Source organism: Mus caroli, unplaced genomic scaffold (genome assembly GCF_978045245.1).
Source record: "Mus caroli unplaced genomic scaffold, Mus_caroli_1 scaffold_4, whole genome shotgun sequence".
In the NCBI taxonomy this organism is placed as follows: domain Eukaryota; kingdom Metazoa; phylum Chordata; class Mammalia; order Rodentia; family Muridae; genus Mus; species Mus caroli.
The window spans coordinates 138,254,318-138,395,899 of record NW_028227259.1 but is presented as its reverse complement, the minus strand read 5'-3'; the positions used below and the strand labels follow the sequence as shown (position 1 = coordinate 138,395,899).

General features: G+C 48.6%; 4 protein-coding genes and 1 pseudogene across 5 annotated transcripts in view; 2 read left to right on the top strand and 3 right to left on the bottom strand.

The window, feature by feature from the left end:
- The window catches only part of Ncf1 (neutrophil cytosolic factor 1), a 9,291-nt gene extending 2,819 nt beyond the window's left edge, over positions 1-6,472 (top strand). The window contains exons 6-11 of the mRNA XM_021162927.2: positions 744-866; positions 1,197-1,304; positions 3,171-3,288; positions 3,903-4,010; positions 4,524-4,669; positions 4,850-6,472. Of these exons, the coding sequence (XP_021018586.1) occupies positions 744-866; positions 1,197-1,304; positions 3,171-3,288; positions 3,903-4,010; positions 4,524-4,669; positions 4,850-4,968 (722 nt within the window). The 3' untranslated portion in view covers positions 4,969-6,472. The remainder of the gene's footprint in view (positions 1-743; positions 867-1,196; positions 1,305-3,170; positions 3,289-3,902; positions 4,011-4,523; positions 4,670-4,849) is intronic.
- A 2,216-nt stretch (positions 6,473-8,688) lies between these two features.
- Positions 8,689-49,921, bottom strand: LOC110294468 (general transcription factor II-I repeat domain-containing protein 2). The gene is made up of 15 exons (XM_085837236.1): positions 49,509-49,921; positions 42,968-43,065; positions 41,292-41,430; positions 38,928-39,044; positions 37,126-37,309; positions 36,467-36,495; positions 31,961-32,015; positions 31,305-31,348; positions 30,231-30,308; positions 25,183-25,245; positions 22,837-22,914; positions 15,686-15,769; positions 12,675-12,858; positions 12,157-12,185; positions 8,689-10,701 (listed from the first exon to the last, which is right to left on the bottom strand). The coding sequence occupies exons 2-15, from the start codon at positions 43,058-43,060 to the stop codon at positions 9,125-9,127; spliced, it is 2,754 nt and encodes a 917-aa protein (XP_085693362.1). The 5' UTR covers positions 43,061-43,065; positions 49,509-49,921; the 3' UTR covers positions 8,689-9,124.
- LOC147005363 (microtubule-associated protein 1 light chain 3 beta pseudogene) lies at positions 12,915-14,656 on the bottom strand (annotated as a pseudogene).
- An 8,209-nt stretch (positions 49,922-58,130) lies between the features above and the next one.
- Rcc1l (RCC1 like) lies at positions 58,131-91,670 on the top strand. 2 transcript variants are annotated; one of them, XM_021162618.3, is made up of 11 exons: positions 58,131-58,491; positions 63,478-63,607; positions 66,477-66,605; positions 67,626-67,692; positions 73,278-73,329; positions 74,566-74,650; positions 76,343-76,524; positions 82,069-82,156; positions 84,115-84,288; positions 85,714-85,799; positions 90,751-91,670. In XM_021162618.3, the coding sequence occupies exons 1-11, from the start codon at positions 58,177-58,179 to the stop codon at positions 90,826-90,828; spliced, it is 1,386 nt and encodes a 461-aa protein (XP_021018277.1). In that variant the 5' UTR covers positions 58,131-58,176; the 3' UTR covers positions 90,829-91,670. The 2 variants fall into 2 exon arrangements, with proteins under 2 accessions (XP_021018277.1, XP_029333845.1); XM_029477985.1 differs by lacking the exon at positions 84,115-84,288.
- A 6,737-nt stretch (positions 91,671-98,407) lies between these two features.
- Positions 98,408-140,229, bottom strand: Castor2 (cytosolic arginine sensor for mTORC1 subunit 2). The gene is made up of 9 exons (XM_021162662.2): positions 139,806-140,229; positions 114,007-114,077; positions 104,594-104,787; positions 104,277-104,409; positions 103,763-103,886; positions 102,798-102,908; positions 102,419-102,501; positions 101,997-102,091; positions 98,408-101,898 (listed from the first exon to the last, which is right to left on the bottom strand). Exons 1-9 carry the CDS (start codon positions 139,916-139,918, stop codon positions 101,833-101,835), a joined length of 990 nt encoding a protein of 329 aa, XP_021018321.1. The 5' UTR covers positions 139,919-140,229; the 3' UTR covers positions 98,408-101,832.
- Positions 140,230-141,582: the final 1,353 nt, after the last annotated feature.

Sequence of the window (141,582 nt, the reverse complement as noted above, 5' to 3'; positions counted from 1 at the left end):
GGCAGGGGAACACAGGTACTGTGAACAGGACATAAAGACCTGGAGTGTGGGGTTGTGCGGACAGAACACTGAGGAGGAGGAGCTATGGGGTCATGTTACCTTGGAGATTGGGGTTGTCCTCACCAGGGTAGTCCAAGGCAGGAGAATCAGGAGTTCAAAGTTATCCTTGGCTCGATACACTGAATTTGAAGCTATCCTGGGCTACATGAGACCCTGTCTCGAAAGACAAACAGGGCCAGGTGTAATGATGCCTTGAGTCTAGCGCCTGCATGAATTCCAGTCCAACCTGATCTACATAGTCAGTTCCAGGCCAGACCTACACTGTGAGACCCTGAAACAATACATTTGAAACCCACAGAGGCTGGGCTGGAGAGATGGTTCTCCAGTTAAGAGCACCAACTGCTCTTCCAAAAGTCCTGAGTTCAAATCCCAGCAACCACATGGTGGCTCACAACCATCCTAACAAGATCTGATCACCTCTTCTGGAGTGTCTGAAGACAGCTACAGTGTACTTATGTATAATAAATAAATAAATCTAAAAAAAAAAGCCACAGAGGCGCTCTGGGGACATGCTAACCTCATCTGCCATCATGAGCTTGGCTGATCTCCAGTTTGCAGTGTGGGACAACTCCCATGAGCCTGGAGCTGGGTAGCTGCTCATGTTTTCCTCGCTGTGCCCCCACGGGGTCAAAGGGGGGTGCCCTCCCTGCTGTGTCCATTCACCCTGCCCTCCCTCTGTGCAGATATCACAGGCCCCATCATCCTTCAGACCTATCGGGCCATCGCTGACTACGAGAAGAGTTCGGGAACAGAGATGACCGTGGCAACCGGAGACGTGGTGGACGTAGTGGAGAAAAGCCAGAGCGGTCAGCCCCACCCCCACCCGGTCTTTTTTTTTTTTTTTTTTTTTTTGCGGGGGGGAGCATATGTAGCCTTTGAGTTCATGCTGAGGCCCAGGTCACCTTCGGCCTCCATCTCAGACCTATCCCGTGCCTAGATTGCATTAAGGGGTGCTGTCCCACAGGCTCGAAGCAAAGTCCTCTGAGCTCGTGCTCAGGGGTGGGTTCTGAGTGTAGAGTTTGGGGACATTGGTGAGTGTGAGTACTGGGTGTCCTCACCACTGTCGGGGAGGAGGAAGGCGGCCAGGCGCCACCCTCACTTTCCTCTCTGTGCCTCCCCCCGCCCCCACCGCATAGGCTGGTGGTTTTGCCAGATGAAGACAAAGCGAGGTTGGGTCCCTGCATCCTATCTGGAGCCCCTTGACAGTCCCGACGAGGCAGAGGATCCGGATCCCAACTACGCAGGTGCTTCCTGCCCTCTGAGGCAATAGGGGTTGTGGGGTGAGGGAGAGAAAGGGGGCTCTCCCATTATTTTCAGCTTGGAGGCCTGGGTAGATTGTGATGGTGTTGGTCAGGAAAGTAGAGGCAGAGCAGAGGGGCACAGAGAAGGCAGCCAGGACCGTGTGAGCAATGTGGAGTCTGGTACCAGGGTGGGGGAGGGGAACAGAAAACTGAGCTGACAAAGGCTGGGAAGGAGGGCTTCCTGGAGGTGGCATTGACATGGACTCCCAAGGGTAAAGTTGGCACCTCCAGGGCTTGGATGGTCTGCACTGAGTTTGAAAGCAGAATTTTTTGGGTTATGTTTTAAGACTGGGAGATTCCAGCTGGGCGTGGTGGTGCACGCCTTTAATCCTAGCACTTGGGAGGCAGAGGCAGGCACATTTCTGAGTTTGAGGCCAGCCTGGTCTACAGAGTGAGTTCCAGGACAGCCAGGACTACACAGAGAAACCCTGTCTCGAACCCCCCCCCCAAAAAAACAAAAACAAACAAACAAACAAAAAAACAATAAAAACAAAGAAACTGGGAAATTCCACTGGGTGTGGTGGGGCATGTTTGTCACCTCAGCTATTTAGGAGGCTGAGACTGGAGGAGCTGCAGTCCAAGGCTGCTGAGGCAGACTGCAGAGCATGTCCCAGTCTGGGCAACGTAGTGACACCCTGTTAAAAAATATTGTGGTGTGTGTGCACACGTGTGTTCATGCATGTGTGCGTGCATGTGTGTTTGTGTGTCGGTGGTGTGTGTACTTGCATGTGTGTGTGTGTGCATGTGGTGTGTATGTGTGTGTACATGTGTGTGCATGTGTTTGTGGGGGGGTGTATTCGTGTTACTCTACTTTCTATTGGGGGTGATAAACCCCCGTGACCAGAACCAGGTTGGGGGAGCAAAGGGTTTATTTCATGTTACACTTCTAAGTAACAGGTCTATCAATGAGGCAACTCAAAGCAGGAACTGGGGGCAGAAACTCAAGTAGAGGCCATGGAGGAACAGTGCTCACTGGCTTGCTCAGCCTGCTTTTTTATACAATCCAGGACCGCCTGCCCAGGATGGCAGTGCCCACAGGGGGCTGAGGCCTCTCATATCTATTAATCAAGAAAATGCCCCACAGACTTGCTTACAGCCCATTCTGATGGAGGTGTATTTTGGTAAAACCTCAATAGAGACTACACTTCCCAGATGACAGCTTAGGCAAAAACAACTAAGCAGCAGGGTGCATGCACACACACCCACACACCACATGAACACACATGCTAGCACTGGGAGTGTGTAGCTCAGTGGTAGAGCCCCTGCCTAGAATCCCCCAGGGAGGGGCTGGGGGCGTGGCTTAGTGGTAGAGCCCCTGCCTAGAATCCCCCAGGGAGGGGCTGGGGGCGTGGCTCAGTGGTAGAGCCCCTGCCTAGAATCCCCCAGGGAGGGGCTAGGGGCGTGGCTCAGTGGTAGAGCATGTTCAGTTCATATTACAAGCCTTTGGTCCTATCCTTACAGTATATAAAATGTTATCTTAAAAAAAAAAAAAAGTAGGGGCTCAGTAGTTAAGAGCACTGACTGCTCTTCCAGAGGTCCTGAGTTCAATTCTCAACAATCACATGGTGGCTCACAACCATCTGTAATGGGATCTGATGCCCTCTTTTGGTGTGTCTGAAGACAGTTACTGTGTACTCATATGAAATAAATAAAATCTTAAAATAAAATAAAAAAACTTAGAAAGGGAAAGCAAGAACAAATAGCTCTGAGGGGACTGAGGCTGTGTGCTTGTGGTAGTGGCTAGACAGTTGGAAGAAGCTGAGAGTTGAGGAGACTCTCACCTCACTGGCTGCTCCCTCCTCGGACCAGGTGAACCGTATGTAACCATCAAAGCGTACACTGCTGTTGAAGAGGACGAGGTGTCCCTGTCTGAGGGTGAAGCCATTGAGGTCATTCATAAGCTCCTGGATGGCTGGTGGGTGGTCAGGTAGGAGAGCCGCTCCCTCTGCACACACCTCTCTGAGTGGGTTTGGGGAACCTCTCTTGGGCTCTGAGCTGACTTGGCTGTGTGATTCTGGAGTCTTCTGTCCTCATTAGCCGTGCAGAGTTTCACCTCCAGGACCTTCCGCAATCAAACAAACAAAATAAAAACAAGAGCAGACGAGAAGGAAAATGATGGTCTATTTTGTTTTGTTTTGGATTTTCTAGACAAGGTTTCTCTGTGCAGTCCTGGCTGTCACTTTGTAGACCAGGCTGCCCTCAGACACACAGAGATCTATCTGTCTGTCCCTGCCTCCAGAGTGATGGGATTAAAGGTGTGGGTCACCATCGCCCAGAGGCATTTAGACCTAATGGTGTCACAGTACATATCTGCAAGAAAACACATCTGCTTCCTTCCCCTGCCCAGACTTCGACAGGAAGGCTGGGGGCATGAGAGGCTTGGGTTGATACAGATGAGGAAACAGCTTGGCCTTTCAGATGTGCATGTTTGAAATCTCTTAGCTTGCATTGGTCCCCAAGGGTGAGACACTATGAAGATCCCCTGCTCTGTGCACACACACCCTGTGACTGACTGAGCCTCCAATGTGACCCATCTTGCAGGAAAGGGGATATCACTGGCTACTTCCCATCCATGTATCTGCAGAAGGCTGGGGAGGAGATAACCCAGGCCCAGCGACAGATCAGAGGCCGCGGGGCACCACCTCGAAGGTGAGAGGGGTCCTGATGGGGCAGGCCTGAGGGAGGTCTGAGGAGGTTTCTGGCTGGGTAGGTACTTCCAGGTTTAGTGCTGTGCTTTCGCTGTTGTTGGAGGTAGCAGACACAGGGATGGAGGGGAAGAAGGTCACGGACAGACCCAGTGAGGTGCCCGAAGATGCGTGGGGGGGGGGGGGGGGATGGTCAATGAGACCTGAGCAGTCCCAGGTCAAGGGTCATGTTGATGGGCAAAGTGGGTGTGGGAAACAGGTCTGAAAGGATCCCTGCTCCCCGCAGCTCCTGAAGGTTCCCTTGCCTGCATTCCACTTGTTATGTAAATATATGCTTAGGACCTGAGGGGTGCCAGTCCCTCTGAACCCACTTGCTGAGGCCAGGGTTATGATCTCAGGGTGTCCTAGTTTCTCCGTACCCTACTTTCTCTAGCCAGGCTTAGGATGCCAGGGGTGTCCACCCGTGCCCCGGGAACAGCGACTCCGGGGCACTGACACCTGCATCCTGCTGGGCCAGGTCGACCATCCGCAACGCACAGAGCATCCACCAGCGTTCTCGGAAGCGCCTCAGCCAGGACACCTATCGCCGCAACAGCGTCCGATTCCTACAGCAGCGCAGACGCCCCGGGCGACCCGGGCCGCAGAGCACGGATGGCGCAAAGGGTGAGCGCCAGGGCGGGGCGGGGCGGGGGCGGGGCCGGGGCTGGAGGGCAGAGGTAAATTCTTAGGGTTCCAGGTCCAAGGGGCGGGACGAGACCTAGGGATGGGATCAGGACTAGAAACTGCGAGCACCTTACAACTGGGAGGCTGGGGGCTTCTGATGGTCCTGGCTTTGGTTTGCAGACAATCCATCGACTCCGCGAGTCAAACCACAGCCCGCGGTGCCTCCGCGACCCAGCTCGGACCTCATCCTGCACCGCTGTACAGAGAGCACCAAACGGAAGCTGACGTCCGCTGTGTGAGAGGCAGCGGCCCTAGACGGCTCCTATCCCTATCTCTGTATATACTTGTGTATAGCCTCAGGTTAGAGACTCCTCCCCTGCCTTAAGGTTTGGAATGGACTGAGACTCTGCAGCAAAGGACAGGACTGGGTTAATCTCCACCGGTATTGCTTGCATGAGAGGAGGCAGTGAGCGCTGCTAGGGTGGGGGTTGCAGGGACAAAAAAGATCTGATTACCTGCTGCTGTAGTCTCTGACCAAGTTTGCAGAAGGCCAAGTGCCTTAGGAACGCCCTAGGAAAGTGTTTCTCAACCTGTTGGCTGTGACCCCTTTGGGGAGGGTGTCAAAAGACTTTCCCAGAGGTTGCCTAAGACCATTGGAAAATCCAGATATTTATTTCTATAGATGTTTATATTATGATTCATAAAAGTAGCGAGATGACAGTTATGAAGTAGCAATGAAAATAATTTTATGACTGGGGGTCCCCACAACATCGGGAACGAGCTGTATTAGGGTCACAGCATTAGGGAGGTTGAGAAGCACTGCCCTAGGGCCTCAGGATGTTGCCCAGTTGGGAGAGCTTGACTAGCATGCAACCGGGCCTGGCTTCCATTCCCAACATCCCATAATAGGGCGTGCCAGTGTCCCAGCATCAGGGCGGTCGAGCCGAGGCTCACATCTGTAATTTCAGAGCCAAGAGTCAAGAGAACTGCAGTTAGACTCAAGATCTCGGCCTGGGCCATGTAGGGGATTTGAGATCAGATTTAGCTAGTGTGAGATCCTGGGTCAAACCACCCCATCCCACAGCATAACGGGCGTAGGGAGTCTCAGGGGGATGAAAGCAACTGTCATTAGTGGACAGTTATAGATAGATTAATATTAGCAACGAATGACTAGTGTCATTTTAGTGTCATTAGTGATGTGGAGACTTTGCTTTCATGTCTCTAAGACCTTGCTGGTATTTCCATCCCCAAATGCAAAGAAACCGCGCTGGCTGGTCTAGGTCAACTTGACACAAGCTGGTGTCATCTAAGAGAGGGAACCTCAATTGAGGAAACACCTCAGTGGTTAAGAGCACCAGCTGCTTTTCTGAGGACTGGTGTTCGATTTCCAGCATCCACATTTGCCTGTAACTCCAGTTTTAGGGCATCTGACACCCTCACACAGCCATATATGCAGACAGAAGACCAATGCACATAAATTAAAATACACACCGAAAAAAACTTAAAAAGAGAGAAAATGCCTCCATAAGATCTTGGTGATTGATGGGGGAGGGTCCAGCCCACAGTTGGTGGTGCCATCCTGGGCTGGTGGTCCCATCCTGGGCTGGTGGCCCTGGGTTCTATAAGAAGGCAGGCTGAGCAAGCCATGGGGAGGAAGGCAGTAAGCAGCACCCCTCCATGGCCGCTGCATCAACTCCTGCCTCCAGGATCCTGCCCTGCTTGAGTCCTTGCCCTGCTTGAGTTCCTGTCCTGACTTTTTTCAGTGATGAACAACATGGAATTGTAAGCTGAATAAATCTTTCCCTCCCCAGCTTGCTTTGGATCATGGTGTTTTTTCTCAGCAATAGAAACCCTAACTAAATCAGAAGCCGTGGTGCAAAATGAAGCCGCACATCTTGCAAAAGACGACTCATAAAGGCATTGCAGGCCTGCCATTCCAGTTGCTCCAGAGATAAAATACTTTCAGCACGTTTCTTCTTGGGAAATAGGTTTCACTATGTATCCCAGGTTGTACCTGATCATCCTGCCTCCGGCTTCTCTTTATTTTATTTTATTTTATTTATTTATTATTTATTTATTTATTTTGGTTTTTTGAGACAGGGTTTCTCTGTATAGCCCTGGCTGTCCTGGAACTCACTTTGTAAACCAGGCTGGCCTCAAACTCAGAAATCCTCCTGCCTCTGCCTCCTGAGTGCTGGGACTAAAGGTGTGCGCCACCATGCCCGGCTCTGGCTTCTCAATGCTGGAATTACTAGTGTTCACCATTTTTAGTTTTGTTGTTTGGTTCCTAAAGTGAAGTCCTGATGACATGTCTCTTCCTTTTGGGGACAGGTGTGTGTGTGTGTGTGTGTGTGTGTGTGTGTGTGTGTGCATGCATGTGCGCGCTGATTCAGGATCCCATGTCCGGCAGGCTGGCCTCGAACTCCCTAGGTTCTGGAAGATGACTTGGAGCTCCTCACCAGCTGGTCTCAGTCCTTGCTTACTAGAATTTCAGCTGTGCACATCCCTGCTCCACGATTCTGATCTTGCTGATGTTACCTTGTATCAGCCTTAGCGTTTCCTGCCAAGTGCTGGCCAGGGGGGCTGCCCAAAGGCCTGTGTGTGCTGGGAAGCCGAGGAGGGAGCAAGGGCCACGCCCATGGCTGCCAGCTTGTCCGGCATCACTGTCTGCTGACCACCAGTCTCTGAGTGCACATACAGTGCTGGGCTTACTCCAGTGTCTCTGGGCTTGAGGATCAGAGACAGGAAATGTAGGCAGTTTACTTAGGGTAAATCTATCAGGAAGCAGGCAGAGGCCATTTGGGACTGCACCGACTCGGGCCTATGGGCACATGGTTTTTTGGACCACCTTTTCTCTTTTTTCCTTCCTTCCTCCTCCTCCTCCTCCCTCTCCTCTTTCTCCTCCAGATAGGGTTTTTCTGTGTTGCCCGGGCTGTCCTGGAATTCTCTCAGCAGACCAAGGTGGCCTTGAACTCAAAAATCTACCTGCCTTTGCCCCTGAGTGCTAGGAGTAAAGGTGTGCCTGGCTAGTTGGGCCATATTTTAAGGTGTGTAAACTGGATGCACTCCAGTTAGATAGGTTTGTCCTCTGAGTTGGATTTGTTTGGGCCATTCCCCTCCCTGTCTGCATCCTTTGACTGGAAGACATCAATGCCTGGCCTGAAGAAACAGCAACCAATTAAGAATGAGCTCCCAGTCCCATCTCTTTCCCATTTATCTGGCCACATAATTCCACAGACATCTCGTTGCCATGGTTACTGAAGAACACCCCATATCCCATCTTCTCCATGGTGGCAGTACTTGTTAGCCCCCACAGGGTCCAAAGTCACATTCCAGGGTAGAGAAGGAATCTGCAGTGGATGTCATGAAGTGTTCCTGTAATCCCAGATCAGGGAGCCGAGGCAGGAAGAGCTGGGTTTCTAGACCAGCCTCGTTTGCATAACGAGATCCTATCTTGGAGGAGGAATGAGAGGGTAAGAGGGAGAAAGGAGGGCAGAGGAGAAGAGAGGAAGGAGGGAGGAAGAGGAGGAGGGAAGAGAAAAGAGGAGGGAGAAAGAAGAGAAAGGAAAAGGAAGGAAGAGGGAGGAAAAGAGAAAGAGGGAAGAGGAAGGAGGAGGAAGGGAGGAGGAGGGAAGAGGAAGGAAGAGGAGAAGAAGGAGGAGGGAAGAGGAAGGAGGATGGGAGGAGGAAGAAGGGGGAGGGAGGAAGAGGGAAGGAGAAGAGGGAGGAAGGGAGAAAGAGGGAAGAGGAAGGAGGAGAAAAGAAAAGAGGAGGAGGGAAGAAGAAGGAGGAAGTGGCCTTTAAGCCTTAGCTTACCTGTCCGTTAGATCCTGTGTCAGTTACTCTAGATCTCCCATTTCACTCCTGACCTGTCTAGCTCCAGGCATTCTAGATCACGGGACTGTGTCTCTGGCCAATTGATTATCCTTAAACTTGGAAGCACAGGGTATAGGCTGGTAACATGCGGAGACACCTATATGTGTGCACCCCCCCCCCCTCGACAAACACACACACACATCTTTCACAGTGCGTTTATTTGAAACGGGACAGCGTGGATGAGTGGCATGGGTCAGTGAAGCCAAGAGGAGCCAGCCACTGGACCTACAACTGTTATGGGCTTTACCAAACTACAGATACAGACAGGTGTCACAGGTCATCTGAACAGCTGTGATGTGTAAATTGGGATCCCAACTCAAAGTGGGGGGAGAGGGACCGTTCTTTTCATTAAACGGAGAGGTTTAATGGTCTATTCTCGTCTCACAGGCTATTAGGTCTGGAACATTCTAGGTCTCCACATAGAGGAATGGCCGGATTTCCTTCCTTTCCTCTTCCAGCAACTTCTCTTTATTGAAATGGGGTCTTGATAGGTAGCCCTGCCGGACCTCAAACTCAAACTCAGATCCTCCTGCCTTGGCCTCCGCAGTAGTGGAATTGAAGGCTCCGCCCTCTGCTCCGTCACGTGGCCACCTGGAGCGCTGCGCCCCACTGCGCCTCTTTCTTGCTCAGCTTCAGGATGGAGAAGAGCTGCTCGCAGATGTGGGTGCTGCTGAACATGGACAGCATCCTGGCACAGTGGCTCCTGTATCTGGGGTAACTGCTCCACAGGTGCTTGTAGAAGTCCGGGATGCCCACCTTGTCGTACTTGGTCCTCAGCACCGTGTTGCACTGCAGGTCGATCACCTCCATCTGGAGCTCCTCGCGCACGCTGTCGATCGTGGTGGAGAACGGGGAGCTGAACAGGGTGAGCTCGCTCTCACAGGACTTGAAATCCGACAGGCGCCTCTGGAACTCGGCCTTCAGCTCCACGATCTTAGGGATGTAGTTGAGCCCGTCGCTCTCACTCCGGGAAACCGATTTCAGTGTGGGGAAGTGGGCCAGGTTGTTCCTGGCCAGATGCGTCTCCCAGAGGCACAGTTTTGCCAGGAAGGCCCGGATGAAGTCATACATCTGGGTCACGATCTGTGAATGGCCTTGGAGGGAGGCATCCAGTGTATTGAGGTGCGTCGTCATGTCCACTAGGAAGGCCAGGTCCAGGATCCAGTCCCGAGAACTGAGCTGGGGCACAGGTTTGCCCCGGGAAGACATGAACGAGTCTATTTCCTCCAAGGATTCGAAGAACCTCCTGAGGACCAGCCCTCGGCCCAGCCATTTGAGGGCCGTGTGGTACAGTAGGCTGCCATACTGACTGTCCAGCTCATAGAGCAGTGTCGTGAAGTCGCTGTGGTTCAGGCCACGGGAGCAGATCCAGTTGACCGAGTCTACCACCACGTCCATGACGTGGCCCATTCTTAACTTCTGGGCGCACAGCCACTCCGGGTGAATGATACAGCGCACAGATTTGAGGTCGGCTCCCTTGCAACATGAGGCCGCCCTGGCTCTGAGCTTTGTCACCAGCCCACTATTGGCATCCACCATGGCTGGCGTGCCCGTGGAGGCCACGCTCACCAGTTTGGACCAATCGATACTGAACTTCTTGAGACTCTTCTCAACGCGCAGGAATATCTCATTCCCGGATTTGGCGCCTGTCGTGGGCACAGTGTCCAAAAGTTCCTCGGACACGTCGAAGTTGTCGTCGACGCCGCGGATGAAGATGGCCAGCTGGGTGGTATCATTGATGTCCGTAATCTCATCGATGGCGATGGAGTACGCCACAAAGGAGCGGATTTTCTGTCTTAACTTCTCCCATAAGCTCCCGGCCACCTCTTCCATCGGCTGCACCGCGGAGTTTGTGGGGGGACTTGCATTCGGGAATGGTTGCTCTGGACACACGATCTCCGAGGCCCCCAGGAGATACTTCCGCAGTCCCCTTTTCAGCTCTCGAAGCTTCTCTTCCCGGGCCTGACCCAAGTACTGGTCATAGTGCCGGCTGTGGTTGGTCTGGTAGTGGCGGCGCAGGTTGTACTCCTTGGACACCGACACGCTCTGCTTGCAGATCAAACACGTGGGGATGTTCTGCACCTCCATGAAGAAATAGGCTCGCTCCCACTTTTCTTGAAACACGCGGCCCTCCTGGTCTATCTTCCGTTTCCCCACTTTATAGAGACATGGAATGGTGACTTGGCAACTCCCTAGCCCTTGCCCTGTTCTATTTAATATTGAGAGCTGGTGTCCTGATATAAACTCACTAGGGAGCCAACAGTGACCTTGGCATTTTGATCCTAACTCCACCTCATCAATGTGAGATGGTTGGCATGTGCCACCATGTCCAGCTTCTCTCTGGCCTTTAAAAAAAAAAAAAAAAAAAAAAAAGACCGGGTATTTCTACATAGCCCCGGTTGTCCTGGAACTTACTGTGTAGAGGAGGGGAGGGTGGTGGACTCAAACTCACAGATCCACATGTCTCGCCTCCTGAGTGCTGGGAGTAAAGGTATGGACTACCATGCCTGGCATGTTTACTGTTTTATTGTTTGTTTTTGAGACTGCCTTACTTTGTAGCTCAGGCTGGCTCTGAACTCCTTTCTAGTGGGCCTCTGGCCACAGTTTCCTCAGGGCTGGGATTACAGCTGTGGGCCACCTTGCCTAACTTCCAAGAGAGCTTTGAAATATTAAAAAAGGGACCAAGCAAAGGAAACACACGCCTTACCAGAGCTTTAGATCTCAAAAGCACCAGGGTAGAGTCAGCCCCCACCTAACTCGGGTGAGTAGTGTGGTTATGTGTGCACGTGTTGGTGGGGATTGAGTTTGTGTGTTCTGGCTTTTTTTGAGACAAGGCCTCACTGTGTAGACCAGGCTAGCCTACAACTCATGCAATCTCCAGGGCTGGGCTTACAGACCTGCAGCAGCATACTGGGCTCGATGTGTTGGTGTTTGAAGCCACTATACAGTTAAGTGGAACAATTCCTGACAGCACAAATATAAAAACTTATCTTAACAAGTTGAAGTGGGGCTGGAGATGTGATAGAGTGCTTGCATGCTATGCACGAAGCCCCCCTGGCTTTGATACCCAATGCCACATAAAACCCGGTATGGTGCCAGGAGCCTGTGACCTAGCACTTGGGAGGCAGAAGCAAGACAGTTTCTGTGACTTAGAAGGCAGTCTGGACCACATAATAAATTGTAGGCAAGTGTCTGGGACTGAAGGAGTGAGACACTGTCTTCAAAACACCAGACAGCTGGGTGCAGTGCTGTGTACCTGTGACCCAGCAAACAGGAAGCAGAGGCAGGTGGATCTCGGGGAGTTTCCAGGCTAGGCAGAGCTGCACCTTGAGACCAACAATAATAAAAACCAAGGAACAAAAGAGAAGTAAAATAAAAGGTAAACAGGGCTTTGGATGTAGGTCAAAGGTAGAGCATTTGCCTAGGTCTCGAGAGACCTTGGGCGTCATCCCCAGGCCCTTAACAAACCAAACCAGCACATCTGAAAGGCCACCTGCTTTACTGGCAGGCTCCAGGCTGCAGGTGGGAGCGAGCGCCCTGTGCTAAGTGCCCACCATGACACTACACAAACCACTGTGTTCTGCCATGTTCCTGCTTCTCAAAATACTCACCATGACTGAGTTCAAGTCCAGGAAGTGGTCTGCAGGGAGACACGGGAGGAACAAGGGAAGGAAGTCTGTTTTCATTCGGCCCAGCTAGCTGTGTCTCCACATTTCTGGTGGTGTCGACACAATGCTAGCTAGGCAAACTCGGAAGTGAGGCTGAGGGGGGAAACCCACAATGGTCAGCAAGATGGCTCGGTGGGTGAGGATGCTTGCTGCCAAACCCGAGACCCAAGTTCAATCTCTGGGGCCCACGTGGTAGAAGGAAAGAACTGACTTTCATAAGTGTCCTCACACATGTGCCATGACAAGCCCCTCATACATAATTATAATAAAAAATAATGAGAGGAACAGGACCAGAGGCACAGCTGCAGAAGCGGAAGAGAGTGGAATGCCTTGGAGCATCCTGACTCCGAGATGAAGGGCGGCCCCTCCCCACCCGGCTGGCCTCCTGGCTGGGCTCCAGACTTGCTCACTAGGCGGCTGCCCATCTCCAGCTTGCTCTAGGGGAGCTGGGACTCACTCACCTAATGACCGTGAACTTGATGAAGTCTGCAGCATCCAGGATCCTCCTCATGGAGCTGATCTCCAGATACCCGGGGGCTTTGAACACCACCCCGGGAGGCATGCCGTCAATCACCACACAGCCAGGGTTGAAAGTGATTTTCCTGTAGGGAACCTTCACGGGGAAGTCCACTCCGATCGCCTCCCCTGTGATGAGAGGTGCGGGGTAAACTGGATGCCTCTGTGCCTTAGTTTTCTTTTTTTTTTTTTTTTTCAGTTGTGCCTTTATTGACTTAGTGCATCAGAGTGTACAGGTGTCCTATAATGGAGGCCGCCCTCTGAGCAGCATCTTTAAAGCAGTATTACAGGAATCCTTACTGATCGCACCATAGTTATAAAAACCAGGGACATAATGACGTACACAACCTACACAAGACAGAGCAGTGAGAATTTACAGTGTAAAATAACATTGAGGGTTAGCAAAGACAGCTGCATGCAGGGAAGGTGGGTGCCTTTGGGGAGCTAGGTGGGAGGTGGCTATGCTGGCTTCAGGCCATGACAGCAGGCAGCTCTGAGATCCTCAGACCACGAGTGAGTGAGTGAGTGACCAGGGATGGCCTGGTGTCACAGCGGGCCACATGCAGGAAGCAGAGGCTAGCTTTAGCTGAAGTGGCATGCCTATCAAGAGCATGTCTCCTGTTGCTGTTGTCCTCACAGCTGACATGTATGTACTGACATGAAATGGGGAAATCCCAACAGCTGTCAGAACCGCCTTCACAAAGACAGTGACACACCAACAAAGAGCTGTGAGCCAAGTCCAGAGCATTGGACTTGCAGTCTACCACTTGACAACTACATCCTAAGGCCAGCACTGTACACCTGCTTGCTCTCCCTGAAGCAGGCATGGACTAGACAGAATTCAAACCAGGAGAGAAACATTTAGCTCTGCAGTCTCTTAAGCTGGGTCAGCAACCCCTGGACAAGCCGAGACCTGGCCTCAGCAGAGGTGCGTGTGGTAACATCTAGACAGCAGTGGGAGCACGTCCCTGCACTGCTGGGTGAAAGGGTGTGGCTGGGGTCAGGACCAGGACCCGGCTTAGAGCTATATCCTACAACACCAGACCTGTTTAGGGCAAAGCCAGAGCCCTCTGGGGGCCTCTGCTAGGCAACCTGGGCCTTTAGAGGGACTTCTCTCCTGAGTGGAAGCCCTTTTAGAGAAGGCAGCAGGTCCCAGGTAGAGACTGCCCCTGACACTGCTCTCTTCTGTTTTAAGTCCCTACTAGGGAGAAAAATGTCAAAATAACTTGATCTTTTTATTGGCAACTTATGATGCAAAAAGTATTTTATTTTTAAACTTCTAAAGTTTGAACACAAAATAGCCTAGTTTAGATGAGTTTCCAAGCTGAGTGCACTTGCATAGAGCTCAGTTTCTGGCTGATGAACAGTTCCTAATACCCTATGTGGGTGCCTACGTTCTCATCTGTGGGTGGTGAGCCATCCAGCGTCCGCTGGCAACATCCCTTTTTGCCTTGGTAAGGGCTTAACAACCATTAGGTGTTGTTGTAGTCTTACACAGCCATTGCTGTCCCGAATGTCTCCTGCGAGGCATAAACCATGTACAGGAAGCCGTCTTCATCTCTCTCACTCTCGTACACTTCGGAGATGGGCGTGGACACACTCACCATGCTGTGCCCATTCACCAGGAGGAAGAAGGCTTGGTTAGCATTGAGCTGCAAGCGCCGTCTAATTATCTTGATGAGCTCGCTCATGTTCACGTGATCAGGTACCAGGAACTTGGTCTTGTCCAGGACGGGCAGCTGCTTCTCCCCCTTGTATCGCTCTATAATCACTGGGATCTTGGTGGGGTGCTGCTCCCGGATGAGCCGGACATCTTCCACTCTTTGTTCAAAGCTCCGGCGCTGCTTGAAGGTCTTCTTGGACGGCATGGCGCACGGGGGTCCCGAGTCAGACGATCTGACTCCGGCGACGATCACTTCCCTTGTGTGTGTCCTGTGCCTTAGTTTTCAAAGCTTTAGGGTTTTTGTTTGTTTGTCTGTTGTTGTTGTTGTTGTTTTTGAGTCAGAGTCTATGGACTTGAATTCTTAAATGCTTGGCTCACAAGCCAGGCTTCCTGGGCTCTGTCTTTAGTGTCAAGAGCTAGACCTGGAGGTGCACATCTGTACTTGAGTAGCCAAGAGGTAAGATTACTGGAATCTAAGTGTTTGACGTCAGTTGGGCCAAGACATTGCTGTCTCCAAACCCAACAATGACTGTGCTGAACCTGGTGGCACAGGCCTAGGATCCCAGCTATTCAGGGGGCTAAAATCAGGAGGATCAAAAGTTCAAGAACTGCCTACTCCCTGGAGACTTTTTTATTTATTTATTTATTTATTTATTTATTTATTTATTTATTTATTTAATGTAAGTACACTGTTGCTGTCTTCAGACACTCCAGAAGAAGGAGTCAGATCTCGTTACAGATGGTTGTGAGCCACCATGTGGTTGCTGGGATTTGAACTCCAGACCTTCGGAAGAGCAGTCGGGTGCCCTTACCCACTGAGCCATCTCACCAGCCCCCTGGAGACTTTTGAACTACCCCAAAACAGCACAGGGCAGTAATTCCGGCACTTTTCAAGAATATCTTGATTGAATTCAAGACTGGCCTATGTCATACAGTCACAGCCTATCTCAAAAATAAATAAGTAACTAGAAAAGAAATTTCGGCCAGTGATTATAGCAGGATTAGAGTACTTTCAATGTTCAGTACTCCATAAAGGGGTGGGGTGGGTAAAGTCTATAAATGTTGGAGGTGTGGAACTGGAGAGATGGCTCAGCAGTTAAGATCACTTGTTGCTCTTCCAAAGGACTGCGTTTGTTACTAGCACCCATGTTGGGCAGATCACAGGTGCCTGTAACTCCAGCATTAAGAGCTCTGACACCTTCTTCTGGTCTCCAAGGACAGTGTCTTCGTGTATGCATGCCCCCCCAACACACATTTAAGTGTAATGGATGTGTGCCAACAACAGAAACTTACCAAACTTGCGGCTGAAGAGGTCGTTTACTTGTTCTCGCAGTTGCTTAATTTTTTCAAGGCCTGAGAGCCTCTCCTTCTCATTATCTACAAATAATAGGAAGACACAAACCAGGCTCATTCATATACTTCTTTTCTCTTCAAGACCGATATTAGCAGAAATGCCTGTTTAACTGTCTTATCGGTTAGCTACCTGAGCACAGTAAGTAAGCATTTGGGAAATACACAAAACGGAAGCTGTTACAGATGATAATTTTGACAATTTTGAAACATACCCCATAATACTTTAAATTTTTTTTTTAAAAAATGTATTTATTTGAGTACACTGTAGCTGTCTTCAGACACACCAGAAGAGGGTATCAGATTTCATTACAGATGGTTGTGAGCCACCATGTAGTTGCTGGGAATTGATCTCAGGACCTCTGGAAGAGCAGTCAGTGCTCTCAACTGCTGAGCCATCTCTCCAGCCCTACTTTAATTTGTTTTTTTTTTTTTTTATTTGTATTTATGTGTGTGCCACACGCATGCAAGCACCCATGGAGATTAGACAAAGATGTGGGGTCCCCTGGAGTTTCAGGTGGTTATGAGCGGGGGTGAGATGGGAACAGAACCTGGGTCCCTCTGCAAGAACAGTAATCCCTCTGAGCCCTGATCTGTCTCCAGCCACTGCTCATGCTGTCCTTGAGGAACATGTTCAGTGCTGAGCAGGACAAGGGTGGTATCTCCATCGCTGCCTTCAATACTGGAATGCAAACCTCAGCCCATCCCACAGGACAAGAAGTGAAGAAAAACGAGGGTAGGGCTCGGAGGGGATATCTTTCTTTCTTTCTTTTTTTTTTTTAAGATTTATTTATTTATTATATGTAAGTACTCTGTAGTTGTCCTCAGATACTCCAGAAGAGGGCATCAGATTTCGTTACGGGTGGTTGTGAGCCACCATGTGGTTGCTGGGATTTGAACTCGAGACCTTCGGAAGAGCAGTCGGCGCTCTTAACCACTAAGCCATCTCACCAGCCCGATATCTTTCAATACTTTAAAATTATTATTTTTTTAATTAAAATTTTGTTTTGTTTTGTTCCTTGCTTTTTTTGTTTGGTTGGGGTTTTTTTTTGTTTGTTTGTTTGTTTTCGAGACAGGGTTTCTCTGTATAGCCCTGGCTGTCCTGGAACTCACTCTGTAGACCAGGCTGGCCTCGAACTCAGAAATTTGCCTGCCTCTGCCTCCCGAGTGCTGGGACTAAAGGCATGCGCCACCACACCCGGTGGTTTCTTGCTTTTTCAAGACAAGGTTTCTCTGTGCAGCCCTGGCTGTGCTGGAACTTGATCTGTAGACCAGGGTGAGATCTGCCTGCCTCTGCCTCCTGAGTGCTGGGGTTTAATGCATGCACCACCATCCAGCTCTAATTAAAAACATTCTTTTAAAAGCTTGGTGTGGTGGGGACCTGAAGAATGGCAGAGGGATGTTAAGAGAAACGACTGCTGTGTGGAGCTCCACAAGAAAGGAAAGAATCTTCGTATCGGAGGAGCATCGGAGCAACGGACAGGTACACATGCTAGCGCTAGCCTAAAAAAATTCAGTTTTGTAGAGTGTTGCTGGGGATGCGGTAGGATACGAACAAGTTTGAAGCAGTGCTGACCCAACACTGTTTCTGCTTGGGGTCAGCAGTTTTGTTAATCGGAACTAGATACGGAGACAGGCGGTGTGCCGCAGTTTTTTAGAAAACTGCTTAGGTGGAAGAAAGAAGGGTTCAAAATCATGGATCAGGCGATTGTGTTTAGTTTTCAGGAGTTGCTTAAAGATAAAGGAAATTCATACCGGAGAAGGTATGGGCTAAGCTGAGACAGCGTTAAGCCCGAGCGCTGGTTCACTTAGGTTCAGCAGTGAAGCTTAAGAGGAGCTAGGCACAGGCGGTAGGCCGTGGCTAGAAAAAAGCTACATTGTTAGGTGTGAGAAAGGAAAGGGTTTATTAAAAGGAAATTAATACAGGCGGATTGCCGCAGTTATGAAAACTGCATCATGAGGGAGGAAATTGTCCCAAATAGCAGGAGTACTCTGCCCCATTTTGTGTCTTGTTTATGTCTGGTGCACCAATCTGTTCTCGTGTTCAATTCATGTATGTTCGTGTCCAGTCTGTATGAATGAATGTTCTATGTTTTATGTTGGATAATAAAAATGGTATAAAAAACTTTATCTGCAAGGCCGAGAGCTGCCACGTGTTTCAGCCAAAAACCAGACACGTGGCAGGAGGGCCCCTGATGGAAAAAATGTTCGTTTTAAGAAAAAGCAGCGAGTACACAGCCTCTTAGTTTCGAATCTGATAAATGGTTCATGATTAATGTGTTTGACAATGGTAAAGTGCTTTTTTATTCTATGATTGTAGCTACAAAGATTAATATTCTCTGATTGGTCTAAAATTAACTGCTTCATTTGGTTCTTTATTAAAAATGTGCTCTGCATGTTTTCGCATTCAGCTCATAAGTTGTTGGTTAAAATTAATAATTGTTACATGGCTACAGATGGTTAATGTTAAATTTGATAACTCAAGTTTAGAGTCCTTCCGACACGTGGCCTAAGGCAGCCCTAGAGGCTGAGTCTCTTAAGATATTTCTAGTTTAGATAATGATTAATGTGGTTCCTATCCTAAATAGTAAAATTTAAGATAAGATATAAAGCAATGCCTCTTTATTAAAGCGTTAAAGCTTGCTTTAATAGGTATTCATAGGTATTAATTGATATCCAAACTTCGTAATATAATAGTAATGCTTCTAATATTGATTTTAACAGTGATAAATTGTTTTAAACATAGGTTTTGCTTTCCCAAAGTTGTAGGTATTATCCTAACCTTGCACAAAAACTTAAAAATTATGGTTAAAACTGCCATTGTTCCATTGACTGCAGCTTGCAGTTTGATTGCAAATTTAAGATTAATGCTCAGATTAAAAAGTATTTTACCTTTGAGTCAATACAGGGCTCTGGGCAGTCCCAGAGCGGCTTGTGGCCTTTTCTTTTGTTTTGCAAACAATGCCTAAAAAAGTTTTTCCCTGTGTTCAAGAAAATTTCTTTTTAACAGTGTTACAGATCTATTCAGATGTTTAAAATAATGCTTAAATTCAAAGATTTTTGCTTCTAGTAAACTGGTAATCACTAGAAAATTTTGCCTCTACGTATGGCTAATATAGCTTTACATTATGTAAGAAAAATGTTTATTGTTTCTGCTTCTTTACAAGAAGCCAAAAGTTTTAATCTTTCAGTATATATTGTTTCCTAAGTGAAAAATATTTTATTAACTAATGCTTCTCAAGGGAAGTTTACCTTAAATCCTTGCTCTCACCCAAAAGATTCAGAGATAGTATCCTTTTGTTATTTGGTGTTTTGATTTGCTGCAAAAGGTTTTACAAAAAATAAAGAAAGCTTTTATAATTGTTGTTAATTGGTAATTGAAAATTAGTTGTGCCCAAGACAATTCTTTGGCCAGAAAAAACATTATTGTAAAGTCATTTTTCTCATCCTCCCAGCCGATCGTTGGCCACGTGGGCCCAACTAGCTGCTGTGGGGCGGAGTCTTAAGACACACAGTTGCCCCTATTCCAGCACAAATAACCTGGTTGTGTGCTGTAGATGGTGTTTTAAAATGCTGAACAATCAAACCTTAATTTATATATTAATAGTCAATGCTATATCTCTGAGCTCATAATTACTTAAAATTGTTCGTCCCTCAGATACTATTAATTCTCAAATTTACAATTGCTTATACATATTTCTAGTTAATAGATAAATAAATTATGCACGTGTGACTCTTAATAACTTTTCTAGCCCTCTAGTTACAACCGTTCCTTAAGAAAAATAATTGAAAGTGCAATTAGTCACTGCCCCTTTACAGCCAAATATTTAAAATGTTTTGTCCAAAAAGTTATTAATTCAAAAGGTTAGATATTGTAAAATTTTAAACTTTAACCTCTTAAAAGATAAAAGAGAGAAATTGTATCCCCATATATACTATTTAGTGCATTTCCATGCACACTATTTAAAACATACCTTTATTTTCAAAATTTGAGATTAAAATGTCAAATTTAATAAATGCTTTTTAGTATCTTAAAAGGGTCTACTTATTGGCTTATAGATTGATCCTAAAACAGCTACCTTATTAGAAAAGGGAAAGACAGGTTCTCTCCACAGAACGCTGCAGAAGCATATTGGTAATTCGTGTGCTGAGCTGACAGGTAAGTTAACTCAGTGTCCTGATTAAAAGGACTAAAAGATTAAATTCATGTTTTAGATCCATCCTTGCTTGTCATTTTTCCAGTTTAGACTAGCTTCTAGCCTTTTAACTTTATGGCAATAGTACATCAGAGACTGTATATTCAGACTTAGTAAAATTAGTCATTTAATAAAGTCATAATGATTTTTCACTCTTCTTCAGTGTGACCAGCCATTCTAACTCAATCTTAGACTGGTCTAATATTCAGTTCAATTATTAGAGATTCCTATATTCTAAATTACCTAGCAAAGTTAATTCAGAGCATATCCCCCAAGGTCACCAAAGGCTCATCTTGCCTTTACCTTATTTGTCCTAAACTTTTTGCAAACTGACATTAAAGGTCAGTCTGCAGCGGAACGCCACTGGCACCCAGTTACTTCTAATTCTTATGCATTGGTAAAATGGAAGGACGCCCTGACTAATAAATGGAAGGGTCCAGATCCAGTTCTAATCTGGGGAAGAGGCTTGGTTTGTGTTTTTTCACGAGATGAAGATGAAGCACGGTGGCTACCAGAGAGATTAATTCGTCAGGTAAACACAGATTCTGTCTCTCCTCGTAAGTATCATTCTAAAGACTAAAATTCCTCTTGAGCTGGGAGTGGAAGCTCTCAAAAAACACTGTTTCCTCTGAGCCAATTCCCCTACAAGAGGCCGGAGATTAACTTTAGCTTTACAATTTGCATCTAAATAAAGTACTTTGACTTCTCCAAACAGAAAATTTACATTACTACACTCTAATTGTTTAGTATTCTTCCTTCTCTCAAGCAGGTCAATCTACATTCTCCGGTTCTCCGCCCCGCCCCTAAGAGCAAACAGGTGGTTCTGCTAATCTCCCTTCCAGGGACATCCCAGCATGTGGCTTTTCAGTCTAAGATAAGATTTAGATTTACCAGGAGAGCTAGGGAAGTAGAAATTTCATATATATTTACAAAGATTAGTTCTTATTTTGATAGATATAGGCTTAGTCCCTTAGCTAGCCTCTGGCTTTTCACCCTTGCTGTTACTGCAAGGTGTCCTTAGTTCCTCAGGCTACTGGGAATAACAGGGATGAAGAGGAAAGACTTTCAGCTCCTATTTTAACCAAAATTAATGGTGTTAATACTGACATAATTCTTGTCTAGGCCTTGCTAAATCTGAGGTTGACAAGTCTCACATAGAGACCTCGCAATAACTCAGAATTGCGATACTGATTCATAATCATATGAATACGGTATGGGTACCGCTTGGCGCAGGAGATTACTGCGGAGGGAAGGTCCAGTTTGACCGTTTCTGAGTTCCCTGTGCGACACACCTGATTTGAAAGAGGTTGGTATCTGACTCCAGCTAAACACTAAAAATACTTAAGGCTCTGCCTCCCCTCCCCAAAAGATACCAAGAGCCACAGATGTGAGTTGTTACAATGCTCACGGGAGGAATCAGGCCAATGTCCACCCAAGTCAAGGTTAAAGGCCCACTCATCTACGGATGAGAAAATCATTTGATCACCTCTGTTAAGCATTGCCTATTTAAACTTAATTAATAGGGGGGAGAGAGATTGGAGACCTTGCTGTTGTAAGGGCAAGCCCTTCACTGCCTCCCACCCAAATAATAAAAAAGCCAATTGGCCTTGTACTAGGAGCCAGCCAGTCTTAATCTCTTCTCACTGTTCCCCTGCCTGTCACCCAAAATTGTGGATAATTATCAGTTCAGTGTTATTCTAAAATTGTTTAGCTAAACTCAGCCAGGGTTCCAACGCCCTACTTAAAAGGCAAACAGGTAGCTACCTATTCAGCACTAATTAGCATTATAAAGTCAGAGCCTACAGCCCAGTGCTGGTATTTCAGTCAGTGCTTTTAAGACAGTCTCAGCCAGATACAGTTTACCATTAGAATAGTTAGGGAATCCCACGGAAATAGGTTTTTTCTTTAGCCCTAGGAACTCAGGCAGAACTATTGAACATAGATAATTTTTCTGCCACAGGCCACCCCCTTTTTTATTTTTGTTTTGTTATCTAATGGGGGGAAATGTGGCCTCCCTTCCCCCCAGCCTGGAACCTGCCTGCTCAAGGGTGGAGCTACCGGCTCATTCGTCCTGCCACGCCCACTGCTGGAACCTGCCCTCTGCTGCCTGGAGGCACACACGTGTTCGTCCTGCTACTGGACCCTGAGTTACTTGGCGGGAAATTGGGTTCCCTCCCCCTTCCTTTATAAACTGAGTGTCTGGAAATATTAAATTGAGTCTTGATCCGAATGTTGTCTTGACTCCATTGTTTCTTCCGCCCCGTCTAGATTCCTCTCTTTGCAGGGAACTGCCATTCTCAGTTGAACCGTTCGTGTTGTGGACCGCGGGCGGGCCGCAACAGTGGTCCATACCTCTCAGCACTCAGGAGGCAGAAGCAGGCAGATCTCTGTATTAGAGGCCAGCCTGTCTACGCAGTGAGTTCCAGGCCAGCCAGGGATACAGAGTGGGACCCTGTCTTAAAACTTAAATAAGTAATCTTTAAAAAGAGTGGCTCAGGGGGCAGCTGAAGAGCTGGCTCAGTAGCTAAGAGCACCTGCTGCTCTCCTTCTCCAGCGCATGCATCTTACCCTTCCAGTCTGAACTTGATGGGCACTAGGCACTGCATAGTGCACACACATACACACAGACAAAACTCATACCCACGAAACAAAGTAAATCAAGACAAATTAAAAATAAATACAGCTGGGTGGTGGTGCATGTCTCGAATCCCAGCACTCGGGAGGCAGAGGCAGGCCAATCTCTGAGTTCAAGGGATCTTGTGCCCTCTTCTGGGTACCACACTCACAGCACTCACATGGCAGACGCTTGGACACACATACACACCTAAATAAGGGGAAACAAACTTTACAAAAAAGAAAAATGTGATTCAAATGATGACATTAAGTGGATGTCCCCACCTGCGACTGTCACCTGTACGATCCTAAGGTCTTCAACACCTGCTGCAGAGTTTACAAGGTTGGATGGATTTGCATTTCCTTGAGAGCAAACAAAAAGAGTTAGAGTGACCAGAAAATCTGCAAGTCTCTAAAACATACCCAAGTGTTACATAAGGAGAAGTGCAGCCTGGATACTGCCTCCCTATCCCCACCCCTGTGTGCGGTGCTGAAAGATGGTTGACCTTCAAGGTCAATCTGGCTGGACATGTCTGTGAGGGTGCTTCCAGAGTGTACGCTGAGGAGAGAAGTCATCCTGATGTTGGGGCTCCACCCCATGTTCTGGGGGCCCAGACTGAACAAAAAGAGGAAAGAAAGTTGAGCACCAGCATCAATCTGTCTGCTTCCTGACTGTGGATACAATGTGATCAGCTGCCTCCCGCTCTGGCTACTGTCTCCTCTCCTCCTTTAAGTTGCTGATGTTCTTAGAAAAAAATATCTTTTCATTTATGTGTATGAGTGTGTGTCTATGTTGGGATGCAAGCATGTGAGCACACAGAGGCCAGAAGAAGCTGGAGTTAGAGGCAGTTGGGAGCCACACGACATGGGAGCTGGGAACTAAATTTGGGTCCTCCAGAAGATCAACAATTGTTCTCAATGGCTAAGCCATCTCTTCAGTCTCTTTGGTTTGTGTGTGGGTTTTTTTTTTTTGTTGTTGTTGTTGTTTTTTTTGTTTTTTTTTGTTTTGTTTTTTTTTTTTCAAGATATGGTTTCTCTGTGAAGTCCTGGCTGTCCTATGACCAGGCTGGCCTTGAACTCAGACATCTTCCTGCCTCTGACTCCTAAGTGCTGGGGGTACAGGTATGTGCCACCACCGCCCCACAGTCTCATTAATTCAGTACTTTGTTGCAACATTGTGACAGTTGTTAATGTGCCAGATGGATGGCATCCACTGACCCTGTACTCTGCGCTTGAACAGGATGATCATCAAGGAGAGGGAGGCCTGAGATTCTTTACAGCCAGCTGAAGAGCTTTAGTGAACTGAAAAGCACTGCTTCGGAGGAAGTACACGTGACTACAGAAAATGAGACAGTGCACTGGACATCACTCAACTTGGCTCTTGACTCGCCTTCCTTGGCGAGCTGGGATAGACAGGTCAGGAGTTAATCTCTCTTCCTGTCTTCTCGGCTGACTTGGAGGGGTGTTTACTTTCACTGCACGCTGAGCTTTTGGCTCATAGGGTGTACTTGCTTAGTTCTTAGAGGTGCCCCGTGAAGCCTGCTTTCTAACCCCCACTGCCAAAGGCTTCCTATGACCGGGAGAACCCCGCCTCTAGCTTGCAATGAGGGTTGCTCTAGCTTGTGCTCTAGCTTGGCAATGAGAATTGGTTTGGAGATAGCCCCAGACAAGCCACTTGTGCAAGGTCCTCCGCCGTATCGTACGTACAAGACCTTCTGAGTGAGTGTTAGGCTAGCCCATTTCTGCTTAATAAAGAACATGGTGACATCTTCAAAAATAATTGATTGTTGCGGCTCACCCAATAAGGAGACAGCTGCCATCATTAAACCTTTTACTCTCGTTGCAAAGGTAAACTATCAGGACCCAGGGCTCCAAGTGGTCTTGCTGGCTTTTCATAAATAGAGGATGTGGACACCATACTGTGTCCCCCACCAACCAAACCCTGAAGCATTAATTCTAACTGTGGTTAAAGAGAGGGCTAATTTTATTTCTATTTGAGGGCCAGTGAGGTGGCTCGGTGGTAAAAGGTACGTTTTCTGCAAAGCTGGTGGCCTGAGTTCGGTCCCCAGGACCCATATCAAGATGGAAGGAAGGAGAGAAGTGACCCCACAAAGACGTCCTCTGACTCCTCCATGCATGGAGACATGGTCATCTGTCTTAGTTACTCTTGTGTTGCTATGATAAGAAACCATTGCCAAGGCACCTTATAGAAGGCAGAGTTTACTAGGCTTATGGTTCCAGAGGGTTAGAGTCCATGACCCTTGTGGCAGAAGGCAAGCGGGCACAGTGCTAAAGCAGTAACTAAGAGCTCACATCTTGATCCATGAGCACAAGGCAGAGAGAGCTAACTGGAAATGGTGGGGCCTTTTGAAACCTCCAGGCTCACCCCCAGTGACACAGCTCCATCACCAAGGCCACACCTCCTAATCCTTCCCAAACAGTTCCATCAACTGGGGACCAAGCATTCACACACAGGAGCCTATGGCTCATTCTCATCCAACACCTGCATGAATGTGAGCATACACACACTGGTTCCAATCACCACCGTGCAATAATCGTTTCAGAAGTAGTGAGGGCTGCATGGAAAGCCACCCTGACCATGTGACAATAACAAGCGTTTTGGTGACTCACCTTCCATTTTTACCTCAGTCTCGGGGTCCTCATTGGTCTCTAAAGAGACCATCGGAGTCGACTCTTAAAAAGAAAACATCTAAAATGACATTCATGATTAAGCAATCTCAGGTTCCCACAGTTTACTGTCCCCAGCTCCACCCCTACCCAAATTTATCCTCATGCTGGAGTTTTTGTTTTGTTTGGAGGTAAGGGCTCACTTGGTAGCCCAGGATGGCCTTGTTTTAGAATTTTCCAGAAGGTTTATTTTATTCTATGTATAGGAGTGTTTGCTCACATCCGCAGAGATCACGAAAAGATGTTAGATCTCCTAGAACTGGAGTTACAATTGTAAGCTGCTATGTGGGTGCTGGGAACTGAACTCAGGACCTCTGGAAGATCATCAGCTAGTGATCATAACCACTGAGCCATCTCTCCAGCCCCGTCTGTACATACTAAACACACAGTGAGTTTACTTTTGTAAGAGATAATCATCAGGCACTAACATATGATGTCAGCCTGGGGGGGCTTGGCTTGGTTTGTAGAGCACCTGCTTAGCATGTACAAACACTGTATCCCAACCTTATCGGTACATAGAGATTAGAAGACGGAGGTCGTCCTGTTGTCTACACAAGGAAGTCTGTGGCCAGTCAGACCTTGACTCCACAGAAGTAAACATCATAATTTCACATGGGCTTCTCCTCTAAGGGATGAGGAGGAGATAGAAACTTCTACATATGACCAAGCAATCTAGATCTGTTCACAGTCGTGGACACCGAGTCCTCTACTTGGGCAGTGTTGTTTCAAGTGGTGATGGTGCTTCCTAACTTTGTAATCGACTACTATGGGGTGGGGAGGGGCTGCTGGAGAGGTGACTCACTTGTTTTGGTTTTTCAAGACAGGGGTTTCTCCGTGTAGCCTGGCTATCCTGGAATGCCTTCTCTAGACCAGGTTGATCTTGAACTCATGTAGATCTGCCTACCCATGCCTCCTGAGGGTTGGGATTAAAGGCACAGGCCACCACCTGCCTGGCTGAGAGGATTCAGTTGTTAAGAACACTTGGGGGCTGGGGGGTGGGGGTGGGGATGAGTGGACTGGAGAGATGGCTCAGCAGCTTAGAGCACTGGCTGCTAGCTCTTCCAGAGGTCCAGAGTTCAATTCCCACATAAAGGGATCTGATGCCTTCTGGCATGGAGGTGTATATGCAGATAGAGCACTCATATACATCAAATAAATAAATAAATAAATAAATAAATAAATAAATAAATAAATAAATAAATAAATAAGCAAGCAAGCAAGCAAGCAAGCAAGCAGGACGCTTTTTTGTTTTTGGATAAGAGCAGAGCTCATTTCCTCACACCCGTCCTGAGAGGCTCACAACTGGCAGTGATTCCAACTCCAGGGGATCTGATAGTTTTCCTACCCTATGTTTGTACCCGAACTCAGGTGCACAGATATGCACACACACAGTTAAAAAGTGAAATGAATTTTAAAAAATGAACTACTAGGATTAAAAAAGAGAGATGTAGGATATGGTAGCCCACAGTTCCAATCCCTGCTCTAAGGAAGCTGGGGCAGAGGGTTTCAACTTTGATGCCAGCCTGAACTATGTTCAAAGCCTGTCTTCTAAAAAGAGAGGGCTGGGTGTGATTGTGTAGCCTTTAATCCCAGCACTTGGGAGGAAGAGGCAGGCAGACCTGTGGAGTTTGATGCCAGCCTGGTCTAAAGAGTGAGTTCCAGGCTGGCAAGGGCTACAGAGTGAGATCCTGTCTTAACAAAACAAAACAAAACAATAAAACAACCAAACAAATAAACAACAACAAAAATAAATAAATAAAAGGGAAGAAAGGCCAGATGTATACTGCCACACCCTCCTCCCTCATGTGGAGGCAGAGAGGAGGCTGCAAGTTTGAGGTCAGCAGCTACACGGTGAGCTCCAACCTGGGCTACATAGACCCTGTCTAAAATAAAATAAAATAAAATAAAATAAAATAAAATAAAATAAAATAAAATAAAATAAAATAAAAGAGTTACAGAAGCCTGGGTGACCCCAAATCAGTTGCACCACTACAAGGTCCTTTTTGTTTTCTATCTTTAAAAAAACTGTTTTAAGCAGGGCTGTGGTGGGGCATGCCTTTAATCCCAGTATTCAGGAGGCAGATGCAGGCAGATCTCGGTAAGTACAAGGTCAGCCTGGTCTACAGAGTGAGTTCTAGGGCAGCCAGGGCTACTCAGAGTAACCCTGTCTCAAAAAAAAAAAAAACCAAAAAACAAAAAACAAAAAACAAAAAACAAAAAAACCAACAAAAAAGCAAAAAGAAAAAATTCATGTATCTATTATGTGCATGCACACGTGTGGGGGTGCCTGCCATAGTGCATATATGGAGGTAAGAGGTTGAGTTGTAGACGTTGGTTCTTTCCTAAGAATATGTGGGTGCTGAGAATGTTTAGGGGCAGGTATTCTACCCACTGATCCTCCTGGAAGTGGTCTATTGCTGTTGTTGTTATGGAAAAAAACATATCTTGGAATTATCTTAATCTACAAATCGAAAGCATTTTAGGCAGGGGAGAGGAAAGAGCACAAGGCTTACTGGCAGGTCCCCTCCATGATGCCAGGCTTCACTGTTCCGCAGTGCCAGGACAGCGGGTGATGTGCTCAGCCCCCCACAACAGTGTTAGCTACTGGGAATCAGATTGGTTTCATAAGGGAGGCAGTGGATCCTGTTACAGCAATCCTAGTGCTGTGGCCATAGCAATCAGCTAGATTTATTTATTTGTTTTTTAAAAATGTATGTACTGGCTAGTTTTATATCAACCTGATGAAAGCAAGAGTCATCAAAGAGGAAGCAGTCCTCAGTTTAAGAAATGCCTCCATGAGATCCAACTGTAAGGCATTTTCTCAGTTAGTGATCAGTAGGCGAGGGCCCAGCCCATGGTGGGTGGTGCCATCTGTGGCCTGGTGGCCCTGGGTTCTATAAGGAAGCTGGCTGGGCAAAGCATGAGGAGCAAGCCAGGAAGCAGCACCCTCCATGGCCTCTGCATCAGCTCCTGCCTCTAGGCTCCTGCCCTACTTGAGTTCCTGTCCTGATTTCCTTCAGCGATGATCAGCAATGTGGAAATGAAAGCCAAATGAACCCTTTCCTCCCCAACCTGCTTTCTGGTCGTGGTGTTTTGACACAGCAACAGAAACCCTAAGACAATGGACATGGGAGTTTCATCTGCAGGTGTAGCCACACACTAGAAGAGGGAATCAGATCCCATAGGACTGCAGTTATAGATGGTTGTGAGCTGCTATGTCAGTGCTGGGCATCGAACCCAGGACCTTTGGAAGAGTAGACAGTGCTCTTAACCACTGAGCCATCTTTCCAGCCCTGGAAGTCTTTTCGATGAGGTTTGATGCATCTTTAATCAGCCGACTTTGGTCCTTTACAGACTGCTGACTTGGCTCAATAAGCTGCATTACCTGATAGATCCATGACTGTATGCAGGATGTCGCTTTGAGGAGCTTTTCTTAATTTAAAAAGATTATCATTTTTATTGCATGTGCGGTTGGTGTTTTACCTGCGTGTACGTCTGTGTGAGGATGTTGGCTCCCCTGAGACTGGAGTTACAACTAACGGTAAGCCCTCATGTGTATGCTATGAATTGGACTCAGGTCTCAGGAAGAGCATCTAATCTGCTTAACCACTGAGCCATCTCTTCAGCTTGGGTTTCTTGAGAGCTTGTTTGGAGGTTCAGGCAGGGGAGCACAGCTACTTGTATACTCTTGACCAAAGACCGGTCCTCCTCTATTCGGGGAAGGTCGTCCGGGAGGGACGCACATGGAGTGGTGAGGGAGGAAGGGAACACCCGACTAGCCAGCCAGATCAGCCGAATCAACCCTGGTGATCAATGGGTGACAGATGTCGCAGCCAGACCGCCCTCACATCCCAGCTTGGGTTTCTTAGTTTTTGAGTTAGAGTCACATGTAGCCCAGGCTTGAACTTCCTAGATGGTTATGGTAGTTGGAATGAAAATGGCTCCCAGGACTGGTGAGGTGGCTCAGTGGTTAAGAGCACTGACTGCTTCCTCTTCCAGAGGTCCTGAGTTCAAATCCCAGCAACCACATGGTGGCTCACAACCATCTGTAATGGGATCCAATGCCCTCTTCTGGTGTGTGTCTGAAGACAGTGACAGTGTACTTACATATAATAAATAAATAAAAATTTTAAAATGGCTCCCAATAATGACTCATTGGGAGTCATTATTGGAGGTGTGGCCTTGTTGGAGAACGTGGGGATGGAGTGGGGAGGGAATGGGCTTTGAGGTTTCAGAAGCTCAAAGGAGCCCCAGTGTTACCCTTGATTTGTGCTGCCTGTGGATTTGTGTGTGCCTCTCCAGTGTCCTATTTACCTGTGTAACAAGCACCATGCTTCCTGCCATGACAATAATGGGTTAATAATAAAAGGTCTCTCAAATGGAAGCCAGCCCCAGTGGAATGCTTTCCTTCGTAAGAGTTGCCATGGTCATAATGTCTCTTCACAGCAATGGAACACTGACCAAGACAGAAGGCAGGGATGACCCAGAACCCAAGATCCTTCTGCCTTTACTTTCTAAGCACTGGGATTACAGGTGTGCCCCACAAATGCCCCACTCTATTGAAGATGAATTCCATTCATTGTGTAATTCGAAAGGCAGCTTGCTAGTCTAGGTCTGCACACATGCATCTGTAGCTCTGGTTTTGTGTGGAGTATGTGGTATATTCATACACGTGTGTGTGGGTGCAGTGTCTGTGTGCACGTGCACAGGCTGGAGGAGGATGTCCGGGGTCTTGTTCCATCACTCGACTCTGGATCCAGATGCTGGAGACAAGAGCTAGGTCAGCAAGCCCCAGACATCCTCCTGTCTCTGGTTCCGCCAGTACCGACCTGTGGCCATGCCAAGCATTTTCTATGGGTGCTGGGACCTGAACTCAGGTCCTCATGCTTGCTCTTCCTCACTGAGCTGCCCTCCTGTCCCCTTGCTCCTCCTGCTCATCTTTCAGATGAGTGACTACCATACTGCCTGTGAAGGAACTGGCACCGCATTACCTTGCACATTACAGGAGTTGTAATCAGGATCTTCCGACTCCGTCTTGATTAGCATGGCTGCTGCCCTTGGTGAAGTGCCTATGAGGGCAGCAGAGACCACAGTTAGGGGTCCGGTCAGCACAGCCAGCTGACTGAACATCTCCCTGGTGGGAATGGTAGCATAAGCCAGTCACCGCAGCATGCAGGAGGCAGAGGGTGACGCAGAAGAACCAACTCTTCCAGATCCTCTTTGGAAGCAGGATGTGATGGCGCATGCCTCTACTCCCAGCCTGTCTGAGACTGAGGCAAGTGGATCTCTGTGAGTTCAAGGCCAGCCTCATCTGTCTGGCACGTTCCAGGCTAGCAAGGGCCTGCTCTTTACGACTGAATCTTAAGAGTAAACTCCTCTTTGGCTCACTAACAGTCAACTGGAGGCCAGGCTGCAGGGGCATGCCTCATGCCTCAGTGATCTGAAGATTTCCCTCCACCTCTCAAAGGTCCCACTACCTCCCAGTGCATCCCCCGGGAAACACTGTTAACAATGGCCCTGTGGGGAGCGGCAGCTCTGGAGAGGCGAAGTGGAGAGGAAGAACTGAGGCAGGCATCATGGCAGAGCAGAACTGAGCTGTGGAGTGTGCGTCTCAGTCCCAACATGGTGGCTTTCAACCCTCTACGCTTTCCTGGTTAACGCCGGTGATGAGTGCTTCTCCAGTCTCTGCTGTCTTTGGCTTGTGTCTTAGATGGTCAGAGGATCTAAAACCCAAGCACCCCAGAGCTTTATGGGGGCTGGTGATACGGGTCAGGTGGTTAAGAGGGTTATTATGCTGCCATGAGGGCTAAGATCGTGGCCCAGCACCCACAAAGTGGGCCAGAGGCCCCCACACACTTGTGATCCCAGCTCCCAGGGGAACAGAGTCCTTACCGGCTGAGCTATCTCAATGGTGGGACCAAGCATTTCAGATGAGCAGTACTTACCTAGAATTCTACAAATATGATCCTGGTCATGGTTGAATACTTAGTGGTCATTTTTATAAGCGCATCAATCAGAGGATAGCCTGCTAAACATTTGACTGTCAAAGCATCAAGTGTACCTACCAGAATCTTCCATGGGTTCAGTTTTCACACTGACAGGGCCATAGCTGCAAGGAGAAGGGAACCCAGGTCAAGGATTAGGGTGGAGCCGGGCATGATGGCACACAGCTATTATCCCAGCATTGGGGAGGTGGAGACAGGTGGATCTCTGAGTTCGAGGCCAGCCTGGTCTACAGAGTGAGTTCCAGGACAGCCAGGGCTACACAGAGAAACCCTGTGTCAAAAAACCCCAAAAAACTATTAAAATAAATAAATAGGGTCAGGAAGTTTTTAAATGCGTTGAGTGTTTTGCTGCAAGGGATGTGTGCCTGGCGCCTGTGGAGGTTAGAGAGAGTGTTGCAGGTAGTTGTATACCGCATGACATGGTGCTGAGAACCATACTGGAATCTCCGAGAAGAGCAGTAATGGATCTTAAGTGCTGAGCCGTTTCTCTAGCCCTCATTAGCCATCCCCCTTCCCTCTTTCTTCTCTATACAACATCTCATGTGGGCTGTCCTCATGCTCTCAGTGTAGCCAAGGATGACCTTGAACTCCCGATCCTCCTGCCTCCCCTCCCAATCCTGAGATCACAAGATCATCACTCACGATTCCTGGTCTATTATTATTCATATATGCCTTTCTTAATTACTCATTTATTTATTCCTTTTTTTTTTTTTAACCTGTCATTTGGTGGTACGGTCGGCCTCCCAGCATCTGTCACCATCCCAAGGCCACCTGTGCAAGGACAAAAAGGTGCACATTAGTCTCTCTCAGCACCGAGGGACACGACTCACATTCAAGGACACATCATTTGAAAGCAGAGGAAGGAGAATTCTCAAGTCAAAGCCATCGCAGAAGTGCCAGCCGGGAACAAGGCCGGTCAAAACCAGCTCTGCTTATTATTGGCAGGCTACTCCGAAAATGGGCAGACAGTGCCAGGAGTGTAAGTGAGGACCCCAGCCTGGCCAACCACCAGCTGGGTCACCTGAGTGAGTCACTAAAGTGGCCTGTGTGGTGTCTTCATGGAAACGGTGAGGACTGGTGAGTGGCTGGCCCTCCGCATCCAATGGTTCCCAGCCCAGGTCCCCAGCCCAGGCCGAGGCGAGTCTCTAACAAGCAAACAAACAAACACCCAATGTCCTGGACATACAGAGGCTTTCTGTGTCATTATTCTGTAAAAAATATGACATTACCTTTTGGGTTTTGTTTTGTTGGTGGTTTTGTTTTTTAAGATAGGTAGCTCAGGCTGGCCTGAAACACCCTGTGTAGCTGGAGATGACCGGCAACTCCTGATCCTCCTGCCTCCACCTCCAACACCCAGGAATTTCTTTTCTCCTCCTCCTCTTCCTCCTCTTCTTCGTTCTTCTTATTTCCAACACAGGGTTTCTCTGTGTCACCCTGGCTGTCCTGGAACTCACTCTGTAGACCAGGCTGGTCTCAAACTCAAGAGATCCGCCTGTCTCTGCCTCCTGAGTCCTGGGGTTAAGGGTGTGTGCCACCATCATTGGGCTCCTTCTTGTTTAAAAAACGTTTTTTTTTTTTTTTTTTTTTTTTTTTTTTTAATTTAGATTGTGGCTTTTTCTTTTTCTAAATGATTATTTTTAAGTTGTATTTTTGGTGTTGAGGGTTGAACTAGGGGCAGGGCCTTGCATAAACTTGGCAAGTACTCAGCCATCAAGCTCGGTCCCCCTCAGCCCTTGTTTGTTTGCAATGTCATCTCATCATGTAGCTTAGGCTGGCCTGGAACTCATTCTATGGCCCATGGAGGTCTCAAACCTGTTATTCTCCTGACTCAGCCTCCCCAGCACTGGAATGACAGCATTTGGCAACCATCCTGGACAGCCTAACATTTACCAGTCTTTCCTGTTATTGGATATTCAAAGTGGGCTAGATTGCATTAAGACCTCACTCGAAACTCCTCTGTATTTTCCATTGCATAGAAGGGATTTGACATCCAGGGACTTTGGAGTTCCAGACTGGACATCCCACACAGGCTGAGGAATACCAGAACACTGTCACCACGGAAGCACTAAATGGCTGCTGCTGTGTGTGGCTGTTACTTGGTAAGAAAATGTCTGGGATGACAGGCATCTGGTCACCTGTCATTGGACCATCAAAGTATAGATTTTTCTTTGGATTTTAAAAAAGGCGTATTTTAACTTTTTATGTATATGTGTCAGTGCTTAAATGTATGCCTGGTGCCCTTGAAAGCCAGAAGCAGGCATGGATCCCATGGAACTGGAGTAACAGGCAGTTGTGAACTGCTGTGTGGGTGCTGAGAACTGAGCCCTGGTCTTCTGCAAGAGTTAGTAAGTGCTGGAGCAGCTCCCCAGTCCTTCTGTTGGATTTTATTCATTCATTCATTCATTCATTCATTCATTCATTCATTCATTCATTCATTTATTGAGAGAAGGTTTTGCTAGGTAGCCCAGGCTGGTCTTGAACTTTAAACCTTCCTGCCTCAAGAGCTGGGTTGACAGTGTGCACCACCACACTGAACTTCAAATCTGTTCTCTAACAGAAGCCAGAGAGGACAAGGTCCCCACAAAGACTCCCACAAACAGGCCTGGAAGGGGATCATACTGGCTTAGGTACATAGCAATAGGGTGTGGGAAGCCATTTTAGACTTTCTGGCCAGCCGGACAGAAATCTATGTCAGGCAGTAAACAAGCCCATATTTGGTGGATGGCTCGCCCTTAATCCCTGATTGGCTAAGCAAGCCTGTCTGGTAAGGTGATGTGACCTGTGGTGATTGGTTGAGGCGTGGTCGTGGCTTGAGTGGATACGCTTGTACCCCGAGGAGCGAGGAGCGGGGGATTTGAAGAGAGAAGCTGCCTAAGTAAACTGCTTTGAGAAGAACTGGTGGTTGCATTTTCCTTGCTGGTTGAGTTGGATGCAACAATGAGGGGCACACAGGTCCTATCTCTGTAACTCCATCCTCTGCCTGTGTTGCCTACCATGGCACCCCCTTTATCCTTTTGTTGTGACATTGCTGTTGTTCATTTTTTGATTATTTATTTAAAAAAAAAACATGGTTTGTCTATGTATCCTTAGCTGTCCTCGAACTCATTTTGTAGACCAGGCCGGCCTTGAACTTAGAGACCCACCTGCCTCTGCTTCCTAAGTGCTGAGATTAAAGACATGAGCTAGCATCTTTAGACATCATGTTTTCTAAACTGCTAGGGCACAGAGCTCCATCTACATCTCAAAAGTAATAATTTAAGAAAATAAGAGGTGGGCTGGCAAGATGGCTCATCGGGTAAGAGCACTGACCGCTTTTCTGAAGGTCCTGAGTTCAAATCCCAACAACCACATGGTGGCTCACAACCACCAGTAATGAGATCTGATGCCCTCTTCTGGTGTGTCTGAAGACAGCTGCAGTGTACTCATGTCTAATAATAAGTAAATCTTTGGGCTAGAGTGAGCAGGGACTGAGTGAGCAGAGTTGACCAGAGCAAGCAGAGGTTCTAAAAACTCAATTCCCAACAACCATATGAAGGCTCAAAACATCTGTACAGCTACAATGTACTAATAACTAATATACATAAAATAAATAAATAAATCTTAAAAAAAAAGAAAGAAAAGAAGAGGCAGACATGGGTGGATTGGATTTCTTCTTTTCTCTTCTTTATTTTTCTTTTCCTTAGACAGGGCCTTACACTGTAGCTCTGGCCAGTCTAGGGTTTACTAGATGGACCAGCCTAGCTTGTAACTAACTTATGAGACACCCCTGACTCTGACTTTGGACTGCTGGGATGAAAGACACTCAACTTGATATTATGCCCAATCATAAGTGAATGGATTTTTATTTTATTTTTTATTTTATATATTTTTTTAAGATTTATTTATTTATTATCTGTAAGTACACTGTAGCTGTCTTCAGACACCCCAGAAGAGGGCATCAGATCTCATTACAGGTGGTTGTGAGCCACCATGTGGTTGCTGGGATTTGAACTCAGGACCTTCGGGAGAACAGTTGGTGCTCTTAACCACTGAGCCATCTCACCAGCCCGTGAATGGATTTTTAAATGCTTCTGGCAGAGATATCTGTCGGGGGTGGGTATCATCATTGCTGTGAACAAGGGGACGGAAGACATCTGAGTTCCCACAAGTCTGCGGGCACTGTGTCACACAGCTCTGTTATCTCAAGAGAACCAGCCTGACGAGACCTTCTTAGCCTTCTGTCTTTTGGGGGCAGGGTCTTAAGCTGATCTTGAACTTGCTATGTGGTTCAGGCTGGCCTTATCTCCTCAGCCTCTCGTCTCTTCATCCCCAGGGCTGGTTCTACAACAGTGGGTCACCACCTCAGTGAGCCTCTGCTTCTCCTGAGGGCCATATGGCTGTGGAGTTTTCTAAACCAGCTCTTGTAGCCCTGTGCCTACTTTGGGGATGACTCTGACATCCTAAGAACATCGCTGTTTTCCTGGCCTTTCCTAAGCAGTTATTTCATCTCCTCAACTTGAGTTTCAGAGACACAGGAATGAATCCTAGAGCCCTCAAAGCCAGCAACTCCTGGTCCTTGCAGGGCTGGTACTCACAGACCACCAGTTGACTCCCTACATCCACACATGCCTCTGGAAGACCAGGTGGCTGTCACTACAGAATCTCCCCAGCTTGGGCTGTGAGGAGTCTCTGACTGTTGTCTCTTCCTGTTCAGGACATATGCCTAGCCCTTTAGTATCACAGTGCCATAGATTTCTTCCCTCCCCTCCTTTGTAGTGTTGATGAGAGAACCCTAGGTCCCATGCATGTTATATAGGCATTCTCCCATGGAGGGACACCCAGAGCCCCTCCCTGGGGGATTCTAGGCAGGGGCTCTACCACTGAGCCATGCCCCCACAATCCTCACTGGGGGATTCTAGGCAGGGGCTCTACCACTGAGCCACACCCCCAGCCCCTCCCTGGGGGATTCTAGGCAGGGGCTCTACCACTGAGCCATGCCCCCACAATCCTCACTGGGGGATTCTAGGCAGCTGCTGAACTATTGAACACATACCCTCAGCCCCTCACTGGGCAACCCTATAGGTAAGAGATCTACTATCAAGCTGCCACCACCCCCAGCTCAGGTTGCCACAGTGATGTGGTGAAATGGAGGAGTGTATTAAAACATGCATCATCATTATCATGATAGTAGAATGACCTTGATGGTTCTGGGTGGCCACTGAGGATCAGAACCCGCTACTTACCCAGCTGGCTCTCTGCACCTAGGAAAGGTCTGCAAGAAAACCAACACCATTACCCAACATGAACAAGTGGAGCAGTCATACACAGTGAACAACACTTTGCTGGGCACAGAACCCAGGGCCTGGTGCATGCCAGGTGAGTGATCTACTTCAGTCACCTCACCTCAGTTGTGGCTCCAGACCATGATAATTTCTCTCTTTCCCTCTCCCTCCCTCCCTCCCTCCCTCCCTCCCTCCCTCCCTCCCTCCCTTCCTTGCTTTCTTTTTTTTTTTAAGACAGGGTTTGGGGGGAGGGGCTGGAGAGATGGCTCAGTGGTTAAGAGCACTGACTGCTCTTTCAGAGGTTCTGAGTTCAATTCCCAGCAATCACATGGTGGCTCACAACCATCCATAATGAGTTCAGATGCCCTCTTCTAGCATGTCTGAAGACAGCGACAGTGTACCCACATACATGAAATAAATAAATCTTAAAAAAAAAAAAAGACAGGATTTAGGTATATATCCCAGGGTGTCCTTGAACTCACTGTAACTTGGGCTAGCCCCAAACTTTCAGTGATTCTCCTGCCTCAGTCTGCCGGTACTGGGATTGCAGGCCTGTGCTGCCATACTTGGCTCAAGCCAGTTTCTCTCTAAACAAGCTGTCAGGCTACGGAGCAGATTACCTCTTTACAACGAAGGAGATCCTTGCTTTGTTCTCCAGAATCCACTTCAGGGTGGCAAGACTGTAACTGTCTGGGTGCTGGAAGGCCAGGCCTTCCGGAAGGCCCTGAACCACCACAGCTGCCTCATCCTGTAGCATCTGCTCGTAGGGAACAGGGACCATGGCTGTTGTCCCCAAGGCTTTACCTAGGACAGGAGGTAAGAGATGGTAAATGGGACTCTCAGAACTTTCCACCACCAGCTTCATCTAGGGCAACAGACACAGGAGCATGTAGCTTGAACATACATCAAGAGCCCAAAGAACTAACTTACTCTCTCTGTCTCTCTGTCTCTCTGTCTCTCTGTCTCTCTCTCTCCTTCCTGCATGTGGCTGCAATGTGACCAGCCAGCTTCCCGATCCTGGCCCCACCCTTTCTCTGCCCATTGCTGGGTCTCTCCTGCCATGCTGGCTCTATCCCTCTTGTGATGGCTGACATTGATGGTCAACATGACTGCATCAGGAATCAACCCCTACCCAAGCAACCGCACACATCTGTGAAACATTTTCTTGATTGGACCATTTGAGGTGAGATGAAGACCCAGCCTAAGTCTGAGCCACAGCTTCAGGTGGTGGCCCACAGGTAAGGCACGGAGAAAGGAAGCTTTAGCATGTCGCCAGCTTGCCCGTGTGCTCACGGGCAAGTTCACCTATCCTGCTGCTGGGGCATTCCTTCACTGAAAATTGAACCTACTTCCAGGATTCCAATGGAGACTGAAAACTAGCTAAGACATCCAGCCTTGTGGGCCGAACAACTTTCAGACCCTTGACCTTTCTGTCAGGAGACAGTCATTGTTGGATTAGCTGGATCAGAGCCTGTAAGCCACAATCATACACAGACACACAGTCACAGACACACAGACATAAAGACACATACACAGAAAGAGAGATAATGTATGTACATTCATTATATATCATTCATTATATGTAGTATATATACTATGTATACACATAGACATATCCAGCATATATACACACATAAGCACACACACACACACACACACACACACACACACACACACAAAATGTGTGAGCATGGTGACCTGACTTCAACTGATCTCCTGAACTTCAATAGAAGGAGAAAACCAAGTTATTACAAGTTGTTCTGTGACCTCCATGTGTACTATAAGCACATGCACACCACACACACACACACACACACACACACCATATACCATATCACACACACTCACACACATCACATCTTATACACACATATCACATACTTCATTACATACTACATACACACACACCACATACCATATCACATATACGCACATTCATAAAGGAGCACACACACACACATCACATCTTTTTTTTTTTTTTTTTTTTTTTTTTGGTTTTTTGAGACAGGGTTTCTCTGTGTAGCTCTGGCTGTCCTGGAACTCACTTTGTAGACCAGGCTGGCCTCGAACTGAGAAATCCGCCTGCCTCTGCCTCCCGAGTGCTGGGATTAAAGGCGTGCGCCACCACGCCCGGCTCACACATCACATCTTATACACACATATCACATACTTCATTACACACTACATACACACCACATACCATATCACATATACGCACATTCATAAAGGAGCACACACACACACACATCACATCTTATACACACATATCACATACTTCATTACACACTACACACACACACACCACATACCATATCCCACACATACACTCACACACAAGCACATGCACATGTATGCATGCACACAAGCACACACACACACACACACACACACAAGGGGGTGCCTATGCTCCACAGGGACTCACGGTAACAGAGGCAGAAATGGTCCTGCACGGCTCTCCTGAGCAGCTGGGCTTCTCCAGGACAGGCTTCCCCATTTCCCAGACACAGTGGCTTCTCTTCAGGCAGCCCTTCCCCCTGGCCTGCAAACACAGGATGAGCGTGGGTCAGAGTGAGCATTCTTTCTGCCCACCCATCTGTATTTCTTGTACTGAGAGGAAAAGGAGGGGAAAGGGGACTATCATAACAGAAGAAAGAGGGCATTTTTGTTTGTCTGTTATCTAAAGGTGGAAGCCAGGGCTACACACATGCTAGGTAACCACCCTACTGACTCAGCCATATCCCTCAGCCCCAAGAATAGAGGTTTCTTTGTTGTCTGTTTGAATATTTACTTTTATGTGCACACGTGTGTCTGTATGCCACACATATCATGTGTGTGAGTGTGTGTGTGTGTGTGTGTGTGTGTGTGTGTGTGTCTGTGTGTGTGCCAGAGAGGTCATCAGATCCCTTGGTACTAGAGTTAACAGCAGCTCTTAGCTACCTGATATGGGTGCTAGGAGCCAAACTCGGGTCCTCAGTATGCACAGCAAGCCCCTAACTACTGGCCATGTCTCCAGCCCTGAGAGGCAGGATCACCTGATGAATAGAGTCAAGCATGGTGGTCACCCCTGAAATAAATCTACAGCTACCCAGATGCCAGGGTGAGCACTCACAGTTGTGATCCCAGTGCTTGGGAGGCAGGCAGATCTCTGTGAGTTTGAGACCAGCCTGGTCTACAGAGTGAGTTTCATGATAGCATGACTACACAGAGAAACCCTGTGCCACAAGACAAATGACAGCACCACAAACCACCAAACTAAACAAACCAAAAAAAAAAAAATCTTTAAGAAGAAAGAGCCAGGAGTGTCAGGAATATTGACACTTTGGTCCCTGTGGTAGAACTGATCTGTGACATTTGGAAAAGCTGTGAACAGGGTCTTGATGGAAGAAGCATGTCACTGGCCGGCTGGCCTCTGAAGGTGAGTCCCTGCTTGCTTCTAGTCTGAGTCAGGCAGAGCACTGCCCCCTCTCACATGCTCCTGCCTCTCCACAGGCTGTGAGCTATGTGCAGGCCCAGTGAACCAGGAAGCAGAACTCGCTTTTTAAGATGCATCATTTTTAACTATGTGTATTCATGGGTTTGTGTGTACGTGCGGTGTGTGCACGGGAGTCTAGGAAGTGAGTGCCGACGAAGGCCAGAGGTGTTGGATCTCCCTGGAGCTAGACCCACAGGTGGCCCTGGGTCTCCCCATGTTCCCAAGTGCTGTCATCTCCCAAGCACCCAAAACACCCTTCCTTCCTTAAGTCGTTAACCAATAAAGTAACGAATACTTCAACATAGAAACCCTGAGCTAATAGCATCAACTGCTCTCCCAGAGGCTGTGTTTTAGTTCTGAGCTCCCAGATCATGCAGTTCTGAACTGCCTCTAAGTCCAGCTCTTCTGATTCTTCTTCTGGACTCTCGGCATCGGCTCTCACATGCACAGACAACCCCCCCCCACACACACACACGCACACATACACATGCGCACATACACATGCACACACAAATAAAAATGAAAGTAAATCTTCCTTTAAAAAAATATTGGGAGGCTGGAGAGATGGCTCAGTGGTTAAGAGCACTGACTGCTCTTCCAGAGGTGCTGAGTTCAATTCCCAGCAACCACATGGTGGCTCACAACCATCTGTATTAGGATCCAATGCCCGATTCTGGTGTGTCTTATAGCTACAGTATACTCATGTACATAAAAATAAATATTTTTTAAAAATCAATAAATGAGGGGGCTGGTGAGATGGCTCAGCAGTTAAGAGCGCCAACTGCTCTTCCAAAGGTCCTGAGTTCAAATCCCAGCAACCACATGGTGGCTCACAACCATCCATAACCCTGATGACCTCTTCTGGAGTGTCTGAAGACAGCTACAGTGTACTTACATATAATTAATTAATTAAATAAATAAATAAATATTTTTAAAAAATCAATAAATGCAATAATATGAATACGTTAGAATGAAGAATAAAAAATCAATAAGATTAGGTTGTGCAAGGTAGTGCACAACTTTAAGCCTAGCACTCAGGAGGCAGGGGCAGGGAGATCCCTGTGAGTTCAAGTCCAACCTGGTCTACACAGCAAATCTCAGGCCCACTAGGGCTACATAGTGAGACTCTGTCTCAAAAAATAATTATAAAATGAAATATGAGAATAAAAATGGGGATACAGTTCAGAGGTGGAGTATTTGCCTAGCATGTGTGAGGTGCTAAATTCAATCCCAGGCATACAAAGCAACCAACCAGACAGACAGGTAGACAGACAGCACCAGGGACAACAACAGGGTACAACACTGGCCACCTACAGTGCTGTGCAAAGTCTTTCTGGAGATCCTGTCTGGCGTTGACAAAGGCACAGCCCCGCTCCGTCCCCACCACGTACACATCTGTCTCATACACAGCGATGCAGGCCACCTCGGCCTTGGACTTGGCCAGCTCTTTACACTGAAACAGAAATACCAAACGACAAGAGTGGGTTCTACACATGCAGGCCTGGAGTTCGTTAGGTTGGCTTAGGAGCCCTATTGGAGAGAAAGGAGAAAAAAATCAAGGACAAGGAAGATGGCTCACAACTGGGATCCCAGTGCTCTGGAGGTGGAGGCAGGGGGATCAAAGCCTCTGCTATGTAGCATGTTCAAGGTCCTCGTGGGCTGGTTGAGAATCTGTCTTTAAAAAAAACAAAAAAACTGGCCAGGCAGTGGTGGCGCACACCTTTAATCCTAGCACTTGGGAGGCAGAGGCAGGCAGATTTCTGAGTTCGAGGCCAGCTTGGTCTACAAAGTGAGTTCCAGGACAGCCAGGGCTACACAGAGAAACCCTGTCTCGAAAAACCAAAAAAAAAAAAAAAAAAAAAAAAAAAGGCAAAAAGGGGGGGGTGCACAACTACTAAGAGAATTTATGTCCGACCCCCAAACTAGTCACCCACTCTCCCTTAAACATCCTCCATACTTTAAATTTTATTATTATGAGTAATCATATTAGATGGTGTGTATGTACGTGTATGCACACATGTGTGCACACAGTACTCATGTGAAGAGAACAACTTCCAAGTGTTAGCTTTCTCCTTCTACTTGTGGGTCCCGGGACTTGAACTCGGATAGTCAGGGTTAGTGTCAACCCTCCTCTACCTGCTGAGCCATCTCACTGGCCCTGCTTTATGGACACTATATTTACCTATAGAAACACATAGGCACAGGATAGCAGACCTGTGAGGGGGTCTGATCTGACCTCGTGTGGTGTACCCCAGTGTCCAGAAGGAGTCTGGATGGGAGGAGTCATCAGTGCTTGTTAAATGCAGCAGTGAACCCATCCCCGTCCCGTGGTTTTAGGACAGATATATTTCTAGCTTTCTTCCTTTTTGGGGGTGAAGAGTTTGGTTTGGTCGCAGCACGTGTCCCTTACTGGCCAACAACTCACTATGTTATGTTGGCAAGATAACATAACATAACATAACATAACGTAGGGGATAGCCTTACGACCTGAGTTTGATTCCCCCAGACCCACGTGATGGCCAGAGTACACCAGCTTCCCAAAAATGGCCCTCTAACCTCCCGGTGCATTCTATGGCACGCATATCACATCCACTATGTGATGACACGGAAAAACATCCAAAGACCCCTTATGCCCCTGATGACCTTGAACTCCTGACCCTCTTTATCTACCTCCTACGGTGCTGGGGTTTACAAGTGTGTACCACCATGCTGCACTGAAGGACAGCCTCATACAGACACGAGGGGGATACAAAGAAGTGACACTGGCCGGGCGTGGTGGCGCACGCCTTTAATCCCAGCACTTGGAAGGCAGAGGCAGGCGGATTTCTGAGTTCGAGGCCAGCCTGGTCTACAAAGTGAGTGCCAGGACAGCCAAGGCTACACAGAGAAACCCTGTCTCGAAAAACCAAAAAAAAAAAAAAAAAAGAAGTGACACTGAAGTGTGTCTCCATCCTTCAGTTCAGTAACAATCGGCGGAGCCAGAGTCTCACCATGGACTCCAGGGCAGACACGAGGAACGTCACCACCATCCTGCCGTCTGAGGGCTCATCAGTGGGCTGAGTAGTCTCTGCTACTTGGGCCATTGTCCCTGTAGAGGAGAAACACGGAGTGAGCGGTGGGAACTCTCAGTGTTCTTGCCATCACAGGATGACAGCTCTATGGGTGTGAATGGAGGGTCCACCATGGATTACGTTGGGTGCCCAGGCTGGTGCAGGATGGAGATGCCAGAAGCTTTGGGAGGTAAGACGTCCTTAGGACACTGAAGGCATCAGGTAGTCCTTGTGTGGTACCCAGACCCTACCTCACCTACAGCTCCCACAGCAGAGAAGCAACGTGTGAGGAGACAGCAATGTGTGGGTCTGGTTCCTCTCATCACAGCAGACCGGGAAGCTTTTCAGAGAAAAGTGTTATATCTTTTTCTAAAAGACAGGATCTCATGAGTTCCTGGTTGACCTGGAACTTAATCTATAGACGAAGCAAGGAGGCCTCAAAGTCATAAAGATCTACCCATTTCTGCATCTGGAGTATTAGGATTAAAGGAATGTGCTGCCGCTGCCCGCCGCCGTCACACCTGGATGTTTTGTTTTATTTTATTTTTCAAAAGGGTCTTATCAGCCCACCACACTGACACAGAACTATGTAGCCAAGAATGACTCTGAATTCCTGACCCTCCTTCCTGTTTGCCAACAGCTGAGAAAACAAGACGCATGCCACCATGCTTGGCTGAAACCTTTGGCCTTTGTCTGAGAGAGAGACGGCGTCAGAGGGGCTGATCCCGCAGGATTACAGGTTGGCATCAATTCCGCATCAAGCCAAGCAGGAATAAAGAATCAATGGTGTCTTGTTTATCATGCTCTATTTGTACACTGTATGGAACAGCACAAGAGGCAGGAAAATCTTCCTTCCTTCCAACCTACATTCATTTGTTTGGTTTTTTTAAAAACGATTTATTTATTTACTATACATAAGTGCACTGTAGCTGTTTTTCAGACACACCCAAAGAGGGTATCAGATCTCATGTATCAGATCTCATCACAGATGGTTGTGAGCCACCACGTGGTTGCTGGGATTTGAACTCAGGACCTTCAGAAGATCAGTCAGTGCTCTTAACCACTGAGCCATCTCTCCAGCCCCCTTCCTTTGCTTTTGTTTTTGAGACAGGGTTTCTCTGCCATAGCCCTGGCTGTCCTAGAACTCACTCTGTAGACCAGGCTGGCCTCGAACTCAGAAATCCGCCTGCCTCTGCCTCCCGAGTGTGGGATTAAAGGCGTGCGCCACCACGCCCGGCTCTTTTTGAAGATTTTTTTTTCCCTCATCTCTCCAGACAAGATCATATGTAGCTCAGACTGTCCTTGAACTTGCTACATAAGTTTAATTCCTGCTCCACCTGTCTCTACCTCTCAAGTGCTGAGTTGCTGGGCAGATGTCACCACATCTGGCTGCCAGTTTTCTTAAAAAAAAAAAAAAAGAAAGAAACTGTGTGTGTGTGTGTGTGTGTGTGTGTGTGTGTGTGGGTGCATGTGAGGGGTGCCCCCAGAGGCCAGAGGAGGATGTCAGACTGGAAGCAGGAGTTACAGGTCGTTCTGAACGGTCTGACATGGATGCTGGGAACAGAACTCAGGTCCTCTGCATGCACAGCAAGAGCTCTGACCACAGAGACCTCTCCAGCCCCAAGACTACTTTTAGTATTGCTTTTGAGAAAAGGTCTTCATTATGCTGTAGCCCAAATTAGTCTCAAATTCATGATCCTCCTGCCTCAGCTTGCTGAAGACAGGTACCACCAAACGCATTGAAACCAAGCACATCAGGCTATAAATTACCCCACAGAATATCATCTCCCAGGGCCTTTTGTACGCACACGTAAAGGACCAGCAACATCCAACTAGATCATAGGTTTTACATAGTAATTAACTTTTCTCTAACTGCAGATTATAGGGCTGGGCTGGGACTTGGTTCCTAGAGCTGCTAGAGCACTCTTGGCTACTGGCGAGCCTGGAGTCTGGATTCTTTTTTTTTTTTTTTTTTTTTTTTAAGATTTATTTATTTATTATATGTAAAGTACACTGTAGCTGTCTTCAGACACTCCAGAAGAGGGCGCCAGATCTCATTACAGATGGTTGTGAGCCACCATGTGGTTGCTGGGATTTGAACTCTGGACCTTCGGAAGAGCAGTCAGGTGCTCTTACCCACTGAGCCATCTCACCAGCCCTGGAGTCTGGATTCTATCCTCAACAAGGAAAACAAACACACAAGCAAACACACACACACAAACACACAAACAAACACACAAACAAACACACAAATAGGTAGTGTACTTTTTTAATTCCATCACTCAGGACAGGGGAAATCCGCCTGCCTCTGCCCCCCGAGTGCTGGGAATAAAGGCATGAACCACCACACCCGGCTCAGCCCTCCTTTTCTATCTCGCCTCCAGCTAAAACTCTGGTGGGTGATGAGGGGGATGGGGGTGGTGCATATACTCTGGAGGAGGCAGAGACAGGCCAGCCTGGTCTACAGAGTGAGTTCCAGGACAGCCGGAGGGACACAGAAAAAACCCTGTCTCATAAAACAACAACAAGAAACCCAACCAAACCACCACACAAAAGCCCATGTATGAGCCGGGCGTGGTGGCGCACGCCTTTAATCCCAGCACTCGGGAGGCAGAGGCAGGTGGATTTCTGAGTTCGAGGCCAGCCTGGGCTACAGAGTGAGTTCCAGGACAGCCACGACTACACAGAGAAACCCTGTCTCGAAAAACAAAACAAAACAAAACAAAAAGCCCATGTATGACAATAAATGTTGTAATCTGAGCACTGTAGGCAGGAGAGATGTAACAAGATGGAGGGACTCAGGTCTCTCTTTACACCAAGTGGGGCTCAGTTATCATATCAAATTTGGGTCATTAGGCTTAGCAGCAATCAACTTTACCCCACCGTGCAATCTCTGTAGTACCTCGGCAATTTTTATTTATTTATTTATTTAGAGAAATCTGGTCATGATAGTCAACTATCTATAATCTTAGCACTAAGGGAGATGGTCAGCAAGGCCAGCCTGGGCTACATACCAAGACTGTCTTGAAAATAAATAATTTATGCATGGGGTCTAACCTTGGACTGCCAGCCATTCTAGAGGCTAAGACAGGATCGGATGAACACCCTAGGGAGATCTTGTCTCAAAATAACATTAATAGGCTGGGGCCTGGAGCCAAGGCTCAGTGTTAGTTAAGAGCACCTGCTGCTCTTCTGTTTCAGTTTACCCAGTTTCAGTTCTCAGAAGCCCCAAGGCAACTCACAACCATCTGCATCTGGTTCCAGGAGATCTGGTGCCCTCTTCTGGCCTCTGCTGGCACTGCATGCATGTGGTGCACCGCCAAACAGGCGGGCTGAACACCCACAAACATAAAATAAAAATAAAAAAGTCATAGCCAGGTGAGGCTGATACACATCTTTACTCTCAAGCCATTGGGAGGCAGAGGCAGTTAGATCTCTGTGAGTTTGAGGCCAGCCTGGTCTACAGTGCAAGTCCCAGGCCTGTTACACAGAGAAACCCTGTCTTGAAAAACCTACTAAATAAATAAACAAGTCTATATAAAATACAAAACATAAGTCTGCTGCTGTAGCTCAGGGTTCTGGGCTCAATCCCAAGTATAAACAAACAGCAATAAATCAGCACCCACCAAGCTTGACCCAGCAATTCCATTCTTTAGTAAACACCCACAAGAATCCAAAAATAAAACCCATACCCAGCGCTCTGAAATCAACACAGTGGTGTCATCCACCACAGACAAAACTCGCTTTATTTAGTCTTCTACTTTAAATAGATTACTTAGTTATATGTGCATATGTGTGTGTGCGTGCCCAGGTGCCTGTATAGGCCAGAAAAAAACGTTTCACATCCGCTGGATCTGGAGTTACAAGGGGCTGTGAGCTCCTTGACATGGGTTCTCAGAGCGATGCTCTGTTCCTCTGCAAGGGCAGCAGGCACTCTCCACTGCTGAGCCCACTCCCCAGCACCTCCATTTATGTTTTATAAACAAAGAGGTCTTAGTTAATTAGGTTCGTAGAAAACAATTAACAGTATAAAACTAACAGTGAACAGTGCCCGTGTTTGAAAACAGCTACAAGGCTCAAAGGAGAACACAGGATTGTAATAAGCAGAGTGACAGAACATACTGAAGAGCTTTGTCTAGTTAGCTCCCTGGAACGTAAGTATTGATTCTTTTAAAAAGAATTTATTTATTTTATGTATATGAATACACTGTCTCTGTCTTCAGACACACCAGAAGAGGGCATCAGATCCCATTACAGATGGATGTGAGCCACCATGTGGTTTCTGGGATTTGAACTCAGGACCTCTGGAAGAGCAGTCAGTGCTCTCAGCTGCTGAGCCATCTCTCCAGCTCGTACCTATTGATTTTTGCTTCATGCTGCCCCACTGGCTGATCTCCTCAGAGCTCAAGCAGCTGCTACTCTGAACTGAGCACAACATCTCAAACATCTGGAACTCTTGGTTACAGCACATCTGGGCTGTGGACCACAATCAGGGTGTCTCTATCTTGCCTATGTGACAGGTGACATCACAGTGCACAGACAAAAAAAGAAAAACAACAACCACCCCTGGAAACAACCAATACACCAGCATCTTGGGGGCATAAACGAAGACTTCAGATTCTTTAGACAAACAGTTATAGGCATCTATACTACAACGTCTGGACAGCTCCATTGCCTTTGTTATGTCTCTCACAATGAAGCCAACTCAAATGTATCCACAAGCTGTCCTTCCGGGGCTGTAACGTTCTAGTGAGAGCCAGCAGGTCTGTAAGACCTCCAAGCACCCTCCAAACATCACTGTTATTAAAAAGTCTCTCAGAACAAGTGGCCCCTACAGCAGCAAGCACTGAGGAGCCCGGCTGCCCAGAGGAGCAGCCAGGCCACCTGAGGGCAGTGGTGGGGTACTCTGTCAGGCCCCTCCATCCCTCCATTAAAAATCTCTGTGTGTGTGGGTGGGAGGGAGTGTTTTCCCTGCATGGTGGTGTGCACCGTGTGCGTGCCTGGGGGTGGAGGAGGCTGGGAAGGGTACTGGGTGCCCTAGAAATGGATTTATAGGTGGTGGTGGTCCTGAATTTACACATGGGTGCTGGGAATTGAACCTCGGTCCTCTGTAAGAGCAGTAAAAGCTTTTTTTTTTTTTTTTTTTTTTTTTTAATGTTTTTTTGAGACAGGGTCTCTGTGTGTAGCCCTGGCTGTGCTGGAACTTGCTCTGTAGACCAGGCTGGCCTCGAACTCACAGGAATCTGCCTGCTGTATGACACCACGTCGGGCCTGCAGTACAAGTTCTTAACTGCCATCTCTTCAGCTGCCTCCCCTCCATTTTCTTTCTTTCTTTTATCCTGTAACTCTCTGAAATCCTCCTGCCTCAGTATCCCCAGTGCTGGGCTGACAGACACATTTGAGTTACCACACTAGGCTTGAGTTCTGTTATTTTGTTTTTATTTTACTTTGGAGGAAATTCTTTTTCTGACTTGCATTGTATTTTAAAGGGTGAGTTTTCCTGTATCTCAATAGTTTATTTAGTGACAAGGTCCCACTGTGTAGCCCCAGCAGGCCTGGAACTTGCTATATATAGGCAGTCCTTGAACTCTCAGATCCATTTGAAGGCCACTGCTGCCGGCTCATTTCTGGTTCTTTGTGCTGAAATAAGTACATTCTAGAATAATGTTTTGGGTGCAATAGGTTAAATACATTATTATAGTGAATTTTAATTTGTAAAAATTTACTTTAAATTTTAAAAGTTACTAAACATTTTAAACGTTTTAAAATAAAAATTTTTTGAGCCAGGCAGTGGTGGAGGATGCCTTTAATCCCAGCACGTGGGAGGCAGAGGCAGGCGGATTTCTGAGTTTGAGGCCAGCCTGGTCTACAGAGTGAGGAGTTCCAGCTACACAGAGAAACCCTGTTTTTTTTTTATTGTTGTACTAGTTGTTATGGCCATAGGACACCTTGTACTCTCAACCAGACCAGACACAAGCCACATTTTGGAGGCTGGGCCCTTTCTTTCGTTCTCTTCACCGACCCAAGCCATTGGCCGCCACGAACACCAAATGCCTCCATAATCCTGGAGCCAACAAGCAAAGCCAACTGCCGAAGGTGGAGCCAGAGCGCCGTTGCTAGGCAACCGCAATGGCCCCGCCCCTTCCCTTAACCAATCAAGTGTTTCTAAACACAGCGCAGATACCTCAGGTGGCGCGTGACCTCGGCACGCACGGGGCACAGCTTTCCCCGCCTCCTCGCCCCGTCACAACCAATCGAAAGCGAGATTTTGGTGCGCGCCTGGCGTGCGAAGGTCGCCTAACCGCACGTCTTCCCCGCCCCGCCCCCCACTCTTCTGGGCCCGCTCGCGGTAGGGAAAATGGGGGTCGGCGCTGACCACCGGGCGCCCGAAGGTCCCTCCACGCGCCCCGAGAGAGCGCTCTGCCCCGGCGGGGACTCCCGGAAGCGGAAGTTGTGAGGGAAGCGGCGGCGGGATACGCACCTGAGGGCCTTGCCTTGCGGGCCGCGCCGGGGGTCTGGAGCCTGGCTTGCGCGTGCGCAGCGGCCCTGCGCCGGCGACCTGAGCTCGGGGGCCGCGGACGCCTCCTCTCCGCCAGCCTCTCTCCGCTCCCTCCGGTTTTTCGTTTTTATTATTTTTTTCCTCCCTTTTTCCTTTTTTATTTTATTTTTTGTCTTTGTTTGCTTCCTGGAAGGAAGGTCGGCTTCCCGCGCGTGGCCGAAGCACCCCCGGTGGGGACGGCCACTTCCGGTGCGCTGCAGGACGGCTTCCGCGAGGCCGCCAGCCGGGCTGCGTGGTGTGCACGTGGCTTCGCGCCTTCCCTGGATGTGCATGGCCGTTCTGGATAGATACAGATATTTTTAAATGTGGTTTTGCGTGCACGTGGAAGCGGAGAGGACACCCCATGCGTTACTCAGGCACCCACTTTTTTCCCCCACCGCGACAGTTTCTCTTGTAGCCCTGGCTAGCCTGCATTGTAGACCAGGCTGGCCTCAAACTCAGAGATCCACTGCCTCCGCCTCCCGAGTGCTGGGATTAAAGGCGTGCGCCATCACACCACTTAACTTTTAGGACATTGCATTTCCTTTAAAACTTATTTTTGTGCCTGTGTCAGTTCTATGTTCTTGTGTTTGCGTGGCTGCATGTCTCGGGAGCTATTCCTAAAGCACCATCTGCTGTAAGCATTTTGCCACACTGTTTATATGCACCACGGGGAGGCCAGGAGAGGTCACAGTATCCCCTGGACCAGGAGTTTCAGACTGTATGGATGCGGGAACTGATCAAGTGTTCTTAACCACGGAGCCGTCCCTCCAGCCCCATTTTACAAGGGTTTCAGTTTTGTTTGTTTGTTTGCTTTAAAATGTACTGGAAAGGGGGTTGGAGCAGTGGCTCAGCTGTTGAGAGCTGGTAAGTGCGCTTTCAGAAGACCAGTGTCTGTCAAGCGCGGCACACGTGCCTGTAACTCGCACTTCCAAAGGATCGGAATCCTTTGGCCTCTGTATGCTCCCACACCCGCTTAAAAAAATAAAATATTTAAAAAATACTTTTAAAGATTTATTGCTTGGTGTACATGCCATTAATGCTAGCATTCACAAGGAAGAAATAGGCAAATCTCTCTGAGTTTGAGGCCAGCTATGACTACATATAAGATCCTGACCCAAAATAAAATGAGAAATAACACTTTGTTCATATCAGGAAAGGCCGTGTAGCTTCCTACACAGTCTGTATTTGCTCGTGTTCTTGAGCTGGCTCCAATAAATCCTTTCCTCCCAGGTCACAAGTGGGTCACTGATTACTAGATCCTGTGGTGTTCGTCCAGCCTGAAAATCACTTGCTCTGGGGACTTGTCAAAATCAGGTCACTCACCCTTGCAATGTGGCCTTTTAGGGCACAGTGCTTGGTGGCTGTTCTGGCTCCCACTCAATCCCCTTTCTTCCCACTCTCAGATTGCCATGACGTTTCCTACTTTCTGTCTCCAATCTCTGCTGTCTGCCCTCAGTCCTTGACTTACCTTACCTAGTTTCAGGATTATTAAAGAACATTTCCGTGTTGGGTGGTGGTACAGGCCGTTAATCCCAGCACTCTGGGGGCAAAGGCAGGGGGATCTCAGAGTTCAAGGCCAGCATGGTCTACAGAATAAGTTCCTCGACAGCCAAAGATATGCAGAGAAACCCAGTCTCAAAAAGAATAACAATAACAACGAAACAAAAAAGGCCCCCAAAACATTTACAGGATTTACAGGTCTTCAGTCTAGACCAGTCTTCTGAACTGGAGATCTGTGTAGCCAGTGTCTGTTTTGAAATCTCCACTCTCGAGATGACCAGCCTCAGGAGGACAACATGGCGCACCCTATCCCAAGTCTTCTCCTCGTCCCTATCTCAAGGTCACAGGTTTCAGCCTACAGTACTCGGATCCCATGGGATGGGAGCAGGAGCTAGAGGACCTGCTTCATTTCCTGACAGGAAGCAGAGGAAGGAAGAGGGAGGGAGAGAGGGGGAGGAGAAAGGAGGGAAAGGAAAGGCAAGAAAAAAAGACACAGAGCTACATCATCAGTGAGCCACTTCCTCCAGCTAGGTCCTGAAATTTCCAGAGCACCCCAAATAGGGTAATCAGTTGGGGTTCACGTTTTCAATATATGAACTGGGGAGGACACTTTACCCCGACCATAATAGCTGGTTGAATTTTTCTCCCTTCCTCCCTCCCCCTCTCTCTTTCTTTCTCTTTCCTTCCTTCCTTCTTCTTTCTTCTCTCTCTTCCTTTCTCTCTCTCTCTCTCTCTCTCTCTCTCTCTCTCTCTTTCTTTCTTTCTTTCTTTCTTTCTTTCTTTCTTTCTTTCTTTCTTTCTTTCTTTCTTTCTTACCAGGCTGGCCTGCAACTGCCTCCTGAGTGCTGGGATTAAAGACTTAGGCTACCACATCCTAACTTATTAAAAAGAAATAGCCAGGCAGTGGTGGCACACATCTTTAATCTCAGCACTGGAGAGACAGAGGCAGTTGGATCTCTTGAGTTGAAGCCAGCCTGGTTTACAAAGCAAGTTCCAAGATAGCCAGGGCTATACTGAGAAACTCCCATCTTGAAAACAAACAGGAAAAGAAAAGAGCGGAGGGAGAGAGGAAGGAAACAGACACACACAGGTGTGTGGTACCATCTGGACTCCATGTGGACATGTGCGCACACAAGCACACAGGTCCTAAAATAAGATAAAAAACACAACTCGGGAGGCAGGGGCAGGAGATCTGTGAGTTCAAGGCCAGCCTGATTTACACAGCAATCTTCAGGTCAGCCAGAGCTGCATAATGAGACCCTGTCTCAAAAGTTATAAATTAGCTACACGTTGCAATCATAAAACATAAGCATCAGCAAGAGAGGCTAATGTAAGAAAAGTGGGTAGTGTTTAGCAACCAGCAGAGTGCAGGATCTGCTCAGGCTGGTGGCCCTCACCCGTGGTGACACTGGTGAATGCTGCCTTCATGAGCAGGAGAACTCAAGGGTGAAGTGCCATTACTATAAGTGCTACTACTACGCTAGCTAGCGTCTCTCAATGAACTCAGGAATTTAATGCAATCTCAATAATAAAACCCGGTGGAATTTTATTACTGCTACTTGACAAGATGACTTTTAAATTTTCATGGAAGTAAATGTTATGAATAGCAAAGTCAATTTGGTGAGAAAAGACGAGAGAACAAAACAGGCACCCTTGAATAAAAATGAGAACATACGACTCGACACAGCATCTGGAGCCTTGTTGTAGGATGTATTGATTTTTTTCCTTCCCCTGTTTTATTTCCAGACAAGGTCTCATTGTAGCCCAGGCTGGCCTCAAACTCACTATGTAGCCAAGGATGACCATGAACTGATCCTCCTGCTTCTGCCTTCCAAGTGCTGAGAAGAGAGGCTTTTGCTCAGTTCATGTCCATCTTCCTCATAGATTCTAAATAGTATTTCAAACACTGAGATTATGTTTGTGGTAGACAATAAATTATTTTGGGGTAATGAGATATCCGTTTGGCCTCATGGAGTGGCACACACCCTCAATCCCAGCACCTCAGAGGCAAAGACAGGTGAACTCTGAGTTCCACACCAGCCTGCTTTACATAGTGAGTTCTAGGTGAGCCAGGGCCATTCAGTCAGGTTTTTTTTTTTTTTTTTTTGGTTTTTCGAGACAGGGTTTCTCTGTGTAGCCCTGGATATACTGGAACTCACTTTGTAGACCAGGCTGGCCTAGAACTCAGAAATCCGCCTGCCTCTGCCTCCCGAGTGCTGGGATTAAAGGCGTTCGCCACCACGCCCGGTCTGTCAGGTCTTGTTTCAAAACGAAAAGAAAAAAAAAAGTCTATTAACAGTTTTTAACTGTGGGGTGGTGAGATGGCCCAGAGGATGAAGGCACTTGCCTTTTGAGTCTGAAATTCTTTTTTTTTTTTTTTCGAGACAGGGTTTCTCTGTGTAGTCCTGGCTGTCCTGGAGCTCACTTTGTAGACCAGGCTGGCCTCGAACTCAGAAATCCGCCTGCCTCTGCCTCCCGAGTGCTGGGATTAAAGGCGTGCGCCACCACGCCCGGCTGAGTCTGAAATTCTTGAGCCCATCCTTGCAAGCTCCATGGTGGAGGGGGAGAAATGACTCCCTAAAGATGCTTTCTAACTTCTGCACTTAACACTGTGATGTGCATTCACCCCCACCCCAAAATACATAAATGAAACATATTTTATTATGTTTTAAGATTGAGAGTGGACTTGGTAGTGCTTGCCTGTAACCCTGGCACCCAGGAGGCAGAGGCAGGAGATTCAGTAGTTCAAGTAACATAGCAAGTTAAATACTAGCCCGGGCTACGTTAGACCCTGTTTCAAAAACCACAAACACTTACTTTTGTTGGGCTCTGGATAGAACTCAAGAACTTGCACATACTAGGTGATCACGTTACCACTGGGCCATACTCCCTGCTTCTGACTACAATTGTAAATCTCATTCTGAGAACTCGACTATTGTCTCCCTTGTCACAAAACTAGAACCAAATTGATGGGCAAGCACTGCCACCTAGTGGCCATGATTCACACCGTAGATGTCCTCTTGGGTTGCAATTTTTGAATTTTTTTTTTTTAACTTTTATTTGTATGCATGCATGCATATCTGTATGAATGAATGCCACACGTGTTCAAGGGACTCTGGAGACAAGAAGTCTATGTCAGAATTCCTGAAGCTGGAGTTGTTAGGTGGTTGTGAGTCACCTGATATGGGACCTGGGAACCAAATTTGAGTCCTATGCAAGAGCAGCAAGCACTCTTTTTTTCTTTTCTTTTTTTTGGTTTTTCGAGGCAGGGTTTCTCTGTATAGCTCTGGCTGTCCTGGGACTCACTTTGTAGACGAGGCTGGCCTCGAATTCAGAAATCTGCCTTCCTCCCAAGTGCTGGGATTAAAGGTGTGTGCCACCACGCCCGGCAAGCAGCAAGCACTCTTAATGGCCGAGACACTGCCCACTTTTTCTTCTCCTTTTTTCCCTTTGAAATAAGGTCTCGCCATCTACACGTAGCCACAGCAGGTCTGGAACCCACTGTGTAGACCAGGCAAGCTATATTCATCTGCGCATGCCTCCTGAGTGCTGAGATCAAAGGTATGCACCACCGTGTCTAACTCCTCCTTCCCAATCTTACACCAGACAAGACTTCTTTTTGGCTACTTTTTTTTTTTTTAATTTTTTCAAGACAGGGTTTCTCTGTGTAGCCCTGGGTGTCCTGGAACTCACTCTGTAGACCAGGCTGGCCTCGAACTCAGAAATTCGCCTGCCTCTGCCTCCCAAATGCTGGGATTAAAGGTGTGTGCCACCACACCGAGCTTTTTGGCTACTTTTATCTTCCGAACTAGGGTTTCACTATGTCAGCCAGACTGGCCTGGAACTAGGTATGTAGACCAGAGTGGCCTCAAACTCAGAGATCTGCCTTTCTCGGGCTTTGGAGTGGTGAGAAATAAAGGTGTACACACCAGGTGTGGGGGATTCTAGGCAGGGGCTCTACCACTGAGCCACGCCCCCAGCCCCTCCCTGGGGGATTCTAGGCAGGGGCTCTACCACTGAGCCACGCCCCCAGCCCCTCCCTGGGGGATTCTAGGCAGGGGCTCTACCACTGAGCCACGCCCCCAGCCCCTCCCTGGGGGATTCTAGGCAGGGGCTCTACCACTGAGCCACGCCCCCAGCCCCTCCCTGGGGGATTCTAGGCAGGGGCTCTACCACTGAGCCACGCCCTCAGCCCCTCCCTGGGGGATTCTAGGCAGGGGCTCTACCACTGAGTAACAACACTAAGTGATTTAGAATTGTTGTTTTGATACAGTTTCATGCTATTGCCCAGGTTGGCCTTGATTCTCCAGCCTCAGCATCCATGATGCTGGACTGACAGCAGTGCGCCTTCACATCTGCTCTCCACTCATTCTGGGTCTATTCTCCCTTCACACCTGTGATGGTTTGTATATTCTTGGACCAGGGAGTGGCACCATTTGGAGGTGTGGCCTTGTTGGAATTGGTGTGACCTGGTTGGAGTAGATGTGCCTCTGTGGGTGTGGGCTTAAGATCCTCACCCTAGTTGCCTGGAAGTCAGTCTTCCACTAGCAGCCTTTGGATGAAGACCTAGAACTCTCAGCTCCTCCTGCACCATGCCTGCCTGGATACTGCCATGCTCCCACCTTGATGATAATGGACTGCACCTCTGAACCTGTAAGCCAGCTCCAATTAAATGTTGTTTTTATAAGACTTGCCTTGGTCATGGTGTCTGTTCACAGCAGTAAAACCCTAACTAAGACAACACCTAATGACATCATCCCACTCACACACCAGCTCCTTGCCAGACTGTTTAGTCAGGAGAGATACTTTGGCATCTGTGAACCGTCTTCATCCTCTTTCATTTTGCCCTCCATAGTCCATATCTTTTTTGGGGGGGTGGGGTGGGATAGGGTTTCTCTGTGTAGCCCTGGCTGCACACAGTCCTGGAACTCACTCTGCCGACCAGGCTGGCCTCAAACTCACAGAGATCCACCTGCCTCTGCCTCCTCAGTGCTGGGATTAAGACACACATGCGTCCTCACATCTCGCCTTGACTCTCCAGGGTTGGATTAACTTTGCTTTCAGTTTATACTGGGAAGTCAGGTCCTTCCTCGTGAGTATCAAGTGTCTTACTTGGTCCATGCTCTGCTCTCCTGAGACCTGACCTGAGACTGATCTGTAAGCTGAAGCTTATGAATCTTGCAGCCACATCCTGTGGTGAAGCATCTCTTGTGCGTGTCCGACTCGACCAGCAAGAATGACGCTGCAACAGGATCCTTCTGCACACGTTTATTGGCTCGGAGGTCAGAGGACAACTTGCAGATGTCTGTTCTCTCCTTCGGCCCCCACGTGGTGGTCCTGGGATTTGGGCTTGGTGGCAAACACCTATGCCCTAAAGTCATCCTGTTTGTCCCCCATGTATTCTCTTATCTCATTGGAGGATTCTGCTTTATGAAACAGTGATACATTCTGGCAAAGTGGTAAGGACACAGGGATGCCACACTTCACAGACTAGGTGTGTAACATGTCCTTGAGCTTGTCTTGGGATTAAGTACACATTGGATGAAGTATGGGGCTTCAGATGGACCTCAGTTGACAGTGTGTTTCTAGCATGCAGGATGCTCTGGGTCATATCCCAGGACTGTGTAAACTTGGCATAGTGGTGAACACTGGAGATAGGCAAAAAGATCAAGAGTTCAAGGCCATCCTTGGGTACATAATGAATTCAAGCTCAGTCTGGGCCACATGAGACCCATCTGAAGGAAAACTAATTAGTACGTTCCTGTTTATCAAGCAATACACACTAAGGATGAGCAAAGGGAGTTCAGCGGGGAAGGATCCACTCTGTATTAGGGGATAACTTTTAGGAAGCCCTGCCATGGACTGTAGTCTTTATTTCAGGGACTGAATTTCTCTGTGTAGCTTTCATGCTGAGAGATCTAAAGGAAGTAAGAAGGGCCCCTGAAAGCCAGGTGTAGTTTAATCAGGGTTGAACCTGGCACACTGGCATGGGTCTGTAATCCCATCACTTGGGAGGCTGGGGTAGGAGAACTGTAGTGAGGTAGAGGCTAGCCTGGGTTACAGAGTGAGACCCTGTCTTAGAAAAATATTCAATTAGAGGGCAGGAGAGAGGGCTCAAGAGTTAAGAACACTGTGCAACAACAACGACAAACAAAACAAAATACTGTTTACTCTTCCAGAGGACCAGAGTTCTAATTCTAGCATTCCCACGGGTGTGTGTGGGAGTGGGGTATCAACTGTAACTCCAGTTCTAGAGAATCTAACATCCTTTTCTGAGGCCTCCACAGACACTATACACACAGGGTACACAGATATACATGCAGGCAAAGTACCAATATACAAGAAATAAAACCGCCTAAAATAAACTAAATCAACCAATCAGTGCTGGGTATGGTGGCACACACCATTTAGGAGGCAGGGGCAGGGTTGAGTTATCCTGGTCTACAGGAACAAAGCAAGTTCCAGGCTAGTTAGGGCTAAATAATGAGACTCTGTCACAAACAAACAAACAAAACATATATATTAATAGGTTTTCTTTCTTCTAGAGTGGTTTCCAATTTGCAGCAATATTCCTGCCTCAGCCTAAAGTTGGGTTTACAGGTGTGAGCCACTGTGCCCAGCTACCTTCCCCAGTTTTGCTTCCATGAGATAAGCATCTAGGATGCTCCCTCTGTCTCCTTTCAGTATTTATATAAAACACTTCTTGGAGTTGGGAGAGTAGTCTGTGTTAATCTATACCCTAAGGATGTGTGAGGACCTGGGTTCAATTCCCAGCTCCACCTAAATAACTCCACACAAAAACTAACACACAAAGAATTTAAAAAGGGGCAGTAAGAATCATAGGACACTTCACAGACATCTTCAAATAATAGTTTGACACTCATTTAAGTCCCCTACTCATGGATAACGACGGCGAAGCCATAGCCTTCCCAAGTTTTTGCTTTCGTGGAGTAGTAATCATCTGCCAATAGTAAACATGGTTGCATTTCCCTTAGCGCGTCGCCTTCTGCCAGTAGTAAGCATGGCCGTATCTACTTCCGCCAGGCTAGAGGACAAGGGTGACACAAGATGGCGGCGCCCATAAGCGGTTGAGGCGTGGCAGCGGAGGATGTTGGCGGCGGCCCGGGCTCTGCGGGGGCCGCGGCCGAGGTGGCCGGCACCGGCTCGCGAGCACTGGACACCGGCCGGCCGTTCGCGGAGCCGGCGAGAAGCGGCCGAGGCCGAGGCGGACGTTCCGGTGTTTCAGTACGTGGGCGAGCGCGCGGCTCGCGCCGATCGCGTCTTCGTCTGGGGCTTCAGCTTCTCCGGGGCGCTCGGGGTGCCCAGCTTCGTGGTGCCGTCCTCGGGGCCTGGACCGCGCGCCGGCCTGCGGCCCCGACGCAGGATCCAGCCGGTCCCCTACCGCCTGGAGCTGGATCATAAGGTGGGGGCAGTGGCATCCTCGCTGGCATCTCTTAGGGGACTTTCTTCCCCGCGGGGCCGGATTTCCGGGAGCAATGACCTCCGAGAACCCGGGATCTGCAGAGGGAGGCATGAGGGATGGCAGCCGAGAAGTCTGTTTCTTTCAGTGCTCCGTCCTTCACTGCTGAGTCTGTGGATCTTGGGGTCTCGTTCAGCATTTTCAGCACTTTGCTTGTGGCTCGAGAGAGTTTGGTGTCTTCCCTTACTTTCTTGCCCGATGGCGTAGCTTGACAATCACACCAAGGATTCTGCCCTTCTTAGATCATTCGCGCCCCCCTCCCCCGCCCCCAAAAGGCCGTAGCTGTCACCTCCCAGTTACAGAGGATGAAAGGGAGTAGCAGAGAGGTCAAGTAAGGTCTAGGGCCCCACAGCTGTAGGGTGTAAATGGTGGTATTTGTAACTTAGACTAGACAGCTCCCTTGAGGGAAGGGACATTCCTCAGGTCGGAGGTGTGTCCGCTAGAGTCAGTGATGGGCAGCCGGAAAAGGAGATGCTCATCTGAGCGGTTGGAGGGGAAATGGGAGGTTGCCCATGGAGCTTCTAAGGTGGCTCACGCCTTTAATCCCAGCACTTGGAGACCGAGGCAGGCAAATTTCTGAGTTTGAGGCCAGCCTGGTCTACAGAGTGAGTTCCAGGACAGCCAGGGCTACACAGAGAAACCCTGTCAAAAAGAAAAAGAGGCTCACCTTTCAAAAGGGCTCAGCCTGGCGGCTGTGGTGGCTCACATCTGTAGTCCCAGGACTTGGACTGGAAGGTTGAGGCAAGAGGATTGCCACAAGTTGTACTCTGGCTTGGGCTACATAGTGAGACCCTGTCTTTACCCTTGAAATGCTGCTATTACAGCCGTGTGCGACCATTTCTGGCTTAAGTGGTGCTGGGGACGGGGAACCCAAGGGTTTTTGCCCTGCAAGCACTGTGTTTACTGAGCTACTTTCTCCCTCCCAGTTCTCTTTTGTATACAGAGGTCTTTTTGCTTCTAACTACCTGGTTGTGCTAACATCTTTAGTTGGAAAAAAAAAAAACCCACCCACCCTTTCTTTTGGTAGCAATAAAAAGTATTTATTTATACTTTATAGAAGTGTGGTTTGTGATGGTGGAAATCAAACCCAGGATTGTGCCACATTGTTTTGTTTTTGTTTTTTGTTTTTTTGTTTTTTCGAGACAGGGTTTCTCTGTGTAGCCCTGGCTGTCCTGGCACTCACTTTGTAGACCAGGCTGGCCTCGAACTCAGAAATCCGCCTGCCTCTGCCTCCCGAGTGCTGGGATTAAAGGCGTGCGCCACCACGCCCGGCTGTGTCACATTGTTAAAGGCAAGTGTCCTACCACTGAGCCAAGCCCTACAGTTTTTTTTTTTTTAAAGAATTATTTATTTATTATATATATGTAAGTACACTGTAGCTGTCTTCAGACACTGTAGAAGAGAGTGTCAGATCTCATTATGGATGGTTGTGAGCCACCATGTGGTTGCTGGGAATTGAACTCAGGACCTTCGGAAGAGCAGTCAGTGCTCTTAACCACTGAGCCATCTCTCTAGCCCAGCCCTACAGTTTTTTAATTTATTTTTTCTGATGTGTGTGAATCTCCTACTTTGTAACGTTGCTGCAGTTGTTAAGTGGGTCTATAAATTAAAAACATTTTTTATGCCTATGGCATTTTGCCTGCATACATGTCTGTATCATTTGTGTGCCTGGCGCCCATGGGGGCCAGAAGAGGCTGTGAGAGCCTGTAGATTAGGAACTACGGAAGGCTGTAAACCATCTCTCCAGCTCTCGGTCCTTTTTTTTTTTTAGTTTAGTTTTTCAAGACTGGGTCTTCCTATACATAGTTCTGATGGTCCTGGAACTAGCTTGGTAGACCAAGCTGGCCTTGTAACTGACAGAGGTCCACCCACCTCTGCCTCTTGAGTGCTGGGATTAAAGCCACCAACCTGGCCCCAGCCCCTGTTCTTACAGACTTCTGTGTATTTCTTAGTGTTTTTATGTCTAGGTTGCCTGTGAATAGACATAGTTTTGTGGACTTGTTTCTAACTGGGTGCTTATTTTCTTTTCCTTGCTTGGTTTAGTGGGGTGGAGCTTTCACTATAGTGTGAAATTGGATTAGTAAAGGCTAACTTTTTAAAATTTTGTGTTTTGAGACAGGGAGTTTATACGTAACCCAAGTTGGCCTTAATCTCAGTGTGTAGTCCAGACCGACTTTAAACTTGTGATCTTCCTGCTTTAGAATCCTGCTGCCTGCTGGCATTGCAGGTGTGAGACACCAGACCTGGTCTTGTCTAATTCTTGCTTGTGGGGAAGACATTCACGAACCTCTCTGTAGACTGTGGCTGGAAGCCCCCTCCTGGTACATTATAATGTCAGTGTTAGGGGACACTGTTAGATACTGCTCAGAGCTTCTCACACATGAACAGAATAAATGGTACTGTGTGCCCATCAAACGTTTGTTGAGTATTAAATAAACAGGCATCACTAAACATGAGATTAATCTTAGTGTGCTGGGCATAATTTTTAGACCTATAGGGGTCGTTCTGTCTGTCTGTGTGTATGTCTGTTTGTCCGTTGCTGTATGTTTTTCTGTGCATCACTTGCATGCCTGATGCCCACATAGGTCAGAAGAAGAGGGCATGCTATCCTGTGGAGCTGGAGCTACAGACAGTTGTAAGCAGCCACGGGCTGGGACTTGAACCTGAATCTTTCCTGCTTCCTCTCATGCGGTCCAGTTAGCTTCAGCCTCCCATGTAGGTCATCTCCTTGGCTCTCAAGCCATGCCAGAAGGACGGTGGCTCTAGGAGGCTAGAAAACTGCAGCGCTGCAAGGTGTGGTGGCACATGCCTTCAATCCCAGCAGAGGGAGGCAGGAGGCAGAAAGCAGGGAGGCAGGGAGGCAGGGAGGCAGGAGGGTTCCAGGCCAGCCTGATCTACAGAGCTAGTTCTAGGTCAACTAGGACTATACACAAAAACCCTGTCTCAAGAAAAAAACCCAAAAGAAAGAAAAAGAGAAAGGAAGAAAGAAAGAAAGAAAGTTAGTTGAAGTGTTTTGAGCAGAAGGATGGTGGTATACATGCCTTGTATGAATCTTAGAAGGAAAACTGTCACAAGGAAAAAAGAGGGACATGGCACTTTTAAATGACATCAACAGATTGTAATAACACATTTATCTAAGAAAAGCTGGGGAGATGGCTTAGCAGTTAACAACTGGAGGGCACCCAAGTTTCTGTCTCAGGGCCCAGTGGGGTGGCTAACAGTGAACTGTACCTCCAGCTCCAGGGGATCGAGCGCCCTCTCCTGGCCTCAGAGGGTACCTGCATGCATGTGTGCATATGCGCACAAAGACACAGACAGACACAGAAATAAAAATCATAATTAAAAAAGAAATAGTTAGCTGGAATGAAAAATGTTCCTGGTGAGTTGTGGCACAGGTCTGTAATGGCAGCAGTTAGGAGGCTGAGTATGAAGGGTGGTACTCTGGAGTTTTTATTTAGGATTCAGTGAGATTCAACGTTGCTGGGTCTCTGATAAACTGTCAACAGCTGAGAGATGGTGGGATACCCTTAGGCTGGGGGCTTTATACTGTGTGATAGAGAGGACTTGGGGGCATTAAGTGTAAGACTGAGGTGACCCCTGCCAGGAGAGTGTGGCTACTCTGGGTAGTGTGGAGATAAGGAACATGGATTTGGGTTATCTCTGGCCCCAACTAGAATTAGCGTTCCCACCAGAAGTAAAGTTTCAAGATGAGTTCCCTCCAGTCACTGGAAGTGAGGACTTCCATGGTAGCCATGGCAACACCTCTGTGTGGCCCCCCGGCTGAGGAGTGTAGCATGGTCCACCCTCTAACAGACAAGTGGCTTAATCTCTGGAACCTTGATTTTCCTCAGACTGAGTAAGTTGCATGAGTCAGGCGCTGTTCACCACAAAGGCTTCGGACGTATGAACTCATTTCTTCTTGGTAACAACCAGTAAGGGGTGTGCTTTCTCCTCTCACTCTGTGTGCGTGCTCCCACAGATGCGTGCCCCCGTCCTTGGATGTGCAGAGGCCAGACTGTCTTCCTTTATCGCTGTCTGCATTATTCTCCTGAGACAGGATCTCTCACCGTGCCTGTGAACTGGCATTCTCCTGTTTCCGCCCCATCACCGAGTGTACAAGATACCACATGCAGCCATGCCAGACAGATCTCGGCTCAGGCCCGTCTGCTAGCAGAACTAGGGTTCATACCTACTGAGCCATCTCTCCAGCCCCTCATTCCTTTAAATATGTTTGAACATTTATTCACTATTCAAGACGTGTGTGTAAACATGTGTGTGCACGTGCTTGTGTGTCTTAGCACACATGTGGAGGTCAGGGGACAGCTTGCAGGAGTCAGGTCTCTCCTTCCACTGTATAGTTCTGGGGATTGAACTGAGGTCCCCAAGTGTAAGTGACAAATACCTTTACCTCTGAGCCATCTGACTGTATGACTTGGTTTTCTTTTTTTTTTTTTAAAGATTTATTTATTTATTTATTTATTTATTATATGTAAGTACACTGTAGCTGTCTTCAGACACTCCAGAAGAGGGAGTCAGATCTCGCTATGGATGGTTGTGAGCCACCATGTGGTTGCTGGGATTTGAACTCCGGACCTTCAGAAGAGCAGTCGGGTGCTCTTACCTACTGAGCCATCTCACCAGCCCCCCTTGGTTTTCTTTTTATGCAGAGATCTAGAGAGGATGAATAATACAGCCATAGCCATGTAGCTGATAAGGGGTGGGGCTACGATTCACACTAAGGTCTTCCTTCAGTCGCAGTGCTGGACCATGTTATGGGGGTGGGGAGATGAAAATGCTCAGTGTGTGCTGTGTGTACAGAGAAGACGGATGATGGCCTACACGCGTGTATGTAAATAGCTTGTCACATCTTACTGAAAGCACCGACACCACACATCAGGCCATGGTGTGTTGCGGGAAACTCTTTTTCAGATTTCCTCTGCTGCCTGTGGCTATGGATTCACATTGCTGTCCTCGAAAACCAAGGATGTTACAAAAGTCTGGGGCATGGGACTCAACAAAGATTCCCAGCTGGGATTCCACAGGAGCCGGAAGGATAAAAGTAAGCAGGTATCCTTGCCATAAACTGTAACTAAATGAAGAGGGTTGTGTTGGTGTCCGAAAGGGAGGGGCTAGAAGGGGGAGCTTCAGCTACCAAATGATACCCTGTCTTAAAAACTCAAGGGCGGAATGTGGGGCTAGTGACTCACAACTTTTTTTTTTTTCCCCGAGACAGGGTTTCTCTGTGTAGCCCTGGCTGTCCAGGAACTCACTCTGTAGACCAGGCTGGCCTCGAACTCAGAAATCTGCCTGCCTCTGCCTCCTGAGTGCTGGGATTAAAGGAATGCGCCACCACGCCCGGCATGACTCACAACTTTAATTCCAGCACTCGTGGGGCAGAGGGGAAGAGGGGCGAAGGGGCAGAGGTAGGCAGATCTCTGAGTTTGAAGCCAGCCTAATCTACAAAGCGAGTTGTAGGACCCCCAGGGCTACACAGGGAAATTATGTCTTGAAAAAAAAACAAACCCCAAACCAACCCAAAATCCCCCAAGCCCTGTTGTCAGCCTCTGGTAACAACATGGACCATTTAGGCAAAGAGACAAATACCTGCTGTTTGCCGACCTGGAAAGCGACTCCAGTTTGTCCCTTACTGCTCTGAAATATCTGGAGTGGGGGCTGTAGGTCAAGGCACTCCCTGTCAAGCCTGGAAACCCATGTTTGATCCCTGGGACCAGAGAGTGGGAGGAGAGAACCTCTTCTTGGAACTTGTCCCCTGATCTCCCCACACATGCTGTGGAACACATGTACTTGTGCGCACACACGAAATAAAATCTTTAAACGTTTAAAAAGTCGAACAGAATCCTTAATACAGAGCTTTATCCCCAGTGCTTGGAACTTGCTAATGTTAGAACTCAGTGCTGGAGAGATGACTTAGTAGCTAAGGGTGTGTCCTTCCAAAGGACCTAAGTTATATCAGGCAGCTCAAAGCTGCTTGTAACTCCAGCTCCAGAGGGCCCAGCACCCTCTTCTGGTCCCCTCAGACACCACACTCATGTGTACAGACAGACAGATGTGCACATACACATAACTGAAACTAAAATCCTTCAAGATGTTAGAAAAGGTTAGGTGTGATGTTGTACACATTTAACCTCAGCCATTGGGAGGCAGGCAGATCTCTCAGTTTGAGGCCAGCCTGGTCTACATAGTTCTAGGCTAGCCAAGGCTACATAGTGAGACCCTGCATCAAACAACAACAAAAAGTTAGAAATAATTTAAAGTTCTTTCTTGCTGTCTGTCTCTGTTTCTGTCTCTCTGTCTCTCTGTTTTTCGAGACATGGTTTCTCTTTGTAACAGCCCTGGCTGTTCTGGAACTCACAGACATCCACCTGCCTCTGTTTCCAGAGAGCTGAGATTAAAGGCACGGGCCACCACACCGCGTCAGTAGGCTGGTCAGACACAGCTCTCTACTTTCTGATCTTACGACACTGTCTGGCTTCCATCCTCAGGACAGCATCACTGCGGGCGTGTATCTGTAGTCCCAGGCCTTGGAGAGTGGAGGCAAGAGGATGTGCTGTGTAGATGATGGCCTTGAACTCTTGACGTTCCTGCCTTTGCCTCTGTGTGTGTATCTGGGTGGATGTGCCAGGCTGTGTATGCGGAGGTCAGAGGATAACTGTGGGAGCTGCATCTCTGTCCCGAGTCCTGAGGACTGGACCCCGGTTGACAGGGCCTTTATCAGCTGAGCTGTTTTCTGCCTTGGCCTTTGTCCCCGAGTGCTGGAGTTACACACCTATCCTGTGGCTCTCTATTTGAAAAAAAAATGTATTTTTTCTTTCTTTTATTTATTCCTTAGGGGCTGGTGAGATGGCTCAGTGGTTAAGAGCGCCGACTGCTCTTCCAAAGGTTCTGAGTTCAAATCCCAGCAACCACATGGTGGCTCACAACCATCCGTAACGAAATCTGATGCTCTCTTCTGGAGTGTCTGAAGACAGCTACAGTGTACTTACACATAATAAATAAATATTTATTTATTCCTTAGCCCTTTTAGACTATTCCTCCCCTCTTTTTTTTTTTTTAAAGATTTATTTTATTAATATATGTAAGTACACTGTAGCTGTCTTCAGACACTCCAGAAGAGCCAGAAGAGGGAGTCAGATCTTGTTGCGGATGGTTGTGAGCCACCATGAGGTTGCTGGGAATTGAACTCTGGACCTTCGGAAGAGCAGTCGGGTGCTCTTACCCACTGAGCCATCTCACCAGCCCTATTCCTCCCCTCTTACAGTTTTTGTTTAATTTGATATTCTTTCTCTCTCTCTCTCTCTCTCTCTCTCTCTTTCTCTCTGTCTCTGTGTGTTTGTGTTGATGATGACCAAACCCAGGGCCTGGTGCAGCTAGACTCTTGGCCCAGGAGACTGATTTATTTATTCAGGTTTTATTGAAACTAGGTCTCAATCTGTAGTTCTCCTGCCTCAGCCTCCTGAGTCCTGGGATTATCATGACCAACTCTGAAAGTGTGTTTTCTCCTTTAAGATGGAGTAGACCAGGCTGCTTTGGCGCTCACTGTTTGGCTGCGGCTGACCTGGGACTTGACTTTTCCTCATCTTGGGGGTTTATGTGGTGTGGGAGGGGCTGGAACCCAGAACTCTGTGTAGCTAGGGAAGTGTTCTGTCACCAAGCTCCAGCCCCAGTCCCAGAGATTTCTCTCTGGAGGCAAGTCAGTGTTCAGGACCTGCCTGTGGCATGGAGGGGACACTGGAGGGCAGGCTGCGAGTCAGGCTCCTCAGACTATCCTTGCCCGGAATGTGCAGGCTCTGAGTCACTGCTGTCAAGTTCCTTCCTGCAGAAATCAGTGTGGTTGGACAGTCAGGTTTCTGTAAGAGCTGAGGTGACTGAACCAGCGGCAGCCTTGTGACCTGGGTTCTTCTGTCCAGCCAGGGGCTATGAGTACGTTTTGGAGCCCTCGCCTGTCCCGCTGCCGCTGGACAGACCTCAGGAGACAAAGGTGTTGCAGGTGTCCTGCGGTCGAGCACACTCCCTTGTCCTGACAGACAGAGAAGGTGGTAAGTAGGCTTGCAGAGAATGGAGGACGGCGGGGGGGGGGGGGGGGGGAGTATCTGAACACTGGCCTTGCTCTTGGCCTTGCTCTTACTGTTGTGACGTGATGTGGTGTTTCCCTGCAGACTGAGGAGTGGCTTCAGAGGGCAGCATTACATACAGACTTGCTAACATGTTCTCTGCTAGAAAGTTGCTGTCACTCTACCACTGGGCTGTGTGGTACCTCAGTCCTTGATTATCTTTCCTAAGATTTATTTTTAATTTTTATCCATGTATCTTTGTGTATATTTGAGTGTATGCTGCATGTGTGTGGTGCCTGCATGGGCCAGAAGACAATATCAGGTCTCCCAGAGCTGGGCAGTTTTGTCCGCCCATTGTGGGTGCTGGGAACTGAGCTCAGGTCCTCTGGAAGAAATTCTAAGTGCTGGACCATCTCTGCAGCCCAGCCTGGTTTTATTTTATTTTATTTTATTTGGCTGTTATTTTTATTTTATTTTATTTTATTTTATTTTTTTTGGTTTTTCGAGACAGGGTTTCTCTGTATAACCCTGGCTGTCCTGGAAGTCACTTTGTAGACCAGGCTGGCCTCGAACTCAGAAATCTGCCTGCCTCTGCCTCCCGAGTGCTGGGATTAAAGGCGTGCACCACCACGCCCGGCTTTTGGCTGTTATTTTTAATTGCCTGTAATCTGTTTATGACTGAGCATGTGTTTGTAGAGGTTCTAAGCATGCTAATAATGATCATGGTACAGGCACTGGCCTCTACCCCAGCTGAACAGCAGTCCCATCTACCTCTGGTTTCTTCCTCCCGATTGCGGTTCTCCTGGGGTCAAGCAGTGGCTTGGCTTATGATCTCCAGTCCCTGCAAGTGCAATTGGATCTAGACGAGAAGCAGGCCATGCCACACTCATGGGCTGCTGCAGAGTCTGGGAGTGAGGGAGAGGGAGACCTAGGGTTAGGGAGGGTGCGCAGGCCAGGAGCCCTCAGTACTGACCTGCCAGCCTGGCGGTGTCTTGTGTGCTTCAGTCTTCAGCATGGGGAACAATTCCCACGGGCAGTGTGGCCGGAAGGTGGTGGAGGATGAAGTATACAGGTAAGCAGGCACGTGGAATGCTGGGGAGGAAGGGAGCCCTCATCTCAGCAGAGGCCCACCATTTGTAGGGTGAGAGGGGAGGGTGGAAGAGCATTGGCCATGATGTAGAAAGCTGTTGCTTCGTGTGTGTGTGTGTGTGTGTGTGTGTGTGTATGTCTGTGTGCATATGTCTGTGTATACATGCACGTCCTCACCCCATGTGTGAAGTCAGAGGATCATTTTCAGGAGTTGGTTCTCACCTTCTACCTTAGGGCTTCTGGGCTAGAACTCAGGTCATTGGGTTTGGCAGCCTGTGCCTTGAGCTCCTGAGCCATCTTGCTAGGCCCCTCTGTTTTTTATTGAAACATGGTTTCTCTGTGTAGCTTTGGCTGTCCTTGAACTAGCTCTGTGGACCAGGCTAACTTTGAACTCAAATATCTACTTGCCTCTGTGCCACCTTTCTTCCATTTCAGGCTCTATCAGTTTTCTTGAGAAAGGCTGTCACTGTATCTTTGGTTGGCCTGGAAATTTCTGTGTCAGCATGTTGGCCTTGCACTTACAGAAATCCACCTGCCTCTGCTTCCTGCGTTCTGGGATTAAAGTGTGCACCATTATGTCTGGCTATTTTATATTTTTGTAAAATGTTCACTTTATTAAATGAACTTAAAAAAATCCCCTTTATCTCACTCTTTTTATTTTAGTGTTGAAAATATTTTCCCAAGTCTGGCATAGTGGTTCATGGCAGTAGTCTTCATGTTTAGGAGTTATGGACTGGAGAGTTAAAAGTTCAAGGCAGTTTAAATAGACCTTATCTCAGAAGAGCAAAAGGAAGGGTTAGGAGGCAGCCATGGTGGTGCACACCTTTAATCCCAGAACACTGGAGGCAGAGGAAGGCAGATATCTGAGTTCTAGGCTAGCATGGTCTACAGAATTGTTGCGGCCTGCCCGCAATCCACAACACGAACGGTTCAACTGAGAATGGCAGTTCGAACTGAAAAGAGAGGAATCTAGACGGGGCGGAAGAAACAATGGAGCTAAGACAACATCCTGATCAAAGCTCAATTTTACTATTTTCAGACACTCAGTTATAAAGGAATGGGGAGGGAACCCAATATCCCGCCAAGTAACTCAGGGTCCAGTAGCAGGACGAACACGTGTGTGCCTCCAGGCAGCAAAGGCAGGTTCCAGCAGTAGGCGTGGCAGGACGAATGAGCACGTAGCTCCACCCTTGAGCAAGCAGGTTCCAGGCTGGGGGAAGGGAGGCCACATCTCCTCCCATTAGTTAACAAAACAAAAATAAAAAAGGGGGTGGCCTGAGGCAGAAAAATTATTTATGTTCAATAGTTCTGCCTGAGTTCTTAGGGCTAAAGAAAAAACCTGTTTCCGTGGGATTCCCTAACTTTTCTAATGGTAAACTGTATTTGGCTAAGACTGTCTTTATTATCCTAGTAAACCACTTAACAGAATAGGCTCTGACTTTATAATGCTAATTAGTGCTGAATAGGTAGCTACCTGTTTGCATTTTAAGTAGGGCGTTGGAACCCTGGCTGAGTTTAACTAAACAAATTTAGAATAACACTGAGCTGATAATCCTCCGCAATTTTGGGTGACAGGCAGGGGAAACAGTGAGAAGGGGGTAAGACCAGCTCTTTAGTACAAGGCCAGTTGGCTTTTTTATTTGGGTGGGAGGCAGTGAAGGGCTTGCCCTTACGACAGTAAGGTCTCCAACCTCTCTCCCCCCTATTAATTAAGTTTAAATAGGCAATGCTTAACAGAGGTGATCAAATGATTCTTTTCATCCATAGATGAGTGGGCCTTTAACCTTGACTTGGGTGGACATTGACCTGATTCCTCCCGTGAGTGTTATAACAACTCACATCTGTGGCTCTTGGTATCTTTTGGGGAGGGGAGGCAGAGCCTTAAGTATTTTTGGTTTTTAGCTGGAATCAGATACCAACCTCTTTCAAATCAGGTGTGTCGCACAGGGAACTCAGAAACGGTCAAGCTGGACCTTCCCTCCGCAGTAATCTCCTGCGCCAAGCGGTACCCATACTGTATTCATATGATTATGAATCAGTAGCGCATTTCTGAGTTATGCGCGGTCTCTATATGAGACTTGTCAACCTCAGATTTAGCAAGGCCTAGACAAGAATTATGTCAGTATTAACACCATTAATTTTGGTTAAAATAGGAGCTGAAAGTCTTTCCTCTTCATACCTGTTATTCCCTAGCCTGAGGAACTAAGGACACCTTGCAGTAACAGCAAGGGTGAAAAGCCAGAGGCCAGCTAAGGGACTAAGCCCATCTCTATCAAAATAAGAACTAATCTCTGTAAATATATATGAAATTTCTACTTCCCTAGCTCTCCTGGTAAATCTAAATCTTATCTTAGACTAAAAAGCCACATGCTGGGATGTCCTTGGAAGGGAGATTAGCAGTACCACCTGTTTGCTCTTAGGGGCGGAGAACCGGAGAATGTAGATTGACCTGCTTGAGAAAAGGAAGAATTCTAAACAATGAGAGTGTAGCAATGTAAATTTTCTGTTTGGAGAAGTCAAGGTACTTTATTTAGATGCAAATTGTAAAACTAAAGTTAATCCGGCCTCTTGTAGGGGAATTGGCTCAGAGGAAAACAGTGTTTCTGAGAGCTTCCACTCCCAGCTGAAATCTAAGCACAAGAGGAATTTTAGTCTTTAGAATGATACTTACGAGAAGAGACAGAATCTGTGTTTACCTGACGAATTAATCTTTCTGGTAGCCACCGTGCTTCATCTTCATCTCGTGAAAAAACACAAACCGAGCCTCTTCCCCAGATTAGAACTGGATCTGGACCCTTCCATTTATTAGTCAGGGCGTCCTTCCATTTTACCAATGCATAAGAATTAGAAGTAACTGGGTGCCAGTGGCGTTCCGCTGCAGACTGACCTTTAATGTCAGTTTGCAAAAAGTTTAGGACAAATAAGGTGAAGGCAAGATGAGCCTTTGGTGACCTTGGGGGAAATGCTCTGAATTAACTTGCTAGGTAATTTAGAATATAGGAATCTCTAATAATTGAACTGAATATTAGACCAGTCTAAGATTGAGTTAGAATGGCTGGTCACACTGAAGAAGAGTGAAAAATCATTATGACTCTATTAAATGACTAATTTTACTAAGTCTGAATATACAGTCTCTGATGTACTATTGCCATAAAGTTAAAAGGTTAGAAGCTAGTCTAAACTGGAAAAATGACAAGCAAGGATTTAAGGTAAACTTCCCTTGAGAAGCATTAGTTAATAAAATACTTTCCACTTAGGAAACAATATATACTGAAAGATTAAAACTTTTGGCTTCTTGTAAAGAAGCAGAAACAATAAACATTTTTCTTACATAATGTAAAGCTATATTAGCCATACGTAGAGGCAAAATTTTCTAGTGATTACCAGTTTACTAGAAGCAAAAATCTTTGAATTTAAGCATTATTTTAAACATCTGAATAGATCTGTAACACTGTTAAAAAGAAATTTTCTTGAACACAGGGAAAAACTTTTTTAGGCATTGTTTGCAAAACAAAAGAAAGGGCCACAAGCCGCTCTGGGGCTGCCCAGAGCCCTGTATTGACTCAAGGGTAAAATACTTTTTAATCTGAGCATTAATCTTAAATTTGCAATCAAACTGCAAGCTGCAGTCAATGGAACAATGGCAGTTTTAACCATAATTTTTAAGTTTTTGTGCAAGGTTAGGATAATATCTACAACTTTGGGAAAGCAAAACCTATGTTTAAAACAATTTATCACTGTTAAAATCAATATTAGAAGCATTACTATCATATTACGAAGTTTGGATATCAATTAATACCTATGAATACCTATTAAAGCAAGCTTTAACGCTTTAATAAAGAGGCATTGCTTTATATCTTATCTTAAATTTTACTATTTAGGATAGGAACCACATTTATCAATTTTTGAGTTAAGAAGATCTTTTTCTGAGGAGGCCTTCTCTGATAGGCACTCCTCCTGAGATACCACAAGTTCCGCCTGAGGGCGATTTAGCCCTGGAAAAGTTGCATCTTTTATAGCATCATTTACAAGTGCCCAGAGACCTAAGGTAAAATTATCTGTCTGAGCGATATTCAAGGCCTCACCAACTTTCTCCCAGGTTCCACAATCTATCGTTTCTTCTTCTTTGAACCATGGACAACAGCTATCTAGCTTATCTAAAAAATTTCTTACTAATTGTACTTCAAGCCTTACTCCTCTGGCCTGAAGCAACTCCTGAAAGCTAAAAACAACCGCCTGATCCATGACTTTGAACCCTTCCTTCTTCCACCTAAGCAGCTTTCTAAAAAGCTGCGGCACACCACCTGTCTCCGTATCTAGTTCCGATTAACGAACTACTGACCCCAAGCAGAAACAGTGTTGGGTCAGCACTGATTCAAACTTGATTCGTATCCTACCGCATCCTCAGCAACACTTTACAAAACTGAAATTTTAGGCTAGCGCTAGCATGTGTACCTGTCCGTTGCTCCGATGCTCCTCCGATACGAAGATCCTTTCCTTTCTTGTGGAGCTCCACACAGCAGTCGTTTCTCTTAGCATCCCTCTGCCATTCTTCATGTCCCTGTTCGGGCGCCAACTGTTGCGGCCTGCCCGCAGTCCACAACACGAACGGTTCAACTGAGAATGGCAGTTCGAACTGAAAAGAGAGGAATCTAGACGGGGCGGAAGAAACAATGGAGCTAAGACAACATCCTGATCAAAGCTCAATTTTACTATTTTCAGACACTCAGTTATAAAGGAATGGGGAGGGAACCCAATATCCCGCCAAGTAACTCAGGGTCCAGTAGCAGGACGAACACGTGTGTGCCTCCAGGCAGCAAAGGCAGGTTCCAGCAGTAGGCGTGGCAGGACGAATGAGCACGTAGCTCCACCCTTGAGCAAGCAGGTTCCAGGCTGGGGGAAGGGAGGCCACACAGAATGAGTTCCAGGACAGCCAGGAATATATAATGGAGAGACCCTGTTTCAAAAACAAACATGGCCTGGGACTGCAGCTCCTTTGTTGAATAGGTAACTTCTCTTTCAGTAAGAATCAGGCACGGCTCAGTATTAGAGCAGTTGTCCAAAGCTTCCATGTTAGCGGCTAGGGTAGTGCTAGGTTGGCGTGAGACCTGGGTCCCATCCCTAGCATCATAAAAAAGCAAACAAACAACAAACTGGCCAGATAGATGCTCAGCAGTGAAGAGCGCTTACTGCTCCCGCAGAGGACTGGACTTCTGTTCCCAGCACTGTGTTGGATGGCTCACAACCACCTGGAACCCCAGCTCCAGGAGAGACAGTGCCTGTGGCCCCTCAGGGTACCTGTGCACTTGCATACATATCCACATACAGAATTAAAAACTCGACAAACACGGCAACCTCAGCTGACTGCCGAGAGCTGTTCTGTTTGTCCTGTGTGTGTGTGAGGATGTGATTGTGGGTAGAGATGACAGGAAGTAGGTTTGTATTGAGCGTGTGAGGACATGGCTGTGTGGGTAGGGAGGACTGGAGGTAGGTTGCTGGGTGGGGCCCAGCCTGTCCCATGCTCACAGTCGCATCTGTTGTGTCTCTTCAATCTGTTCCTGGCTGTAGCGAGAGTCACAAAGTGCACAGGATGCAGGACTTCGATGGACAGGTGGTCCAGGTAAGAGGATCTCTAGGCCTGTCTTCTCAGGTGCTTTTGAAAGGTTGAAAGGTGCAGCGGTGACGTCACATGTGTCACTGGGCTTCTCTGGGTGTCTTAAGGGTGCTATTGCAGTGATAAAACACCATGACCATAAGCAACTTGGAAAAGAAAGGGTTTATGCTTCTACATTGCTGTTCATCACTGAAGGAAGTGAGGACAGGAATTCAAGCAGGGCTGGAACCTGATGCAGGGTCCATGGAGGGGTGCTGCTTACTGGCTTGCTTCCCGTAGCTTGATCAGCCTGCTTGCTTCTAGAACCCAGAACCACCAGCTGGGGTTGGTTCCCCCCACCATTGGCTGGGCCTTCTCCCCCCATCAGTAATTAAGAAACTGCTGCACTTGGGAGGCAGAGGCAGGCAGATTTCTGAGTTCGAGGCCAGCCTGGTCTACAGAGTGAGTTCCAGGACAGCCAGGGCTACACAGAGAAACCCTGTCTCAAAAAACCAAAAAAAAAAAAAAAGGAACTGCCATCCAGGCTTTGCCACAGCCCAATCTTATGTTGGAGGCATCTTCTCAACTGAGGCTCCCTCCTCTCTGATAACTGTCACTTGGGTCAAGTTGACCTAAAACCAGCCAGCCCATTGGCTGAAGAGATTAGTAGGAATTAACTAACCACAGGCCAGAACAGATGCTAGAATATAGGGCAGGGTAGAAGTGAGGTTGCAGCAGAGGGAAAGTCTTAACTGGCTTCATGGTCGAGGAGTGTGAGTTCAGGTCCCCGCTCCTCCACTTACTTGCTGAGTGACTTTGGGTCAGTCACTAAACTTGAGCAGTTCATTTGTGCTAGGGGAGGTCTTGACTGTTGCTTTAGCACAGTTCCTGACAGAACAGCTGTCCTGTGAGTTGGAAAGGAGTGTGGTATCTTCCTGTCCTGTAGACCGGCCGTAGGGTTGTGTGGGGCTGCGGGAAAGCCTCAGGATGGACAGTGCCCTATAGGGAAGTATGAGGGGAGAGGCCGAGGCTACAGCGTAGGTAGAGGTGGGGAGGGCAGATGGGAGCTCAGTGTGAGGCTGAGGAGGGAAGAGCTGTTGTGCACTTGCTTTCAGTGAGTAGAGAGGGTGACAGGGTAGGCTGCATGGCTTCCGAGAGTCAGCTGTGAAGGTGAACTGAGGCGAGCCCTCCTGATCCAGCAGCGCCCTCTGCACGGGTCTGCCTGCCTAGGCTCTAACAGCACCCTGTCTCTGTGTCTGCCAGGTTGTCTGTGGTCAGGACCACAGCCTGTTCCTCACAGACAAAGGTGAAGTCTACTCTTGTGGCTGGGGTGCCGATGGACAGACAGGTAGGTGTGCGCTGGACCTCTGAGGAGGTGTAGGATCTTGGCCTGTGGCCTCTGCAGCCGCTGCAGGCTGTAAGGTTCGTGGTCTCGATTTGGGTCTTTTGGGGAATGCCATCTTTTGCATCCTTTCCTGTTCCTTTTGCTGCTGGTTTCCATAGAAACGAACCAAGGTGTCAGAGGCTTCTCTGCACTGTTGTCAGTAAAGGAGCCCTGGGCCTCATTTCCTTGTGCCTGCCCGGAGTCTGGAGGAGCAGCTGGTCTGTTGCCTCTGTGGATTCTGCTAGTGCTCCCTCCCTCAGGGGCTTAGTGACTTGATTATTAACTTGTGTTTTATTGAGTTTCATTTGTGGGAACCTTCAGGATCTGCCTTAGAGATCATCCCACTCGAAGGCCTTTCATTGACCCTGGCTTCTTGCCAGGGCTATGCTTCTGAGCTCCTGATTTACCCAAGAGTCTGTGGTTCAGTGCCGTGCTTTGGCCAGCTGCCCGATAAAGGTCCTGTTCTTTCTGGGTGGCCTTGAAGTCGTGGTCTAAGTGGCTGCTTCCCTTAGCCTGCTGAGTCCATGAACTTACAGGTGCATGCCACCGTGCCTGGCTTCCTTCTCTCCTGGCAAGCCCAGCAGGGTTAGAGAGCGCTTTCTGCAGGGCTGGCATGTACCCTGTGGTAGCTGCATCCTGATCACTGCAACCCAAAAAGCAGCAAAAAGAAGAAAGACAGTAATTGCTTAGAATTTATGCAAACTCGAAAAGCTTTATCATAGCGTGTTATATCTTCCAAAGTTTTCTAAATTGACTTTTGGGAGTTTTGTTTGAGGATCTACTCCCTCCCTCCCTCCCTCCCTTCCTTTCATTTTTTTCTTTTTTTCTTTTTAATATTTTATTTTATGTATATGAGTACACTGTAGCTGTCTTCAGACACACCAGAGGAAGGTATTGGATCCTATTACAGATGGTTGTGAGCCACCATGTGGTTGCTGGGAATTGAACTTAGGACCTCTTAGAGAGCAGTCAGTGCTTTTAACTGCTGAGCTATCTTTCCAGCCCCTGTTCCTTTCATTTCTGACTTCATCTTTCTATTTAGTCCTGCTTGTCCTGGAAATGGCTATGTAGACCAAGTTGGCCTTGAATTCACAGAGGCCTCCTTCCTCTCCTCCTGAGTGTTGGGATTAAAGGTGTGTACCACCACATGTTGAAGGTCTGTTTCTTTTCTTTTTTTTAAATAGTTTTCCAGTCTTTTTTTTTTTTTTTTAAGATTTATTTATTTATTATATGTAAGTACACTGTAGCTGTCTTCAGACACTCCAGAAGAGGGCGCCAGATCTCGTTATGGATGGTTGTGAGCCACCATGTGGTTGCTGGGATTTGAACTCTGGACCTTCGGAAGAGCAGTCAGGTGCTCTTACCCACTGAGCCATCTCACCAGCCCCGAAGGTCTGTTTCTAAGGCTGCCCTGGAACCTACAGAGTAGACCAAGCTGGCTTAGGACTCACAATGTAGCCCAGGCTGTCCTGGAACTCATGATCTTCCATCCTCAGTCAACTTGATTTAGACCTAGAAGTTCCTAGGGTGTTAAAATATGCCAGTGATGGCTTTTTTAGTTTGTCTTCTCTGGAGCAAAGTGCTACCCATGAGCTTGTCCTTCCCTAAGTCTCCTGTGTCCGTCTGTGAGTTAATCACTGTCTCCTCCTGTGCTAGGCCTGGGTCACTACAACATCACCAGCACACCCAGCAAGCTGGGCGGAGACCTTGCCGGGGTGACCGTTGTCCAGGTCGCCACCTATGGTGACTGCTGCTTAGCTTTGTCCGCTGATGGAGGTGTCTTTGGCTGGGGAAATTCCGAGTACCTGCAGTTGGCCTCTGTCACAGACTCCACACAGGTGGGTAGGCAGTGGGAGCTGAGGCTCAATGTAGAGGTGGGCTTCAGGTGTAGCCTGGTGTCATACTGCCTCTGCTCTGTCGTCTCCTTCGGGCCCCAAAAGAAGAGGATTGAAAACCCAGGTTACTAGCTGGCCCTGGTTTAAGACAGTGCCTTATTTTTGTATGCTTTTCATCTGTGTGCGTGTGGTATGCATGCATGCTTTGTGTGTGTGCAGATGTGCGTGTGGAGCCATTCTTGATTATTAGTCCATCGTGTTGATTGAGGCACGGAGTCTTGTTTTCTTTTTTTTTTAAGATTATTTATTTATTTTAAGTATGTGAGTACACTGTAGCTGTCTTCAAACACACCAGAGGAAGGTATTGGATCCCATTACAGATGGTTGTGAGCCTCAGTGTGGTTGCTAGGAATTGAACTCAGGACCTCTGGGAGAGCAGTCGGTGCTCTTAACTGCTGAACCATCTTTCCAGCCCCAAGGCTGGGACTGTTAGTCAAAGCCAGAGTTTGTCAATATTATAGTTTGTTTTGCTGGCAGTTTACCTGGCATTTGTGTGAATGCATCTGGGGATGCAGTCTCCAGTCCTTATGCCTTCAGTTAAGCACTTTAACCCCTAGACATCTCACCAGCCAGTATGTGCGTGCTTTGAGACAGTTTTTGTTTGTTTGTTTGTTTGTTTGTTTGTTTTTTGGTTTTTCTTTCTTTTTGGTTTTTCAAGACAGGGTTTCTCTGTATAGCCCTGGCTGTCCTGGAACTCACTTTGTGAGTTTGAGGCTGGCCTCCAACTCAGAAATCTGCCTGCCTCTGCCTCCCGAGTGCTGGGATTAAAGGCGTGTGCCACTACGCCCGGCCTTGTTTTTTGGTTTTTTGAGACAGGGTTTCTCTGTGTAGCCCTGGCTGTCCTGGAACTCACTCTGATGACCAGGCTGGCCTCAAGCTCATGATCCTCCTGCCGCTGCCTCCCAAGTGCTGGGATTAAAGGTGTGCACCACCACTGCCCGGCATGGACAGAGTTTTGCTGTACAGGTCTGGCTGGCCTTAATGTGTAGCATTCCTCCTGTCTCCTCCTTCTCCTGAGTGCAGCCATCACAAGGACGTCCAGCACCTCTAGCTAAGACAGTGCACTCAGTTTGCCTCTCAGTCTCCTTTCCTAACAGGGATATGAATATGAGGCAGAGTATGCATGTGCCCACACTCTCAGAGTGTCTCCACCTCGGTGTAGCATGCATGCAGCCAGCCAGGCTTGGGGACAAGTTGGAAGTCAGCTCGGGCTGCACTGTGAAACAGAAACCAAGCTGGGTGTGGAGATGCACACCTGCAGTTCCAGCACTCAGGAGGTGGAGGCAGGAGGATCATGAGTTCAGAGTCATCTTGGCTACATAGTAAATTGGAGGCTGGCCTGGGCTACGTGAGACCCTGTCTCAACAAATCAAAAGAAAAATGTAGGCTCCAGAGTGTGCAGATCCTAAACATAAGAGCAGTAACTGAGCTAGCCTTTGGTTCATGGCCAGTGCCCCCAGCGCTGGGATTCCAAGTGTGTGCTGCCATGGCTCGTAGCAAAATAGTAAGGACTGTTTTGAACATAAAAAGTAGAGATTATTTTATAACATATATCTTTCGTTTGTTGTTGTTGTTGTTGTTGTTGTTGTTGGTGGTGGTGGTGGTGTGTGTGTGTGTGTGTGTGTGTGTGTAGGACAGAGGACAACTTCAGTTGTCTTACCTCAGGAGCCATCTACCTTATTTTTTGAGACAGGGTCCCTCACTGGGCCTAGGGCTCACTCATTAGGTGAGGTTGGCTGGCAGCCAGTTCCCGGGACCTGCCTGTCTCTGCCTTCCCAGTGCTTGGATTACAGGAGCACACCCTCACATCCAGCCTTCTGTGTGTTGGGGTTCTGGGGATGGGACAGAACTCTGGTCTTCATACTTGCATAGTGAGCCATGTCCCCAGTTCATAACTAGTACCTTCCTATTCATCACTGATGTGATAGCTAATGGCCAAGGTTTTTAATAATGAAAGTATAATCTAAACATAGTTATTCACCAACACAAAGTGTGTGTAGTTTAGTAGGTTTTGATTCATTCACAGGTTGCAGGCTGGCGACATGGCTCAGCAAGTAGAGGCGCTTGCTTGCCATCAAGCCTACCAACCCGAGCTTGATTTTCAGTGAACAGAGAGATCTGACTCTTGAAAGCTGTCCTTTGACCTCCATTGTGTTCTGTGCCATGTGTACACGTATACATACATGTGCATATTACATATGAATGTAATAAGTAGATAAATAAAACAAAAATTAATGTAGCTGGGCAGTGGTGGCTCACGCCTTTAATTTTTGCACTGTGGAGGCAGAAGCAGGTGGATCTCTTTCTGAGTTTGAGGCTAGCCTGGTCTACAGATCAAGTTCCAGGACAGCCAGAGTTACCTAGAGAAACCCTGTCTCGAAAAAATGAAACATAAACAAACAAACAGCCACATCCCCCCCCTCCCAAAGGTATTTTCTGTCAAGCTCCCAGAGCATCTTTTTGTCATCCCCCAGAGTCACTAATGGCTCCCATTGTCACATCTCTTGTCCCATTTCTCTGCCCCAGCCTGGTTTTGGTTTTGGTTTTGGTTTTGGTTTTGGTTTTGTGGTACTGGAGATGGTACCGTTGAGTACACTAGGCAGGTGCTGTACCACTGAGCTGCATTCCAACACTTACGTACCCTTCTCATGTAATGGTGGCTCAGGAACCTGCCAGGGCCGCAGCAAGTTTTTTGGCCCTGAGGCTGTTAAGGCTGTAGTCACAGTGGCCTTTTCACTGGAAAGAGCTGCCTCCATCCTTACTCTGCCAGTGGTTGTCAGGATGCTGGACAGAGGCCCTAGGCTTTCACTGGGGTTGGCCATTTGCTAGCCATTGGCCATGTGGGCTTGGTTCCTTGCCATGTGGCTACTCCATTCTGGAGGAAAGAGGATGTGAGCAATGTGGCAACTGGCTCCATTAGACCAGCAGTTGAGAAGGCTATTGAGGCTGAATCCAGGGTTGGATCATTTGTCCTTAGAATTGATGGGACCTCCACTTTAGGAATTCCATTCAGTAGAAGCAAGACCCCAGGGTTAACCCAAGATCACACATTGGTATACAGAGCAGGAGGCCTAGATCCCTGGAAGGCACTGTGGAAGTGGCCAGTGCAATTTTGATTTCTTTTTTTTTTTTTTTTTTTGGTTTTTCGAGACAGGGTTTCTCTGTATAGCCCTGGCTGTCCTGGAAGTCACTTTGTAGACCAGGCTGGCCTCGAGCTCAGAAATCCGCCTGCCTCTGCCTCCCTAGTGCTGGGATTAAAGGCGTGCGCCACCACGCCCGGCGCAATTTTGATTTCTTATTTTGTTGTTGCGAGATAGGATCTCACTGTATAACCCTGGCTGTTCTGGAACCTGCTATGTAGACTAGGTTGTTCTTAAGTCATAGAGTTTGCCTGCTTCTGCCTCGAGGGTGCTGGGATCAAAGGTGTGCATACTCACACTCGTCTTATTTTAACTTTGTTACACTTGTTTAGTGTGTGTGGTCAGAGGACAGCTTAGAAGTTCTGTGTTTGTACCATGTTGGTTCCTGTAATTCTCAGGTACAAGCTTGGCAGCAAACAGGTTTACCTGATGAGCAATCTCACCAGCTCTTTCTATCTATTCCCTCTCCCTCTCCTCCCTCTTCCTCTCCTCCCTCTCCCTCTCTCCCCCCTCCCCCTCTCCCCCCCTCCCCCTCTCCCCCTCCCTCTCTCCCCCTCTCCTTTACAGGGTCTCACTCTGTAGCTCAGGCTAGGTGAGAACTCAAGGCTGTCATCCTGACTCAGCCTCCATAGTAGTGGGATTGCAATCGTGAGCCTCCACATGCAGAGGTCAGGCTGTAACCTTCAAAGGCAAGCCCCTGCTGACCTACCTCTCCCAGCCAGGTTCTATCTCCTAAAAGTTCCCAGCCCTCAAAGTAGCCCCACTGTTTACCACTCTAGTCTGTTTCATGGCCTGGAGAATGGAACTGGTAAAGGAGTCGGATTAAAGTCATGCAATAGCCAGCTTTATTTAGAGCATCAGACAGTTTATACTCTGACGGTTAGGACGAGTTGCCTGAGTAAAGTGTACAGTCACAAGGACAAGCTGCACCTGGCAAAACCATGTTTTTCCATAGCAACACATGACTAACAACAGCTGAAGTAAATTCATTCCTATTTGCTACACCTGGGAGGAGCACGCAAGCATTCCGAAACATGGAATGCTTTGGAGAAACTGACGGCACAAGACTTGTCTTGTTTTCTTGGAGTTTCCTCACTATTGCTCAGAATTCTCCTCACAGGGCTCCATTCTTGGACCGTGTTCCAACCCAGCACGAGCTGAGGAATACATTTCAGAACACGAGCTGAGCCAGGGATGTGGTGCTGCAGGCCTTTCCTGTCCACACTTGGGAGGCAGAGATGATGAGGATCTCTGTGAGTTCAAGACCCGCCTGGTCTCCATAATGAGTTTCAGGACAGCTAAAGCTAAATAGAGAACTCCTATCTCAAAACAAAGCAAAACCCAAAACCAACCAACAAAAACATCCCTAATATAACACATGAGCCTGTGGGGTCATTGCAATTCAATCATAACAAGGACTATATCCATATAGTGGTTTTCAGTGTCCTGGGTGACTTGGCTTCCCTGCTAGATGTCTTTGTCTGTTTAAGGATTTATGTGTATGTGCAGTGTCTGTGTGGGTCTGTGCGTGTGAGTGTAGGGAAGAGAGCATCAGAGTCCCTGGAGCTAGTTATAGGTAGTGGTGAGCTGCCAGATGTGGGTTCTGGAAACTAAACTTGGGTGATCTGAAAAAGCAACAATACTCTTAAAAACCATCTTTTTCCTCTTTTTCTTTTCTTTTGAGACTGGGTCTCACTATGTAGCCTTAATGGGTCTAGAACTTTGTTATGTAGACCAGATTGGCTTTGAACTCACAGAAATCTGCCTGTCTCTGCATCCTGAGTGTAGGGCTTAAAAGTGCTTACATCCTTCCCCCACCCCCACCCTCTCCTCTCTTAAAGGGGCAGTGGGCAGAGATTTAATTCATAACACTGGCTGGCCTGGGACTCTATTTAGACCAGGGTCTCAAACTCACAGAGAGCCTGTGCCTCTGCCTCCTGTGCTGGGATGAAACGTATGAGCCAGCGCACCTCTTACCATAGGCTGTGATTGTCCTGTTCCCTTGTCATAGCTCTTCCCACTGGAGGATGCTCCCTTCTTCCATTGCCTAGCTACCTCTACTTACCCTTCAGAGCTTAAGAAAAATGACACACACCTTCCTCCTTCCCCAAAGCTCCTCTGCACTTTGATATAACAAGGTGCTGAGTTTGATCACCTTCTGCCTCACAAAGAGGGGCTTCTCTGGCTCCCTTCTGTGTCCCAAGCCCTTCTTAGGAAGCTTGGTGAGCAAAAGATGCTGGGGAGAGCTCTGTGAGGTTAGTGAGTGAGCTGGGACCCCAGCCAAGGGCCCTTTCTGCTTCTGGCTAGTCTGTTGTCCTAACCGTGCCCACCCTTGTCTTTGGTGCAGGTGAATGTCCCTCGGTGCCTGCCTTTCTCCGGAGTAGGCAAGGTGAAGCAGGTGGCTTGTGGTGGCACAGGCTGTGCTGTACTGAACGGTAAGAACCACTTCTTGGCAGCTCTGTGGGAAGCCTGCAGACGGGAGTGTGGCTGTGGGACCCTGTTCAGTGACTCAGGTCGGGGTGATCTCCCAGCAGGTCTGTAGCTCATGAGATAGGTGTATAGACAACCACAGGGCTCCGTCATTTCATAGCAGATGTCTCTGGATCCTGGAGCTGGGGATCAGACCTAGACCCCTATGCACACTACGGGGAGTCTAGGCAGATGCTCTACCCCTTAGCCACATGCCCAGGCTCTCATGCATGAAAAATCTGCTCTGTTACTGGGCTCTACCCCTAGCAGCAGAATTGTACCTGTTATAGCCAGGGCTGCAGAGAGCTCAGTGGTAAGGCACTGATGCTAGGAGAGCCAGGCAGTGTCCAGAGCACTGTGCCAAAGACAACAGAAAACCCAAACCCAAACCAAACCAAACCAAACCAATATATCAGTAATGGTGGAGGGGTGGTAAGAAGACAGGAAAGAAGGGGAAAGGAAAGAAAAGGAAGCCTGGTGCGCACTCAGGAACTGAGGCAGAGGATTGTCAGTTCCTGGCCAGCATGGACTGGAGAGCAAGGCTGTGTCTTAATACAAAACACCTGGAGTTTGAGGGAGTCCAGTGGTTAAGGGCACGTGTTCTTGTAGGAGACCCAGGTTCGATTCTCAGCATGGCAGTTCACAACCATCCATAACTCTAGTCCAGGGAATTTGATACCCTCTCTTAATCTCCTCGGGCATCAGGCACCCATGTGATGCACAGATACACATTTGAGCGAAGACTCACACACATAAAATGAATCTTAAAAAACAAGACCAGGAGCTAAAGGGATCTGCAACCCTATAGTTGGAACAACATGATGTACTAACCAGTACCCCGGAGCTCTTGTCTCTAGCTGCATATGTATCGAAAGATGGCCTAGTCGGCCATCACTGGAAAGAGAGGCCCATTGGACTTGCAAACTTTATATGCCCCAATATAGGGGAATGCCAGGGCCAAAAGAATGGGAATGGGTAGGTAGGGAAGTGGGGGGCGCTATGGGGGACTTTTGGGATAGCATTGGAAATGTAATTGAGGAAAATATGTAATAAAAAATACTAAAAATTAAAAAAAAAAAAAAAAACAAGACCAAAAAAAGGCCTAAAACAAAACCCCAAACTTCTGCTCCCCCAAAAGAAAGTTAAAAAGTATTTCTAAAAGTCTTAAGAATCTGGTTGGGGGCTGGAGAGATGGCTCAGCAGTTAAGAGCACCGGCTGCTCTTCTGAAGGTCCTGAGTTCAAATACTAGTAACCACATGGTGGCTCACAACCATCCCTAACAAGATCTGATGCCCTCTTCTGGAGTGACTGAAGACAGATGCAGTATACTTACATATAATAAATAAATCTTAAAAAAAAAAAAAAAAAGAATCTGGTTGGAAGCTGGGCATGGTGGTGTACGCCTTTAATCTCAGCACTTGGGAGGCAGAGGCTGGCCTGGTCTACAGAGTGAGTTCAAGGACAGCCAAGGCTACACAGAGAAACCCTGTCTCGAAAAAAAAAAAAAAAAAAAAAGATTTTGGTTGGAATGGCTTGTTTCTGGCATGGCTCTCTGATCAATGTGAAATTTGGAACTGTCATTAGGGACAGTGTTCACCGTTTTTATGTGCCCAGTGGGTTTTATGCATACCCTCCCCTATTCCCCTCATAAGTGCGTTGCTTCTGCTCTGAGACTGGCTTTCTCCCTAGTCAGACTCACAGTGGGTCTCAGTGTTCCAAGGTGACCTTCAGGCGTCCATCTCCTGAGTTCAGGGATTACAGGCGTGCTCCATTCTGTCTGGTTTCTGCAGTCTGTGGACAGCACCAAGGGCTTTGTGCATGTTGGGCAGGCATGCTACCACCTGAACCCAGCCCCTGTAGATTTTATGGCAAGGGAGGGCTCTGCTTGGCTTGACTCACAACCACTGTTTTGTTGTAATACAGCGGAGGGACATGTTTTCGTCTGGGGCTATGGAATTCTTGGGAAAGGACCAAAGCTCTTGGAAACAGCAATTCCAGAAATGATTCCACCCACGCTCTTTGGTTTGACGGAGTTTAACCCTGAAGTCCAGGTTTCCCAGATCCGATGTGGGCTTAGCCACTTTGCCGCACTCACCAGTAAGTTACTGGCTGGAGAGCCAGGCCAAAATCTGTTCCTTCTTAAACTGGAATAGCTCTCAGCTTCTGTCATCAAACTACATCCATTTATAGCCATCCATCCATCCATCCATCCATCCAATAGGCTTATGTCTTCACAGGATAAGTGAAGAGGGAGGCCACGGCAGAGGTAGCCCAGTTTGTATCATACAGCACAGACCTTTAATGCTGCCACTGTGGTTGGCTTCTTTGGTTTGTGGTGAGGCCTGTGCTGCAATGATCTCATATGAGGCACCTGTTTGGGGGTGGTGGGTGGGGAGAAGGGTTTAGTGAGTGCTGGTGAGAACCAGGAGAGGTCTGGGCTGTGCCTGGACAGGTGATGCAGAAGTGGGTGGCAAGTGGCCCACCTTACAGACCCTCTAGCGTGCTGGGGAGAGATGACCACAGTGCTGGCAGGCTTTTGGTTCTTGAAGGCTGGGCAGGTTGTAGCGCCATGAAATACCAAATTGTTCCCCAAGAACCTGGATCCCGGCCTTCCACACATTCCAGGTTCAGTGTCTTGGTTCAGGCTGCTCTGCAATCCCTGGACAGCACAGTTACTATGTGCATGTCACCGTGGGCATTCCCAGGGCGCTTCTGCTTCCTTGCCATTCAGAAGTCTTCTTGCGAGAAAGGCATACATTTTCCTTTTTCTTGACACCAGAGCCTAAATTTGCCCTTTTTTGGGTACTTTCAGTCTGTCATGTTACTGACCTCTATGCCTATTCAAATGGCATGGCTCCTTTTCACTTCTGAGCTCTACTTGTGAATCTATAATGAGCATCTCTCTAAAAAGAAAATAACAATAATTTATAAAAAGGTCTTTTTTTTTTTTTTGATTCAAGATGTGGCTCAGTGGTAGAGCCCCTGCCTAGAATCCCTCAGGGAGGAGTTGAGGAATGGCTGCCTAAACCTTGCCAGTGAGGGCGGAGGGTCAAGTAAAGCACTTTCTCCAAGTTGTTACCATTATCTGTTAGTTTGTTCCTTTCTGGCTCTTCTAAGAGGTCAAGTTCATGAGGACAGGAAGCATGTTTGTTCAGATGCCGTCCTGTCCCCAGTGCCCAGCACACAGACAGACCCACGGTTAGGAACCCAGTTGTTCTGTGCCTTCTCACAGAACACACCCACATACTGAAACCCAAACAGAACTGACTGTCTTGCCTCACTGTCTGCGAGAAGGGCAGAGCTGGGTCAGAAGAGGCTGTGGGTGGCAGCAGGCCATCTGGGTGAGCAGAGTGGGCCGCATAGGAGCCCTGACCTGTTCTACAGGGAGGTCATCTTCCCTAGGCTGGCTCTCAGAAACCCTGGCCTGGGGCTTGGACTGGGGATGGGACATTCTTCAGGGACATTTTTCTGAGAAGCCGTAGTTCAGAGAAATCCAACCAATCCATCTTCCTTCCTTTGCAGACAAGGGTGAGCTGTTCGTGTGGGGCAAGAACATCCGAGGGTGCTTGGGGATTGGCCGCCTGGAAGACCAGTACTTCCCATGGAGGGTAAGACCATGCAGGGGTGGTGTGTGGAGGCTGTCCCAAAGGATGCAAAACCAAATATGGGACAGGGTCCAGGACCTCCTGCGCGCCACAGTCAAGGATGGACTCCAGGGAGACTTGAGTGGAGGTGATGAGCAGGAGCTGATGTAGTGCTTGCGTCCATGTGTGCAGGCCTTCAGCCTTTCTGCTCCCTCTGTGCAGTCGGTGCGCTGGTGGGCCAGATGCAGCTCTGCACACAAGCATGCACAAGTCCTTGGGCTCCATCCCCAGCACCACATAAACTTAGTAGGGTGGTCTGTACCTTGATCCCAGCACTAGACTGGTGGAGCCAGAAGAACCAGAAGTTCAAGGTCCTCCTTGGCTACAGTGGCAAGTTTGAGGCCAGCCTGAGCTGCATGAGACCCAGTCTAAAAAGAAGAAACGCAAAGAATAGCTAAGTTCTTTTCAGAACAGCTTAAAGAGCTGGCATAGTAAAGACTAGGAAGCATAACATGAAGAGATTCCCCTAAGAAAAGGAGAATGGCTCGGCAGGCAAGGGTGCTCACTCTTCTCCAGGAGGACCTGGGGTGGGTTCCCAGCTCCTACATCAGAGGGCTCACACCTGCCTGTCACTACAGCTCTGGGGAATCCTTCTGAATCCTACTCCCTCTTCTCCTCTCTCACTCCCTCTCTCTCTCTCTCTCACACACACACACAGGCACACACATGGACATACTATGTTGCATGTGTGGAGGTCAGAAGACAACTTTGTGTAGTTGATTGTCTCCTTACATCCTTAAGTGGGTTCTAGGAATTGAACTCAGCTCAGCAGGCCAAGCAGCAAGGTTCCTCACAGACCTGCTACCTTGCTGGGCCCGCCCCCTGCACGGCTTGCACTCACTTGGCTCCTTTATTAAAAGCTGCATGCGGAGGCTGGAGGAGTCTTAAGTTGAAAGTGGACACTGTCTGTCTGTCTGTCTGTCTATCTGTCTATCTATCTATCCTATCTATCTATCTATCTATCTAATCTATCTATCTATCTATCTATCTATCTATCTATCTAAAGACAAGGTCTCCCTGCCTCTGCCTCTTGAGTGCTCAGATTAAGGACATGAACCACCACCCCGGCTGGAGATATTAGCCAGATATTACCTAGATATTAGATATTAGAATTTATCTAATATTCTTTTATAGAGAGATATTATGTATGGGAGATGTTCCCATAGTGTCTTGCCTCTGTGCCTCCCAAAGCTGTACATAAACCAGATGTGAGGGGGCACACCTGTAATCTCAAGAACTGAGAGGGCGAGGTGGAGATAGGAGGATCAGAAATTCTGGGTCATCCTCAGATGCAAAGGGAGTTTTGAGGCCAGCCTGGGCTACATGAGACCCAGAGCCCACCATCCCCACATGACTAAGGATAGGCTTGTTGTGGAGTCCTTTCGGAAACCTGAAAGAGACCCACACCAGGGGGCACTGGTGTCTCAGGAGCCACCTCTGTTCCCAGAGGTCCTTGCTGACTGCAGGTCCTGGCCAGCAAGCACAAACCAAATAGCTTCCTGTGCATCGGGCTCTAATGGCTAGAGCACCTGGGGAACAGCGCCTAGGGACGTCAGTGCAGCAGGCTGGCTGCAGATGACCCAGCGAGGCACGGGAGGGTAAATAGATGATCTCAGGTGGCCTCGGAGGTTGCTAAGAGCCCACCTGGCTAGGTCACCATGGGGCAGCTGGTCACTGCTGTTCTGGGGCCGGCCTGAGGCACCGTCTGCAGCCCTGTGCTGCCTCTGTCATCTGGGGCCTGCTTCTGTTTGCTCAGTGGTCTGTGTGGCAGCTTTTGCCAAAGCGTTTTTGTTTGGGGAGGCAGCGAGATGGTGTGGCGTGGTTCCTGCCTTCATGTGCTGTCGCCAGCAGCCCCTAATGCAGTTGAAGCTCCACAGTCAGCACCTGCCACTTCAGAGCTCTTAGGCCAGGCCACCTGTTGCAGGCATTCACTCCATCCTGAACTCAGGAAATTGCCCAGGCAGCCACAGGAAGGCCGGATGAATAGGGTCCTCGCCAGCTGATCCCGGATCCACAGCTGGGTGAGGGTATGAAGGCAAAGTCATGCTGAGTGTGCATGTGCCCTTCTGCACTGAGAGCCTAGGAGGGCAAAAGATGTGGTTAAGTAGTGGTCAGTTGGCTGTAGGGCATGGTGTGATGGGGTTAGTATTCAGAGGTTCTTAATGCCTGGTTATTTATTTATTTCGACATGGAGTCAGGTAGCCCAGGCTAGCCTCAAACTCATTATGTGGCTGAGGAACTTCTGTCCCTTCTGCTTCAGCCTACACCCTGCCCCCCCCGCCCCAATCTGGGTGATAGGATGAGAGCCATGAACCACCATGCCTGGTTATAAGGGTGGAGATTGAACCCTGGGCCTGGTGCATGCTAGGGAAGCCCTCTATCCACAGGGTGACATGCCCAGCCATGGCCATTGTTTTTCATTGAGTGTCCTTTTATAATGTGCCATTTCTTGTTCATGATAATAGTAACAGCGATAAATAAGAGAAAGAGGGCATCGTGCTGTGCACCTCAGCTCTCAGGAAGCTGAGGCAGGAGAATGCTGCAAGTTGCAGGCTGGCCCATGCCATGTAGTGAGACCCTGTCTGAAAAGCTAACCGATGCAGTGTATCGTGGCACACACCTTTCTTTAATCCCAGCACTCAGGAGACAGAGGCCAGCCAGGGTCACACAGTGACATCCTGACTCTAAAGCAAACAAACCAGAACAGGCTGAGGCGATGGCTCATGGGGACAGTGCTTGCTGTGTAAGCATGAGTTTGGTTCCCCAGCGGCACGTACAGAGCTCGCTCTGCTCAGTGGTGCAGTCTATAACCCAGGGCTCGCAGGGGTGGGCACAGTGTGGCTTAACCCAGTGCCCATAGGAGTGGAAGTTGAAGATTTCTGGCACTTGCTGCCTGGCCAGTCTGGCTGAAACCATAATCTCTAGGTTCAGTGAGAGACCTTGTCTCAAAAAACAGTGGAGAATGCTAGAGGAAGACGCCTGACACTAACCACTGGGTTCCACAGCCACACACACCACATTCAACACACACACCCTACACAGCACACATACATACCACATAACATTTTCCACATACTACATATACTACTACTACTACTACTACTATACACACACACACACACAGACACACAAACACACACTCTACATAAACCCTGTACATACTGCACAGACATACACATCCTACATATGTTCTGTACACACCACACATACATACCCCCTACACACACTACAGGCACACACTACATTCCACATGCGCTGTCTTAGTTAGGGTCACTATTGCTGTGTTGAAACACCATGAAGAAAGCAACTTGGGGAGGAAAGGGTTTACTTGGCTTACACTTCCACATCGCTGTTCATCATCAAAGGAAGTCAGACAGGAACTCACACAGGGCAGGAACCTGGAGGCAGGAGCTGATGCAGAGGCTGTGGAGGGAGGGGTGCTGCTTATTGGCTTGCTCCTCATGACTTGCTTGGCTTCCTTGCTCTGTGTGTGTGTGTGTGTGTGTGTGTGTGTGTGTGTGTGTGTGTCTGTCTGTCTGTCTGTCTGTCTGTCTGACCTCAGCACCCCACAATGGTCTGGGCCCTCCCTCTTCAATCACTAATTAAGAAAATACCCTACAGGCTTGTCTACAGCCAGGTATTACAGAAACTTTTCTCAACTGAGGCTTCCTCCTCTCTGATGACTCTAGCTTGTATCAAGTTGACCTAAAACTAGCCAGCATACACACCATATACAGTACATTCCAAAGACACTACATTCCACACACCCCTACCACACACATATCGTACACAGTACATTTCTCCATACATACCACATACACAACCAAAAAAGGAAAAAAACCAAACACTTAAGAGTCTGTGAGGCCTACTGGGTAGAGGCACCTGACAGCAAGCGTGACTCCTACCTGAGTTTAATATACAATATCCACAAGGTAGGGAGGAACCAGCTCCTGAAGGTTGTCTGCTGACCTCAAGTGTGCGCACGTACGCACGCACGCATACACACACACACACACACATACTTGTTGTGCAAACATGATGATCTGAGTTCTAACCCTCAGCACCTATGTAGAAAGGTAGGTATAGCCACATATGTGCTTGCAATACCAGCATAATGGAGTTAGGTTCAGTTGTGGAGACAGAAAAATCATTGGGACTTGTTGGCTGCCAAGAGGCTCTGTCTCAAGGGAATAACTTGGAGAGTGATGGAGCAGAAACCTACTGTCCCCCTGTCTCCAGACATATCACTCACACACACACACACACACACACACACACAAATTTAAAGAACAGAATAATGAGGATAGATGGGACCAGCCTCTGAAGGCCCAGTGTAGCTCTGTGGCCTGCTCCCACACTGGATCCACCAGGCCGAGGCCTTTCCTGTACTCTTGAGAAGTACTTGGTGACCCCAGTGAAGGTTACCGAACACAGCCTCCAGGCAGGGGATCTGGAAGCATGGTCACAGGCAGTGGGACCAGGAGCATCCATGTCCTTCCCCAGGGTGGCTGCTAGAGCTGATGCCACTGATGGGCAGAGAGGTAGGGATACTAGTGAGCTGTGGACGAGTGTGGGCAGCCCATTCCCAGGGGATACAGCCACACTCACAGGAGGCAAAGAACCTTCTAAGAGGAGGGGCTGAGGGTGAGGCTCAGTGGGTAGTTTGCTTGCCTAACACATACAAAGCCTGAGAGTCTGTCTCCAATACCACGTAAACCAGGTGTGGTATTACATGTGTGTAAACCCAGCATTTGGGAGGTAGAGGCAGGAGGATCAGAAGTTCACGGTCAGCCTCAGCTACACAGGGAATTGGAGGCTAGCCTGGGTTCTGTGAATCGTGTGACCCCCATTCCCTCCTGCAGGGCTCCAGAGCCTGGCTGTCCTTCCCTCACTGTGTCCGTGTCTTCTCTTCCAGGTGACGATGCCCGGTGAGCCTGTGGATGTGGCGTGTGGAGTGGATCACATGGTGACTCTAGCCAAGTCATTCATCTGAAAGGCCCTCTGGGCCCAGCCTGGGAGCCACACCACAGCAGCAGCTTAGCAGAGGCAGGGGATGGCCACCAGCAGAGCTTCTGAGGGTACTGGGAGAGGGCCAGGGTCTCTGGGGTGCAGGATGCTTGCTGTGTGTCCTCAGTGGGGACATTCTACTAGAGGTCTGTAGACAAAGCCCTTCCCCCGCTGAGGTTCCTGCTGCTGACCTCAGCTCAGGATGGCTACAGTTGGCTTGGCGTGTTTCTGAGGAGTACCAGGGCATGAAGACCTTGAGTGGCCAGGCAGACTCCTTTTCCAGGTAAAACATGGTAGCATCTGGGGATGTGTCTTGTCTGAGACACTATTCTTAGAGAAAGCTCACTGCTCATGACACATTTGATATTAAGAGTTTAGAGACATGACAAGGCACTCAGAAGAACTTGTAGTCCCCTGTCACAGGAGGATAAACTTGGGCCTCAGCAAGAGAGCCAGATGGACTGCCTTCAGCTAGGGCCTCTCTGGTCAGCTGTCATCCCAGGAGTCCCACAGAAGGACAGTCCAGGGCCCAGGATGCCTTGGCTTGAGACTCTTGATGGAGCTGCCAGTGGGAGCCAGCCTCCCGCTCAGGTCTACAGTATCCCAGCCTTGGAACTTCCTCACTGCCTGGCTTTGCACAGCCCAGAAGCCCCTGAAGAAAGACTGCGGGCCAAGTGCTTGTGGACTCTTGGCTGAAGGGCTGGCCTGGAGTGGGAGGCCTCAGAAAGTGGGAAAAGCCTTGTCTTTAGGAAAGCTTGTCCTTTCCTTTCAGAACAGGGTTTGAAAAGGTCTTTTGGAATAAAGTCTATTTTCTGCCTTTTTAAAGAATGGAGGTCTTGTAAAAGTTTTACTTGATCATTTCTTGACCATAAAAGTAGCCAATGGAACACACTTTAGAAGGCAGTCCCACTTAGGATATGTGCGTGCACGTGTGTGTGTGTGTGTGTGTGTGTGTGCGCGCGTGCCACACTCCTGTGGAGGCCAGAAGACAGGTAAAGTGTCACTGTTCCTCAGGTGCTATCCATCTTATTATTGAGATGGGCTGTCACTTTGTAAATCAGGCTGCCCTTGAACTCACAGAGGTCTGCCTTCCTCAGACTCCAGAATTCTGGAACTAAACCTGTGTGCTTGTCACACCCAGGTCCACCTTATGATTGGGCCAGGATCTCTCCCAACCTGGAACTTTGCAGGGCTAGGCTGGCCATCCGGAGTCCCAGGGACCCTCTGTTTCCATTTCCCCTGGGCCAGGGCTACAGGGCCCTGCTTCCCATTTTAACATGGGCTCTGGGGATTGGACTGAAGCCATCAGGCTTGGTGTCAGGCAAGCACTTTACCCACTGAGTCATCTCGCTAGCCCCTGGGAAGTGTTTTCTGAACAGATAGATCCTTTGGCTGGGAAAATAGCCCGTACCTGAGTTTCTAATTATGGTCTCCTAGGCTGCCTGCTACACCCTGCTCCTGTTATTTGTTCACTCTAAGGTACTTGTGGGCTCCTTAAGTGCAGGCGTGGGGCACAGTGAGTCATGCAGGCAGAGGAATCTCGGTTTTGTGCAGCTTATCCTAGGGCAGGGACACGGACAAGAAACAAAATGCAGAGGACGGTGGCTGCTTGTGCGGGCTGTGGAGGAAAGTGAAGTCTTGCCCCAAGTACCTGACAGGAACAACTTAAAGACAGAAGGATTCACCTTGGCTCTCAGTGTCCGAGGGTTCCAGTCCCGCCATGGCAGCGTTCGGGATGGTGGGAGTTTATTGTAGGGGCTTCCCAGCCGGGCACATCAGGAAGCACACAGGAGTGTATTATGGGATGTGAGCATACAGGAGTCTATTATAGGATGTGAGCACACAGGAGTGTATTAGCTGGGGCTGTACTACCACCTTTAAAGGAATAACTCCGCCCACCTACTTCTGTTGTTCAGGCCCCACTCACTTCTTTAAAAAATTCCAGTCTCCACCACAGTGCTACCTGATGTGGACCATACATTCAATACATGAGCCTGGGGGAGGGGCATTTCAGATTCAAACCCTAAAATGGAGAAAGGACATGGGATATGTTGAAAGGTTGCGGGTTAAAGTCGAGGGGTCAACAAGCAGGCTGTCATGGGAACCAGTTGGCTGATATTGGAAGGAATGGCCGTTTGAGCAGCTACAGGCCCCTCACCCAGGCAAATGCTGCCCCTCTGTAAGGGCTAGTCTTAGGCTGACAATAGGAACATTTTCTGTGAACTTGAAATAGAAGAAGACTTAAGGAGCTGGAGAAATGGATGACTTAGTGGTTAAGAACAGTTACTGCTCTCCCAGAGGACCCGAGTTCATTTCCCACCTCGGGGACTTCACAGATGTTTGTAACTCTAGCTCCAGGGGATCGGACACCCTCTGCTGGCTTTATCTCCATACATCTGTCACCACAAACACACAACTAAAAATGTTATTAATTTTAAAAGTCCTTAGGAGGGCTGGTGAGACGGCTCAGTGAGTAAGAGCACCCGACTGCTCTTCCAAAGGTCTGGAGTTCAAATCCCAGCAACCACATGGTGGCTCACAACCATCCGTAATGAGGTCTGACTCCCTCTTCTGGAGTGTCTGAAGACAGCTACAGTGTATTTACATATAATAAATAAATAAATAAATCTAAAAAAAAAAATTAAAAAAAAAAAATAAAAGTCCTTAGGAAAACAAAGGGGCCAGGTATGTAGCTCTGGTAAAGTCCTTGATTAGAATCCACCAAGCCCTGGGGTCTGATTCACACCCCAGCACCCCATAAACAGCATCGGGTACATTTGGGTGACTCAGGAAGTGGTAGACATGGAGACATGGAGACCGGGGGTCAGAAGCTCAAGGTCACCCGTGGCTAGACCTTGAGTTTTAGGCCAGCCAGGGGTACATGAGACCCTTTCAATGAACTAAAGGGCAAAGCAAAGCCTCTTGACTTTAGTCACCTGCGTACAAAGAGGGATGTCCTTATGCTTGGGGTTTCCTTGTTTTTAAAGTTTATTTTATATATTTGAGTACACTGTAGCTGTCTTCAGACACACCAGAAGAGGGCACCGGATCCCATTACAGATGGTTGTGAGCCATCATGTGATTGCTGGGAATTGAACTCAGGACCTCTGGAAGAGCAGTCAGTGCTCTTAACCACTGAGCCATCTCTCCAGCACCCTCCCTCTCCCCCTTGAACTTTCCTTTAAGCCTGTTTTACCTGTTGGTCAGCCTGGCCATGTAGCTCATCTGTACCTCACCAGGGTTTCTGTTCAGCTGCCATCTATACGTGGGTGTCTTTGTCTCTTTGGTCCTTAACCCCCAACCCCCAGCATTTGACACCTGGAGACGTTGCTAAGCCATTATCTTGGCTGCTCATTCTGTTCCAGGGAAAGCTTTGCTCTCATGAGCACGTGAATCATTCCCCGGATGAAGCATGCCACCTGCCTCCTCCCAGGTGTCCTCTTTTCGTTCTCTCTCTTAACAGGTTATTTTTATGCGTGTACGTGTTCTGCATGCACATATGTCTCTGCACCATCTGTGTGTGATGTGTGATGGCCACTGAGGCCAGAAGCGTAAGATCCTCTGGCGCCAGAGTTACAGCATGCTGTGAGCCATCATGGAGTACTGGGAAGCAAACCTGTCTCATGAGCAAGAACAGCGAGGGCTCTGGAAACCATCTCTCCAGCCCCCTCTTACATTTTTTTTTTTTTTTTTTTTTTTTTTTTGAGACAGGGTTTCTCTGTGTAGCCCTGGCTGTCCTGGAACTCACTTTGTAGACCAGGCTGGCCTTGAACTCAGAAATCCGCCTGTCTCTGCCTCCCAAGTGCTGGGATTAAAGGCGTATGCCACCACCGACCGGCCACATTTTTTTGAAATTTATTTTTGAAAGTTTTTACGAGTATTTTGTGGACGTGTTAAGTATAGACATCACATGTGTGTGGTACCTGCAGACGCCAGAAGAGGGCATCATATCTCCTGGAACTGGAGTTAAAGATGGCTGAAGGCCACCACCATGTGGGTACTAGGGGCTGACTTGAGATGTTTAGGTTTGCAAACACATTCCTGGCTGTGTCAATAACCTTGAGTTCAGAAACGTTTAGGTCGTAAGAGCTCTGTCCTAATCATCAGATTGACGGCTTGATGGATGCACCATTTGATGGCATTGGTGAATGGTGAGAAGTGGCAGGTCACCAGTGGTGCGATATTTTGCCCTGGTCTTTTCCCGTGTTCTCGCCTTTGCTTCCTAGATGCCATAAACAACCCCTACTCAACAAATTGTTCTTGTAACTAACCTTCAGCCTCATGCCCACGATCATGACCGGGAAACTCTAAGCTGGGACAAATCCTTCTTCCCTGTAGCTTTGATTCGAAGGCTATGGTGTTTTGCCACATGTATGTCTGTGTACCACATGGGTACCTGGTATCCCCCGAGGCCAGAAGAGGTCTTCAGATTCCCTGGGACTGTAAGCCACCATGTAGGTGCTGGGAATCGAACCGTTGGAGCTCCTGGTTAAGAGTTAGTGCTCGGGCTGGTGAGATGGCTCAGCGGGTAAGAGCACCCGACTGCTCTTCCGAAGGTCCAGAGTTCAAATCCCAGCAACCACATGGTGGCTCACAACCATCCGTAATGAGATCTGACTCCCTCTTCTGGTGTGTCTGAGGACAGCTACAGTGTACTTACATATAATAAATAAATAAATCTTTAAAAAAAAAAAAAAGAGTTAGTGCTCTTGACCACTGAGTCACTTCACCCCGTTTCATTATGTAGCTCAGGCTAGCCCAGAACCCTCTATCCTCCTGCGTGCTGGGATACAGATATGTGTCACTTTAAGCCACTATTTGGGACCATTTACTCCACAGCATTAGGGAGCTGATATAACCCTTCTCAGTCTGGGCAGTTTTACCTGAGGGTTATCCTGCCTCCTCTAAGCCATGACCTACGTTCTCCCAAACAACGGAGGCATGATCCTGGACAAGTCAACATAGAATCAGACAGCTATCAGGCAACATCATTTTTTTCCCCTTCATTTAATGAACACTTTACAAAGTACAAAATATACTGTCTTTTTCAGGGGGAACATTAGGTACTTTTTTTTTTTTTCCTCTTCATCATACAGTACACAACTCTCAAGGGTTTTGTTTCTTTGACAAGGAGAAAACAAAAGCATGAGGGGCCCTGGAGGTGGACAGAGGAGGACACCCGTCCCCTACCCCGTTCACCCAAGCTGCAGGACAGATGAAGTACCACTGTTGCTGGTGACCTGGGCACAACATGCCAGGAGAGGGTCAGCTGGGGCTGTGGGCAGGGCAGGGTCCCTTAAAAACGCCGCCGGGCACCCATACCCACTCCCCTGCCTCGGGATAACGGAAATGATTTTGGCATACAGGAGGAGGGCCGGGAGGACTACTGCTGTACTTCTGTCTCCCCTATTGTTTGGAGGCTGACCCTGCTCTAACTCTTCCTGTGATACGGGTAAACTGAGGCAGGAGAAAGGAAAAAACGTGCTAGGCTCAGCCCACGGAAACCTGAATTTTGCCCAGTCTATACCTGGAGTCTAGAGCTTTGTGGACCCTTTCCCAAGGTGAGTTCCTGGGAAGCAAGGGGCACCTCTTGTCCCCAACCTCTCTCCATGAAAATACTGTCTTGAGAAAATTGTTTGAAGAGTCCCACGGGTGAGCCTAGGCCAGGTCAGGCTGCCTGCATGGATTCCCTGGGCTGCTGAGGGGCAGAGTCTTTGTTGGGGATGCAACGGATGGAGAAAGGAGCCAATCCCATCACAGCAACCCCACATTCCACCCTGGAGCCAGGGCCAGCATCCCTATCTGTTTAAGTGTGAGGCAATGGGTTAGGCTAAGGGGCCAAACACTGCATGAAACAGCTCACAGCTCTGAGATGGGCTCTGCATATGTGGGCACACACACTCATGCCTAATATATGTACACACACACACACACACACACACACACACGTAAATAAACAGCATCCTGACACATGGGACTGGACCACCCTGCACTACTGACTCTCCCAGGTTCCCGTCTCTTCTACCAAGAGCCACAAATCACCACCTCCAAACTGATGCCCGGCAAGAGCCATGGCCTCAGGCCTCTCTTGGTGCCTTCAGCGACAGGCCAGCACCTGCCTTCCCCATTTGAGTCATCTTCAGAGGAGAGGCTAGAGGTCAAGCTGGGGTCGCCCTGGGGTCAGTTAGATGCATCCTTTTGCTGCTTCTAATTAGAAAACGGACATGAAAAAGGAACTGGGATGAGCGGTGAGGTTAGGTCTGTTAAGTTAGTTCTCCACCTTCACAGCAGCTTCTGAGAGCAATGCAAGGCTGACTCCTGGCTGTGAAGATGGAGGTCTGCCACCCTTCCAACCCTCAGTACGATACCCATTACTTGAAAACCCAAAGCTACCGTCCCTATGCCCCCTCCCTGTCAGAGAGTCCACCATTCTCATCTAGGCTCCCCTCACCAAGGCAAGGGCTGATGCCACCTATGGCATCCCCAACGCTGCCCACAGAGCAACACAGCGGGGTGAGGGATGTCCTGTGACAGGATCGAGAACTGCCTAGAAGACAAACCTCTGAGTAAATCAGCCATGGAGTTTCCTACCCTAAATGTGGTAGCCTTCCACGGGATAAGCTCGTCTCCTGAATAAAAAGGAGGAAGTGAGCAGAGCAGCAGCGGCTGCCTCTCTCTGCTTCCTGACTGTGGATGCCACGTGACCAGCTGCCACGTGACCGGCCGCCTCCCGCTCCCGCTGCTGTGCCTTTCCCTGCTGTGATGGACTGGATCTCATCAAACCCAAGAGTCAAAATTGACACTTCCTCCCTTTGGCTCCTCTCTTCAGTTGCCTTAGTGGAGGCAAGGAAGAGCCTGCTTTGTCCCCACATCCAATCCAGAGGCCCTGGCCAGTGGCCCAGAGGTGCTTGGGGACTTTTAAAGGTCAGCCTGGGAAATGTGGCCGGGAAGAGCTGTTGGCAGGTGGCTCAGACCTTCTTTGAAGATCGTGTACTGGACAACCGGGTGGGGTGTGGACTGCCTGTGCTTAGGGGCCAGCTCCTTTACACCTGCCTGAGTGTCTCTTCACTCTTACAGGTCCTTCCATCATTGGGGACCTCACCAGCCTAAGCAGGTTGCTCCAGCAACACTGCCCAATGGGCAGCAGACAGAACCAGGTCCCCGGGTCCGTCCCACCACACCAGGAACCTGTTACCCGCAGCTGGTGGGACAGGGTGAATGTTGATGCTTAGGAGTCTTAGATAAGGGCTATATGGGGGCAGGGCTGCATACCACTATGGATGTGGGAGAGGGGGGGTCTTTAGGACCCCGGAGTATATACTTGGTGATGCTGCTAGGATCTGGGGGGAGAAGTCGATTTCTTGGGAAGCAGGTTTGCCCCAGACTATGGGGCTGAGCCAAAGGAGAAGGGGTGCTTTGCGGATGGGGACCCTGGATGGTCTCATTAGTCTGTACAGGTGATATTTGACGTTTTTTCTTTTTCTTTTCTTATCTTTTTCTTTTTTTCTTTTCTTTTTTTTTTTTTTTTTGAGACAGAGCCTCATGTAGCCCAGGCTGACCTTAACTTGTGATCTGTCTGCTTTCAGAGTGCTGGGAATGCTATGGGAACACGTTATCCACTGAGCAACTCCCGATGTGCGCTTTCCTGATAGAGTACCTTTCAGACAGCCGTGCAAACCCCCAGAGTTCAGGACTTGGTAGCCCCACCCAGGGAGTTCCTGACTGCGCTTCCTAAAACTTTACCTTCTTAACAGCCCAATCTCCTACCCTCCCTGTGAGCCGAGGATCTGGGAGTACTTGTCAGTGGAGTACTTGTCTCTCACGCAGGAGGCCCTGCCTACATTCCTCTGCACTGCAGAAAAATACAAAAGAAATCCTCTAGGGATCCCTGGCTGCTGAGTGGCAAGACACTTGGGTCCCCTCTGAGGCTGGGTCAGCAGGGGGTGGAGTCAGCCTTCATATTCACAAAACCAGAAGATGCTGAAAAGAGAGCAGACAGTGCTAAAAAACACGAGAGTAGAGGGTCTCTACTAGTAGAGGGACTGTCACATCCCCTAGAACTGAAGACACCACACCATGCTGATCTACCCACAGAACACAGAGACAGAGCTAGCTTCCTCCAAGGACCCACTACAGCTGAACAGTGGGGTCCCTTAAAAGGTTGGCCGGCAGAAGCCAGGCCCAGCCCTTTCTGGACACACAACCGTGGGAGTATGTGTGGTGGTCTGGGTCCTTATGGAGTCAGTCCTAGGAAGAGAGCAGGGAAGAGAACCTGAGATTCCTAAGCTTACAGGAATAATAATATTAATAATAATATTTTTAAAAAAACTTAGGTGTGATGGCACACACCTTTAATCCCAGCACTCGGGAGGCAGAGGTGGGTAGAGTCCTATAAATTCAAGGCCAGCCTGGTCTACAGAGAGAGTTCCAGGATAGCCAGGGCTATCTAAAGAGACCCTGCCTTAAGAAAACAACACAACAATAACAACAAAAGTTAGGTAAGATGTCAGGTCTACAGCTTTCTATAGAGAAGGGACTCGGGAGGGAGGCAGGCTGGGACAGATGGGTTTACCAGACAAAGGTTTTGGGGTAATCCTGAGGGAGGGAGCCACTGTTAACAAAACCAAAAAAAAAAAAAACCCAAACCCAAAACCAAAACCCAACAACAACAACAAAAACCCAATCCCTCCTCTGGATCAATGCTCCCCCTCCCAAATAAAATGAAGGCATCCAGAGCTCTAGGCTGTGGAAATGGGGGTACAGTAGCTATGAAGCAGACTACACTGGCCCTCTCAGCCTGCCCCACCCGCGGTAGGTTGTTGGTTCTGTCTCCCCTCCAGGCTGGCCTCAGGACCCCAGGGCTTTTCCACTCATCGTATTGCCTACGTATTTGAATTAAAAATATATGGTGGCTCAAAATGTCTCCGAGTGTGCGCACATGAGGTGGGGGCCCTTGCCTGTGTCCTGCGCACACAGAATATATTAACATATATATTGCTCAAGTATATATGCTATTTACAGAATATATCTCTATCAACATAAAACACGTATTTATAGGTGTGTACAATACATAGTCTCATCCTAGCAAGTCTAGGGGTCCACACAACTGTGGGGCCGGGGGCCAGCACACTTATATGGTGGGAAGGGATAACTGGAAAGGGAGACAGAAGGGGTTCCGGAGATGTGTACCCCGGGCAATCAAGGCCTTCCAGAGAGAGAAAAAGGGGACTCGGGGGCCTCACTATAAAGACCCGCCCACTTGGCCATTTCCCATTCGGGACCAGAAAATAATAAGATTTGGTTTTAAGGGTTTTGTGCAAAAGGAGTTAAAAAAAAAAAAAAACAAAAAAAAAAACCCAAAACCAAAACCAAACCAAAACCAAAACCAACCAGAGGTGATTTTGATTAACATGCTGGGTTCTGGCTTCTACATGATTCTAGAATAGTTCCTCCACCCGGGTGTGTTTCTGTGGCCCAGAGAGGAGGGAAACACAGTTTGTACAAGACTGTGCAGGGGTAGATAAACGTTCCCTCCTCTGACCTTGTTGTTGGAGATCCTGAAGTACAGGCTCGACAAAACACCTCAAGAGCAAAAAGTCTGGTGGATCCCCGAAGTCCCAGCTAACAGCGCCATATGAAGGTGGTGGAACACTGGCATGCCCTATAGGGGGTGCTATGGGGTCCTGGTGTCTTGTATCAGAGCTCTGCTCCCACTAGCCCTCCTCAGAAGACACAGCCAAGAGTCTTACCGATACATCTTTGCATTTGTGTCTGTCCCCAGAGACACAGGGTGCTAAGTCTCACTGAACCCTGGGCACCCTAATAAGACTCAAACAGGCTCCATCCCCTCCAAACAAAACTACTCCTTCCCCAGCCGCCTGTATGCAAAAACAACGAAGAAGAAACCGCAGGGGTAATGTCTCTCTACAAATGCTCCAAGATAGCTGCCTCCCAGGTTATCACCGTGACCCCAGATTGCTGTGTGTATTTCGGGCAGGTATATGAGCTGCAGGGGCTGAGGCCTCTTTATCCCCTAAAAGTGGGGCAGAGAGGATGATGGGGAATTCTCTAGGCTGGTCTAAGTGACAGCTGGAAAGGTGGGACATGGCCCAAGGCACCCTAGGCCTGGGCAGGTGGGGATGCCCACTGCTGGAAGAAGCCGGGTCTTTGCTTGCCCATGTTGGGTCTGGGGAGAGTGAACAAAGGACAGATAGAAGCTGGCGCTCTAGGCTGGTGGGAGAGGGGGTGTCCTGGGATCCCCTCCAGGGACAAGTGCTCTGGGAGGAAGTTTGGCCCAGGGACCCTCTTGGCAGTTGTAGAGGAAATCGACACAGGTCCTGTGTGGTGGGGTTCTAGAGTCTTGGCTTCCCCCCCCCCAGCTTAGGAGTAGGGACCCCACTGAGGCTCACTGGCCATTATGACCTGAGGGTGGCCTGCTGACCTCCATTCTGAGGGAACCAGCCCCTGAACCTCTAAAACTAGAGCAGCAACCATAACCGTTAACTCAGGGGGGGCTCACGGGGGCTTCTCCAGCTCTGCACCCCCAATCTTGCTCCACCAACTCCTTAAGATGTCCCTAGGTGCATCAGGACCCCGATCCCAGTGTCTCACAGGAGGTGCCAGCTTCCTTTGGTGTTTGCTGCGGGCTGTAGGTGAGGCCTTGGGCTGGTCCCAAGTGTCCTGGGCCTCGGAGACCGCTTTCTGGGGTGGAACTTGGGGGAGGAAGATGGGCACACCCCCACCGAGTGGAAACAGAGTCATTATTGAAAAGGCTGGGGACTCTGGAAGGCAGGAGGAGGATGTGGGGGTGGCCCTAGCTCAGGCCCAGGCCTGGAGGAGTCAGGAATCAGGGGAGTGTCCCAGAGGCCCCTTCCTTAAAGGTCCTGGGGCCGAGCTTTCAGTCCATAGGGAAATACTGCAAGAATAACCTTCGTGGGGGGGGAAGGCCCAGGTGGGCTGTGGCAGGGAGGAGCCCAGAGACGAGTCTTTTCTAATGCTTCCCTGCTTGACTGACTTTCAGGGCATGGATAACCCCACTGATATTCTCTTCTGGAACCTGCAAGGCAGGATGCAAAGGGAAAAAAAAAAAGTGTGTGAGCCCAGGTACCTGGTCCCTACCCATACAGTCCCCACCTGTCCCCAGGGGCCACTTACCAATGCATGGTCGAACTTGAAAGTACTGATGTAATATGCTGGGATGTCTGCAGCTGCCAAGGGCTCTGAGATCTGGGCTACAATCCCACACTCATCTAGGGAAACACAGGTGCTCAGAGAAGGGGCTCTACCATGGAGCCACGCCCCCAGCCCCTCCCTGGGGGATTTTAGGCAGGTGCTCTACTGCTGAGCCACACCCCCAACCCCACTGTATTTTTCAGCTTGCAGGATGGGTTAAGAGCCCTATGGTAAAGTCCACTTGTTGGTCTCCTGAGGCCTTCATATATATGTCACACAATTGGCAAGGGATCTGTCAGAAGAGGGGTTTCAGTCTCCAGAACACTACATAGGGTGGACCTGGCCAGGTACCCTGGGAACACCTCCTGATTCCTGCATACAGGTGTTGGACCCCACAGGCTCACCAAATCCCAAGGGTTGTCCTCCTATCCGCACCATCTTCCAGAGCTCTCCAGATGCACTCGTGAATAGCAAGTGACTCGGGAACCTATAGAAGAAGGAGGAGTCTGAGGCAGGGCTAACTGGTGCTCCCCCCAGCTCTGGAGTATCTCAGGTGGGTCAGAGAGAGATCTAATGATGTGTCGGTGCCACTGGAGCCAGGGAGGAAAGCCACTGTTGGGGTGAGATTCGGGACAGATGGCTTTGGGACTATGGTTCCAGTCTCTACTTTGGCACCATCTTGCTGTGTACGTGGATGGCTCTTGCACCTATAGGAACAACTTAGGCAGAAAGTACCCGCTCCCGCCCAGGCCCCCTGCAATATCCACACAGGGCCCTGCCCACCTCTGCTGGGTCTGTACATCCATCACCAGTGAGATGTAGCCCTCAATGAGTGAGAAGGAGAAGAAGCGGATGTGGCCACAATCGTCACTGGCAGCCATGGGGTCCTTCACTCTGGGGATCAAGAGGAAACTGTGAGGGTACGGTTCCCACCTTTATGCCATCTGCCACCCACCACTGCAAGAGGCCCAGCTTGACTCATGTCTTATCTCCATCAGAAGCCCACAACTCAGGAAGTCTTAGACTCTGAATGCTACAATACCAACACGCCAGGCAAGGCAGAACCACCGGTGGGTGCCCGGGTCATGGTGTTACTGGGGTAACCCACCACTTTCTGCTTGACTCTAGGACCTGCTTCACAGGAAGGAATTCATGCCTGGGTACTGTAAGCCTGGTCACAAGCCCATGGTTTGGGAGGTCATGGGTCCTTGGGAAAAACCTATTGTTATTTTGTCTTCTAAATATTTATGTTCATAACTCATGGATTAGTGCCGCTCTCAGTGTCGGGCAGGGAAGTATCTTTGTGCACGAGGCGGCAGTTAATGCAGAGACTCACCTGGTTAAAGCACTGGGGGTGGTGACCATTGAGTGTTCGGCCCTAAATGAGACCTCTATATCAACCCCCAACCCCTACCATCAAGGTTCAAAAACACCATGAGAGGGTAGGAAGAATGTAAGAGCTACACAGGCACATACAAGTCTCCCCCTTCAGAGTGAGTTCTAGGGTGGAACAGTCCCTTCTCCATGCCTCTTCCCTTCTTGAGCAGGTTGGTGTGTCTCCCCTTCGAACTAGGCTCCTGGGCCGATGGTGCCTCCTCCCTCAGACTGGACTTACGGGTAGAGCCAGGTCTTCTCCTTCAGACTGAGCTCTTGGGTGGAATAAGGACTTTGGCCTCATACAGGGCTTGTGGGTGGAGCAGGATTTCCATGTCTGTCCCCTACCCTAGCACCTAACCCCGGGGACCTACCCATTGGAGTAGAACATCACATCCATGAGAAGGGTGGCAACGGCGGGCAGCGTGTCAGGGTCCAGGCTGGTGACACAGAACCTGTTGCTTGGGCTAGACAGTGGGTGGATGACTGGCCTCTGGACTGGAAGAGCGTAGGACACAAGTGTTAAGGTCACACAGTAGAGCATCTGTGTGTAGGAGTTGGGCTCAGCCTTGTTCAATGCAGCCCAGGTGGCTTTCCCGCCCCCGGCACACACACTACATGACTGTTCAGTTTCCCATCACGACCCTGGGCCTTTGTACAAGGTGCTCTGGCTGCTGAGAGCTCCTTGCCAACATGTGCTCCAAGCTTCACCTCCATGGTCCCTACCAAGGGTAGCTACCTTGAGGCACTATTACCTGGGCTGGGCTGGGCTGGGCTGGGAGCCATCTCTGGCCATTGCTGGCGGCTCTATGTGGAATCCAGTGAACACCAAGTGGCTTCTGAGAGCGGGGCCTTTTGCTAGGGACCTTTCCCTCAATCCCAACTCACCCATCTTGGGCTTCACAAAGCCATTGGTGAAGCTGAGATTCTCAGCCGCCACCGTTTCTCCATTGACAACGCGTAGGATGGTGAACTCCGAGGACAAGGTGTGAGTGACGAAGGGCAGGTCACGCTCCCGCACCTGAGGACGGGAAGCCGAGTCTCTCAGTCTCAGATCACCCTACCTCCTGTGGTAGTGCCCAGGGCTGAGGTGAGGAGTAGAGCACCAGATGGGACAGGATAATGACTGTGCCAGAAGCTCTGTGTGTGTGTTACATGGAAAAGGCTGGGGATGTGCACAGCCATTCACCACGGCTCTGACTCACCAGGATGAAGTCAGTTTGATAGGTGGACAGCATAAACACGGAGATGTTCTGGTCGGCCAGCGGGGCAATGACAGACTTGGCAATCTTTGTCACACCGATGGGCTGGGAGCTGGAGAAGCTGCCGCCACCGGACACCACGTTCAGTGCCAGCCAGGTGGCATCAGCCACACTCAGGTGCTCTGAGGAGGGCAGCTCTGCAGGGGGTGAGGGGCACAGAGGAGAGTGTTGGTGACATGCCTGGGGCCTGGATGTTCCCTGGGTCAGACCAGGCTGTGCTCCAGGAGTAGGCAGAGGAGAGGGCACATGGATGGCTGAGGCCTTAAAAGACTGTCTTGTCTGCTGCTGGGCCTCAGTTTCTTCATTTAAAAATATTTTTATTTATGTGTGTGTCTATGTGTTTGTTTGGGTATGCATAGATGACTGCAGTTGCTGAGGAGACCAGAAGAGGGTGCTGGACACCCCCTGGAGCTGAAATTGTGCATGTTTCTGAGCCACCAGCCAGGTGCTGGGGACCAAACTCAAGTCCTCTGCTTGGGCAGCAAGTGCTTTATGTAATCTGCTACATCTCCAGCCCCCAGTGTCACCTTTCAATCAACAGATGAGTCAAAGGTCCTCTCTACGGAGGGCTAAGCAGGTGACGTCCTGGATGTCAGATGGGATGCTAGGTGCCTCAAGCACTTGTCAAGTTGCGTTTCCTGGGCCAAGCTTTAGTCTCCTTCACTAATGCCTTAGTGAATTCCTGCTTCCTTTAAAAGAAGGCTATTTTTTTTTTTTTTTGGTTTTTCGAGACAAGGTTTCTCTGTGTAGCCCTGGCTGTCCTGGAGCTCACTCTGTAGACCAGGCTGGCCTCGAACTCAGAAATCCGCCTGTCTCTGCCTCCCGAGTGCTGGGATTAAAGGCGTGCGCCACCACACCCGGCTAAAAGAAGGCTATTTTTATTACTATATTTTATGTGCATGTTGTTTCCTTGTTTGTCTGTGTACCTCACGTGTGCTGGGGCCTGTAGAGGTCAGATGAGGGCATTAGATCCACTGGAACTGGAGTTAGAGAGGACTGTAAACCACTGTTGTGGGGTTCGGGAATCGAACTCGGGTCCTCGTAACTACTAAGTCACCTCTCCAGCCCAGAATTCCTACTTCTTTAATTAAAAATTTAATTTGGGGCTGGTGAGATGGCTCAGTGGGTAAGAGCACCCGACTGCTCTTCCGAAGGTCTGGAGTTCAAATCCCAGCAACCACATGGTGGCTCACAACCATCCGTAACGAGATCTGACTCCCTCTTCTGGAGTGTCTGAAGACAGCTACAGTGTACTTACATATAATAAATAAATAAATAAATAAATAAATAAATAAATAAATAAATCTTTAAAAAAATTTTTAATTTGTTTCTAAAGATTTATTTATTTTTACAAAATTTAAAAAAAAGCCTTTCCTTTTTTTTTTTAATTTACTTTTTATTTATGTACACTGGTGTTTTGCCTGCATGTATGCCTGTAGACCACATTCATACCTAGTGCCCTTGGAGGTTAGAAGAGGGGACAACATGCTGCTGGAGTTAGTTACAGATGGGTGTGAGACACCACGTGGGTGTTGGGGATGGAACTCAGGCCTTCTGCAAGAGTGGCCGGTGCTCTTAACCCCCGAGTTATCTCTCCAGCCTCAAGATTTATTTTATTTTATTGTGTGTGTCTGTGTGGGTATGTCAGGAGTATGCATATGTTAATGCAGTTGCCTTTGGAAGCCAGAAGAGGGCATCTGATTCCCTGGAACTATGGATGGTTGTGAGGCACCCAAGGTGGGTCTTTTGCAAGAACAGCAAGCACTCCTAACTACTGAGCTATCCAGCCCCTTACTGATTATCATGTCTATGTATGTGTATGCACGATGCATCTGAGTGGGTGTGTATCCCAGAGTGTGTATGTAGAGGTCAGTGGGTAACTGTGTGCAGTTGGTTTTTCCCTTCTATCTTTATGTGCCTGAACTCAGGACACTAGGCCTGTAAACCTTATTCACTGAAGCAACCCACCACCCTCACTTTTTTGGGGGTGGGGGAGTGCAAGGACTCCGGTAGCCCAGGCTAGTCTTAAACTAGCTATGTAGCTGAGGATCCCTCTGCCTCTGTCTCATGAACATTGGGGTGATAGGCGTTGTGTCACTACATTAGGTTCATGTAGTGCTGGACATGGAACCCAGGGCTTTGTGCACGCCGGGCAAGCATCTACCAACTAAGCTCTGGCTCATGACTTTAGACTCCTCTCAATCCTTCTGTGCTCCACTTCTTCCTGCATACTGGACTTAATCTAGAAAAAGATCCTGAATCCAGATGCCTGAATGACATGTTCTTGGGTCCCTTCCAGTAGGGCCAGTTTCCAAGGAGGCCTGGGCATGAGATCCAGGCACCCAAAGGTTCTGTAAGCTATGGTTTTTAAACAAGTATTCCCTTTGGGAGGAAGGCTCTGGGAAACACAGGATGTCAACAAAACTCACAAGGCTCTAGGCATGGTGGCACCAACTTTTAATTCCAGCACTAGGGAGGTAGAGGTAGGTGGATCTCTGTGAGCTCAAGGCCTCCTTGGTCTACATAGCGAGTTTTAGGCCAGCCAGATACATAGTAGGACCACGGCTCACCAAAACAAAGCAAGCAAAATACCCAACCCCCAAACCTCACAAGGCCCAGGAAGATCCTGAAACTTACAAGACTCCCAAAGCCCCTAATACAGTTGCTAGGGAAAGGACACTCACTGTGGTGGAGCTGCCTACGAGTTGTGCAGAGAGCTCCAGGGACGCAGCTCATCACCCACACTGGTCAGAGCTGGCCAGGGCTTTTGGTGATGCAGCTGCCTTTGCCTCATCCATGCTCCTGTAAGTCACCCCCAAACTTACTGGCTCAATAAGCTAGACTGGGGTGGAAGCCTTTCTTGGGTCTGCTGTTGCCCTATCTGGCACCATGTTTGTTGATGTTTTCCCAGGAAACATCACACAAGACTGTGTATACGGCACCTCTATGGATACAAACCCAGAGAATCATGTGATTCTTCATAAAATCCCAGGCTCCTGCTAAGACCTTACGACTCCATTCTTGTCACACAGTAGGACAGAGATATGGCAAGAAGTGGACTGTGATGCTATGCACACAGCAAGGACCCTGTAGAGGAAGCATGGCTGTCCACTCCACACAAATGCTTGAAAGAGACCAGCAATTTGCCCAATATCTCTAGACTGGCAGCAACCAAGCCAAGTTTCTAAGATAAAGACAGGTGGGGTGTGGTGGCACACACCTGTAATCCCAGCTCCTTGGGAGGCTGAGGCAGAAGGAGCATAGATTCTAGGCCAGCCTGGACTACATAGAGAGCGTGAGTTAAAAAACAAAACAACAAAACAAAATAGACACACACACCCCAAAAACTAAACTGAAGAAGGACTAAAGATAGCTAAGGACATAGAGTGTTTGGTGGAGTGGCTTTCTAGCTGCCTTAAAGCCCCAGCACCCAAACCCAGAAGTGTTCGTGCATGCCTGGAGTCTAGCACTTGGGAAGTGGAGGCAGGATGATCAGGAGGTTAAGGTCATCCTTGGTTTTGTGATATATGAAATAATGCCTCAAAAAAAAAAAAAAAAAAAAAGGCAGCCAACTAAGCAAATAAAAAAGATTCAAATTTAGTGGACTCAAAATATCCAGGCCCTGTGTTGACCAACAGGAAGATACAAGAGTCCCCAAAGGGATGGGGTTGGAAGACTAGGAAGGGGAAGGGGGCTGGGCCAACTGCCAGAAAAGATGGCTTGGGAGGATGGGATGCTGAGTGAAGTCCCTCAGAATCCTCTCTGCCGAGCTCAGTCGCCATGGTGACCACAGTCTAGGGGAACCCCATTGTTCCTGATGACTCAGAAGGACCTGTGGTCAGCAAGCTAGGGACAGAGAGGCAGCCAGCTTCATCAAAGACAGAAATGAGGAAGAACCAGTGGATTGGTAATCCCTGCACCTTGGCGTCTCAGACTCCCTAGCGCCCAAGTGGTAGGAACAGGATTCCTAAACCCTGGCCCTGCCCAGATCTTGTCTCAGATCTAAAATTCTTTTCTGTGTGTACATGTGCACACCCATGCGGAGGTCAGAGGTCTAGCTGGTGCCTTTCCAAATCGTTCATACCTTTTTATAAAGAGTTTGTGTGTGTGTGTGTGTGTGTGTGTGTGTGTGTGTGTGTAGTCCTGTCTGCCGTGACCTCCGTGTGGAGGTCAGATCATAACCTGTGGGAATCAATCATCTCCTCTCCCCATGAAGGGTGTGGGGATGAAACTCAGGTTGTCTGCCTTGGTTGTTTCCCCCTTTACCCACTGAGCAATCTTACCAGTCCTTGTGTTTTTGAGACAAGGGTCCTGGTCTAGACTGGCTGGACATTGAGCACCAGGAATCCTCCTGCCTCTGTAACTCCAGTTTTGGTTACAGGCACTTACTATGCCCAAGTTCATTCATTCATTCCTTCCTTCTTTTGTTTCTTCCTTCCTTCCTTTCCTCCCTCCTTCCCTCCCTCCCTCCCTCCTTCCCTCCCTCCCTCCCTCCCTCCCTCCCTCCCTCCCTCCCTCCCTCCCTCCCTCGCTCCCTCCCTCCCTCCCTCTCCCAGGTCCTCCTGTTGTTTGGCAAGCACTTTACCAACTGGTTCATCTCCCTAGCCTCTTGGATTTTTAGAATTCTAAGGACCTCAAACTTTATAACAGGAAGGGGCTTCTTAGGGGGTGGCATTTGAAGCCTTTATCGTGTCCTGGGAGTTTCTGGGAGCCTGGGTATCCTGACATGCAGCTTGGTGAAGTGGTTGCCCTTCACCCTGGTGTCAGCCACACCCCTCGCTGGTGGCAAGTCAGGAAGCCCAGAAAAAAGCAAGTTACAGTACGATGTATTTCACAGTGAAACAGGAAGTGTCTCATGTGGAGTGCAGCCTTAAGCCATTTTGGGGGAGATTCTGGTAGTGTCATGGGCACACATGTTCAGTGGTGTCAGAGTGACAATGACATCAGATAGGCCTAGTTATATGTTTTTAATTTTTAAAAACGATATGTGTGTGTGCGCATGCATGTATGTATGCATGTATGTATATATGTATGTATGTATGATCATGTGTATGTGGGTGCTCATGAAGTCCCGAAGAGGGCATGAGATCCCTGAGAACTGGATTTATAGATAGCTATGAGCTGTCTGCTGTGGATGCTGGAAACTGAACTCGGGTTGACTCTGCAGTAGCAAGTGGTCTTAATTCCTGAGCCATTTCTCCAGTCTAAAGACAAGGGTCTCATATAGCCCAGGCTAGCCTTGAATTTACTTTGTGATGGACATTTGGCTCTTCATCTGTAAAATGGATGTTTAACTTTAACCCTATGGACCTCTAGAATAAGCCCAAGGTCCCTGCTGAATGCAAAGCTGTCTGGTGACAAGACTGAGACTCTCCTTAGTGGCAGATACCACTTTGATCAAGGCACACAAGTTTGCTTGATTTTTTTTTTTTTTTGGAGGGGGCAATAACAGATATCCCTAGAGTATGGTTTTCCATGGGGGAGGCTCAGGGAGTAGCAACTGAGGAAATTCCAAGTCTTGTTGAAGCCTTTGAATATGTTAGGCAAATGGTCTACCACTGAGCCACACTGTCTGTCCCTTCCTGGGGGATTCTAGACAGGAGCTCTACCACTGAGCCACACCCCCAGCCCCTCACTGGGGGATTCTAGGCAGGTGATCTACCACTGAGCCACACCCCCAGTTGTCAGAAGCCATCTAGGAAAGGCTAAAGACATGCAAATGAATTTTCTGGAGATGGCCCACTGTTTTGCATGGCCTGCAATGGGTGAGCTGAGTGAGGCAAGGTCCCAAAAGACTTCATGCCAGGATTGCTTTTTGCTGCTGATAAGCCTTTTCCTGTCTCTATTACATAGTCCAATGATTCCTGGGCATTCGCCCACCCTACTGGGCAGACTTTCTACAGATCATCATGAAGATGCAGTCTCACGTAGTATTACTATGTAGACAAGTCGATGGTTTCGTAATTCCTAATAAGGATTTTATAGAATTCCTAAATTTATACAAGTAATCTCAAATTCTCTATGGTATAAAAGCTGCAAATAAGCGCTCTGCAAACCTTCATGTATCACGGGCAAATTGCACTAGAAAAAGAAAGCAGGCTTGGAACAAATTTATGACCAAGGAAAACATTCCTTCTAGGTTAGGTATGAGACCATTATTAGGTAACTAATGGTCATAAACTGGGAGTGGACAACTTACTGTAGGTGTGAAGTCAGAAAATAATGATGGAATACTCTATCTAAAGGCAGATAATTTGTCTTTTGACAAAACCATGCTAACTTGTGACATAAAAATTATTGCTTTAAACTTATAATGAACTTATGGGGGGGCTAGTAGCAGATAATGAATGCTCAGTGAGATGCTAGTCTTAATGGAAAGACATAAAAACAGTTCTGCTGTTATTCCTTAAATTTTATCGACTTATGACGTGAATTCTTGCCTTAAACTTACTATGAACTTATTGGAATGTAAAAGTATCTAGAAAATCATTTAATCAATTATCCGGTTGTAACAGTTTTACCTGATAGTTGTAGGAGGTAATTTTTTTTTTTTTTTACTGAGAACAGAAATAAAGGCTTGTTGGAGCTTCTTTTTCGCCTCAACCAGAGTGAGTGAGTGTATTTTCTGCAAGCCTGATTTTTTTTTTCTCTTTTCCTTCTTTCTCTTCTTTTCTCTCTAGTTCATGAAGAGTTAACAAACTCCAAGCCTCTCGCCTGCAGCAAGGGGTCCTTGAGCCTGAGAGCCAAGAGCCCTAGCAACTGAGACTTTTTTACCTGATCCCCTGCTGCCAACAGCAGGAGCTAATTGGCAGAAACCAGTGGCTTTTAGCCACAGAATTGCAAGAGAAAGTTAAGTTCCCAGAACAATAAGAGAGAGTTACAAGACCAGAGATTACCAGTATTTGTCCTTTGTCCAATGCTGTGCTCCAATGCAGCATCTGTGAGGGCCAGGGTAGGTCCCAGGCATCCAGCCCCTTATTGGGGGATTCTAGGCAGGGGCTCTACCTCTGAGCTACACCCCCAGCCCCTCACTTAGGGGATTCTAGGTGATTCTACCACTGAGCCACGCCCCTAGCCCTTTGGGCTTTCACCAAAGTAACTCAGGCAAGCTCTTTAGTACTGATCCTCTGTCTCACTCTCTTAGATACTAGGGTTACAGACTTGCACCTCCCCTCCTCCTGTCTCTCTACACAGACTTTTGAAGACTGTCACTTAGGAGGTTTCCCAGGACTCCCAACACCCGAGAGCAAGTTCAATGGCTCCCCTCTGCTCTGTCATCAATATGGTGTAGGCAAGAAAAATAAATGCAGTTCCATTTGCATAGAGCCCCCAGGCAATCAATGGCAAGCTGGACACTGGGTTGGGGATGTGGCTTAGCAGCTCAGAGCGTGCCTACCATGGGTTAGGCACTGAGAATCATCTCCAGAACTGCAAAAATAAATGACTAAATAATTAAGTAAGCATAGCACAGGTTGCCATTTTGTTGTTGTTGTTGCTTTTGAGACAGGGTCTCACTCTTTAGCCTGGCTGATCTAGAACCCACTGTATAGACCAAGATGGACCTGAACTTACAGATCTGCCTGCCTTTGCCCATGCTGGGATTAAGGGTGTGTGTCATCACTACGCTGCTCTATAAACTTCTCTAACAAAGAACCAGGGTCAGGTTCGGAGAGGACAATCGATAACCGCTAACTGGTACAGGGCCTCATTTTGAGGTGATTACAACATTCTCCCAAACCCACTGAGGAGCAGGGATACTGTAGAGACCAGCCTAGCACACATGAAACCCAGGGTTCTACCCGAAGTGTGGCAGAAACCAGGTGTGGTGGTGAGCAGCTGTAATGCCAGCACTTGAGAAGTAGAGACAGGAGGATCAAGGTTCAGCTATGTAGGGAGTGCAAGGCTAGCCTGGGGTACATGAGACGGTCTCAGAAACAAATAAGACAACTTGATATACCTATACTTAAAAATGATGGTTAAGGGACTGGCAAGATGGCTCAGCGGTTAAGAGCACTGACTGCTCTTCTGAAGGTCCTGATGAGTTCAAATCCCAGCAACCACATGGTGGCTCACAACCATCTGTAATGAAATCTGATGCCCTCTTCTGGAGTGTCTGAAGACAGCTATAGTGGACTTACATATAATAAATAAATATTTTAAAAAATGGTGGTTAAATTTTTCATTTTCTGAGGTTTCTCTGTGTAGCCCTGCCTGTCCTGGAACTCACTCTGTAGACAAGGCTGGCCTTGAACTCAGAGATCCACGCACCTCTGCCTCCTGAGTGCTGGGATTAAAGGCATGTGCCACCACTGCCTGGTAAGTGGTGGTTAATTTTTAGAAAATTATTGCTTTATTATTTTATGTGTATGGGTATTTTACCTGCATATCTGTCTGTGTACCACCATGTGTGTACCTGATGTTCACAGATGGCAGCAGATCTTCTGGAACTGGAGTTACAGATGCTTATGAGCCATCGTGCGGTGCTGGGAATTGAACCCAGGTCCCCTGAAAGTTCAGCTTGTGCTTTAAACCACCGAGCCATCTTTTTAGCCCGAAAAAGGATGAATTTTCGGGTAATTGAATGATATTTAGATTTAAAAATGGAAAAAAAATAAGGATAGAGAGATGGTCGAGCAGTTAAGAGCACCTACTGCTCACAAAGGACCTGGTTTCCATTCCCAGCACCCCGTGGTAGTTCACAATGGCCCTCAACTCTGGTTCCAGAGGATCTGATGCCTTCTACAGGCCTCTGCATGCATGTGGTATGCATATATATATTCAGGCATGCACACATGCACATTAGCTAAATGAAAAATATTTTTATATGAAAAACATTTCAAAAGAAAGAAAAATGGGGGTGAAAAAAAAGTCAGGCATGACGTCATCCCTATAATCCCAGCATTTGGCAGGCTGCAGCTGGAGTCTCATAAATTTGAGGTTAGCCTGAGCTTTATCAGGAGACCCTCCCTAGCTCAATCCCCTCCCCTACAACAGTGGGTAGCTCAGTAGGTAAACATGTTTGCACTAAGCCTGCCCAGCCCACAGGGAGAAGGTAGAACTGACTTCCACAGGTTGCCCTCTGACCTTTACACCCATGCTCTGGCATGTGCGTATACATACACACACAATAAAGCAATACGTGTAAAAAGTAAAAGGAGACTACCACCACCACCAAAACCACCAAATCTCAAAAACAAACCAACCCAACTAACCAACAAAACAAAACAAAACAAAACGGAACAAAAAACCCTGCAATTTTTTTGTTTGTTTTGTTTTAAAACAACAAAGAAAACAGAAAAAGGAGGAAAGAATAAGGAGGGAGGGAGGTGGCCCAACTTGGGAGGAGAGACACTTACCAAGGAAACCCTCCTCATCTACGATGATGGTGTAGTCCTCAGGGGTCTCTGTCAGACTGAAAAACTTGCACCTGAGGAAAAACACACAAGAATAAACTGGTCAGTCAGGGAAGGTCCCCTGATGAGTCCCAGCCAGTCACTGGGGGGCTCTACCACTGAGCCACGCCCCCAGCCCCTCACTGGGAGGTTCTAGGCAGGGGCTTTACCACTGAGCCACGCCCCCAGCCCCTCACTGGGAGGTTCTAGGCAGGGGCTTTACCACTGAGCCACGCCCCCAGCCCCTCACTGGAGGATTCTAGGCAGGGGCTCTACAACTGAGCCACGTCCCCAGTCCCTCATTGGAGGATTCTAGGCAGGGGCTCTACCACTAAGCTACATTGTCAAGTCCTTTGTGTACTTTCTGGTATGTAGTGATGACTGCAAAATTCACATCTGTGTCAAACCCAATGAACTATCCACTAAAATGGGTGACTTTTTTTTTTTTTGGAGACAGTCTCTTGTAGCCCAGGTTAGCTCCCAACTCATTCATCATTCACATTAGCAATGCTGACCTGCAATTCCCAATCCTCTACCCACAAAGGGCTGGGATTACAGATGTGTACCACCACAACTGGCTAAAAGAACATTGTTTGCTCTGTGTAAACTATGTATCACAAACCCGATCTTCAAGGGGCTGAAGAGATGGCTCTGTGGTTAACAGCCCTTACTACTTTTATAGAAGGTTTGATTGTAAGCACCTACATCAAGTGGCCTACCAGTGCCTGTAGCTCCAGTTACAGCAGAGCCGACTCCCTCTCACCGTCATGTGATACACACCAACTCACACAGGCACATTCATACACCTACCAAGTACATAAATAAATCCTGAAAGCAAACGACCAACCAACGAAACCGATTTTCACGAAAGTGCCAGTTTGGGGGCAGAGGGTATATATTCCTTGTCACTTGGATTTCCTGCTTAGGCCCAGTGCACACTCAGCTCCACTCCAGCCTCTTCCTTTTTCATCTATTTGTGTCTGTGCACGTGTGAGCAGGCAGCGGTGCACACGTGGATGCCAGAGGCCAACCTGCAGGACCAGGTTCTCTTACTCTACCATGTAGGTTCTGTGGATTGAACTCAGGTCATTAGACTTGGCCGTAGTCACTCTCACCCACTGAGCCATCTTGCCAGCCATCTTTGTCTGTTCCATAGCCAACGTGGAACTTTGTTGTTGTTGTTGTTTTGAGACAGTTTCTCTGTATAGCCTTGGCTATCCTGGAACTCACTTTGTAGACCAGGCTGGCCTCAGATTCAGAGATCTGTCTGCCTCTGCCTCCCAAGTGATGGGATTAAAGGTGTGCTCCACCACTTCCCAGTCAACTTGTAATTCTTATCTAGAAAAACAGAATAGCTGGGCGTGGTGGCGCACGCCTTTAATCCCAGCACTCGGGAGGCAGAGGCAGGCGGATTTCTGAGTTCGAGGCCAGCCTGGTCTACAAAGTGAGTGCCAGGACAGCCAGGGCTACACAGAGAAACCCTGTCTCGAAAAACCAAAAAAAAAAAAAAAAAAAAAAAAAAAAAAAAAAAAAAAAAGAAAAACAGAATATATAAGGGCCTCAAAGGATAGCAGAAAACTATCACCTTGTAAGTGGCTATCGGTATTCTTTTATTTATTTATTTATTAATATGTAAGTACACTGTAGCTGACTTCAGACACTCCAGAAAAGGGTGTCAGATCTCGTTACAGATGGTTGTGAGCCACCATATGGTTGCTGGGATTTGAATTCATGACCTTTGGAAGAGCAGTCAGTGCTCTTACCTGCTGAGTCATCTCACCAGCCCAGCTATTGGTGGTATTCTTGTGGGGTTCCTTCATCGGGGTCCCACATCCTTGGAGAGAAGCTTGAAGCTCTCAGTTTCTGGATGGGTGAAGCAGGTGCATGCTGGGAGGAATGGGGCCTCCCAGCTGCCTGAGAGTCTGGTATTCAGGAATGGGCAAGACACTTACTTCAGCCACCCTCAAGGCTGTAGGGACACTCCAGAAATAGACCGGACACACTGGTCTAGAGGGCATAAACAACCAGCAGACAGCAACCGGGGCCTCTGTGGACATGAGGTATAAATAAAAAAGTTGTTGAAGTGGCATGTCCCAGGGGGCCAGCCAGCTGTTGGATGTCCATCTCAATTCAGCGTGCATACTGGCTCAGAGAGGACCGTTAGGATGGAGGGGACAGAGGGACCTGTTGCTCTCACTGGTCACCAAATGCCCTGTGTCTGTGAGCTTCATTTCACCTGACCCTGTCGGGCAGCAGTTCTCAACCTGTGGGGTGGCACATCAGGTATCCTGCATATCAGATATTTACACTGTGATTCAGAACAGCAGCAAAATTACAGTTATGAAAGAATGTTATGGCTGGAGTCAGCACACCAGGAGGAACTGTATTAAAGGGTCACAGCATTAGGAAGGTTGAGAACCACTGCTCTAGGACATTCAGATCTGTCTCCTCATTACTGCTTGTGTATGCGTGTGTGGGATATATACATATACACATGTGTCCTGATGCATGTGCCTGTATGTATGAGAGGCCAGGGGAAGGTGTTGGCTGTCCTCCTCCATCAGTCACATTATTCCTTTGTGTCAGGGTCTCTCTGGAACTTGGAGCTCCCATTATTTTGGTTAGGTTGGAAGCCAGCAAGCCCCAGCGACCTCCTGTCTCTGTACCCACAACCCTTACCACATAGCATTTCAGGCAAGGGCGCTAGGATCTAAGCTCAGGTCTTCATGGTTGCACATAGACACAGGAGAACCTGGAGATTGCAGCAATTCCCCTGCTTCAGCTTCTTGGGTGCTAAGATTACATGTATGAATTACCATATCTCCCCTTTTCTTTCTTTTTTTGGTGTGTGTGCACGTGCGCATGTGGTCCAGGTTTTAAGTTATTTATTTACGTATGTCTTATGCATGTAGGTGTGCCACAATGTATGTGTGTATGTGTGTGTGTGTGTGTGTGTGTAGCTCATAGGGCAATTTTTGGGGAGTTGGTTCTTTTTTTGTATTACGTGAGATTGAACTCAGGTCATCAGACTTGGTGGCTAGTACTTCTTCCCACTGAGCCATCTCATCAGCCCTATAACTACCTCCTTTGTTTCTCTGTCCCCTCCTCCGCCCATCCCCCCTGCTGTGTAGCCCTGGCTGTCCTGGAACTCATTATGTAGACTAGGCTGGCCTCAAACTCAGGAGTTCCATCTGTCTCTGCCTCCCGACTGCTGGGAGGAAAGGCCTTTGCTACCATCACTCAGCATATTCCTGTCTTTCTTGTGTCTCTCATTGGCCTGGAGCTCATTAAGCCAGGTGCGTGACGGGCCAAGGAGTGAGTTCCGAGCTCCCATTCTCTATGCCCCCATATTGAGGCTATGAGAATGTGACAGTATACGCAGCTTTTTATGTGGGAGCTCTGGTGACCAAACTCAGGTCCTCGCACTTACCCAGCAAGCACTTGATGGACTGATGCATCCTCCCACCTCCCAGCCCATCTTCCTCTTTCCTCATGCCTGTCATGATGCCCGCTGTGTCAGGAGTATCACCAGCCTCTTGGTCACAGTCTTCCACTGCCTACCCACTTATCTTCTTAGCCTCATGTCTTCCAACGCTGTTTTTTCCCTACCCTTCCCTCCTCTGACACTTTCTGTTCATCTGTATTACCTGGGGGGCAGAGCACTATTCAACAGCCACCTCCTTTCCCTCACTAATGGGATCCCACAGTATGAAGCTCTCTGTATTAGGGATGGAGGACAGTGGGGGCGGGGAGTTGGGCTGATCATGCATCACAAAGTCTGTTCATATTGAGTATGTGAAGAACTTCCTTCATAGTTAGACAGTGCCAGCTTGGTAGAGTATCAGAATGAACACACCTAACATCCCAGCCCCTCAGAGGACTGCTGTACATCTGGGATCAGGCAGGGTCACACTGTGAATTCTAGAAGCAGCAAATGCAATCTCTTTACACCCTTCAACTCCTTATCCTTCTGTTTCAGCCTCCTTAGTCATGGGGTAACAAGTACGCTCTACAACACCTGGCTTTGCTTTTTTGAAGTGCCAGGGATGAAACCCAGGGCCTTGCATGCTGAGCCAGCACTCTCTCTGAGCCACGTCCCAGCCCCTCCCTGGGGGATTCTAGGCAGGGGCTCTACCAGTGAGCCACGCCCCCAGCCTCTCCCTGGGGGATTCTAGGCAGGGGCTCTACCACTGAGCCATATCCTCAGCCCCTCACTGGAGGATTCTAGGCAGGGGCTCTACCACTGAGCCATATCCTCAGCCCCTCACTGGAGGATTCTAGGCAGGGGCTCTACCAGTGAGCCACGTCCCCAGCCCCTCACTGGAGGATTCTAGGCAGGGGCTCTACCACTGAGCCACGCCCCCAGCCTCTCCCTGGGGGATTCTAGGCAGGGGCTTTATCACTGAGCCACACCCCCAGCCTCTCATGGGGGTTGGGAGGATTATTCTAAGTAAGCTCGCGAATGCTGAGCCACGCCCCCAGATCCTCATTGGGGGATTCTAGACAGGTGGTCTACCACCAAACCACACCCCCTAGAGGATTCTAGGTGGAAGCCGCACCCCCAGTTTGCATCTGTTCCTGTCTTTCTTTGCCTTGTCCTCACTGAGTTCAAGGTGCTCACCTTCTCCTTCCCTTTCCTGATGGGACTGGAGACCCAATGACTTTCCCATGCCTTTTGCTTTGCACAACAGTCCAGTCATCCCCCCCCTCCCCCAAGATGCCCAACTTTCTGTCAACGCAGGAAGGTAAGAAGCACACTGGAAGTCAACCCTTGCGGTTAAGCAATCTGTGGTCCTGTGGCCATCTCCCCACAACCCAGACACTATTAACTGCAAATGACATTCCCTGGAGGGCCCAGCTCGGGTGTTGCCTGAGGCTGTTGACTGGTTGCCTAGTAACTGAAGTGCGTTGTTCTTTAGGTCAATGCCACTCAAACTCCCTGTTTGGCTGATGACCAGTTTTTCCGCTGTCAATCTGTTGTGGCTTCTGTGTCCGTCCCATCATCCGATGACCTTCATTACTAGACATTTCCTCCCCCAGACTTGACCCCGTCCCCTACCCATCCAGCCCTCTAAACACCCACCCTACCCCCAGACAGGCTTTCTCTGTGTAGCCCTGGCTGTTCTGGAACTCGCTCTATAGATTAGGCTGGCCTTGAACTCAAAAGAGATTCCACATGCCTTCGCCTACTGAGTGCTGGGATTAAGGTGTGTTCTACCATGCTCGGTTTAGCACTCTTAGTTTCTATGCTCCAGGTATCTACTGAGGGTCCCTCTCAAACCCCTGCAGCCGTGTGCCTTGTTTTAAAGAATCACTTCCTTCACAAACTATCACTTCACTCCTGGCCTCTTCCCCTCCCAGGGCTCAAGTTTTCTCCAAATAATATTTAGAGACATTGATTTGGTGTGTTAGAGTGTTTTGTCTGCACGTGTATGTGTAGCCCGTATATGCCCGCTGCCCAAGGATGTCAGAAGAGGGCATCGGATCTCCTGGTGCTAGAGGTGTGGATGGCTCTAACTGCTATGTAGGTGTTGAGATCAGAACCTGAGTCCTGTCAAGGAACAGCAAATGCCCTGAGCTTTGCTCCATTAAAAAAGAAAAAGATTGCCGGGCGTGGTGGCGCACGCCTTTAATTCCAGCACTTGGGAGGCAGAGGCAGGTGGATTTCTGAGTTTGAGGCCAGCCTGGTCTACAGAGTGAGTTCCAGGACAGCCAGGACTACACAGAGAAACTCTGTCTCGGAAAAAAAAAAAAAAAAAGAAAAAGATTTATTTTATTTGTAATTATGAGTTTGTTTGTGTGTGTGTGTGTGTGGGGTCTATGCTTGTTGAATGCAGGTGACCACAAAGACCAGAAGACGGTACTGGATTCCCTAATGCTGGAGCTACAGGCAGTTGTGAGCTGCCCAACGTGGGTGCTGGGGACCAAAGGAGGGTCCGCTTAGCCACTGAGCCATTTCTCCAGGCTCCGAATTCCTCCATTCTAAAAAAAGGATGCCCTTCATCCACATCTCTTCCTCAGGACACATGCCTAAAGCCACTGCCAGCTGGATGATGGCTTTTCTCCACACAGTTAAATTCACCAGTGACTGCCACACTCCACAGCTGATGGCTGTGATGGCTTACCATCCTGCCTCTGATCTGTGATTGGTCCCCCAGCTAGCTGCCCAGAGAAACTTTCTGGGAACTGTGAGTCTCATGCCTTCCCAGGGATGGTAATCGTCCCGTTTCCTGAAGGGGCTTCTCTCCAGTGCGTGACAGTTCTGGAGCTGCCTCCTGGGGCCTTGCTAGCCTTGGACCATCCATTCTCCCTCTTCCATGCCAGGGTTCCTCCAGGCCCAGCTGCGCTCTTTATACCTGCCCGATTGCCTGCTGCCAACTGAAAGCATTGATCTCCTCTCCTACCCTCTCTCCTACTTCATCTTCTTCCTCCCTCCGTATCCCCTGCTCCCCCTTATTTTTTTCCTTTCTTCTTAGGTAGCCCAGGCTGTTATGCAACTTGAGATCCTCCTGCCCCAGCCTCTAGGCCAGGCTCTTACACAAATGTCTCATATCCACTTTCTCCCTGTTGCCTGCTTCGCAATGGACTTGGAAGATCACTGAGCCCGCAGCAGGCCACACTAAAGACAGCTCACCCCTAGAGGATTGATATGCAGTCACCCAAGTCAGTTGGTCTTCCAAATTCTACGGCTGTTCCCTCTGGGCTTGGCTGGAGCCAATAACCCGGGCAAAGCCAGGGCCCCTGGCTGCCCGGATCAGGGGCCCAGGCGCTGAGTCACCTCTGAGAACACTCCTATCTTCAATCAGTGTGGCCGCCCGGCTGGCCAGCCTGACTGCCTCTGGAAATCCGATCTGTTTACTCTCAGCTTCTTCACCCAGCAGAATGAGGCCCCTCACTCGGGCCTCTCCCTAGGGCATCCTGGGCCACAAGTCCCCAAGCCTTGGCTAGGCCAAGCCCTGTTTCGGAAACACACCTGCAGCCAGAAGGCAGGCAGGGAGGGTGACCTGGAGACCATATCAGCTGGAAAGCCATCTCAGGGATGTATGGACCCAATAAATGCAGCAGAAGGAAGAGACATATAAGTGTTCATTTAATTATCACAAGGTCCCTGTTGAAACCACAGGACGTCAAGGCTTAGTGGGCCAGAGTGCTCAATCTGCGAGCATAAGGATCTGAGATTGAACACCATGTAAAAACCCGGCCGTGGTTATGCATGCCTGTAACCCTGCACTGAGGGATAGAGGCTGATGGATCCCAGGAGCTTGCTGATCGGTGGAAGATCCTATCTCAGGGCAATAAGATGGAGACTGATGGAGGGAGGTACTCAATGTCCTGAGACGTTTTTCGCATGAGCGTGAGGGATTCACGTGCATGGACCACACACCCAGACACACACCTCGCGGAAGGTTGAATGTGGCGATATTAAACCTAGAATCTCAGCACTCAGGAGGCTATGTGTGGCAGGAGAGTATCCAATTGAAGGCCAATCGGTACTGCACAGCAAGACCTGGTGTCAGAAAAGGGGAGGGGCTTCCTGGCATCATTCTGATGGAGGGGCAGGACTGCAAAGAATTCTGGGTAATCTCCATTTGCACGCACCTAGGGGTGGGGGGCTCACTCCTTTCTGAGGCAACACACCCTCTTCTGGCTTTTAGAATCCTATGCAGTCTTTTCTCTTTCTTTCTTTTTAAATACTGCTTCAAGCTTTTTAAAGCACTAGTTCTCCACCTGACAGCACTTGGTGAGGTCTAAACTGGCCTGGGGGAAGGCTGGGAATAAAGGGCTTGCCTCATAAATCCAAGGATCCTAGTTCGACTCCCAGAGCCCGTGTAAAAAGGCTTGGTGCAGTCATTTTGAATGTAATCCCAGCAATGGGTTAGCAGAGACAGGGAAGCCTGGGGCTTGCTGGCTGGCCAGCCGGCCTCAGCTATTTGGTAAACTTCAAAATAGTGAGAGATCCCATCTCAAAGAGCAAGGTGACTGTGCCTAGGGAGCGACAACCACAGTTAACCTCGGGCTTCCACATGTGTGTGCACATGCTCACATACACACACACCCCAAGGGGCTAGGGGTGAAGCTCAGTCGGTGGTGTGCTCACCTCGCAAGCACAAGGCCCTGGGGTCTATATCTAATACCACATAAAACCCAGTGTGATTGTGCATGCTTGTAATCCCACAGCTAGGGAGACTGAGGCAGGAGGACTGCCGTGAGGTCAAAGCAAAACCTAGGCTCAAATCAAATCCATATCAAAAAGCCCAAATCAAAACAACAACGAAAAGCCACGGGTAGAGGGTGGAGGCAAGCTGGGGTGTGGGGATGGTGTCCCTTCCTGAAGCCTGGTCATTGGAGGCCCCTAGAAAGTTGTCCAGTGAGGAACTTTAGGTTGATGTGATGCTGTGGTCATCCCCAGTGTCGCCCAGGTCCCTGGGAGAGAGTGCCTAGATTCAGGCATCTGAGGCTGGTATATGTCTACGATCTCCATGTCCTCATATCCACTGAGCCACCCTGTGTGACAATGACATTTCACCAGGAAAAGTGAGATACTCACTGGGAGGAAGCTGTGGATCTCAGTTCTTTTTCTACGAAGATCTTTAAAATGTGTGTATATTTGTGTCTGTCTGTGCAAATGAGTGCAGGTGCACATGGAAGCCAGAAGAGGGCGTTGGATTCCCCCAGAGCCGGAGTTACAGGAACCGTGAGTCATCTGACACAGGTGTTGGGAATCAAACTGGGGTTCTCTTTAGGAGCAGCAAGTGCTTTTATCCATAGAGCCATTTCTCTAGTTCCCTGCGGTTCTTGGTTCTGTCTCTCGGGCCTTCGCTGGGTGGCTGTGGTCCTCAGAGAGGAATCACACAGTTCATCTTCCAGCACTGACATTCAGAGCCCAGTAGCAGAGAATGTTGAGCGGAGAGGTGGCCAGCAGGACAAATAAGATGCCACACTGGTGCTTAGTACCAGGCCCAAGATGGTGCTCTCTGCTGTGGGCAACAAGTATTTTCTCTTTTCTTTTCTTTTTTTTTTTTTTTTTTGGTTTTTCGAGACAGGGTTTCTCTGTATAGCCCTGGCTGTCCTGGAACTCACTTTGTAGACCAGGCTGGCCTCGAACTCAGAAATCCGCCTGCCTCTGCCTCCTGAGTGCTGGGATTAAAGGCGTGCGCCACCACGCCCGGCCTCTTTTCTTTTCTCTTCTCTTCTTTTAGTTTTTTCTCTTCTCCACTTCCTTCCTAGCATGGGTCGCCATACCTAGCTTCTGTAATTATTTTTCTTCTGTTATTTTAAGTGGGATAAAATAAAAAATAGGCAATAGGGGACATGGGGTTGGGGGTACCAGTGTGGAGAACGGGAAGTAGGAGGGCAAGCAGGGGTGGATGAGCAGGGGCGCGTATGATTAGGACACACTGTATATATGTATGAGGTCCTCAAAGAATACACAGAAATGCTAAAAGTCTTTATTAACTCCCCCAATTCTGCTCCATAAAAAAATGATTTCTGAATGTATTCACGGATCAATGCACTGGTGATGTCAAGACCTCCATGATGCAATCACTACCCTAAAACCCTGGCAGCTGGCAATCAACCTTTAACACCCCCCCCCCAACACACAAACACACACCACACACACCACACACAGACAGATACACCACACCCACACAGGCTGGCTGGAGATGTAGATCAGTTTGGGAGAGTGCTTTTTTAGCATGATAAAGCCTTGAGTTATATCTCTAGTACACCATAAACTAAGTGTGGTGGTGCACCCCTGTGACCCAGCACTTGGAAGGTAGAGGCAGGAAGATCAGACGTTCAAGGTCATCCACAAGTTAAGACTAACCTGGGCTACCTTAAAAAAAACTCTAGCTATAGTCAACAGGTACAGACTTAAATGTCCACCCATCCATCCACCTGTCCATCCATGCATCTACGCACCCCCCACCTCCATCTATCCACCCACTTGTACATCCATCAACCTACCTGTTCGTCCATCATCCATCCGTCCATGTTATCTATCTACTTGCTTACCTATCTACCATTCATCCATCCATTAATAACCAGTCTACTAGTCATCCATCCATCTAGATGGGTTTTGTTAGACAATTATGACACTTTCCTGTATTATCACTAGGTTATTAGTGACTCTGGCACTCAGAAGTCCCACCACAGGCTACACGCAGGGTGGAGCCCTGGAAGCTGGTCCATGGGTCAGTCTAGTGTGAAGACCTCAGATCCTGAGGGCTCATTGTTTCAGATGTTGGGATCTAAGGGCTGGATACCATGGAGTCCCTGATGTCCAAGGGTAGGAGAAAAGCATCCTTGCTCCAAAACCAAAATTTCCCTTCCTTTCCTTTTTTTCTGGGTAAGCTTTTGTCTTACAAAGACACGATGTCTCCCCACCCCACCCCTCACTGAGGATTACAGGCAAAATTTTAATTCCCAGTCATATTCCAGCCTCTCACTGGGGGATTCTAGGCAAGTTTTTCTACACTGAGCCACACCCCAACCCCCTTACTGGGGGATTCTAGTTAGGGGCTATATACTGAGTCAGCATTTTTTTTTGAGTCAGCATTTTTTTTTTTTTTTTTTTTGGACACAGAGTCTTACTAAGTTACCCAGGCTAGCCCTGAGTCTACAATCCTCCCCCTCAGCCTCACGTGTAGTTGGGATATCAGGCCTTTTAAAACAGCTTCTAAATTGTGGTAAAGCATGTAGGATATACACCTTGCCATTCTAACTTTGCACAGTCCTGTCTGTGGCAGAAGGCACTGCCACTGTTGTAACCAGAAAGGGCACCTGTCTCCAGAACTCCTTCATCTTGCAGCACTGAAACCCAACACTTAAGCAATAAGTCTGTGCCCCTCCTCCAGCCCCTGGCAAGCATACACTGCCTCATACATTGTCCCTACAATGTTATTTTTAGTAAATATTTCTTTTGTAAAGATTTAAGGGACACACACGCTTGTGAGTGTAGGTATCCATGGAGACCAGAAGAGGGCATCAGATCCTCCAAGCTGGAGTCGCAGGTATTTATGAATAGCCCTTGGTAAGACTTGGAACCAAATTCAGGTCCTCTGTAGGAGCACCCCCTGCCCCCACCCCTGCCTCCTGGAGACAGGGTGTCACTATGTTGCCTTGGCTGTCCTGAGACTCACAGAGGTCCACTTGTAAGTGCTAGGGTTAAAGGCATATGCCACTATGCCCAGTTACAGTAAGTATTCTTAACTGCTCAGCCATCTCTCCAACCCCTCTATGATTATTTTTGGGGCAGGGTTTGATATAGCCCAGGCTGGCCATAAACTCACTATGTAGTCAACAACGTCCTTCATTCCCTCCTGCCACCTCACAAGTGCCTGGGACTCCACGTCTGCCTAATCTGTCTCTATAAATTGAATTACTCTGAGAACTTCACAGAAGGAACCTAGACTGCTACACTGCCTCTCCCCTCCCCCACTGGCTGATCTCCCTCAGCATCGTGTTCTAAAGGTTCATCCAGGCTGTGGCAACTGTCAGCACGTCCTTCTTGAAGGGTGGATACCATTGCACCATGGCTGTGTATGTTTACGCATGCACCTGTTGATTGAATCTTGGGTTTCTTCCCTGCTTTGGCTTTTGTGAATCAAAGCTGCTGGGAACATGAATTACACACAGTCTTCCTGTGGTCCTACTTCCCATTCTTCAGGATGTAGACCCAGAAGTGCAAAAGCAACTTATTTTTTCTCTCTCAGACTATACACACACACAAACACACACACACACACACACACAGTGCTTAGTTATGTGCATGCATCTATATGTATGTATGTGCACATGTGTGTGGAGGCCAGAAGAGGGCCTCAGATGCCCTGGAACAGCAGTTGTAAGCTGCTTTGGCGTGGTTGCCAATAGAACTCAGGTCCTCTGCAAGTGCTCTTAACTCCTGAGCCATCTCTCTAGCCTCCCCTCTTAGATCCTTGTTTGAAACAGGGTCCCATTATATAGCCCAAGCTGGTGTTGTTCAATTCCCTCTGTAGACCAGGCTGGCCTTAAACTCCTGCTTTAGTCTCTTCAGTGCTGGGATGACAATTGTGTTCCACCATGCTTAGCTCTCAATTCACATTTTTTTTTTTTTTTTTTTTTTTTGGTTTTTCGAGACAGGGTTTCTCTTTATAGCCCTGGCTGTCCTGGAACTCACTTTGTAGACCAGGCTGGCCTCGAACTCAGAAATCCGCCTGCCTCTGCCTCCTGCGTGCTGGGATTAAAGGAGTGTGCCACTACGCCCGGCTTTCAATTCACATTATTAAAAAAAAACGTATTTCTTCATATTTGTGTGTGTCTGTATGTGTGGGCATGCATACCATGGTGCATGTGTGGACCTCAGAGGACAACTCGTGGGAGCTGGTTCTCTATTTCCACCACGTGGACTCCAGATATTGAACACGAACCATCAGGTATGGCGGCAAGTACCCTTACCCTCGAAGCCATCTTGCCAGCTCTACTTTAAAGTCTTTGGAGAAAAACTAAAAAGCACGTTACATACCTACCAATATCACATGAGGGGGTTCCAGTCTCTCTACTTCCTCGCCAATACTTTATTCATTTTATGCTTACCGGTTTGAGTCCTTTTTAAATCTAGATTATGTGTACTTGTGTGTCTGTGCGTGTGTACCCGCTGGCTGGAGTTGTCAGAGGCAGCTATGAGCTGCCCAGCGTGGGTACTGTGAACTGAACCTGGATTCTCTGGAAGCACAGAAAATGCTTGACCCACTGAACTCTCTCTCCAGCTCGGTTATAGTCTCAATAGTTGCTGTGAAGTGGGTGAGGAGGCCCCACCTCTATCCAGGCAGCTCTCCTCTTTGGCCCGTGTCTTTTGTTTTTGTCTAAGAAAGGGTATTATGTAGTCCAGGCTGGCTTCCTATTCCATGTTACCAACAATGACCTTGAATTCCCGATTCTCCCCCTCTCTGCCTCCTCCTGTCTCTACCTCCTGAATGCTGAGATATGTTGGGGATGGAACTCAGGGACTTCATACACGCTAGGCAAGCATCCAGGAACATCCCCAGTCCCCATGTGGGTCTTAGCAAATAACAGGACGCCTTTTACCAAGTAGCAAAAGAAAATGTTCTTCCCTGTAAGATGGGAAGAGAAAAGAAACCATTGTCAGCTGGGGTCTTTCGGCAGAGTGACAAAGAAGGCTATCGTCTCCAAAAAAGCTGAGAAATGCCAGAACAAACGGTGTGCAACAGAGACCCTGAGTTTCAAATCAAATTAGTTGATCCTTTCTCTCCTCTCTTTGGAGATGAAGTCTTGCCATGGAGCCCAGACTGGTCTTGAACCTATGATCCTCCCGCCTCAACCTCTTGAGGACTGAGTGTCCTCACAACATGGTGGCTGGCTTCCTACCAAGCAAAGGCTCCAAGGGGTGGCAGGCACTAGGAAGACTACTATTTATGACCTAGCCAAACGCAGAGTCCCTGAGGCACACACTGAAGAAGAGAGAGATGAGCTGTAGCGTTTACATGCAGAGTGTCAGAGCTGTTACAGATTTTAAAACGATTTCAGAAACTGGATATGGTGCTGGGTGTATGTAATTTCAGCCCATGGGAGAGGGAGGCAGGAGGATTATAAATTCAAGGCCATCTTTATCTACATAGCTAGTTTGAGGCCAGCTTGGATGACACAGGAGACCCTGTCTCAGAAGGAAACAAGCCTATCTCGGATGTTTTCAAATAGGGTCTATGGGAGACAGGTGGGACAAAAAGGTATGGCTAAAATGCCAGGCACAACAGTCAATCTTAAGGTGAGAATGATTGGACCAAGAGGCACTTAAGAGATTGGGAGCATGCGTCTAGGTGCGTCTGTGAGGGCATATTGGAAACAAGCAGGTCCCAAGGGCTCTGACCTTACCAATGACTTAATCCATTGATGGATTGAAAATCTGAATAGAGGGATAGTGAGATAGCTCAGCAAGTGAAGGCATCTGCTACCAAGCCTGACGAGCTGAAATTGATCCTGGGGTCCTCAGGGTAGAAAGATGAAACTGACTCCCATAAGCTGTCTTCTGACTTTCACGTGTATGCGATGGTATATGCAGAATACATATATACATATAATACACACACACACACAATTCGAATAGATGATTGTGAGGTGTTAGAGCTGTAGAAGGTGGGCCTGGATGGAGAGAGTAGATGGGAGTCGTGTCCTTGGAAGCTCTAGCCTGCTTTTAGTCCCTTCCTGTTAGAGCGCCACTCTTTTTCCTGGTCCACCATGATGTCACCTGCTCTTACAGCCGTGAAATGAACTGTTTTGCCACGCCCTCCCCACCATGATGGATCAAGACCTCTGAATCCACAAGGAAAATAACCGTTTCCTTGCTGCCTGTTCATGGTGGGTATTTGACATAACTATGACTAAACTACCACATCAGGTAAGGAACTTGAGCCAGAGGCAAAAGGCCAGGCTGAATCTGAGACGGTAATTCTAAACACATACACATGTGCTACGTGTTTGAATAGGAACAGCCTCCAAAGGCTCACCAATTTGAATGCTTGGTCAGCAGGGAGTGGCACTACTTGACAGGGATTTGGAGGTGTGGCCTGTTGGAGTGGGTGTGGCCTTGTTGGAGGAAGTGTGTCATTGGGGGTGGGCTTTGGGCGTTTCAAATGCTCAAGTCAGGCCCAGTGTCTCTCTCTTCCTGCTACCTGCCTTTCTGTATGCAGAACTCTCAGCTACCTCTCCATCACCATGTCTGCCTGCATTTCTTCATGCTTTTCCGCCATGAAGACAATGGGCTAAACCTCTGAGAGTGTGAACCAGCCCCAACTCAATGCTTTCCTTTATCAGAGTTGTCTCGGTCATGGTGACTCTTCACAGCAATAGAACAATGACTAAGACAATGTGTGTTCCTGTGTGACACGGAGGGCGCCATCCTTTATGGGTTGCCCACCTTGTTCCTTGGAGCCAGGGTCCTTCATTTGTGTGGTCTCTCACTGAATAGCCAGGCCCAGGAGCCAACCTTTTTTTTTTTTTTTTTTTTTTAATTCAAAATTCAGGTTCTAGGGATCAAACTCAGGTCTTCATGTCCTTTACCAATGGAGCGATCTCTACAGACCTATTTAAGAGCTCTAGCACAGGGCTGGAGAGACGGCTCAGTGGTTAAGAGCACTGACTGCTCTTCCAGAGGTCCTGAGTTCAATTCCCAGCAACCACATGGTGGCTCACAACCATCTGTAATGCCCTCTTCTAGTGTATCTGAAGACAGCTACAGTATACTCAGCTACATAAAATGAATAAATAAATAAATCTTAAAAAAAGAACTCTAGCACAGCAGAGATAATTAACATCTGGAATTGGCCTCTACCTGGACATCCTTTCTAAGGGGGCCCTGTCAAGCCTGTAGGGTGTTACCTTCTACCATAGCAGGGACCATCTGTTGCTGTTTGTTTGTTTTGATGGACAGTGTGATAATGTGTGTGTGCACATGTGTATGATGTGTGCATGGTGTATACATCGTATATGCATGTGGCATGTGTGTACTGTACACGTGTATGCACATATGCGAATGTGCATATAGGCCCAAGCTTGTGTCTTCTGTGTTGTCTTGCTTTTCCACCTTATTCACTGAGGCAGGGTCTCTCAATCAAGCCCAAAGCTTGTCAGTATGGCTAGTCTGACTGCTGGCTTATTCTGGGGATCCTGTTTCTGTCTCTAAGGCTGGGATTACAGGTGGGCTATCACACTCACCTAGCATTTGTACAGACTCTGGGGACCTGAATTTGGGTCCTCATGCTTGCATGACAAGCATTTAACTGATGAGTCAGCTCTCCATCATTCTGCTCAGTGGATAGAATTCCTTTTATTCTTTTGTGCACGGCCTAGAACACAGCATTTGCGTGCTGTTGTGGCTTTGTGTGTGTACTCAGATGGTACATCCACAAATGTACCATGGACTCAGCTGTACCAACCCAGGCTGTGGCTTGCACCAGGTGCAAGCTGGCAGTCTGCACCTTGAAGACATCGCTTACTAGCCCTTAAGCCTTTGCTCACTGTCCTTGCCACCATACAACCTAACTGCATAGATCATCTGTGCTGGGCTGGATGCAGCCAGACTCCTCTAGGGCTTCCCGTGTGTACTCATCACCTGCATCCCCTCCTGATCTATCCATGCCCACCTATTCTTGCTCCCTACCCATCTGTGATGGATGCACCTCCCCCCGCCCCTAGCACCTCCTGACATCTTCCCACGCTGAGCTGATCCTGATTTAGATGGAGTTGCCTCCTCCAGCAAGCCTGACCTGTTTGCAGCTCTTAAGCCATAGGAAATCCTGGATGTCCCACTTCAATGACCAGTGACTTCCAAAGGTAGAGGCAGGATCTGTGCTTAGCATTGCCTCGAATCACAACAGAATTGGATGCATAAGGAATTGGCTCTGTATATGCAGACTGGCATTAGCCAGCACCTGTTGACCTAGTATTCTCTCTGTGATGTTAAAAGGGAACCAGGTTCCGTGTGTGTGTGTGTGTGTGTGTGTGTGTGTGTGTGTGTGTACACATACCTTGGGCATTGTTACTTAGAAACCATCTTCCTTGTTTATCGCTCTCTCTCTCTCTCTCTCTTTTTAAAGAACAGTTATGTGTTTATTTGATGCTTGTGTTTCTGGGTGGTCAGAAACCTGCAGGAACCTGCAGAGGTCAAAAGATGGTGTCTTAGAACTGAAGTTACAGGCTGTTGTGAGTCGCCAGGTAGGTGTTGGGAACCGAACCCAGGTCCTCTACAAGAGCAGTAATCACTCTTAAACTGCTTTCTTATGTGTGCAATATGTTGCGTGGAGTCGTGTGTAGCTTTTTACATGGATGATAGGGATTTGAACTCAGATCCTAATGCTTCCACAGCAAGGACTGTTACCCACTGAGCCATCTCTCCAGCCCCCATCTTCATGTGTTAAAAGATAAAGTCTCTTACTGGGATCTGAGCCCTTCTGTTGGGATGGCCTGACTGGTCAGTGAGCTCTGGGATCCACTTGTTCCTGCCTCCCTAGTGCTGGGATTCCAAATGCACATCACCACTCCTGGATATTTTTATGTGGGACCTGAGGGTAGCCCATCTTTCCCTAAGTGTACCAAGGCAGTAGCCTCAGCTCGCTGCACTGAGGAAAGTGATACAGATCTAGTAATATTTTGTATAGTTTTAAGCTTTTCTCCCATAATGTGCCCCCTGTGCCCCCAGCGCCAGGGTTTCTCTGTGTAGCCATGGCTTCACTGGAACTCACAGAGATCCACCTGCCTCTGTCTCCTGGGTGCTAGGATTAAAGGCTTGTGCTACCACTGCCCAGTATTATGCATGCTTCTCTAGTCAATGGTATCCACCACAGTTTGTTGGCAAGACCTCAATATAGCAGTAATGCCAGGACTCAGCCCAGGGCAGTATGAACCAGAGACCTTAAATGTATGCCCAATCCAGGGGGCAGTTCTGGGGTTTCCCATAGCTATGGGGCATTCAAATGAAGTGGGCTTTTGTTTTGTTTTTGTAGCACAGGTTGGACTCAAGTTCATGCCCCTCTTGCTTCAGTTTGCCAATCCCTGGTATGCCAGGCCCATGCCACCATGCCTGGTAAGAAATGTGATTTCTAAGGTGGCACTTAAAGGTAGCAATAGACTGGGATCATAAAGTGCTTGCCATGCAAACTTTGAGGACCTGAGTTCAAATTCCCTGCCCATAGGTCAAAAGTTACATGTGGTGATGCATGCCTGTGATCTCAGATCTGGGAGGGGAGAGATAGATCCCTAGGTTCACTGGCAGCCAGACTAGCACAATGGGGAACTTTAGCTTCAGTGAGAAACCATGCCTCAAAAATAAGGTGGAGAGCAAGAGAGGAAGGTACTGGATGTGGACCTCTGGCTTCTAACTACTGGGGCAACAGGCATGTGCCACCATGGTAGAGCACCTGCCTAGAATCTTCTAGCGAGGGCTGAGGGAGTGCCTTAGGGGTATTAGGTCTGTCTACTATTCCCCCAGTGAGGGTATGAGGGTGTTCCTCAGTGATAGCAGGCTTGCCTAGAATCCCCCAGGGAGGGGCTGGGGGCGTGGCTCAGTGGTAGAGCCCCTGCCTAGAATCCCCCAGTTAGGGGCTGAGGGCATGGCTCTGGTACAGTACTTACATGTATACACCAGCATACACCAGACAGCCACACAGACACAAAAGCAACAGCATGTTGCCTTACAGTTGTGGCATTGGCTATCAGGAGGCTCCTCCATAGAGCATGGAGGCAAGTGAGGCAGACCGGCTGTAGTGTCGTGGTCAGGGGACTCACATGCTGTATGTCCCCCAACCTCCCCACACTGTGGTCATCCTCCATCACCTAGATGTGCATTATCAGCCAAAGAATCCTCTGCCTCTCTAGGCTAGAAACGTTTCCTACCTTAAAGGGGTGAGTTCTAATTGGTCCATGGTGGTGGTGGTGGGGGCGCTCATGCATAGTCACGTGACATAGCTCCAATCAATAAGGTGAGGAGGTCTGGCAAGGCTTAGCGAGACCAGGCCTGTATATTTTGTTAGAGGAAAACTGTTGGAAGCCACAATGCTGGCTCTAGCTGGGTTCCTCACAGTGTGTAATAAAGCTCACCCAGCCACTCCACAGGGTATCCTGTATTATCCTAAAGATGGCCAGTCAGAAAGGTAGCAAAAGACATATAATTGCATTAAATGATACTGAACAGCCCAGCTCCTAGCGTTTTTTTAATTTATTTTATTTTATTTTATTTTTTTTGGTGGCCCTAGGGTTGTAACCCTTTCAGAGTGATGTTAAGCCATGTCCCCAGCCCCCTCCCTGGGGGATTCTAGGCAGGGGCTCTACCACTGAGCCACACCCCCAGCCCCTCATTGGTGGACTCTATGCAGGGGCTCTACCACTGAGCCACACTCCCAGCCCCTCATTGGTGGACTCTATGCAGGGGCTCTACCACTGAGCCACGTCCCCCAGCCCCTCATTAGAGGACACTATGCAGGGGCTCTCCCACTGAGCCACGCCCCCACCTGTTAGATTTTAGGCAGGGGCTCTACTGCGGAGCTACACCCTTATCCTCTTTTGTTAAACCTCTTCATTTTCAGACAGGGTCATACAAAGTTGGCCAGGGTCCTGCTAAACTCCTTTTGTAGCTCAAGCAGGCCTTGAACCTTATGATCCTCCTGCCGCCTGTGTATTTGAATGACTGGATTACACCATCAGGCCCAGCATAAAGCTTTTCTTTTTAGTCTCTTGACAATTTCATACATCTATGTAATGTGCCGCTGTCATTTTCAAGCCCCATTATCCTCTCTTATCGTCCTCCTCCTCCTCCTCATACTGAGCCTTCTCTTTTTACACCTTATCCCTCATCAACTCTACCTACTTCCTTAGGTTCGATCTTAAACGTTCCTTCCTCATGGCAGTGGTTTTCAACCTATGGGTTGTGACTCCACTGCAAGGTGGGTGGGTGGGTGTCGCAACCCGATGTTCCATATATCAGATATTTACATTATGAGTCATAACAGCAGCAAAACGACAGCTATGAAGTAGCAATGAAATTAACTGTGTGATTGGGGGGGGGGTCAACACACCCTGAGGCAATTTTATGGTTGTGGGGGTCACCACAACATGAGGAACTGCATTAAACGGCTGCAGCATTAGGGAGGTTGAGAGCCATGGGTCACTGCTTCTCAGTTCTGCTCCTGCCATACTCTGTTTATCATATTTTTAAAAATACTCTGTGTACCCGTGTGGGTACGAACATGTGAGTGTAGGTACCTGTGGCGGCCAGAAGAGGGCGTCAGATCCCCTGGGTCTGGAGTTATAGGTGGTTGTGAGCCACCCACTGGGAATTCAACTTTGGTCCTTTAGAACAGAATGGACTCTCAATAACTGAGTCTTCTCTCCAGTCCTCCACCCCAGAACACTCTCACATCCCCACTATCCCTTAAGATTTGGTTGTAAGATGTCCTCTGGAGGCTTGAACACTTGGCCCTTTGGAGAGAACTCATGGCACTGTTTTGGGAGGTCAAAGAACCTTTAGGGTATGGAGCCTCACTGGAAGAAGTGAGTCACTGTGAGCAGGCTTGGAAGCTTATAATAATAGCTGGGCTCCTACTTCCTGTTTGTCCTCTGCTTCCTGGTCTGCCAGGATGTGAGAAGTATTAGCGATGTTCTCGGTGATGATTGCTGCCCGTGCCTCCCCCCAACCCTCTGTGCGTGCGTGTGTGCCTGCTTGCCGTGATGGACGACTGTCACACTGTGAGTCAAAGCAGACTTCCTCTGTCAAGCTCTTTGGTCAGGCATTTTGTCACAGCTTCGTCAAAAGTTAGCTGACACACCTTCTCCTTCCCACACCATACTGTATACAGAACTGATTTTCATGTGTACATATGGGGGCATGTATACGTGCACACACATGTACACGTGTGAGTATGCTCACACGGAGACCAAAGGTTGACGCTGGGTTATCCTCCACCGTTTGCCTCCCACCCTCCTCTTTGCCCTCCCCACCCCTCCCCTTTTCTGAGTCAGAGTGTCTGCTAACCCTGACGTTCACTGCCTCCCCTGCCCCCTTTGAAGTTTTATTTTTTATCACATGTGTGTGTGTGTGTGTGTGTACATACATGACTGCAGGTCAGAAGATGGTAGGAGATCTCCCGGAGCAGGCATTACAAGTGCTTAGGAACCACTTAATGTGGTGCTGGGAGTCGAACTTGGGTCCTCTGAAGAGTAGCATGTATTCTTTACCACTGAGCCGCCTCTCAAGCCTCCAGTCCATTTTCCATTTTTTTTTTTTTTTTATGTAAGTACTGGGGATCCCAACTTAGTCATGCTTACACACAGGTACCAATGGAGCCATCTCCCCAGGTCTAAAAAGAGACCCTTGATTTATCCATATGCTGCGAAGAGGTCAAGAAACGGAGCTGTGGAGACTAAGAGGGAAAAAACCTAATCCCAGCACTCGGGAGGCAGAGGCAGGCGGATTTCTGAGTTCGAGGCCAGCCTGGTCTACAAAGTGAGTTCCAGGACAGCCAGGGCTACACAGAGAAACCCTGTCTCGAAAAACCAAAAAAAAAAAAAAAAAAAAAAAAAAAAAAAAAACCTAGGTGTACCATACAGCTTAAGCCAGGGGTGGAAGTTCACTCCCAGTACCTAAAGGATGGAAAAGGGCAGGTATCCCAAGTTTGAGGTCAGCCTAGGCTATACAATGAGTTCCAGGAAAAGGGGGGTAAGGGGCAGAGGGGGAGAGAGAGAGAAAGAGAGAGAGAGACAGAGACAGAAAGAGAGAGACAGAGACACAGAGAGAGAGGGAATATGGAGAGGAGGAGGGGCAAGAGGAGAGCTTTAGAATATGACAATCAATGAATGAACTTGGACAGAAAGTACAGGGGCTTGAACCAGGCTGTTCACTACCCCTGTCCTGACCATGTTGTTTTTCATGTGCTTAGGGACCTTGTGATAGATTTCAGAGATTTGACATTACCTCTGAGGAGGCCCCTGGGGGCTGGCTGACATGAGGTACACCTTGTAGAAGTGGGCCCTGGCTACCTCGCTCCAGCCTTCCTTCAGGAAAGATATACACTTGAGGACTACTGGGTTAAAGAATCAGAAAAATGAAGAAGCTGGATGGGGTATCCCAGGCATTGGGAGGATGAGACGGAAAAATCCTGAGTTCAAGGCTTGTCTTGGCTACAGAGTGAATTCAAGGTCAGGCTGGGCAACTTAGTAAGGCCAGGTATCAAAACAAAAACTGAAAAAGGCCAGAGGTATAACTCAGTGATAGAGTACCAGCCTAGAATCCCCCAGGGAGGGGCTGGGGGCGTGGCTCAGTGGTAGAGCCCCTGCCTAGAATCCCCCAGTGAGGGGCTGGGGGCGTGGCTCAGTGGTAGAGCCCCTGCCTAGAATCCCCCAGTGAGGGGCTGGGGGCGTGGCTCAGGGGTAGAGCCCCTGCCTAGAATCCCCCAGTGAGGGGCTGGGGGCGTGGCTCAGGGGTAGAGCCCCTGCCTAGAATCCCCCAGGGAGGGACTGGGGGCGTGGCTCAGTGGTAGAGCCCCTGCCTAGAATCCCCCAGTGAGGGGCTGGGGCGTGGCTCAGTGATAGAGCCCCTGCCTAGAATCCCCCAGTGAGGGGCTGGGGGCGTGGCTCAGTGGTAGAGCCCCTGCCTAGAATCCCCCAGTGAGGGGCTGGGGGCGTGGCTCAGTGGTAGAGTGCACTTGCTGTGTATGTAGGAGGCCTTGAGACCAATCCTCAGTGCTGCAAAAAAGAAAGAGGGTGCAAGAGAACGCATGAAGGTCAGTGGTTTGATCTTGTGCTCTTGACTCTTTCTGAACAGCACACTGCAAGCAGAAAGGCTGCTGGCACTCCTGACTATGGGCCTCCTTTGCAAAAACAGAGCTTAATCCACAGAGATGTAGACTCACATCTTGGGCTCGGTCCTTGATCTCATGACCTTGAGCAAGTTAATCCCTGAGCTCCAAGTGCCTTCTCTGTAAAAGCTATGTCACTGAGTTGTCATTCCCTTAATACACTAGGATGTAGGCCTGTACTTGTAGACTTGATCCCCCTTCCTGCCTAATTCCTACTAAGATACTGCATATAATATAAAGCCTTCTCCTCCAGGTGGGCCGCCAGGCTGCCCTAACCGCTCTTTTGTTTGCTTTCTTTCTTTATTAAAAATTATGCATTTATGTTTAGATACATGTGTGCACATTAGTGCCGATACCTGCAGAGGTCAGAAGAGGCCACTGGGTCTGAAGCTGGAGTTACTGGAGGTTGTGAGCCACCTGGCCTGCATGCGGGGAGACAAACTAGGCCCCCTGCAAGGGCAGCAAGCAGCCTTAACTGCTGAGCCACCTCTCCAGGCTCGGCCTTCCTTTTTTCTATCCTGCTGGACCACGTTTCTTGACTTCAGCTTTTTAAACTATGATTGTGTCTTTCCTTCCCAGGACTGGGTGCCTAGCTCTGCAGAGGGAGGGGTATATCTCTCTCTACATAGGGTAGCCTGTGTCTACACTGGGGTCAGCAGCATCCAGGTAGCAACTGAGTGTCTTCTAGAACCATTCTCTGCCCCATGATCTACCTGCTTCACCTCAAGGAGACACCTGAGAGAGAGAGGGGGGGGGGAGTGACTAAGTCTGTGTGGAGGGTGGAGGCAGGGGAGTGCTTGGGGAGGCTTCAGGGTTACGTCACTAATCTTGAGGGCTGAAGTGGAACTGACAGGGGTGTAGGGGACATTCCAGGAAGAGATGAACGACATACAGATGTGAAGAGGGAAGAGAAAGCAGGCGAGGGGCTGTTACTAGTGTCTCTGCTTGGGGAGATGGCTCAAGACAAAGATTCTGGATCCAGGTTCCCCAAAAGGCCCTGAATGCCACAGCAGGGGCCTGGCCCTGTAGAAACAGGGACTGAAACAGTTTCAACAGGCAGTGCGATATTCCAGGGAGTCACCATTTGGGGGAAGGTCAGTGCTAATAGGAACCTGGACCACAGTGGAGGGGAGAGAGTCAAGAATTACTCTGTGCAGGGTTCACTGCTGTAAATAACTTAATAGCCACACACCAACACTCCTTTAGAGACATAGCTGGTTTTAAATATGCATTGAATGACCCACTCCCAGCAAGCAGCTCCGTGACAAAGAAGTGGTCCTGGCTGTGCTATGTCCATTTCACAGAGGGAGACACACACACACACACACACACACACACACACACACACACACGGACAGTGACCTGGCTTGGGCCACTGGGCTGATTCCAGCATGAAGCCACGCCTGGGCTCAGAGTGCATAAGTGCAGCAGCTTGTCAGTTCTCAGAGCAACTATACTCAGCGGTTTCTAGAGTTAGCGTCTGAAGACAAGGAGGTGACCTTTGACCTCTGAGTCATCTTGCAACTGGGCCGGTCACTTGGGCCTGTCTTGGAAGGGAGGAGGGGTACCAGCCCTACAAGGGCACAAGGTGTTTCAGTGGTCAGGTAGGCTGGTATGAGCTTGTCTCTGGGCCTCAATTTGAGACCTTCAACTTGGACCCTGGGAGTGACATATGAGGGATGCTCACACATACACAAAAAATGCCAGTCCCTTCACCAAGGCATAGGGAACAAGCAGAGCCAGCCTTTCTCTTGTCTTTCTAAAAAGAGAAAGAAAAAAATGAAAAGTTCCCCTAAAAGCCCTCTTTTCTCCAGCCTGAGAAAGAAGAGGAGGAACCAGGAGGCTGTCAGGGGCTGTTGAGGCCAGAGGTTGGGAATCTGTTACCTCCAGCCTCTGAGTCCAGGGGATTGCCTGGAGAGCGGGCAGAGGGCGAGGGCGAGTGGATACAGGATTAGAAGGTGGTGACAGAGGGGCTTCTTGCACTTGGGGGGTGGGGAGGGAAGCGTGTTCAGAACCTGAGCTGTTAGCTTTGTTTTCAAATGACCTGTTTAATGATTTACCTGGGGGCATCCAAGGAGCAAGGGGCTACTCGGACAAGGGAGGTAAGGACTCCAAACCTCTGGTCCCCGCAGATATGACAGCTCTCAGAGAAGAAAAGTAAACACTGGCAAAGCTACCTAGCTGGCTTCATCTTCTAAACAATAGCCCTGACCAAGCTCAGAAATAGCCCTGTCCAAGTCAGGTCCCTAAGGCAAGAACTTTTAACAGGCCCTTCCCCCTGAGCCCAACCGGTAGGAGACAAGACAGCAAGGCAGGGGAAGGAGGGAGGGGTCTGTGTTTGCTGTTAATTTAACTTAATCTTGACCTGTATCCATTCCTTTGGCAAGGAGGTAAGTGCATCCTCGCTTTAAACTCCCCTCCCCCCCAAACCAGACCCATCATAATGGTAAGTGAATGGTAAGGGGTTTGAGTTAATGGTTGCTTGCTCCAATTCCCACTGCATAAGGGGAAATGGGCAATGAAAAGAAAAGGTAGTCTGACTAACCTAACAGGAGTTTATGAAGTCAAACACATCTAGCAACGGGGACAAAAAAAAATCTAAGATTAAAAAAAAATATTTTTTTTCTTCTTTTTCTTCTTACCTCCCAAGGCCTTCCACTATTTGAACATCCAAGCCCAGGCTCCAGGCAGATCCATCAACATGCCTGCTCATCCCCTTCCATGGTTCAAAATCCGCCCCCTCCCCCCCCCCCCCCCCGCTGGACCCCCAAAGAGAAAAGAAATCAGCGACCCTGGCCCTGCTGCCCCTCCCCCGCTGCCTGCACCTCTTCTACCCTCGCAGGCACCTGGAGATAAACATCTACTAATGATTTTATGATATTTCTGTTCTGGGGTAGAACGAGCTCAGCGCCATCCCTCCCCGCTTGCCAATGGCTACAGGGGGGCCGGCCCAACTGGGAGGAGGGTGAGGGTGGTGGTGGTGGATGGATGGATGGGGGGATGAGGCGTGTTTAGTTTGTATTTCCTCCTCCGGATCCCCACACCTGTTTTTCATTCATTCATTCGTTCATTCATTCATTCACGGATGCATCACAGAGGCCATTTAGGGAGGTTACTCGGGATCTCAGGGAAGGGACTGAGACGGGTGGGGGGGTGTTGGGTGTTGGTGGCAGCAGTTGGAGGCGCAGTGGGGTGGGGGCTTCTGGGTGGAGGGGACCCCCACTAGAGAGCACAGGGGTCGCTTTGTCCGATGCAGGAGAATGGCAGAGATTGGGGGGGGGGAATGAAGTTGTTTTGCACTGCGTCCCCCCGGGGTGCGCCTCTTTGTCTGTCCCGGGGCCGGTACCATGAGCCCCCCCCCCGACACCTCCCCCCCCCCGTCGGCCATCCCCTCGCCCCTTACTCTCTTTCTCTCACCTGGTCTTGGAAGACAGGAAGGCAAGTTTGATGAGGCCGTAGGTGAAGAGCGGGATACTCTCCTTGGCGACGCTGGCAACTTGCAGCCGGTGTTCCAGAATGTGCAGTTCCATCGTCCGCCCAGGGCTCCTCCACGGCGGATCATCCGCGGTGGCCCGAGTTGGGGGGGGGGGGGACGGGGACGAGCCGCGGCCCCCGCCCCCTGTGCGCCCCAAGCCGTGGGGCAACCGGCCCAGGGAAGGGGGCCCGGAGCTCGATGCCGGGCTGATTCGTACTCGATCCAGAAAAAGGAAGCTTGGCAAGTTGCAAAAAAAGGAGGCCTGGGGAGGACCTGCGGGGTGCAGCAAGCTACGGGGTGGACAAGCAAACAGCGCCCGGCGGAGCGCGGCGCCCGGCGCAGCAGCAGCTGGTGTTCGCTGTAACAAACAACTTGCCACTCAAACGCCGGGCCCGTGATGCGCAGGCGCCAGCCGGGAGGCCACGCAATGCCAATCGGGATTTGTAGTCCCCGCGCGCGCTTTTACGCGGCCCTCCCCTCCACCCCCCGGACTACTCCAGCTTGCTGATGTCAAGCCAGGGGGGCTGGGCTGCTGCGCCACGGTGCCCTGGGAATGCAAGATTTCGGGGTTCCCCAGGGACACAGAGGAACCCGATGGGACATATAGGGAATTTGGAGCCGATTTAAGCTTAGATGCAAGCTCTTTAAGCGCTCAAACTCAGGATTAGGTGCTTTCTTTGGGGTGTCAAGCGAGAACCCCTTTCCTCAACAAGCAACTCCAGCGTTGGAAAAGGCCTGATCCTGCTAGAGGAGAGATTTAGAGGAATCGGTGATTGTCGTTCAGGGAAGGAAAGGAAAAGAAGAGTTGGGCTAGATAGAGAAGGGTGCCGGCTTCCTTGGGAAAGGGTGCTGGGGGCTGAATGAGAGGCACGCAGGCAGGGGGAGGGGGGCGCTCAGAGGGAGAGCTGCGCGGCCTTCCAGGCAGAAGGAACACCGTGTCCAAACGCACAGAAGCGTGAAAGCCCCCACGGTACAGTGTTTGGCTTTGTTGCTGCGGAAAATGTGAGGGAGGATAGAGATAAGGCAGGCACGGGAACCAGGACCCGGGTCTCCCGGATCATGGGTGCAAAGCTGCTGAAGTAACTGTGGATCTGGGAGGGTGGAGGGGTAAGGGGGAGTGGGAGGGGGGTTACCGGGGTGAGGTGGAGAGCGGAACTGAATCTGAATGAGAGTGTTTCTAACCCCAGGCTTGAGTGCTGTATGGGGGACCTGTTTAGCAAATATTCTGCCCGCCCCTCCCGCCTCCCTCCCTTTCATGGCTGACTAGGTTTTGAAATCGTCTAGGTTAAAGTTACTGACTAGTGCTTTTGCCCTTTGGCAGAGTGCTTTGCCGTTGTGGTGGGTCAAGTCTACCTGATGAGGCGAACAGGGAACTCTTCCGGGGAGAAAATCCTGCCTGTCAATCTCATATTCTCAGTTCCCTTCTATCAGATGGGGGCTTATTGTGCTGCCTCATACCCACTAAAGGGCGTGAAACCCAGAATCCTCACTATGTCTCTTAATGTCGTTAAAGATTGGGCCTTCGAGATGGCTCAGTGGGTAAAGACGCTGCCTGCCACGTTTGCTGACCTGAGTTCGATCTTCTGGACCTTGGAAGGAGAGAATGGAACCCTGCAGGTTGTTCCTCTGATTTGTACATGCGTGCACACAAGTAATTTCAATAAATAACTGATAGCTCTATTTTTCTTTTGTTTTGAGACAGTGTCTCGTTTATCTCAT

Excerpts from the sequence above, each read along its gene's own strand:
- LOC110294468 (XM_085837236.1), bottom strand. The coding sequence starts at position 43,060 with ATGGCCCAAGTAGCAGAGACTACTCAGCCCACTGATGAGCCCTCAGAC. Across the intron at positions 41,431-42,967 it reads TGTCTGCCCTGGAGTCCATG|TGTAAAGAGCTGGCCAAGTC; the intron begins GTGAGACTCTGG and ends TTTCTGTTTCAG. Across the intron at positions 31,349-31,960 it reads ACCGTACCACCAAATGACAG|CTATGGCCCTGTCAGTGTGA; the intron begins GTTAAAAAAAAA and ends TTCTCCTTGCAG.
- Rcc1l (XM_021162618.3), top strand. The coding sequence starts at position 58,177 with ATGTTGGCGGCGGCCCGGGCTCTGCGGGGGCCGCGGCCGAGGTGGCCG. Across the intron at positions 82,157-84,114 it reads AGGCTGTGCTGTACTGAACG|CGGAGGGACATGTTTTCGTC; the intron begins GTAAGAACCACT and ends GTTGTAATACAG. Across the intron at positions 85,800-90,750 it reads ACCAGTACTTCCCATGGAGG|GTGACGATGCCCGGTGAGCC; the intron begins GTAAGACCATGC and ends CTTCTCTTCCAG.
- Castor2 (XM_021162662.2), bottom strand. The coding sequence starts at position 139,918 with ATGGAACTGCACATTCTGGAACACCGGCTGCAAGTTGCCAGCGTCGCC. Across the intron at positions 104,410-104,593 it reads ATCAAACTGACTTCATCCTG|GTGCGGGAGCGTGACCTGCC; the intron begins GTGAGTCAGAGC and ends TCCCGTCCTCAG. Across the intron at positions 103,887-104,276 it reads CTTTGTGAAGCCCAAGATGG|TCCAGAGGCCAGTCATCCAC; the intron begins GTGAGTTGGGAT and ends ACGCTCTTCCAG.